This window comes from Leucopleurus acutus (genome assembly GCF_964270905.1).
Source record: "Leucopleurus acutus genome assembly, chromosome: 7".
NCBI lineage: Eukaryota > Metazoa > Chordata > Mammalia > Artiodactyla > Delphinidae > Leucopleurus > Leucopleurus acutus.
In genome coordinates this window covers 12,183,851-12,328,029 of record NC_139150.1, presented here as the reverse complement: position 1 = coordinate 12,328,029, position 144,179 = coordinate 12,183,851, and the positions used below count along the sequence as shown (strand labels likewise).

General features: G+C 40.3%; 6 protein-coding genes across 9 annotated transcripts; 2 read left to right on the top strand and 4 right to left on the bottom strand.

Annotated features, from left to right (window-relative positions):
- Window positions 1-28,610: 28,610 nt before the first annotated feature.
- Window positions 28,611-29,591, top strand: OR5C1 (olfactory receptor family 5 subfamily C member 1; the record flags this gene model as incomplete). Its single annotated transcript, XM_082843734.1, is given in 3 exon segments — window positions 28,611-28,792; window positions 28,794-29,269; window positions 29,272-29,591. Coding segments are annotated over 3 exon segments (978 nt in total).
- A 3,296-nt stretch (window positions 29,592-32,887) lies between these two features.
- OR1K1 (olfactory receptor family 1 subfamily K member 1) lies at window positions 32,888-35,581 on the top strand (the record flags this gene model as incomplete). Its single annotated transcript, XM_082843733.1, is given in 3 exon segments — window positions 32,888-33,005; window positions 34,605-35,314; window positions 35,318-35,581. Coding segments are annotated over 3 exon segments (1,092 nt in total).
- A 10,681-nt stretch (window positions 35,582-46,262) lies between these two features.
- Window positions 46,263-62,170, bottom strand: PDCL (phosducin like). The gene is made up of 4 exons (XM_082843585.1): window positions 61,086-62,170; window positions 59,404-59,580; window positions 50,720-50,901; window positions 46,263-48,530 (listed from the first exon to the last, which is right to left on the bottom strand). Exons 2-4 carry the CDS (start codon window positions 59,573-59,575, stop codon window positions 47,979-47,981), a joined length of 906 nt encoding a protein of 301 aa, XP_082699711.1. The 5' UTR covers window positions 59,576-59,580; window positions 61,086-62,170; the 3' UTR covers window positions 46,263-47,978.
- Window positions 62,171-70,687: 8,517 nt separating this feature from the next.
- RC3H2 (ring finger and CCCH-type domains 2) lies at window positions 70,688-123,059 on the bottom strand. Of its 3 annotated transcripts, none has more exons than XM_082842111.1 (21): window positions 122,852-123,059; window positions 114,978-115,275; window positions 112,354-112,471; window positions 109,515-109,748; window positions 102,998-103,173; window positions 96,462-96,662; window positions 95,863-95,995; window positions 95,632-95,750; window positions 94,244-94,356; window positions 87,325-87,633; window positions 83,184-83,398; window positions 82,067-82,500; window positions 81,306-81,476; window positions 79,776-79,922; window positions 79,235-79,448; window positions 78,910-78,994; window positions 78,247-78,328; window positions 78,016-78,150; window positions 77,655-77,762; window positions 77,409-77,557; window positions 70,688-76,787 (listed from the first exon to the last, which is right to left on the bottom strand). In XM_082842111.1, exons 2-21 carry the CDS (start codon window positions 115,206-115,208, stop codon window positions 76,592-76,594), a joined length of 3,570 nt encoding a protein of 1,189 aa, XP_082698237.1. In that variant the 5' UTR covers window positions 115,209-115,275; window positions 122,852-123,059; the 3' UTR covers window positions 70,688-76,591. The 3 variants fall into 3 exon arrangements, with proteins under 3 accessions (XP_082698237.1, XP_082698238.1, XP_082698239.1); XM_082842112.1 differs by having other exon boundaries at window positions 79,806-79,922; XM_082842113.1 differs by having other exon boundaries at window positions 76,675-76,783; window positions 77,403-77,557.
- Window positions 123,060-128,910: 5,851 nt separating this feature from the next.
- Window positions 128,911-132,591, bottom strand: ZBTB6 (zinc finger and BTB domain containing 6). Of its 2 annotated transcripts, none has more exons than XM_082842188.1 (2): window positions 132,488-132,591; window positions 128,911-131,360 (listed from the first exon to the last, which is right to left on the bottom strand). In XM_082842188.1, exon 2 carries the CDS (start codon window positions 131,349-131,351, stop codon window positions 130,077-130,079), a length of 1,275 nt encoding a protein of 424 aa, XP_082698314.1. In that variant the 5' UTR covers window positions 131,352-131,360; window positions 132,488-132,591; the 3' UTR covers window positions 128,911-130,076. The 2 variants fall into 2 exon arrangements, with proteins under 2 accessions (XP_082698314.1, XP_082698313.1); XM_082842187.1 differs by lacking the exon at window positions 132,488-132,591 and adding an exon at window positions 132,290-132,398.
- A 3,489-nt stretch (window positions 132,592-136,080) lies between these two features.
- On the bottom strand, window positions 136,081-138,067 carry ZBTB26 (zinc finger and BTB domain containing 26). The gene has a single exon (XM_082842038.1). The coding sequence runs from the start codon at window positions 137,972-137,974 to the stop codon at window positions 136,649-136,651; it is 1,326 nt and encodes a 441-aa protein (XP_082698164.1). The 5' UTR covers window positions 137,975-138,067; the 3' UTR covers window positions 136,081-136,648.
- Between the last annotated feature and the right edge of the window lie 6,112 nt (window positions 138,068-144,179).

Here is a 144,179-nt window from a genome sequence, read left to right as displayed (position 1 = left end):
ATATATGAGAGGAGAGAGAAGAGAAGGGTTAGGTTTTAAAAAATTTATCTGAATACCTGAATCTGCCTATGGTTCCCAGTAAATAATTTTGGCTAGATCAAGGGCAGAAGGTAATCACATGATCCAGTAGGTCGTTTATTTATTGTCCACTTATTGATTGATTTATCTGTTCTACAAATATTTCTTTTCTATAATGGGACATGAAGACACACTACACAAAGACTCTGCCATGAAGAAACCACAGTATGGAAAGAAAGGAAGATCAACATTGGATGAAAAGCAGCATGATAAGTGATGCAACAAATATAAGCAAAGGGGCTGGTGGAACTTATTTGGAGCAGGTCCCATCTCAGCCTTAGGTGAGGTCAAGGATGGGCTGAGGTCATGAAGAGATTTCCAGGTGATAACAAAATCACAGCAGGGTGTAACACGTAAAAACTCTTCTAGTTGATACCAAAACTGCCCTCTGTTTTACTTAGAGAACAGCTGGCATTCTGAATGAAGTGAATCTGTCTGTGTGCCACACTGTCTGTGTGCCTGTGTGTGCATGTGTGTGTGCGTGTGTGTGCATATGTGTGTATGTTGATTATAAGCTGCATGTATGTGACAAAAATTCAGAAAATAATGATTGGAAAGCAGAATTTACTCTCAAATGGGAGTTTCTTCTAAACTTTCATTCTGGATGTTCCATATTTCTAAAAATAATTGTGTGGTTTCCATGAAGAGATGATTGAATGGAATGCTGAGCAGAGACATAGAAATGAAGACACAGTGGAGAAAAGAATAAATGGGAAGGGGAAACAAAGAAAGAATGCAAAGTGGTGGGAATGAGAGAATGGAAATGTAGGATGGAAAGAGAGTACAGAGTGAATGGATGAATGGAAAGAAAATAAGGAAATAAGAGGAAGAACTTTTGAAATGAGAAGAGGAGCATAATTGAAGATGGAAAACTTAATGACTGGGGCAGAGATAATGAGCAGAAATAAAGATTTGGGGGAGAAAGGAGGAAGGCATGTGAATGATGACTAGGAGAAAGGTGGGAATGTAGAAAGGGAAGAAGGGGGGCTTCCCTGGTGGCCCCGTGGTTGAGAGTCCGCCTGCCGATGCAGGGGACACGGGTTCGTGCCCCGGTCCGGGAAGATCCCACATGCCGCGGAGAGGCTGGGCCCGTGAGCCATGGCCTCTGAGCCTGCGCGTCCGGAGCCTGTGCTCCGCAACGGGAGAGGCCACAACAGTGAGAGGCCCGCATACTGCAAAAAAAAAAAAAAAAAAAAAAAAAAGGGAAAGGGAAGAAGGAGAGCAGAATGGGGGGTCATGATATGGTGTAAATGAAAAATAACTGGTCAGGTGTGAAAAATGGAACATCAGAGTAGGAACAGAAAGGAGGGCTGGTGAGAGAGATTGTTAGGGTGAGGAAAGAGAGGGGAATGGCTGTGAGGACCTAAAGGAGAGAGGATGATGTTAAACAGGATGGATCCAGATGTTAAACAGGATGGATCCAGACAGGTTATTGATCAAGAAAGATAAAAACTGGTCAGGGGGAAACAAGATGTAGAATGAAGTCTAGTTTCCCTACCCACACACTCACCTGGCAAGAAAGGACTTCTCTGACCCTGGACTTTGTGACTCCAGCCTTCTGTCAGATTTCAGGGATCTGGCCATGGTGCTGAAGGACAAATCAGTGCATGGGGCTGGAAGTCAGGACTAGGGAGTCGAGGTGAGATTTAGAGATTGTGGGGTCCCTGAGATCTTTCCTCTAGAGCCACATGGGGGAAAGTCAGGTACAATGCCTGCCATTGCAGGGGCAAGAAAGTATGGACATACTCTCAAGGGAAGTTTAAACGCACCTCAAGTCCCTGGCAACAACTTCATGCCACTGATACTGATAGGATGGGAGACTACTTCATCAATGCCCAGACCTCACAAATGGCAGACACTTCTGTCTCATCACCCAAATCATTCACTCGGTCATCACTTTATTTTCTTCCTGTGGAATAATAAGCATGATATAATGGCCCAACATATAGCTCTGGAGCCAAATAAAAGTAAATATAATGCTGAGATCTACCACTTACAAATTCTGTGAATTTGGCAGGTATTTAACATCTCTGAGCTCTAGTCTATTTTTTTCTAGTCTGTTTATGTATAAAGTGCTAATAACACCAAAATTTTAAATAAATGATTGCTTTAAGGATTAGAATGTTATCTATAAAGTTCTGATTATAGTGACTGGAGACGAGCTGGTTGATAACGTTGTTCATTGACCAAGATGAAAAGGGGACACATTTCTCCAGGACGGAAATGGCTCTGAGGTATATGGAGGGTAGTGATGACAAAATACTAGTTAATACATGTTGTGTGTTGACTGTGTGACAGACACCATGCTAAGTGTTACATGCTTTGTTCATTTTGTGCCCACAACAGCACTTTGGGGTTAGTACTTTGAAAGGCAGAATAGCTTAGTGTTTAGGCTAATAGACTGGGAAGTTATAACCCCACCTCCACCGCTCACCAACTATGTGATCTTGGGCAAAAATCTTAACCTATATGCACCTCAGTTTTCTCATTGGTAAATGGGGGTAATAACAGTTCATACCTATAAATGAGATTTGTAAAATGCTTAAAACAGGCCTTATACGTAGGAAAAAGCACACAAGAATTGCTATTCCTGTTGAAATATTTCAAAAGTAGATCACTGAGGTTCTCCACAGTCTTAATTTAACAAAGATTCAGAGCTGGACTTGAATTTAAAATCCCCAATATTAATGCCACCACTAAATGATTTAGTTTCATTTAAACAACATCATATGTCTTTTAATTAGTGTTCTTATTTGAAATGTGTCTACAACACTGGCTAAGTGTTACATGCTTATAGGGATGCCATGTAGTAAAAGGCTCAAATAATAATTGTTCTTGTTGCTGCCACCATTACTGCTACAATCACTGTGGGTATTACACAACCAAAGTGAATTCAGGTTTTTCAGATGTTGGTAGGATGCACTTTGAAAAGCTCAATTCCTCTATTTGACTCTGTGCTCCTGGAGGGAAGAGGCTGTGGTTCATTAACCTCTGTATCCAGTGCCTAGCATGGTGTCTGGCACAAAGCAAGCACTCAAGAAAGAGTGGCTGGATAAATGGCCAACGAGTGACAATCCTTCTCTCATTCAGCCTAATTCCTTACCCAATGAAATGTCCTAGCTTGAATATCATTCTCCAACCAAGTGTTTACCAAGAGTAAATATTGATGGGATTAAGGGTTTTTTTTTCCTCATTATTTCCTTTGTTTTCACAATCAATTAGCTAACCCATTCTCCAATCTTATCACTAGGATAATTAAACACCCATAATCCATAAAAAAATAGGGATCCACGTGTTATTATCTTTTAAAATAATAAAATACGCTTTCACACAATTTTATGGTGCTTTAATCCTATTCATGTAAGTGAGACAGAACAAACACAGTGATCAGCTGATTAAATCATGGGAGGCAGGGACTCAGGCCTATGTTTGATCTTTGGCAGCAAGTAATGTAATGGACTCTGGAGGCCTCTTTTTAGAAGCCTAATTCATGAAATTCCAGAGCTTGTACTCGTATATTTATTTACCATGGCAATTGCAACAAAATAACATAAAAATGAGATCACCCAATTTTGATGTTGTTAAGGAATTCTACATACCATCAAAATGGCTTGTCTCAAAGCAAGCATGAAATAATTGTCCAACATCTTTTTTTTTTTTCCCAACATCTTTAATATGTCTATTGAACAATTTACGTTTAAAGACTAAACTCTTCGAACTGAAACATATTTTATAAAATAAGTCCTTAGTGTCAACTTTTTTTAAGTCATTGAAACTTTGATACAGCATGAAGAAAACAATTTAGTGTGACAGAAATTAATTCACAACTTTTACTCTTCTGAAAGTATTAGCTTATTATCAAGAAAAGGTCTTTCCTAGTTTGTACATTCCAATTTAAAGAAAAATGGAAACAATTATAAGAACTTTGATTTGTTATGAGTTCACTTTTTTTTTTTTTTTTTTTTCCTTCGGTACGCGGGCCTCTCACTGCTGTGGCCTCTCCCGTTGCGGAGCACAGGCTCCGGACGCGCAGGCTCAGCGGCCATGGCTCACGGGCCCAGCCGCTCCGCGGCATGCGGGATCCTCCCAGACTGGGGCACGCACGAACCCACGTCCCCAGCATTGGCAGGCGGACTCCCAACCACTGCCACAAGAGAAGCCCCACTTTTTTTTTTTTAACAAGAGAAAAACAAATTCATTTACATGTGCATTGAGCATACACAAGGGAGAACTCAGAGATGAATACCTCAAAGGGATGGTTGGAATTTGGGGTCTATAGACCTAATTCACTAGGGGAAGGGGAAGGGGAGAAAGGGCATTTATAGAAAAACAAATGACATCTTGGAAAGATCAAAGGGACCTTAGAAGAACCAATGGGGGATATGTCAGTCTTGTGACAAAGTCTGTTTGGGTGTAATGAGAAGATTACAGTTGCTTTGCAGAAGAAGATTTAGTGACTTTTGAGATCTTTGGGGAGGCTCTGCTTTTAGGCAGATATGGGATTTCAGAAACTAAATGCATTCAGCTCAAAATCATTTTGATGCCCAATCCCAAAGTACTGACATATACACACTACTATATGTAAAATAGATCATTAATAAGAACCTGCTGTACAGCACAGGGAACTCTACTCAATACTCTGTAATGGCCTATATGGGAAAAGAATCTAAAAAAACAAAAAAAGAGTGGATATATGTATATGTATAACTGACTCACTTTGTTGTACACCTGAAACTAACACAACACTGTAAATCAACCACACTCCAATCAAAAAAAATTTTTTTAACATCTTTATTGGGGTATAATTGCTTTACAATGGTGTGTTAGTTTCTGCTTTATAACAAAGTGAATCAGTTATACATATACATATGTTCCCATATCTCTTCCCTCTTGCGTCTCCCTCCCACCCTCCCTATCCCATCCCTCTAGGTGGTCACAAAGCACCGAGCTGATCTCCCTGTGCTGTGCGGCTGCTTCCCACTAGCTATTTCACGTTTGGTAGTATATATATGTCCATGACACTCTCTCGCTTTGTCACAGCTTACCCTTCCCCCTCCCCATATCCTCAAGTCCATTCTCTAGTAGGTCTGTGTCTTTATTCCCGTCTTACCCCTAGGTTCTTCATGACATTTTTTTTTTCTTAGATTCCATATATATGTGTTAGCATACGGTATTTGTCTTTCTCTTTCTGACTTACTTCACTCTGTATGACAGACTCTAGGTCTATCCACCTCATTATAAATAGCTCAATTTCATTTCTTTTTATGGCTGAGTAATATTCCATTGTATATATGTGCCACATCTTCTTTATCCATTCATCTGTTGATGGACACTTAGGTTGCTTCCATGTCCTGGCTATTGTAAATAGAGCTGCAATGAACATTTTGGTATGTGACTCTTTTTGAATTATGGTTTTCTCAGGGTATATGCCCAGTAGTGGGATTGCTGGATCATATGGTAATTCTATTTTTAATTTTTTAAGTAACCTCCATACTGTTCTCCATAGTGGCTGTATCAATTTACATTCCCACCAACAGTGCAAGAGGGTTCCCTTTACTCCACAGCCTCTCCAGCATTTGTTGTTTGTAGATTTTCTGATGATGCCCATTCTAACTGGTGTGAGGTGATACCTCACTGTAGTTTTGATTTGCATTTCTCTAATAATTAGTGATGTTGAGCAGCTTTTCATGTGCTTCTTGGCCATCTGTATGTCTTCTTTGGAGAAACGTCTATTTACGTCTTCTGCACATTTTTGCATTGGGTTGTTTATTTTTTAAATATTGAGCTGCATGAGCTGTTTATATATTTTGGAGATTAATCCTTTGTCCCTTGATTCATTTGCAAATAGTTTCTCCCATTCTGAGGGTTGTCTTTTTGTCTTGTTTATCGTTTCCTTTGCTGTGCAAAACCTTTGAAGTTTCATTAGGTCCCATTTGTTTATTTTTGTTTTTATTTCCATTACTCTAGGAGGTGGGTCAAAAAAGATCTTGCTGTGATTTATGTCAAAGAATGTTCTTCCTATGTTTTGCTCTAAGAGTTTTATAGTGTCCGGTCTTACATTTAGGCCTCTAATCCATTTTGAGTTTATTTTTGTGTATGGTGTTAGGGAGTGTTCCAATTTCATTCTTTTACATGTAGCTGTCCAGTTTTCCCAGCACCACTTACTGAAGAGACTGTCTTTTCTCCATTGTATATCCTTGCCTCCTTTGTCATAGATTAGTTGACCATAGGTGTGTGGGTTTATCTCTGGGCTTTCTATCTTGTTCCATTGATCTATGTTTCTGTTTTTGTGCCAGTACTATATTGTCTTGATCACTGTAGCTTTGTAGTATAGTCAGAAGTCAGGGAGTCTGATTCTTCCAGGTCTGTTTTTTTCCCTCAAGACTGCTTTGGCTATTCTGGGTCTTTTGTGTCTCCATACAAATTTTAAGATTTTTTGTCCTAGTTTCGTAAAAACTGCCATTAGTGATTTGATAGGGATTGCATTGAATCTGTAGATTGCCTTGGGTAGTATAGTCATTTTCACAGTATTGATTCTTCCAATCCAAGAACATGATATATCTCTCCAACTGTTGGTATCATCTTTACTTTCTTTCATCAGTGTCTTATAGTTTTCTTTTTCTTTTTAAAATGATTCTTACATAGTTGTTTCTTTTTTTTAACATCTTTATTGGAGTATAATTGCTTTACAATGGTGTGTTAGTTTCTGCTTTATAACAAAGTAAATCAGTTATACATATATACGTGTTCCCATGTCTCTTCCCTCTTGCATCTCCCTCCCTCCCACCCTCCCTATCCCACCCCTCTAGGTGGTCACAAACCATCGAGCTGATCTCCCTGTGCTATGTGGCCGCTTCCCACTAGCTATCTATTATACGTTTGGTAGTGTATATATGTCCATGCCACTCTCTCACTTTGTAAAAGCTTACCCTTCCCCCTCCCCATATCCTCAAGTCCATTCTCTAGTAGGTCTGTGTCTTTATTCCCATCTTACCCCTAGGTTCTTCATGACCTTTTTTTTTCCCTTAGATTCCATATATATGTGTTAGCATACGGTATTTGTTTTTCTCTTTCTGACTTACTTCACTCTGTATGACAGACTCTAGGTCCAACCACTTCACTACAAATAACTCAATTTCGTTTCTTTTTATGGCTGAGTAATATTCCATTGTATATATGTGCCACATCTTCTTTATCCATTCATCTGTTGATGGACAGTTAGGTTGCTTCCATGTCCTGGCTATTGTAAATAGAGCTGCAATGAACACTGTGGTACATGACTCTTTTTGAATTATGGTTTTCTCAGCGTATACGCCCAGTAGTGGGGTTGCTGGGTCGTATGGTAGTTCTATTTTTAGTTTTTTAAGTAACCTCCATACTGTTCTCCATAGTGGCTGTATCAATTTACATTCCCACCGACAGTGCAAGAGGGTTCCCTTTTCTCCACACCCTCTCCAGCATTTATTGTTTCTAGATTTTTTGATGATGGCCATTCTGACCGGTGTGAGATGGTATCTCATTGTAGTTTTGATTTGCATTTCTCTAATGATTAATGATGTTGAGCATTCTTTCATGTGTTTGTTTGCAATCTGTATATCTTCTTTGGAGAAATGTCTATTTAGGTCTTCTGCCAATTTTTGGATGGGTTTTTTTCTTTTTTTTTTTTTTTTTGTGGTACGAGGGCCCCTCACTGTTGTGGCCTCTCCCGTTGCGTAGCACAGGCTGCGGACGCGCAGGCTCAGCGGCCATGGCTCACGGGCCCAGCCGCTCCGCGGCATGTGGGATCTTCCCGGACCGGGGCACGAACCCGTGTCCCCTGCATCGGCAGGCGGACTCTCAACCACTGCGCCACCAGGGAAGCCCTGGGTTGTTTTTTTGATATTGAGCTGCATGAGCTGCTTGTAAATTTTGGAGATTAACCCTTTGTCTGTTGCTTCATTTGCAAATAGTTTCTCCCATTCTGAGGGTTGCCTTTTCGTCTTGTTTATGGTTTCCTTTGCTGTGCAAAACATGCATGCCTTTTCTCTCCCTAGGTAGGTTTATTCCTAGATATTTTATTCTTTTTGTTGCAATGGTAAATGGGAGTGTTTCCTTAATTTCTCTTTCAGATTTTTCATCATTAGTGTATAGGAATGCAAGAGATTTCTGTGCATTAATTTTGTATCCTGCAACTTTACCAAATTCACTGATTAGCTCTAGTAGTTTTCTGGTGGCATCTTTAGGATTCTCTATGTATAGTATCATGTCATCTGCAAACATTGACAATTTTACTTCTCCTTTTCCAATTTGTATTCCTTTTATTTCTTTTTCTTGTCTGATTGCCGTGGCTAGGACTTCCAAAACTATGTTGAATAATAGTGGTGAGAGTGGACATCCTTGTCTTCTTCCTGATTTTAGAGGACATGTTTTCAGTTTTTCACCATTGAGAATGATGCTTGCTGTGGGTTTGTCGTATATGGCCTTTATTATGTTGAGGTAGGTTCCCTCAATGCCCACTTTCTGGAGAGTTTTTTAAATAATAAATAGGTGTTGAATTTTGTCAAAAGCTTTTTCTGCATCTACTGAGATGATCATATGGTTTTTATTCTTCAATTTGTTAATATGATGAATCACATTGATTGATTTCCATATATTGAAGAATCCTTGCATCCCTGGCATAACTCCCACTTGATCATGGTGTATGATCCTTTGAATGCGTTGTTGGATTCTGTTTGCTAGTACTTTGTTGAGGATTTTTGCATCTATATTCATCAGTCATATGGGTCTATAATTTTCTTTTTTTGTAGTATCTTTGTCTGGTTTTGGTATCAAGGTGATGGTGGTCTCATAGAATGAGTTTGGGAGTGTTCCTTCCTCTGCAATTTTTTGGAAGAGTTTGAGAAGGATGGATGTTAGCTCTTCCCTAAATGTTTGATAGAATTCACCTGTGAATCCATCTGGTCCTGGACTTTTGTTTGTTGGAAGATTTTTAATCACAGTTTCAATTTCACTACTTGTGATTGGTCTGTTCATATTTTCTATTTCTTCCTGGTTCAGTCTTGGAAGGTTATACCTTTCTAAGAATTTGTCCATTTCTTCCAGGTTGTCCATTTTATTGGCATAGAGTTGCTTGTAGTAGTCTCTTAGGATGCTTTGTATTTCTGCGGTGTCTGTTGTAACTTTTCCTTTTTCATTTCTAATTTTATTGATTTGAGTCCTCTCCCTCTTTTTCTTGATGAGTCTGGCTAACAGTTATCACTTTTGTTTATATTCTCAGAGAACCAGCTTTTAGTTTTATTGATCTTTGCTATTGTTTTCTTTGCTTCTATTTCATTTATTTCTGCTCTGATCTTTATGATTTCTTTCCTTCGGCTAACTTTGGGTTTTGTTTGTTCTTCTTTCCTAGTTCCTTTAGGTGTAAGGTTAGATTGTTTATTTGAGATTTTTCTTGTTTCCTGAGGTAGGCTTGTATATCTATAACTTCCCTCTTAGAACGGCTTTTGCTGCATCCCATAGGTTTTGGATCATCGTGTTTTCATTGTCATTTGTCTCTAGGTATTTTTTGATTTCCTCTTTTATTTCTTCAGTGATCTCTTGGCTATTTAATATCGTATTGTTTAGCTTCCATGTGTTTGTGTTTTTTACATTTTTTTCCCTGTAATTCACTTCTAATCTCATAGCGTGGTGGTCAGAAAAGGTGCTTGATATGATTTCAATTTTCTGAAATTTACTGAGGGTTTATTTGTGACCCAAGATGTGATCTATCCTGGAGAATGTTCCCTGTGCACTTGAGAAGAAAGTGTAATCTGCTGTTTTTGGATGGAATGTCCTATAAATATCAATTAAATCTATCTGGTCTATTGTGTCATTTAAAGCTTGTATTTCCTTATTAATTTTCTGTTTGGATTATCTGTCCATTGGTGTAAGTGAGGTGTTAAAGTCTCCCACTATTATTGTGTTACTGTTGATTTCTTCTTTTATAGCTGTTAGCAGTTGCCTTATGTATTGGGGTGCTCCTAGGTTTGGTGCATATATATTTATAATTGTTATATCTTCTTCTTGGATTGATCCCTTGATTATTATGTAGTTTCCTTCCTTGTCTCTTGTAACATTCTTTATTTTAAAGAAGTCTATTTTATCTGATATGAGTATTGCTACTCCAGCTTTCTTTTGATTTCCATTTGCATGGAATATCTTTTTCCATCCCCTCACTTTCAGTCTGTATGTGTCCCTAGGTCTGAAGTGGGTCTCTTGTAAACAGCATATAGATGTGTCTTGTTTTTGTATCCATTCAGCAAGCCCATGTCTTTTGGTTGGAGCATTTAATTCATTCACCTTTAAGGTAATTATCGATATGTATGTTCCTATTGCCATTTTCTTAATTGTTTTGGTTTTTTTTTTTTTTTTTTGTAGGTCCTTTTCTTCTCTTGTGTTTCCCACTTAGAGAAGTCCCTTTAGCATTTGTTGTAGAGCTGGTTTTGTGGTGAATTCTCTTGGCTTTTGCTTGTCTGTAAAGCTTTTGATTTCTCCATCGAATCTGAATGAGATCCTTGCCACGTAGAGTAATCTTGGTTGTAGGTTCTTCCCTTTCATCACTTTAAGTATATCATGCCTCTCCCTTCTGGCCTGTAGAGTTTCTGCTGAGAAATCAGCTGTTAACCTTATGGGAGTTCCCTTGTATGTTATTTGTCGTTTTTCCTTTTCTGTTTTCAATAATTTTTCTTTGTCTTTAATTTTTGCCAATTTGATTACTATGTGTCTTGGCGTGTTTCTCCTTGGGTTTATCCTGTATGGGACTCTCTGTGCTTCCTGGACTTTGGTGGTTATTTCCTTTCCCATGTTAGGGAAGTTTTTGACTATAATCTCTTCAGATATTTTCTCTGGTCCTTTCTCTCCCTCTCTTCTCCTTCTGGGACCCCTATAATGCCAATGTTGTTGCGTTTAATGTTGTCCCAGAGGTCTCTTAGGCTGTCTTCATTTCTTTTCATTTTTTTTTCTTTATTCTGTCCCACAGCAGTGAATTCCACCATTCTGTCTTCCAGGTCACTTATCTGTTCTTCTGCCTCAGTTATTCTGCTCTCAATTCCTTCTAGTGTATTTTTCATTTTAGTTATTGTATTGTTCATCTCTGTTTGTTTGTTCTTTAATTCTTCTAGGTCTTTGTTAAACATTTCTTGCATCTTCTCTATCTTTGCCTCCATTCTTTTTCCGAGGTCCTGCATCACCTTCACTATCATTCTTCTGAATTCTTTTTCTGGAAGGTTGACCATCTCCACTTCATTTAGTTGTTTTTCTGGGGTTTTATCTTGTTCCTTCATCTGGTACATAGCCCTCTGCCTTTTCATCTTGTCTAACTTTCTGTCAATGTGGTTTTTGTTCCACAGGCTGCAGGATTGTAGTTCTTCTTGCTTCTGCTGTCTGCCCTCTGGTGGATGAGGCTATCTAAGAGGCTTGTGCAAATTTCCTGATGGGAGGGACTGGTGGTGGGTAGAGCTGACTGTTGCTCTGGTGGGCAGAGCTCAGTAAAACTTTAATCCCCTTGACTCTTGATGGGTGGGGCTGGGTTCCCTCCCTGTTGGTTGTTTTGCCTGAGGCAACCCAACACTGGAGCCTACCTGGGCTCTTCGGTGGGGCTAATGACAGACTCTGGGAGGGCTCACGCCAAGGAGGACTTCCCAGAACTTCTGCTGCCAGTGTCCTTGTCCCCACAGTGAGCCACAGCCCCCACCCCACCCCCGTGCCTCTGCAGATGACCCTCCAACACTAGCAGGTAGTTCTGGTTCAGTTTGCCCTGGTGTCACTGCTCCTTCCCCTGGGTCCCGACACGCACACTACTTTGTGTATGTCCTCCAAGAGTGGAGTCTCTGTTTCCCCCAGTCCTGTCGAAGTCCTGCAGTCAATTCCACTAGGCTTCATAGTCTGATTCTCTAGGAATTCCTCCTCCCGTTGCTGGACCCCCAGGTTGGGAAGCCTGACGTGGGGCTCAGAACCTTCACTCCAGTGGGTGGGCTTCTGTGGTATAAGTGTTCTCCAGTCTGTGGGTCACCCACCCAGCAGCTATGGGATTTGATTTTACTATGATTGCGCCCCTCCTACTGTCTCATTGTGGCTTCTCCTTTGTCTTTGGGTGTGTGGTATCTTTTTTGGTGAGTTTCAGTGTCTTCCTGTTGATGATTGTCCAGTAGCTAGTTGTGATTCTGGTGTTCTCACAGGAGGGAGTGAGAGCACATCCGTCTACTCCGCCATCTTGGTTCAGGGCCTGGGAGAATCTATTCTTATTCTATTTCCTTTGAGCCATCTAGTCCATTGTAGGAATTTATCAGAGACCTCACAGAATTTTTACTCCATGACACCTTAATCAATTCAGAGGGTTCAGTAATTGGTACACCTGTAATTTAACTTTCCCACATATGTGAATGTTAATTGGCCTTTGTTTCACCAAGACTTCCTTAGTTATATGTTTCACTGTTTGATGTTGAAAGCATTTGTCTCATCCATCCCTATCAAGCCTCTGAATTCATCCATTATTTCTATCCCTTTCCAGACCTATTTACAAATTGGCCAAATCTCTTCTGACTTCAACTCTTTCTTATAATACCTTTTCAAAAGCAGCCGATATCCACCAACATATGCTAGTAACATTCAGATGCCTGAGTTTTTCTTCTAGAGCTCCAAATTCATTAGTAATATGATCTGCTTCTCAAGTTGTCAATGGCAAAAGTTTTACCAAATATTTACTATAATCTGTATTGACATATTTCCAATCTCCAATAACAACTTCCCTACATCCCCTACCCTGCCCCTAAACCTTACTTTTTAGGTTTTGGTTATGTGTACTACTCCCATTCTAGACACAAATTCTACATCAATAAAGATCAGCTTGGTGCTTTGTGACCACCTAGAGGGATGGGATAGGGAGGGTGGGAGGGACAGTCAAGAAGGAGGAGATATGGGGATATATGTATATGTATAGCTGATTCACTTTGTTATACAGCAGCAACTAACAAACCATTGTAAAGCAATTATACTCCAATAAAGATGTTTAAAAAAAAAGAGATAGACTAGATCATTCTGCATTAACAAACAGACCCAAAGTAGAAATGAATTAAAACTATAGAGTTTGTTTTCCAGTGACTCTGTAAATTCCCTGAAGTTTGATAAAGGGACTCTGCTTTGCATCAGCCTTGATTGGAAGTACAGGCTGACAATGCCTCCATGCAGAGTGTTGCTTGTTACAAGGACAGGAAAGAAGGAGTATGGCAAATTGCATCCTAGATCTTAAAATCCCACCTATAAGCGAAACACATAATTTCCACTTTAACTTCATTGCCAAAGTAAGTCTCATGCCACATCTAATTTCAAAGGAATGGACAAGTACAATCCTGCCATGTGCCTGGAAAGAGAGGGAACTGAAATGTTTGTGAACAGCCAAAAACAAAAATACCACATTTATTAGTTAAGAGTTTGGTCCTGGGTAATGAATAGAGAGACATGAGAAGGCAAAAAATAGAAAGTCTAAATATAGTCACAAATGAATGTGAGAATTCAGCATATAATCAAGGTGCACTTCAAATCAATTAGGAAAAGATGAATTATACAAGGAATGGTATTTTCATAACTCAATAAATACATTTAAATCTCAACCTCACTCCTGAAACCAAAGTCAATTTTGAAGAGATAAAAGATTAACATATAGGGCTTCCCTGGTGGCGCAGTGGTTGAGAGTCCGCCTGCCGATGCAGGGGACACGGGTTCGTGCCCCGGTCTGGGAAGGTCCCACATGCCGCGGAGTGGCTGGGCCCATGAGCCATGGCCGCTGAGCCTGCGCGTCCGGAGCCTGTGCTCCGCAACGGGAGAGGCCACAACAGTGAGAGGCCTGCGTACTGAAAAAAAAAAAAAAAAGATTAACATATAAAAAAATGTGGGGGCTTCCTTGGTGGCGTAGTGGTTAAGAGTCCGCCTCCCAATGCAGGGGACACAGGTTCAAGCCCTGGTCTGGGAAGATCCCACATGCCGCGGAATGCCCGTGCAACTAAACCCGTGCGCCACAACTACTGAGCCCACGTGCCACAAATACTGAAGCCCGCGTGCCTAGAGCCCGTGCTCTGCAACAAGAGAAGCCACCACAATGAGAAGCCCGCACACCGCAACAAAGAGTAGCCCCCGCTCACTGCAACTAGAGCAGCAACGAAGACCCAATGCAGCCAAAAATAAATAAATAAAAAATAAATAAATTTATTTTAAAAACTGTGAAATCATAACAGCATTAAAATAAAACATAAGTCATCTTAAATAAGTTTTGGTGCATATATAAGCACCCGAATCACAGAGAAAAAGTTACAAGCACAAAGAAGAATTCAGAAACAAATTTTAAAATAAACTTCATGTTCATTACATAAAAATTTAATGTTCCCATATGGCGAAAAACATATACATTTAATAAATGAGAAAAAATAAACTGAGGAAAATATTTGCAATGCATATGGCAAATAAAAGGCATATTTTAATATATAAAGTACTGAGTACAAGATTTACAATCTAATAAAACAAGGGCAAAGGATATAAGCAGATAATCTACAATAAAGGAAATTTAAATGGCTTTTAGACAATTAAAATATGCTTAAAATATGTGCAGTGACTAGCTATTTTAGATTATTATATCAAAAAACATCAAAATATATGATAGTATTCTGACCTCTTCAAGAGCTGGGAATCAATGAATACATAATTTTTGTTTTTGTTTTTGTTTTGCGGTACGCGGGCCTCTCACCATTGTGGCCTCTCCCGTTGCGGAGCACAGGCTCCGGACGCGCAGGCCCAGCGGCCATGGCTCAAGGGCCCATCCACTCCGCGGCACGTGGGATCTTCCCGGACCAGGGCACGAACCCGTGTCCCCTGCATCGGCGGGCGAACTCTCAACCACTGCTCCACCAGGGAAGCCCTGTTTTGTTTTTTAACATCTTTATTGGAGTATAATTGCTTTACAATGGTGTGTTAGTTTCTGCTTTATAACAAAGTGAATCAGTTATACATATACATATGTTCCCATATCTCCTCCCTCTTGCATCTCCCTCCCTCCCACCCTCCCTATCCCACCCCTCCAGGCAGTCACCAAGCACCGAGCTGATCTCCCTGTGCTATGCGGCTGCTTCCCACTAGCTATCTATTTTACAATTGGTAGTGTATATATGTCCATGTCACTCTCTCACTTCGTCCCAGCTTACCCTTCGCCCTCCCCGTGTCCTCAGGTCCATTCTCTACCTCTGCGTCTTTATTTCTGTCCTGCCCCTAGGTTCTTCAGAACCTTTTTTTTTTTTTTTTTAGATTCCATATATATGTGTTAGCATACGGTATTTTTCTCTTTCTGTAAGTCCTTTTCATATTAAACATTTAAACTTTACATTTGCCTACTCACAGTGCAAACTTTCCTCAATCACATATTCGCCCTTCAGTTTTCTTACTGATTTTTTTGGACATAAATGGGTTTTCAATTTACATATATGAAACCAATAAAAAAAAATCCTGGGACATCCCTGGCGGCCCAGTGGTTAGGACTCGGCACTTTCACTGCTGAGGGCTCAGGTTCAATCCCTGGTCAGGGAAATAAGATCCTGCAAGCCCTGAGGCATGGCACAAAAAAAAAAAAAAAAAAAAATTCCTCCTTGTGACTCTTCAGCCACTGTTATAATTGGAAAATGCTTCTCTATGTGGAGTTCATGCGAATAATAAATTGGTTTTTTTTCAGTATATGTTATTTTTCAGTATATGTTATTTTTTAATGTTATTTTTTAATTCAGTATATGTTATTTTTTAAATAAATATGTTATTTTTTTAATTTTTAATTTTTTAATATCTCAATAATATTATTGAGATATAGTTCATATATCATAAAATTCATTTTTAAAGTCGATAATTCAGTGGCTTTTAGTATGCAGTGTGTTTTTTTTTCCTGAAACAATCTATTACTTTAGAATGATATTAAATATTGAAGCGGCTCTCTCCCTCACATCTCTCACCCTCTCCAAGAGGTTCCTCTCCATTTCCTGTCCCATAATTATTAAAAAATAGGATGCTGACTCTGTCTGAGCCCTCACTCACTGATATATACCATACATATTTTCCCTCAGGGACTTTCCTTTTAGTATTATTTTTCCCTATGTGGCACGTTCCTCTACTCCAGGCCCACCCAGGGTAAGGCTCATGTCATCTGCAAAAAGTATCCTCTCACACCAGTCCACTCTAATCACCTGGACATTATCTGTTTTTCTTGTGAGTGTCACTATCCCTTTATCTAGTCTTCCTATTCCTACCCTTCTAAGATCAAGAATGACGCAAAGATGGGTACTCTTGCCACTTCTATTCAACATTGTACTAGAGGTTCCAGCCAGCACGATTAAGTAAGAAAAGGAAATAGAAGACAACCAGACTGTAAAGAAAGAAATAAAACTACCTCTACTTGCAAATGACAGATGCTGTATACTTTTGAACTCCTAAAAAATCAACCAAAAAAACCCGTATTAGAAATAATAAACTATTTGAATTCAGTGCAATCCCCATCAAAATTTCAGCTATCTATTTTGCAGAAAATGATAAGCTGATCCTAAAATTCACATGGAAATGCAAGGGAACCAGAATAACCAATATATTCTTGAAAAAGAAGAGCAAAGTCAGATGACTCACACTTCCTGATTTCTAAACTTACAAGCTCTGGAACCCATGCGCCACAACTACAGAGCCCACACGTCCTGGAGCCTGCGCCCCACAACTAGACAAGAGAAAAACCCACACGCCACAACTACAGAGAAGCCCACACACCACAACGAAGAGCCCACGCACCGCAATGAAAGATCCTGCATGCCTCAACGAAGATCCCACGTGCTGCAACTAAGACATGATGCAGCCAAAAATAAATTAAATAAATAAAACTTACAACAAAACTGCAGTAATTAAGACAATGCTGTACTTCATATGAAAAGATGCTCAACATCACTAATCATCAGGGAATACAAATCAAAATCACAATGAGATCTCACCTCACACCTGTCAGAATGGCTGTCATCAAAAAGAACACAAATAACAAATGTTGGTGAGGATGTGGAGAAAAGGGAACCTCCTACACTGTTGGTGGGAATGTAAATTGGTGCAGCCACTATGGAAAACAGTATGGAGGTTTCTCAAAAAACTGAAAATAGAACTACCATATGACCCAGCAATTCCACTTCTGGGTATATATACAAAAAAAACCAAAACCACTAATTTGAAAAGATACATGCACCCTAATGTTCATAGCAGCATTATTTACAATTGCCAAGATATGGAAGCAACCTAAGTGTCCATCAACAGATGAATGGATAAAGATGTGGTATACACACACACACACACACACACACACACACACACACACACACACGATGGACTACTACTCAGCCATTAAAAAGAATGAAATTTTTCCATTTGCAGCAACATGGATGGACTTGGAGGGCCTTATGCTAAGTGAAATAAGTCAGACAGAGAAAGACAAATATCGTATGATATCACTTATACGTGGAATCTAAAAAATACAACAAACTAGTGAATATAACAAAAAGAAGCAGGGACTTCCCTGGTGGCGCAGTGGTTAAGAATCCGCCTGTCAATGCAGGGGACACGGGTTCAATCCCTGGTCCAGGAAGATCCCACATGCCATGGAGCAAATAAGCCTGTGAGCCACAACTACTGAAGCCCGCTTGCCTAGACCCTGCGCTCCACAACAAGAGAAGTCACCGCAGTGAGAAGCTCAGGCACCACAACAAAGAACAGCTCCCGCTCACCTCAACTAGAGAAAGCCTGCGCGCAGCAACGAAGACCCAATGCAGCCTAAATAAATAAATAAAAGAAAGGAAGAAAGAAAGATAGAAGCAGACTCACAGATATAAAGAACAAATTAGTGGTTACCAGTGGGGAGAGGGAAGGGGGGAAGGGGAGAGGGGCAAGATAAGGGTAGGAGATCAAGAGGTACACATTATTAGGTATAAAATAAGCTACAAGGATATGTTGTACAACATGGGGAATATAGCTAATATTTTATAACTATAAATGGAGTATAACCTTTAAAAATTGTGAATCACTATAGTGTACACCTGTAACATATAATATTGTACAGCAACTATACTTCAATTAAGAAAAGGACAATGCCATTCTAGCATAAGGTTAGACATATAGATCAAAAGAATACAACTGAGGGTCAACAAATAAACCTTCACATTTATGGGCAAGTTATTTTCAATAAGGCTGCCAGTACAATTCAATGTGGAAAGAATAGTGTTTTCAACAAATAGTTCTGGGTCAACTGGACACCCAAATGCAAAAGAATGAAGCTGAACCTTTACCTCACACATACAAAAAATAACTCAATGTAAGAGCTAAAACTACAGAATGTTTAGAAGAAAGTGTGGGAATGAATCTTTGTGACCTTAGATTAGGCAATGGTTTCTTAGGTGTGACACCAAAAGCATAAGCAGTAGAAAAAAAAAAAGGATGAATGGGATTTTATCAAAATCACCAGGTTTTGTACTTCAAAAGATACCATCAGGAGAATGAATAGACAACCCACTGAAAGGTAGAAAATATATGCAAATCACATACTGATAAGATATCTGTATAAGAATATATAAAGGACTCTTACAATTCAACAATAAGAAGACTAATAACCCAATTTTAAAATGCACAAAGGATTTAAATAGACACTTCTCCAAATAAATGATACAAATGGCCAATTAGCACATGAAAAATATTCAGCATCATTACATGTCAGAGAAGTGCAAATCAAAACCACAAGGAGATACCACTTCACTTCCACTAGGATGGTTAAATCTTTTTTTTAATGGACAATATCAAAATGTTGGCAAGGCATGAGAGAAGGGTGAACCCTACTGCGCTGGTAGTAAGATTGTAAAATAATGCAGCCACTTTGGAAAATGTTGGCAGTTTCTCAAAAACTTAAACACAGAGTTACCATATGACCCAGCAATTCCATTCCTAGGTATATAACTAAGAAAACATATGTCCACACAAAAGCCTGTACAAGAACGTTCACAGTAGCATTATTCATAATAACCAAAGAACAGAAACAATCTGAAAATACATGTTTAACATTTTCTGTTAACTATAGCATCAGTTCAGGGTCTACGATAAACAAATACCAAAACATAATTAGATAGCAGAAAAAATATATTAGGGGAGATGATTGTGAAAGATAAAGGGGAATAGGAAGGTCACCCACACACAAGCCCCCCTTACCCCCCCCCACCCCTCACCCCCTGCTTATAGAAAGCATAGTTCAGCTGCCACAGAGGAGAGGGGCAGGAATCCCCTGAATAAGCAGGGGAATTACTTGTAAGGCTCGTCCTGGTGGTCACAAGTAGATCTCCACCCCGCACCAGTCAGGATCTTAAAAGCTTATACAGAGGCCTTCAGTGGGTTCAGACACCCATGCCATTCAGATGGTCCCAACAGCACACTGTTCTCTCAATGTTCTCTTGAAAATGGCTCCCACGTGGGCACCCCTCCGCTCCATCCCGTGGGCAGAGTGTATATTTCAAGGACAGAGGGAGGGGTGAGATGCCTCCAATCAGCCAGGTCCGACTCACAGGTCAATCAGAAGCCAAGTCCTCTCCGTGACCTCCCCCAGTGTAACTGAACAGGACCTCCTGGGACAGATCCCCGCCCTGCCACGTCCTCTGCTTACCTCTTGTTTGTAGAAAAACTTTAGCCTCCCAGGCCTTCCTCGAGTTCCAAAGAATAAATTTCATAAGGGAAGTGAGAAAATGCAGAAATAAAACAGTCAAGCCAGACAAAATAATAATAATTTAGCCATTAAACAGAGTCAAGGACCTTTACTTCCTCCTCAAGGGCTATAGATAACATTCTGAGCCACGTCCTTTGAGCTGTTTTGCAGATACTGAAACCCCCGCCAGGTGGAAGAAGTTAACTGCATGCTGCCCACAAGCACGTAGACCCCAGACGGGTTGGAACCAGAAGGTTGATGATGTTGACTCCGATGACCTCACCACCAACCAATCAGAAGAATGTCCACGAGCTGATCACACACCCTCACCCTGCTTTTCAGGTTTTTTGAGCATTAGCTAAATACCTTGAACCATTTGCAAGGGCTCAGCAAGGGGTTTCACTGGCGTGGAGGTGGCTCGTTTGGTGGCTGGCTGGCTGCCTTGGAGGCAGATATCACAGCAATAGTACAGGCACATGCAAGAGAAAACACAGTTTAGGATAATGAGTCCCAAAATAAGTAACAAATTTTTCCACCAAAAGCCCATGATCCGAACCACTGATTCACTGATTTATTAAGTTCCCGAGGCTGAGGAGTCAGATCACTCAGGGCAGTCACTTGTGCCCTCATGTGGTTTAATAAAATGATACATTAGTACACTCGTCAGGTATGAACACACACAAGATGTTTGAATAATGCCACAGGTGTCTCCTTGCAAGGCAGTAATAACGTCCAGGCCATCCTATTTTAGACGACAGCTTTTCTCATTAGAGACATTCAGGGTTCAGTAGAGACAGGTTTTGCCAGCTATCAATTAAGGCTTGTTGGGTGAATTTAGTAAGGGCTTCTATGCACCTGGGTGGTGTAGCCAGTCAGTGCCTAAGAAATCACTATCCTTTAATGGGACAGAATGACTACATCGTTCTGGTGCAATTTGGTTGGTTCTGTTTAGAGGGATTTTTCTGTTCCCAACATAGGAGTGTAAGGGGTTCGAATGTTCATAACCCGGGATAAGCCACATGAGCCCCTCCCAAACCTGAGCATAGCCACCCATGCTGGTGTTTTTAGGACCCTTCCAGTCTGTAGTTGACGGGCTGTCTGTGTAGTTTGATTGACAGAAAAGGAACATCCATGCCCACTGTTTTGATTGTGTGTGCCACAGGCCAGGTTTCTGGATCAGTATTGGTAATATCAGATGGATTTAGAATACTAGTCCTGGGCTCCCCTGGTGGCGCAGTGGTTAAGAATCCTCCTGCCAAGGTAGGGGACACGGGTTCGAGCCCTGGTCTGGGAAGATCCCACATGCCGCGGAGCAAATAAGCCCGCGTGCCGCAACTACTGAAGCCCACGCGCCTAGAGCCCGTGCTCCGCAACAAGAGAAGCCACTGCAATAAGAAGCCTGCACACCGCAAGGAAAGAGTAGCCCCCGCTCGTTGCAACTAGAGAAAGCCCGCGCACAGCAACGAAGACCCAACGCAGCCAAAAATAAATAAATAAATAAGTACATTAAAATAAAAATACTAGTCCCACCTTATTGTTTCTCAGTGGAGTGCTTTAGGGCCTTCCAGTCCCCTTCCTAGAGTGGTGATACCCACCATGGCCATCCTGACGAGCTAGAGAGGGGCAGCTGCCCACATACCCAACAGTTGGATTGCCTCCTTTGCTGGGCATACAAATGGGCCCACTGTAGAAAGTTATTTCCATCAGGTGCTCATCTCATGACCAGATACTGCAAGAGCAGCACAAGTCTAAGGCCCAAAAGACATATTTTTAGTAGGAACTTGTATGGGAAGGCTTTCCCTTTCTATAAGGATTACACTTGTGACCTGATCCTTAGATGTCAATGTGGCTGCAGCTTTAGGAATCTGACCTAGTTGTGTGTACCATACATGTTAGCAGGGGGAGACAGCACTGTCAGGCATGAGGCGATGACTGGGGAGGAATATACCAGGTAATGACCCACAACTTCTCCCTTCTCCCTTCTTTAAATGGTGCATGTTCCATTCCAGGCATAGAGTGTTTCCACAGGGCCAGTTTGCAGTAGGACAGTGGGATCCCAGTGGAAACTGAGTAGTTTCCCCTCACCCAGGGGTGAAAGTAACTCACCCATCCTGGTAGGATGTCCCATTATAAATTCCAGTAGATGATGCCTTTCCCAGGAGTGATAGGACTTGGTGTTCTCAGCAGCATAGCATGTTGATCCGTGGTAAGGTCATTGCTTTTAGGATTAAAAACAAAAACAAATAGAAAACCAAATATTTAGCATGGCCTGAAAAGCTCCACAATTTGGCCTCTACTACAGCTCTAGGCTCAGTCCCAACTCTCTCTCCATCATTCTCTGGGCTCAAGCCCACTGGCCTTCTTACAATTCTTCAAATGTGCCATTTGCATTCCCACCTCCAGGCCTCTTCACGTGCCATCACTCCCACCTGAAACACTTTCCCCTGTATTTTGATTGCGTTAGTTCTAACTCCTTGCAAGCTCCAGGGAAAAAAGGGACTATGGCTATTTGGTTCATCATTAAGACCTTAAACTTAAGCTGAGAACCTAGTAAAGTGCAATACATATTAGTCATGTGAACTAATGAACACTCTGCTAACATGAATGACAGGTTAGCTCCAAGACACACCCTAGAAACAAGGAGATTCCAGGTTGCTCCCACCCCATAGCCGTCTACTCTCCACAGGCTGAGCTACTCAGCCCTACCTTCAGGCTCAGCCCCCTTCCCATGTCTTAAGGAGTGGTTCTCAATCACCAGAACCTGGGTCCACCCCCAAGAGTTCTGATCTTATTTCCTACGTGATGACTTCATGCCCGGTCCTGGCCTCAGGTTGCTTCCAGTCTGGGGCAGCATCAGACACAAGCATTTGTTTCCTTGTCTGTCTTGGATTCGTGTTCTTGTATATGCATCTCCCAGACGCACAGAGGGAAAGAATGGCTCCAGCCCACAGGCAGGAAGGATTCCTGCAGAAGGTGATATTTGAACTGGTTCTATAACAAAAAAGGAAGAGTTTTCCAGAGAGACAAGAAAGGGGCTGGACATTCCAGGCAAGAGGAATAATGTGAAATGTTAGGAGAACCACAAGAAGAGTTTGTGTTTGTGTAGAAGATCAGAAAGCATAATAAGAATCTTGAATCCCGAAGAATGGGTGGAGGAAAGTGAGCCAAAGGGACTCCTCTAAACGAGCAGCATGATTGCCTTCCCCACACAGGGTCTGGGGACCCACTCAGCCAAACTTTTCCAGCTTCCCCGGGCGCCAAAGAGTGAGTCATCCCTGGCATTCCCCTGCCACCAGCTGCCATGCCACCAGCTGCCAAAGGACGTGGGGAGGGAGTCTCCATGGAGTCCAGGACAGCAGAGGGGGAAAGAGGAGTCAGCAGGAAACCAGAAAGAGGCCATTCCCCCAGGGCTAAAGAAGAGCAGAAGTCCCCCTGTTCCTACGTCTGGGGTGGGGCGTGTCCCTGCGACCCCTCCACCTGCCAGTGTCACCCAAAGGCTGGACTGAAGCTGCCGCATCGGAAGAACTCTCCACCCACCCCCACCTTCTAGGTATGTCCTACCAGCCCAACAACCACACACCAACACGGTGGCAGCAGCTGGTGTCTGGACCGAGACATGTCAAATGTTGGCGTGCTGAGGAGGAACACACTAAGAGCTGGGGCTTGTGAGGAAATGGGGAAGCCACATCTTGAAAAATGTCGAGAGTCCAGCCTCACCAAAGTTAAATGTGTTCATGAGCATAGTGGGGCCTGGAGAGAGAGGATGAGTCAAAGCAAAGAGTTGAGCAGAGAGAAAGGAGTGAGCAGGAGGAGGCTGAGAGAGCCCTCTAGAAAGCTAGAATCTTAAGATGTCAGAGCTGGGAATGCTGTCCAATATGACCTAGGCTCTTGCTACTCAAAGCATGGCGCCCAAACTAGCAGCACCAGCGTCACCTGGGAGCTTGTTAAAAATGCAGAATCTCAGGCCCCTCCCCAGTCCTTCTGAGGCAGAGCCTGCATTTACCAAGATCCCTGCATGATTCCTATGCACACTCAAGATGGAGAAGCGCTGATGCTTATGGTCCCAAATCAAGTCACATATCAGAATCACCTGGAACGCTTTTTTTTTTTTTTTTTTTTTTTCCCTGTACGCGGGCCTCTCACTGTTGTGGCCTCTCCCGTTGCGGAGCACAGGCTGCGGACGCGCAGGCTCAGAGGCCATGGCTCACGGGCCCAGCCGCTCCGCGGCATGTGGGATCTTCCCGGACCGGGGCACGAACCCGTATCCCCTGCATCGGCAGGCAGACTCTCAACCACTGCGCCACCAGGGAAGTCCTGGAACGCTTTCTACAAGTACAGATTTCTGAGCCCTGCTCTAGATCAAATCAATCAGAATTTCTGGGCACTGGGTATAGCCATCTGTTTTTTCACAAAGTTTCACCAGTAATTCTTCTTTTTTTTTAACATCTTTATTGGAGTAGAATTGCTTTACAATGGTGTGTTAGTTTCTGCTTTATAACAAAGTGAATTAGTTATACATATACATATGTTCCCATATCTCTTCCCTCTTGCGTCTCCCTCCCTCCCACCCTCCCTATCCCACCCCTCTAGGTGGTCACCAAGCACCGAGCTGATCTCCCTGTGCTATGTGGCTGCTTCCCGCTAGCTATCTATTTTATGTTTGGTAGTGTATATATGTCCATGCCACTCTCTCACTTTGTCCCAGCTTACCCTTCCCTCTCCCCGTATCCTCAAGTCCATTTTCTAGTAGGTCTGTGTCTTTATTCCCATCTTGCCCCTAGGTTCCACCAGTAATTCTAATGACAGAGTCCGCAGAGTAGACTGGGAACCCCTGATCTGGTCCAATCTGCTTAATCTAAAGATGAGAGGACTGAGGCAAGACAGTGACAACTAGCTTGGTAATCTGTTAAGAGAACTATTTAGGACCTCTGTCTAGAGACAAAGAAAATTGGATTTGGAGCCAGATCTGAGTTCAAGCCCCAACTCTATACCTTAAGAGCTGTGTATCTTGTCTCTTTCCTTCTTTGGAACTCCATTTTCTTAACTTCAAAGAAAAAAATTAATTCCCTGAATGTCAGGATTACTCCTCATGGGCAGCAAGGCAACAGAGAGAAGTTAATGGAGAATTCACTCTGTTTTGTGCACGTGCGCACGCACACATGCACGTGCACACACACACACACACACACACACTCTGTAGTAACAGCTTAACTGAAATTTTGGGATCCTTGCACCCCCAAATTTCAAAGCAATTTAAAAGCCTTGAAGTTTCATTACCCCCATTTTACAGGTGAAGAAATGGAAAGGCACTCGATGCAGCTCTGCTCCTCACTTTGTGAAGGTGAGTGGTGTTTGCTTTTCACGTGGACAGACAGAAATACACAAGGGGTTTGCCACCAACTGGGTTCTGGATGCAGAACTTCAGCTGGCAAGCTGACTTCATTCATGGAGACCATACAGTTGGGTGGGGCTGGGACCCCACAGTTTTCTAGTCCTGGAGGCTGTCTAACCTCCACCAGTGTGATCCCACCAAGGAAGAGGGGAAGATCCCTAAAATTCTGTATCCCTAAGGATAAAGGGAAGACTTAGGCATGGTCTCAAATGCTCAGTTAGGTGAGGGAGAACATCACTTAGGTAATTATAAAATGATGGACTAGAGCTATAACATAGAGATCCCAGTAAGTGGGGTTCCAGAAATGAGAGGTTGGGTGGTTGGATGTTCAGATAAAGCTTCCTGGGAAAAAGTAATGATCCCTGAGCTGAGTCTTAAAAGATAAGGAGGATCAGCTCTGGATGTAGAGATGAGGCAAAGAAGATGAAACCTTTGAGATGTCCTGGGACCCTTTAGCTAGGATCCTATCTCTGATTGGAGCAACCATCAGTGTATTTTGTATACATATACATTAAGACATATATTATTGTTTTGTGCTTTTTCTTCAATCTGTACATTTTTCCACAAATTATGTTTTTATCTCAGTGTGGTTTTAAGATTTCTCCACATTGATACATATAAGTTAAATCTATTCCTGTTTAACTCCCACGAGCCTATTGACATTGGCTAATGTTGGGCCATTACAAACAGTCCAGGAGAGCATGCACGTTTGTGCATGTCTCCTTGTGTACATGTGTGAGAGTTTTCAAAACACCAAGAAGTAGAATTACTAGGTGTTATGGACTGAATGTTTGTGTCCCTCCAAAACTTATATGTTGAAGCCCTAATCCCGAATGTAATGGTATTTGGAAGTGGGACCTTTGGGAGGTAATTAGGTTTAGATAAAGTCCTAAGGGTGGGGTCCTCATGATGGAATTAGTGCCCTTATAATAAGAGACTAGACAACTTGCACTCTATCTCTCTCCACCACGTAAGGATAAAGTAAGAAGGCATCCATCAGCAAGTCTAAAAGTAGGCCGTCACCAGAATCCAACCATGCTGGCACCCTGATCTTGGACTTCCCAGCCTCCAGAACTGCAAGAAATAAATAACTGTTGTTTAAGCAACCCAGTCTATGGTGCTTTGTTGTAGCAGCCCAAGCAGACTAAGACACTAGGGTATACACATTTGTAGTTAACTGCCAAATTGTCCTCCAAATTTTCAATTTACATTTCCACCAGCAGAACCTCACCAACATATGATATAATCAAAATTTTTTTCATCCAAGTTGCACTTTACGAAGACCTTCATCATCCTCACCAGCCACAGGAAGGTCCCAAACATCTAAACTTCTCTTAAAGGAAGGAGAAAGAGCATGTACTCAGTTCTAGGTGCTGCACATTTATTGCCTCTTAGAACCCTCCAACAGAGAGATATTACATCTACCTTAGAATGAGAAAACAGTCTGAGAGAGGTGAAGTGACTTGCCTGAAGTTACACAGCAGAAAGTGGTGGAACCCAGACTTAAAACCAGGTCTGCATGCTGTTAATGTTCATATTCTTTTCACTGTTTTATACATTCGACTAATATTTATTGAGCACTGATTACATACCAGACCCTGGAGGTACAAAAATGAATCACAGGGCCATACTCAGCACATAGTAGGACTCAATAAACATTTGTTGAATGAATATTGAATCAAGGAGCTCAAAGCCCACAGGAGAGACGGACACATAAAAAATATGTGCAGTTGAGACTTCTCTGGCAGTCCAGTGGTTAAGACTTCACCTTCCAATGCAGGGGGTGTGGGTTCGATCCCTGGTCGGGAGCTAGGATCTCACATGCCTTGCGGCCAAAAAACCAAAACTTAAAACAGAAGCAATATTGTAACAAATTCAATGAAGACTTAAAAAAAAATGTGCAAAAGAATAATGAAACGCTGTGATGGATGTAAGCTCCAGTGCAGCCAGCACAAAGTAGTGAGAAGTTTATTTTCCTCTGAGTCACGGGGGAAGGCTTTACATCCGAGATAGTTTTTGTCAAACACAAAAAGAGGAAATGAGTTCTAGGCAGAGGGAACAAGTGAAAAGGCACAGGGGTGTAAACAATGTTATATTTTCTGGAAATTACACTACTTCTGGTTGCCTTAAAGTTGCTTCCTTCTAGTATCGAGGCAAGGCGTCTAGCTCAACTCAGTTAACTGATCCTTCATCAAACGCCTGCTGTGTGCCAGGCTCTGTGTGAGTTGCTTTATATGCATTATCTCATTGAATCCTTGAAGCTTTTTCTTTCTCCCTACACAGATGAGCAAATTGAGACTTGGGGAGGTGAAGAGTCCAACCCTGGAATATATTCAAATCTTCTGTTCTTTCTACTTCTTGCCGTCTCCCCCAGAGGCCAACCACTGCTGCACTCTCCCTTCCCAGGTCTTACTCTAGGGGAAAGATGTCCTCCCAGCAAACCTCAAGACCCACAGCGAATCGTTACCCTTTGGATCAGGAGACTGGCCATTTCATTGCTTCTTTTCCTCCTTGGGAAACTGGAGAGGCGAATGCATATAGAGTCATGGAGTTTTCAATCCTTGTCCAGACACCAACTATTACCCTATTCATCGTTCATGCATTTAACAAATTCATGCAGACTTTGGAGATATTGTGGGCTCAGTTCCAGACAAATGCAATGTAGCCAATATTGCAAAGCAAGTCACACCAATGTTTTGGTTTCCCAGTACATATAAAAGTTATGTTTACACTATACTGTAGTCTATTAAGTGTGCAATAGCATTATGTCTAAAAAAAAGCAGTGTATGTACCTTAATTTTAAAACATTTTATTGCTAAAAATGTTAATCATCATCTAAGCCTTCAGTGAATCATAATAGTAACATCAAAGATCACTGATCACAGATCACCATAACAAATACAATAATGATGAAAAAGTTTGAAATACTGTGATTATTGCTGAAATGTGACACAGAGACGTGAAGTGAACAAATGCTGTCAGAAAAATGGTGCCAAAACCTTCAATTTGTAAAAAACAAAAACATAAGCAAAAAGCAAAACACCATCTGTGAAGCATGATAAAGCCAAGTGCAATAAAATGAGGTATGCCCGTATTTACTGAGCAATTACTATGTGCCAGGCAATATTCTCAGAACTGTGGATTCAAAATTGAATAAGACAGGCAAGATTCCCCCTCTCATGAAGGTTAAATGATAGTGACTTCTCAGCACTAAAAACACAGGTTTTGAGAGGTGATATGGCTTGTCCAAGGTCACACCGCTATTTCATTACACAGTTAGGTCTCACACCCACGTCTACCTGTCTCCCAGTACAAAGCGCTTTCTCACAGGTGATGGTCCTAACCTTTCCCTCACCTCCCTCCTGCTTTGTCTCTCCCCAGACTCTGTCCTGCAGGATGATGCCAGAGAACTTCACTTGGGCCAGGGGTGCCCCTACGGAGTTCATCCTCCTGGGCATCACAGATCGCTGGGACCTGCACCTGACCCTCATCCTGATCTTCCTGCCCGTCTACCTGGTGAGCCTGCTGGGAAATGTGGGCATGGTGCTGCTAGTCTACGTGGTCGCCCAGTTCCACACTCATGTACTTCTTCCTGGCCAACCTCTCCCTGCTGGATGCCTGCTATTCCTCAGCCATCGGAGCCAAGATGCTCGTAGACCAGCTGTTGCCCTGCATCTCCATCCCTTACGCAGCCTGTGCCCTCCAGATGATTTTGTTTACAGGGCTGGCGGATGCCAAGTGTTGCCAGTTGACATCCATGGCCTATGACTGCGATGTGGCCATCGGAAACCCTCTTCTCTACGCCACTGCCGTGTCGCGGCGTCTGTGTCTGGTCTTTCTGGCAGCATCAGGCCTGGGTGGGGCAATGAGTGCCGTGGTCCACACGACCTTCACCTTCCACCTGAGCTTCTGCGGCTCTCGGGAGGTGAACAGCTTCCTCTGCGATATCCCTCCACTGCTGGCCATCTCCTGCAACGACACCAGTCTCAGTGAACTTCTCCTCTTCGTCGTCTGTGGCTTCATCCAGACAGCCACCGTGTTGGCTTTCGCCGTCTCCTCGGGTTCATTGCCGGAGCCATGATCAGCATGCACTCGGCCAAGGGCCGGTGGCGAGCAGCCTCTACCTGTGGCTCCCACCTCACGGCCGTGGCCGTGCTTTACGGGACAATCATTTTCATGAACCTGTGCCCCAGCTCCAGCTACACCCTGGACACTGACAAGATGGCATCTGTGTTCTACACCCTTGTCATCCCAGCTCTCAACCCGCTCACCTACAGCCTCCGCAACAAAGAGGTCAGGGAGGTGCTCGGAAGGAACTGGAAGCACTGCTGCTGTCCGAGGCCGGCGCACGAGTGCGAGGTCCGAGAGGCTGGTTAGGACTGACTCTGAAGAGATGAGGAGAGTTCTTCCCGGGCCCGGTCACTGTGGGTAAAGGTGGAGGTTCCTCTGGCTGGGTGTCTCTTGTCATTGTTTGAGGGGGATAAAAGGGGAGAAACTGAAACTTACAGACAGGAGACAGGAACCTGGAGTAATCTAGCCCCAGAGCCAGAATCAAGATCAAGTTAATCTGCTGTTGAGATGCCTTAGGTTCCTCGATGTTCAAAACATGGAAGTTCCTGCATGTCACCAGGTGCAGTTACTAAGTTTATTTTCCACTTGAACGTCTAAGAGGATGATTCCCAGAAACACCAGATAGAAGCCGTATTGGCTGCAAGTGTTTCTTGCTCTTCTGAGGTCCTTCATGACCAGTAAGTCTGCTCCTGCTCACCTCGACCCCAAGAGAACATCTTCAGTACCCACTCATGCCAAAGAATGGGGTGGAATCTGGTGAGGCAAATATCTTTCCCTATTAGCCTACATATTCCATCTCTCAGGGCAATGGCCAAGCAGCACCAGCACATACATGAGCTCATTCCTAAAATCCTATAGTTGGGTTAGAATTTGACCAAGATTAACTTATTTCAGGGCTGTGATAGAGAATAGGGAAGGATCAGATCTATGGTTATGGTTAGAATATGGTTAGCGTTCATGTTATGGCTAAGACGAGGGTTAGAGTTAGGGTAAAGCCAGGGTTAGGTTACAAATGGACAAATTTAGGATTGAATTAAAATTATGTAAATTTTACAATTTGGATTGATTCTAATTAATAGTGGATTTGGGATAAATTTAGGAGTAAGGGTTTGGATAAATTTGAGCTCTTATTAGAAATATTAGAAATAACATGTACACACTACTATATATAAAACAGATAGCCAGCAAGGACCTACTATATAGCACAGAGAACTGTACTCAATATTTTGTAATAAGCTATAAGGGGAAAGAATCTGAAAAAGCATGTGTGTGTAACTGAATCACTTTGCTGTACACCTGAAACTAACACAACATTGTAAGTCAACTGTACTTCAATATAAAAAAAAGAAACGTTAGAAATATTTTATAGTTAGTGTTAAAGGGCAGGACTACTTAAGATGAGAATTCAGGTTTCTTTTTTTATTGCTAGATTAAATTTGAGTTAGAGTTTAGCTCATGTTAGAGCTCTGTTCGATTTAAGTTAAGTTGTATGTGGATAACGTTTGTGATAAGCTTACGTCACAGTCTAGTTATTATTACAGTTAGCCTAGGTTCAGAACTAGATGAAAGTAAGGCATAAGAAGAGTCTTTTGAGTATCAAATCAACATGTTTGGGGTCACTTTAAGACGTATTTAGGGTTATGGATAATGGTTGATGTTTCTTAAAGCTTAATAGTAGGAGCTAAGTATTGGTGGATTTAAGTTTCATTGAGGGTTATGAGTCTGCTCAGATTAGCACGTGGTCAGGTAGTGTGGACTGTTTTGTGTTAAGATTACAACATCCAGAGGCAGAGTTGGGGTCTGGAGAGGAAATTCCATAAACCTCTAGGGCAAAGGCAACCACAGTGCTCCAGGTCATGCTGGACCCTTCAGATCCAGTACTCTTGGGATTTTTGTATACCCAGAGTTTACAATTTTGACAGATTTTCTTTGTCTCCCTGACTCAGTGCACATGGGCAAGGCCCAAGGCACTGCATTCTGCCCATGAAGCCCCTTCATGCAAGAGCAGGGCAGGAGTGGACCTGGAGGATAAAGGAAGAGAAACAGTCAGATCCTCGTTCCCAAAGCAAGAGGCCCAGGAAAGCTCCCCAATTCTGATCAAATATTTCCCTTTTTAAACCTCCTTCAACACCATCTACTAAGACAAGCAATTAGGACAAAAGCAGGTTTGGGATGGGGAAGACTGGGGTACTTATTGCACAAAATCAGCTGGACCCTGCAGCATGGGTGGGAATTGAAAGAAAGGGGTATTCGGTGGGGGAAAAACAAGCACACACAACGGTACAGAGGTAAAATGAGCTCGATGTGCACAAAAGGCTCTAAGGAGACCAACTTAACTAGCTAGAGATAGATGTGTTGGGAAAGAAGTGGAGAGAAGTTTGAAGATTGAAGATCTGGGGATGGGAAGGACACCCTATGGGCTGGATATCAGGTAGGGGAATTGGGACTTTATTCAGTAGGCAGCAGGGAATCATTGAAAGTTCATACGTTCAAAATCACCCTTCATGGTTGTTCTGACGCTGAGTCATGCAAAGCCATTCCCAGCTGGAATGCTACAAACACACATGGGAACATATAGCCCCTGCAACACAGACCCAGTCCCCTATCGGAAACCTTCATGCACAAAGAAACACTCTCAGGTTGTCCCTGCCGTCCACACAGACAGAGGCACAGCTGCACATTCAGACACACACTCAAGCTCATAGACACATTTTGTTTGACAGAGACATTGATCATTTCACACCCAGGCACACACACACACACACACACACACACACACACACCCCACAGTCACTCAGGCATATTATTGCACAGTCCTCAGAGGCACAATCCTTCCCACACTCTTACACTTCCTACAAGAAGCCTCAGCAAAAGTTGAGGGGACAAGACAGTTGGCTCCAGAAGCCACTGCTGTAAACCCCGGACTTGGGGTTCAGGAGTCAGCTCTGGCCTCCACAAGACAGGGACCGGGGAGCAGCAGTTTCACGATGCACGGGGCTCCTGAGGCCCCTGAGTTGAAGGTGGTACCAACCACCCCTACCCCCATCAAACTGGGCTCTAGAGAGAAAGAATAACAAACCCCAGAGCCAAGCTGCCTCCCACCCCAGGAATGAGGGCCAGGGGAAGGGGTGCTGTCTCTGGGAGAAGCTAAGGTACTCCCAAGGCCCCAAACCCCATAAGTGTGGCCAATAACTCCCTCCCCAGACCCTTCAGTGACGGGCTACACTTGGTCCTCGCTGCTGCTCCCTCCTGTGATGTGGAGAAGCCAGAAGGAACACTTGCGGCAAGTGGCCAGGCGGGAGAGTGTACGAATCTGTCCTCTTGAACGTGGCTGTGGGCATGAGCTGTACATGTGAGTGTGAGAGCGGGTGCTGTTTGTGTGAGGCTGAGACTGTGCGTCCCCATCACTGTCCGATAGCATCACTGGGGGAGGAGGAGGTGGTGTGTATGTGGACGTGCTCCTCTAGGGTGGTACATCTCTGCTGTGACCCAGCACGAGCCTATGTGAGTGTAGCCATGTGTGTGAAGTTGAGAGGCCGTGGACCCCTGGGGCTGTGCCGGAAGATGTGATTGTGTGACGGGGTGTGACAGGGTGGGCCGGGATGGAGTGGACGGGCACTGGTAGAGAGCTGACAGACTACGTGCTCAGAGGAAGCATGAACGTGCATGTCCCAGTAGCTGTGCACGGTGCCAGGTGCCCCCGTGAACAGGAGTCTGTAAGTGAGCGTCACCCTCTGGCCTCAGTGCTATTTTGTGATTGCTTTGGACCCTCTGTTTATGTGTAGGATGGTCTGGGTCTGCGGGTCTTGTGGTTACACTTGTCTGCTTACTCAGATGTCAGTGTCCACATTTCTGTGTGTGATCGATCGTGCCTGTGTATTTGCAGAGCACAGCTGGAGGCTGCACATGCCTGCATGTCTGCACCGGTGTATTTGTGATTACAGTTGAATTTCTGCAAACAGCTCCGTGTATCCGTATGTTTATTGAGGCCAATTTAAACACGGGTCAGAGTAGGTCCAGTTTCTGAAAAAGCCAATTCGTAAGCAAGCTTTCCCACTCCCTCTCACCCTCTCGCCCCGATCCTCTTACCTTCCTGGACAGTGGGACGTGATTGTAAATTTGAGAAAAAAATGTTCTTCAGGGATCCAAAGCCAGAAATTCTTCTTACCCAATGGAGGAGGAAAAGGAAGACAACAGGGTAGGAAGGGTCTTTATTTTATTTTAATAGAGAGAAGGATGTGAAAAGAAAGTAAGAGATCATTCTCCTGCAGAGATGGCCTCAGCATAGCCTTCAGGAAAACTATCCTAAAATCCCTCTCCTTTTAAGACCCCCCTCTTGGATAATCACCCAAGATTTCTGCAGTGAGATTCAGACAGGAAAAAATGGAGGCATTGAAACAAGTTGCCTCTGTCCTTAAGAGTCAAGTCTCTGCATCTGGCAGGTGTATCCATCTGTCTGCATGAGTTTCCCATAAAGGGTGTGCATCTGTTTGATGCTGTAAGTGTTTGATTTCATGGGAAGAGTTTTCCAGGGATACAGGGAGTCATCCAGGTTCTTTGGCTCTTTTTTTGTTTTTGTTTTTGCAAGTCTGAAGATTTCTTTATTCCTTTCTCATACTTGATTAATATTTTGGTTTAGGATAGAATTCTAGGTTCAAAATCGGTGTTTTTCTTCAGAATTTGATGATATTGCCCAGCTGCGTCCCATCATCTACTGTTGATGACATATTGGATGGCAGTCTGGGTATCTGAACATCATCAGATCCTCACATCCCTGGGAGTGATGGGTTCTTCTTTTGTCCCTCAGTGTTCTAAAACATCATGTTTGCATTTGGGTGCTGTAGGTTTACATCCATGTCAATATATGTGTGCCCTTAATGTTTGGAATTTTTATTTCTTTGATAAGTTCCTTGCTTCCATCTGGGTTTTCTTTTCCACTCTGACTTTCCTGAAATAAATGCCCATTGGTCAAATCTCTCCCTGATTTTGATCCTCTCTCTGTTTGATCTTTTCTTTTGTGTTTTCTTCCTTCTCTGGTCCACATCCTGGGCAATGTTTTTGTCTGTTTTTGCTTCAAATCACAAAGTATCCAAGTTGGAAGCAGCCTTCAAGGTCCTCTGGTTCAGCTCCCTTACTTTACTGATGGGGAACCTAAGGCCTGGAAAGGAAGAAGATTCAGGGGGGAAAAATGATTTGCACATGGTCCACACCTGTGTGTAGCAACAAGGCTGTCTGACTCCAAACCCATGATTTCCCTCATGGCCAGAAAGCCTTGAGCAACTTAGTGGCCCTTCACCCTTTTCCTTTGACACTGGGGAGATGACCCAGCAGTAGAATGGAACCCCTGGGGTCCCAGACAAAGAAGCAGCCCAGCCGTGGATGCTGCCAATGAGACTTCAGAAGGAACTCCATTCACCCTACTAGGACTAACAACAAATCCTGGACAGCAGCGACCTCTCTTTGTCCTATTTTTGGTCCTGAATGTGGCGGGCATCCTGGGTAATGGACTCATTGTGGCCGTCATCCGAGCCAGTCCAGCCCTTCATGCACCCATGTACTTCCTGCCGGCCCATCTGTCCTTTGCTGACCTCTGCTTTACCTCCATTACTGTACCCAAGATGTTGGCCAACCTGATGGCCCATGACCGCTCCATCTCCCTGGCTGGCTGCCTGACCCAAATGTACTTCTTCTTTGCCCTGGGTGTAACTGACAGCTGCCTCCTGGCTTCCATGGCCTATGACCGCTACGTGGCCATCCGGCACCCCCTCCGCTATGCCACGAGGATGTCCCGGGCTGTGTGCACAGCGTTGGTGGGGACTGAGTGGCTCGTGTCCCATGTCCACTCCCTCCTGCATATCCTGCTTATGGCCCACCTGTCCTTCTGTGCCTCCCACCAAGCGCCCCGCTTCTTCTGTGACCACCAGCCTCTCTTAAGGCTCTTGTGCTCTGACACCCGCCACTTCCAGCTTGTCACCTTCACCGAGGGTGCCGCAGTGGTAGTCACTCCCTTCCTACTCATCTTCGCCTCCTAGGGGGCCATCGCAGCTGCGGGGCTCCAGCTGTCCACCTGTGGCTCCCATCTGGCCATGGTGGGCCTCTTCTACGGGACAGTCACTGCAGTCTACTTCCAGCCCATGTCCCGGTATGAGGCCAAGTGGGGCCGAGTGGCCAGCGTCACGTACACTGTCGTCACGCCTATGCTGAACCCTGTCATCTACAGCCTCCGGAATCGCGATGTGCAGGGGCTGCTCAGAGCCCTTTTCACTCGGCAAAGGATCTCAGCTGGTGACTCCTGAGGCCTGGACCCCACCAAGGACAGACCGCATCTCCCACAGCGACACTCATGAATGCAATCATCCGCTCTGTGCTTTTTCCAAAACCGTCATAATGGAGATGCCTTTCCGAGGGCTACCGTGAAGCAGATCCTTGCCCGATCTGATTTTATTCTGCAACGACCGGGCAAGCAGATTTTATGACCCAGTTTCATAGATTAGGAAACTGGGGCTCAAAGTTAGATTTGACCTTCCTAAGTTTACACCATTTTTAGGTGGCAAAACCTGGGCCCTTTCGGCCACATCACGCCCTCTTCTAACAGTCACTCCCAGGCATTTGCAGAGCAGGCTACCATTTTCTGCTGTATAGGGCTTAAAGCTGTATGGGAGGCTATGCCACCCAGGGAACTGGCACTTTGTTTTCCATCACATCACCATGTTTTCTCAAAACACTGACTTCTTCTCAACTGTCTGAGACAGAGACAAAAATTCACATACCCACGTGTCAGGGGTTGACCTCACCTAGTGAACCCAGTTTGGCACATAGGAGGCACTCTGGGAATCTGAGATGAATAACGACTGTATTTTTTATGTTCATGAGTACTTAGAAGCTGTCCATTTGTCTAACCCTTTGTTCTTGTACTTGTTTGCTGTGATGCTGCCTGTTCAGCTACCTCCGGCATTCCGTGCTAGCGGTATGCTTTAGGCATGAACCGTAAATCAATAAATTGAATTAAATTAAGCAAGGTAGAGAAGGGACGGGGCACAGGTATCAGGAGCAGATATGCAAGGGGTAATTTTTTACGTTTTTATAGTATGTCTGCACTTCACTTTCTTTTTTTAATTTTTATTTTTTGGCCACGTGGCAGGTGGGATCTTAGTTCCCTGACCAGGGATCGAACCCACACCCCCCGCATTGGAAGCGTGGAGTCTTAACCACTGGACCGCCAGGGAAGTCCCTGCACTTCACTTATTTTTACCCACAATAAGTGCGGGTACTTTTTTTTTTTTTTTTTTGGTACGCGAGCCTCTCACTGCTGTGGCCTCTCCCGTTGCGGAGCACAGGCTCAGCGGCCATGGCTCATGGACCCAGCCGCTCCGCGGCATGTGGGATCTTCCCGGACCGGGGCACGAACCCGCGTTCCCTGCGTCGGCAGGCGGATTCTCAACCACTGCGCCACCAGGGAAGCCCAAGCGCGGGTACTTTTATTGCCACTTTACGAGTGAGGAAACGGAGGCTCGAAGGTGCTGAGTTAGTCAGTAGCAGAGCCCGAGCAAGCTCGTCTGCTCCTCAGGCCCCTCAGCTGCATTTTCCCAGGGCCCCATAGACCTCAGGCCCCGGCTTTGGGAGCCTCAGTGGAAGAACTTGCAGGAAGAAACCCCAGACCGGGGCAGGTGTACTGTCTCGGGTGAGGACCCGTTTTGGGGTCTGAAAGGCCCTCACAGTGAGCCCAAATTTTTACCAAACAGGTTTACGAAGCAGGGAGCTTTTCTGTCCGTCTTTCCCAGAAATCTGTACCCACTCCGGCACCCCACCTGCCTCCCCTCCCCACCCCCCTATCTAGAGAGGAGGGCGGCTGCAGAGGTCCTAGGGCTGGGTTAGCTGTCCCTCCCAGCTCCCACTAACGAGCCTGCCACCACCTGGCCCTGGAACTGCTGTCCTACGCTGTTTACAGCTGAAAGGAAACTTAAAGGTCTTTAGACCAGTGGCTTTAGAAAGCAAAACAAAACAGAAAACCGCAACTCTTTTCTTCAATGAAATCTTACCCAGAAACATACTATCCAAAATGAAGGGGGAAAAGCTGTACAGTGTAGATGGAACAAGGGTCAGAGGCCTGGAGCCCATCTTCTCAGCCTCCCCGATGCTCTTCCTCAGTGCCCTGAGGGGCCCCTGATCTAAGACAACCCCTTCACTTGATAAATTGGGAAAATGAGACCCAGAGTGGTTAAGGGACCTGCCCGGGTCACACAGAGTCAACGGCTTGGCCCGCCAGCACCCTATCGCTTGGTCCTGCAATAACATGAGACCATTCCTTCCCGGTCCACCTTCCTTCCACCCGCACCCGCAGGCCCAGGTTGATGTCAGATCCTCACGACTCTATCAATAGTCCCGCCACTGCTTCCTCCCTCCGCCTCTCTAAAGTGTCACAAACACACTGGTCCTGGTGCTTATCACCCATTCAACACCTGTACCATCAGCCCCGCCCTATGGCGTAACGTGGGTCATCTCCTGGCCATCAGGGACCTTGCCTGAGTTCTCTCTGTGTCTCTAGAACCTGGACAGAGAATATGCATGTGCTATGCTGTCACCTTGTCTGTCCTCTGTTCTCCTTCCAGGTGATATTTGTGTGTAAGGGGAAAGGGGTCCTCTGGGGCTCAGGGGACGGTCGATGCTTCTTTCTTCTGGGCCGCCAGCCTTGACTTGGTCATCCTACTCAGATGTCAGCCCCCCAAAGAGGCCACAGCTCTGCAGGGGGGTGGTCCCCGCCACCCACGCTGTAGCACAGCCTGGCCTCTGCCCTTGGTCTCTGACCAAGGCACGCGGTCTCTGCCCCAGCATGGTCAGTGCCTTCTACGGGATGACTGTGACCAGTATCACAAGTGCTCTCAGGTCTCACGATGGCCCAGGGAGAAATCCCCAGTTTGAATGTAGGGAAACTGAGGCTCGGAGAAGAAAGGAGGCTTGTCCTGGTTTGCTCCACCAGGCAATTTAAGTCCCAGTTCTCCTGACTCTCAGTATCATGCTCTCTCTACCACACCACAAACCGTCACTCAATTCAAGTTAATAAATAGTTATTGACCATCTTCTATGTGCCAGGCGCCGGGCTAGATGATGCCTGATCAGTTCCAGACCCCCAGTAAGACAGGCAAGAGAGGGGAATGGTGGGCACACAGATAGCCTCAGTCACCAGGCCTATGCGTCCCCGGGCCCCATTCCCATCCCACCCCCACCTGGATCTGGCCTCTTGTTTTACCTCAGGAAGCCCTAAAAAATGATACTGACCTGGAGACAAGAAGAGGAATCCTTCCCCCATCCCCAGTCAAGAAAAACCACTAAAGAGTTCATAAATCCACTGAAGAATTATGCCTGCATCTTTTTCACATGAATAATTTTTAACACCTTAAGCAAAGGTATGCAAATGATGGACTTACTTCCAAGCGGTTCCCTTGGAAGAGATGACACTTATCCCAGGGAGGTTGCTTCAGCTCCAGGGAATCTGCAGTCCCTCTTCAGAAGGACTTTGAGCTGCACAAGGAAATCTGCTTCTCTTCACCCACCACATTCCCTGACGTTGTCCTGAAATGACTTCTCACCATTTCAGAATCAACCTAGGCTATCCTCCCAGCACTGATATCACCAACCCTTCGGTTTATTCTGATAATATGTGGCACTAGGAACCACGTCATCCAGAAAAAATAAACAATTACATTTCAAGGAAAGAATCTGAGTCTGCCTTTCCAGCCTCGTTTCTAATGCAATCTTTCTGCATTATAAAGTTTCAGCCTTCATTCCAGAGGTACAGCAATTGGAGAGATCTTAGTAGTGAAAGAGGCTCTGATCATAAATGGTAAATTGATTACTCCTAAGGGGACCAAAAAAATTTCTATAACCCAAGTCTTCTTTCATGCAAGGGCTGCCACAGGGAAAATGCAGCCATTAGACGTGAAAATTAAAACATAAAGTCTCTTTCTCATTGTGAAAATGACTGCTTTACAATACTAGGAACGGATCAATATTCCAAGACGCTGTTTATCAGCAAGCAATTTAGCTCACTCTGAACTAGGGGTGCTTCCCTAACTTACCCTTTTCATGTCTCTTTTGTCCTGTTTCCTCTGCTCCCTTTACCCTGATGTGCCTTCCCTGTTTTCTCTTTTTTGTTACTTGTGTTCCTACTTCCTTCCCTTTTTGCTCTCTCTCTCTCTCTCTCTCTCTCTCTCTCTCTCTGTTATGATTACATACTGGGCATTAGGGCTATAGACAGTCCTTGCCCTCACATACATAACTGCAATGCAGATTATAGAAGCATCAAAGAGGGAGCAATGACTGGAGATTGGGAGTCATTGAAGGGAGAGTTGAGGATTCTGATAGCTGACATGAATAGCTCCAGTTCACCCATCCCCGCATCCTTGGCCACATAACCTTGCCTTCCATCTCTGACTCTGGGTTCAGCCATCCACCTTGCTTTGGCCAATAAGATATTAGGAGGCATGACACAGGCATTAAAAGAGGCTAAGGTATTCGGCTTGTTCTCTTGTGTTTCTCTCTTTGTCATGAGAAGGACATGCTCAGCTAGCCCACTGGTCCCTAGCAGAGAATAAAACACACACAGAGCAGAGCAGCTCCAGTCAAGGTGACCCAGGCAAGACCAGCGCAGAACAGAGCCCCCAGCTGACCTGCAAACACAAGAACAAGCCCAGGCTATCCCATTGACACTGGAGTGAAAATATTAAGCCACTGAGTTTTGGGAGTGATGTGTTACACGGTAACACAAGCCGATGAAGCTCCCATAACCGTGTCTGATACCTGCATCTGTCTCCAGTGGAGCGCATCCCGGCCCCTTCAATGCCCTGAGGACTGAGCTGCCAATGCACACTTGCTTTCTCTCTTTGCTTTTGGGGATTTACATTCTTGTTTTGAGCATGTTTCTGCCCTCAAGGCTCTGCCAATCTACCGAGGATTCTTTGAGGGAATTAGTCATGTCCTTCCATTTGAGGAGGTGCTCCTGGAAGTAGAGCCATTCTTCCCCCTTTCAGATCTCATAACGAGATCAATTTTTTCTCTGTAGAGGGTCAGGGTCATCTCTTGGTTGCCTTCTTGGGGAGACTTTGTAATCACTCCCACGCTCAGATTCAACCTACCCTGGAACATTTTCAGCTCTTCCCTGCTGGGAAGGGAAATGGAAATTAGCAAAGGCTGGAAGGATAAAATGAGCACAACTGATCAAGTCAGCCTATTTGGCAAGTAGCCAGACCCCACACATAGACAGACACCACCATCCCACCCCTTCCTCTCTCTAGGAAACACAGAACAACTGAGAGTTGGTGAACCCACGACCAAGACCATCACCACACATATCATGAAATCAAGTGACCACAGACCTCAGAAACCACAATGACAAGATAGGAAATTTACTAAATATAGACCAGATTTGGTGCTGGTGGCTTTGCACTCATCGTATCATTTGATACTCCTAAAAATCTGTGCAGCACACATTATTATGCTCACTTTACAGATGAGGAAATTGCAGCTCAGGGAGGTAACTTGCCCAAGGCTCCAAACTAGAAAGTGGTAGAATCATTATTTGAGCACAGATCTGTCTCTGGGCTGAAACGATAAAAGCCCTCCCCTCACCCGCTTCGTATCCAAATCTACTGACCACGCATCAGACTCACATGGCACGCTTATTAAAATGCACATTCTATTCTCCACCCCCAAACTTTCTGAATCAGTAGGGCCTGGGTGAGGGCTGGGACTGCGTTTTTGTTTTTGTTTTTGTTTGGCCGCGTTGGGTCTTCGTTGCTGTGCGCAGGCTTTCTCTCATTGCGGTGAGTGTGGGCTACTCTTCATTGCGGTGCTCAGGCTTCTCATTGCGGTGGCTTCTCTTGTTGCAGAGCATGGGCCCTAGGTGCTCAGGCTTCAGTAGTTGTGGCACACAGGCTCAGTAGTTGTGGCTCACGGGCTTACTTGCTCCGCGGCATGTGGGATCTTCCCCGACCAGGGCTCAAACCCCTGGCCCCTGCATTGGCAGGCAGATTCTTAATGACTGCGCCACCAGGGATGGGACTGAGTTTTGAATAAACATGCTAGGTGATTTTGATGCAGGTGGTCTGCGGGGCACACCAATAGAATCACTGACCTAAATCATGTAAAACTTGAGATTGCCAAAAGGGATGTGGCATCCCTGCTTTTAAAAAGTCTGAACTGGTTGGGAAGTGTTCAGAGGTGACATGAAGGCTGTAGGAAATATACAACTCTGGAAAACATGGACAGTTATGATGAACACTGGAGAGAAGAGGTTTCTGTGATTCCTACTGTTGGAGGACGCAGAGGGAACGAAAAGTACCCACCAAACTGAGAAGGCATCTTGAGACCGAAAAACGAGGAAGGCAGTTCCAAATAATCAACACAGTTTATTGTAGGGTAACTTACTCACAGGGTGGGATCGGGCAGAAAATGATCCAGAAGCATTGGAGGCTGAACCCAGCACCACCAAAGGGCCTTTAGGACAATTTGTAGTTAACCCAGGGCATGGGAGTAGGTGCTTGGAAACAGGATGTGCATTCCTAAGTTAAGATTTATAAATGAGTAACTAGCTACATGGGTGCTGGGAACACATCAGGGAAGCTTTTCGTCATTGTTTGGGGACTAACAGAGCGTAGAGGCTACCTGGTCCTAATGATTATTAAACAATATCTATTACAACCAAAGCCCTTGACGACAGAGAAGTGATTCACTGCACAGTAGAGCCCTGGGTAGGGTCGGCGGAAGGACAGGAGAAACTGTAAGTGCCCAAGATGGTATCTGTTCTGCTAACAGCCATACACTTGCCAACTCTCCTTTAAAATAAGTTTGAGGTATCGTATTTCTCTCTTCTCTATTGACTTTGTAGAAATTACCGGAATTCAGTGTCTTAGTCAGCTTTGGCTACTGTAACAATATACCATAGAGTGGGTGACTTAAATAGTAGACATTTATTTCTCACTGTTCTGGAGGCTGGAAATCTAAGATCAAGGTGCCATCAGGTTTGGCTTCTGGTGAGAAGAGCTCTCTTCCTGCTCTGGTGCCTTTGCCTCTTCCTATAAGGACACCCGTCATATCAGATTAGGGCCTCACCCTTATGACCTCATTCTACCTTAATTACCTCCTGAAAGGCCCTGTCTCCAACTACGGTCACATTTGGGGGGTGGTTAGGGATTTAGGGTGGACACGATTCAGTCCATAACACCAACCATTGGACAGGCACCCCTCATCTCTTTCCAGAAGTCTTTCTGGGTGAACATTATTAAAGCCTGTTCATAGGAGAGGCTGCCAAACAGTACTAAGATCCTGACTCCTGAGCTCCAGGTTCTGGGTTTAAGTCCTGACTTTACTGTTTACTAGATGATTGACCTTGGGCAAACTGCTTAACTATAAAATGAGGGTAATAATATCTCTCAGGGGTTGTTACCAGAATTATCTAAGAAAATACATACCAAGTGCTTAGAACAATGACCTGGCACAAAGTAAGTCAAACTACATGTTGGTCACTCACATCACCACAAGCAGAGGAGACAGAGACAAGAAGACATCGGGATTGGGATTTGGACACAAACGCTGTGCTCTAACCTGAGGTCCTTGGGACTCGGGACTGGTGGGTGTCCACTGCTTTCCTCTTCTCTTCCTGGCTGGACTTCCCCTCAGCCTTAACTGAGCATAATATGAAAGTTAAGTGTATGTATGTTTATTCATGAAACTACATTTTTTTTTTCATTACTCATTAAGAAAGCATGTGAATGTGGTACTTTCTGGGTCTCTTTCCTAAAAACAAATTCTCTAAAATGATTCGGGGAGTTCCTGGTGGCCTAGTGGTTAGGATTCTGGGCTTTCACTGCCACGGCCAAGTTCAGTCCCTGGTCGGGGAACTTAGATCCCGCAGGCCCGTGGAGCAGCCCGCAAAAAGAAAGAAAGAAAATAAGTAAATAAAATGATTCGTATATGGTGCTAGACATCACCCACAGGTCCCAAAGTCTGTGGCTCTGCTGATTTAACAGCACACACACAAGAAATTCGTTCCCTCTCCTCTGCTGCCACCATGTGGTCATATCGGTTATAACCAGCATTTCCGCAGGCTTTGGCAGGGCTGGGAGCTTAACTTGAATTTGTTATCTGGGTCTCAGTGAGCATAGGTAGTACACCTCTGATTAAAAACATATAACACTTGACATATATACACTAATATGTATAAAATGTATAACTAATAAAAAAGATAAAATAAAATAAATAAAAATGCTGCTGAAAAAAAAACATATAACGCGCCTGGAAAAGCTATATAACAGATAGTCTTCTACCTTATTGTGGTGAATTCCAGCCTACTCCAGCCTTGGGGATCTTCCCCACTTAAGCAGCAAACATTCACTTATGTCAACTCAGATCAGAGACTTGAAATGATGAGACACACTCCCTGTCCCCAAAGACTTCATAGTCTAATGTGTAAATGAATACTCAGGCAACCACACATGCTGAAGATGGGGTTACCCTACGGGAAAGGAAGACAAGGTCATTCAAGTCACCGGGACTGTCACATCTCACAACTAAGGAAAAAGTTTACATTTTTCATTAAATTAAACCAAATATCAATACAGAATGATAGTGTGATGGCAACAGTAGATTCTTTAAAATTCATTGATTCATAAAATTTGAGAGCTATGTCTTACATAATCATCTAATGCAACCTCTCATCTTACAAGTGGGGAAACTGAGGCCCTGGGAGAGGAAGAGACTTATTCTAGGGCACACAGCTGGTCAGGGAGAGGGCTAGAGTTCATGTTCACTGTACTCCCAATCGTTGCCACCCGTAGCCGGATGTGGGTGACAGTGTGGGCGGGGGGTATAAAGGGACTTTGGGAGGAAGGACCTTTGTGGAGTCATGGAGGAAAGGGGGTTGCCTCGGGGGTACATGGCAGGTCACAGCCACAGTCCAGACGGAAGAGTTTCTGACATGAAACACAGGCCAGCCTAGGAGACCCAGGTCTCCACCCAGCTTCACTCCTTTTTCTCTCTTCTTAAAATTCTCTCCCTGTTTTTCCTCCTCCAACCTGTTCTCTCCACTACCTTTTTTCTAGTCGATCATTTTATTGATATTTGATCATTGTGCTTTCTCCACCAAGAACTAGCATGCATCATGGAAATAGTAGAAATTTTGGAACTACACAGACCTGATTTTAAACCCTGCCCTGCCCACTAGCTATGCAACTTGGAATAGTTACCTAACTCTGCTAAGTCTTAGTTTCTTCATCTTTGAAAAGTTACTACTTCTTACCTTGAAAGGATGTGGCCTTCAATGTGCCCATATGTTCATTATTAAACACTCAATAATTCTTACCAAGCACCAAGCCCAGGTGTGGGCCCTGGGGATGATAAAAAACAGCAGTTATTCTTAAAAAAAAAAAAAAAAAAGGGGGGGGGACTTCCCTGGTGGTCCAGCAGTTAAGACTCTGCGCTCCCAATGCAGGGGGCCCAGGTTCGATCCCTGGTCAGGGAACTAGATAGATCCCGCATGCCACAACTAAAGATCCTGTGTGCTGCAACTAAGACCCAGTGCAGCCAAATAAATAAATATTTTTAAAAATAATAAAAATAAAAACAGCACTTATTTGAAGGCTGTGTTCTAGGTATTTTACATGAATTATGTTACTCATCTCCACTCCTCGGATGAGGAGACTGAGGTATGGAGGAGCTCAGCTATCTTGCCCACAAAGCTGTAAATGTCAGCCTGTTCCCAGCGTGAACAGAAGTTATACCACACACATGGAGGAAAATAAAGTCCATGCCTTCACAGAACTTTCATTCCAGAGGAAAGGGAGATCCGGAAAACTACTGAGACAGTTTGTAATAGACAAATATTAGTTTCTTGTTCCCTCCCCCAAGTCTATGACGAAAAAGGAGGATCACATAAACAAAGAGGAAGAGAAGTGATCTGAATGCGGTCCTATTTTTTTTTTTTTTTTTTTTGGCGGAACGCGGGCCTCTCATTGCTGTGGCCTCTCCCGTTGCGGAGCACAGGCTCCGGACACACAGGCTCAGCGGCCATGGCTCACGGGCCCAGCCGCTCCGCGGCATGTGGGATCCTCCCGGACCGGGGCACGAACCCGCGTCCCCTGCATCGGCAGGCGGACTCTCAACCACTGCGCCACTGCGCCACCAGGCGGACTCTCAACCCAATGCTGTCCTATTTTTAACTCCTCCCTCCCCCTACTCAAATAAAAAAGGAAACCAACAGCAGTGAGCCCTTGTTTTGTGAGAGCTGCTGTCACTCACCTCAACCCACAGGTTGGTGATGCTCAAACTTGAACCAGCCTCAGAATCACTTAGAGGGCTTGTGAAAAGTGTGCCGAGCCACTCCCAGAATTTCCGATGCAGTAGGTCTGGGATGAAGCCTGAGACTTTGCATTTCTAACAAGTTCCCCAGTGTATCTCATGTTGCTGTTCTTGAACCACACATGGAGAACCACTGAACAACCCATGAGGTACTGTTGTTCCCACTGCCAAGGCGAGGAAACTGAGTTTCAGGAAGGCTAGGTGCCTCAACGGAAGCTCCACCACCAGTGAGAAACAGACAGTATTTGATCTGACTCCAAAGCCCGTGCTGCTTGCATTACCCCTGAGTTGGAGATTTAAGACTCTAAGAATTCCCCATTCCATGTCTGTTCACTTTATCCTAGAATTTCTGCTCTTGAAAGGCGAAGTCAAGGTTCTGGGAGACCATAATATCAATATATTTTCATTTCCAATGAGAACCAGTAGATGGCTTGTAAAAGCTTTTAAAATGTTTCTGTCCATTACCCAATAATTCCTCTTCTAGAAATCTATACTAAGAGAATGATCCAAAATATAGCCCAAAATACAAAGTGTTTTAGCAAAAAGCTAGGAATCTAAATATCCAATATTAAGGGTCTGGTTAAATAAAATATGGCATATGCAAGTGACGGAATATTATCAGGCTGTTAAAAATTATTTATTTAGAATTTTTATAACATGTCAAAGCATTTATGATATAATATTAAACAAAACACAGAACTAAATTCAAAAAGCTCTCAATGTATTAAAAATATTGAAAAAACTGGAAGAAAATAAAAACACTGACAACAGTTGTCTCTGCCTCTAATAATTTTCTATACTTTCCACACACTTTCTACAATGAGTTTTTTTTAATTAAAAAACTATGCACTTTCTTTTTGTTGATTAACTACAAGAGATACCATCATGACCCTTCTACAGTTAGTCAATTCCTAAATAGCCAGGAAAAGCAAAACTGAACTTTAAAGCTAACATTTAATTACAGATTACATTTTCCCTGGCCCTACACTGTACATATTTTAAAGTAAAAAACATGAGGAGAAAACTCAAAAGACAATCATTATTATAAACACACAGAAAGAAGACCAGAAAGATACCTGTAAAAATGATTTAACAGGGATTATTTTTGGTTAGTGGAATTACAAAGCTGTTCAATTTTTTTAGCTTAACAATTTTTGTTACATTTTCTACAATGAACATCAATTACTTTTGTAATAAAAAGTCTTTGCTGTTTTCAAGAGAACACCACCAAGCAAATTACAGCACACCTATACAACGGTATAAATAGCCACTTTAAAATGTTGTAAAAGAGTGTTTAATAACATGGAAAAACATTTGCTATATTAGCCGACCATACTATAAAACAGTATGTTCAGAATGATCCCACTGTTTTGTTTAATAAGCAAACAAAATGTCTGTGTACACAAAGAAAACACCTTGGAAAAATATCCCAAAATATTAATAGTGTTTTACCCTAGGTGGCAGGATTATTCTAATTTTCTTAGTTTTGCTTCTGTATTTTCTGTATTCTATTGAATATTAACTTTTCCAATATGCAAAAAAGTTTTAACAAAAGCTACAGGAAACCAAAAAATTACCTTGTTAAATAAAAAAGAAACAGAGAAAAAGACGAGCAGGGGTATCTTAATTGAAAGATCTTCCTTTAAAAAGGCTTCCCAGCTCTATCTCAGCTCTAATTTTCAAGCCAAGCTGGTCTTTCAGCATCAAGAGGGCAGTCCATCTCGATCCTTCCCCTACTGTAGACTTAATAATGCTTGAGCAGGATATCGACTCTGGCGACAAAGGTCACCCCCCTCTTGATGGGGCAAACATACACGGTCTGGAACCTTTAAACAAGACCCTGGGAGAGAATACGGTCTAGGGGGAAAAAATTTAACTGCCTTCTAAGACTATGAGTCTGATTATAAGTAAATATAATTTACAATCATTTGATGAAGGAAATGTATTACTTATGTTGCAAATAACACACTAACCATAGAATTATATTCCCGGACCTGGCAGAGACCTCTGAGATCATCTGAAGACAATTTCCAGGACACTGTCTTCAGGATGCTATGTAAATACTGACTGGAAACAATAACAGAGATGTCATGCTAGAGAATCTTAAGTAAACAGTTCAAAAGCCTGGCTTCCTGTTTATACAATGTTAGGTCACTTTATGGATAGCCACAAGGTGATTCAGCATTCTGATTTGATAGAAGAATTTCTTGACTTGACGTATCATAAAAGGGACTACAAAGAACAGCAGAAAAGCCAGAAGACACAGAAAAGAACGAAAATAAACACAAGGACGTGTGTCTTCCAGCCCAAACAATGAGAAATTTATGCCACCAGCCCAGCCATTCAATCTATTTCCAAATCGCTATCCTCGCTGTGGCAGGTGGCTGAGTTACGCACAGAGGTTACCAACAAGACTTCCTTTTCTGGAAGCAATCCAAACTCCTGGAGGAAAGCTTCAAGGTCCACCGCAAAGAAATCTTCCCCCAGCTGGTCAGTGACACGGACAAAGTTGCCAATCAGCTCGCCCCCCTTGTAGATGAGCAGGGCGGGAAGGGCGTTCCTGGTGAAGCGACTGCTGGCCCCGATCACCGAGCTCTTCACCCGGCAGAACTTGACGGCTGGGTACTCCGCGGCCAGGCAGATCATGCAACCGTTCATGGCTTCGGTCCCTGGGATGCCGTCCTCGTAAATATGGACCATGATGAGGGTGCTCTTCTGTTCTTTGTCAATCATGTCCAGAAACCCTTCTCCACTGGGGATTTCAAAAACCTGCTTGAACTGGGGCCCCTGGTGGAGCTGCTGCCGCATCTCTTCCATCCTCTGCTTCCGGTACCGCTGCAGGAACTCCTCGTCGTCTTGGTCCTCGTTCATCATGGCAAAGTCCTTCAGAGTCATCTGCGGGAGGACCAGCAAGTGAGCGTAAGAAACATAAACCCAACAGTGACATGGGTGACACAAGATGTATGAGGCGCCACGCTAATACTCTAGATGCGTTACTGAAATCTTCTGATAACCCCATCGGGAAGGGACTTTTATTACCCCCACTTTACAAATGAGGTTCTGAGACTTGAGACTATCTGTATAAGTTCACATAGGTAGCAAGTATAAGACCAGGATTCAAACTAGATTTTTTAAAAAACCCAGGCTTTCAACTACTGTGTCATAGCGCCTCTCCATCCAGACAGGCAGCATCAGATAACATCACTTCGTGAGCTTTTGTCTTTTTGTCAGTCCTGACAATGGATTAATTATTTTATCCACTGTTTTGTTTTTGTTGAAAAGACAACAGGACATTAAGGAACCTGAACACTCATAATCCCTGCCCTGCGCCACCCTCCTTGCCTCCCACGCCAAAACATACAGCCACACACATTCTAAAAATCTATTCTTCTTTTTATTACCAGTCACGTGCTAAAACCATTTCTGCTTTTATAACAGCAGCTGTGGGTGTACCAATTAAGCTATAGCCTGCTTTTGCCACTTAGCACTATTATACCATAAATTATTCCTCATGCTTCCAAACGTGTTTTATAAAATTATAAATAATGTGGCCTATTTTGCTTAGCCACTCCCCTACTTCTGGCATTCAGGCAGTTGCCAGTTCTGTCTCATTGCAACAACCCAGCAGGACTGCCCCATGTGATCATGTGCTGTGTGGCTTTGTCTGGTCTCCACCGCAGCACAAGGAAGCGCTGTGAGCCGTGGGCATGTTGTCCTGAAGCCAGCTTCCATTACAAAAGCATTCTCCCTCTCCTGCCCTGGTGTAGCAAGACATCCCTGCTCCTGTGATGAAGCCCAGCTCTGCCTACCCTGGCACAGATGAGAGGGTGGCGGCTGGGAGGCCACACCAGATCAGGACACGTGTTGTTACTGCATCACAGCCAGAGCCATTCTTCTTCCCCTCTCACTGCTCCTCCACCAGAGCGGTTCTTTCTGACCTGTTATGGTCTTGCTTGAGTCTAATGCCCTGAAATCATCCTCCTGGTCAAGGCAAACTCCTCACTTAATCCTCTTGTCTGCTCCCCGACCCCGGCGGGTATTTCCAGCCAAGAGCTGCTTTGGGCCACAGCCAAATGATTTCAGGCACTTCTAGACATCCTTCCGTGGTCAGAGAGCATGGTGGGGAATTAAAGGATCCTTTTGAAGAACACTTTGGGAAGGTAAGAGAGAGTCAGGGACCTAGTTCCAAATATCTTCCACAGTGTCTGCCCGCTTCTACTGTATTGCTTCACTAAAATAAATTCTCATGAATAGGCTTCAGATGAAACAGAACAACATCATGGAAAGAACAGGAAAATCTGGGTTAGAATCCTAGTTCCTATTAGCATTTCTTAATTGCACTGCCCTGAACAAGTCCCCTCCCACCTCTCAGCTTTGGTTTCACCATCTGTAAAATGGGGATAATATCTCCCAATCTCAGAGGTTTGTTTCTGGCTCAAGGTAGGACCTCGAGAAAGGACAGGAAACTCACATTTCCTGATCACTTTCAGCCGGCCTGTGATGGGCACTGTATCGAGAGACTGACCTCATTTAACCAACGACAAACCAGAGTCAGAGTGGAAGAGACATCCCCACAGTTACTAGTGGCACAGCTGAGATTCAAACCCAGGTGTGGCCAAGCTATGACATGACTGCACTTTCTCCTGCACTGCACTGCTTCTTAGTATCTTTTTAAAAATTTATTTTATTTATTTATTTTTGGCTGCACTGAGTCTTTGTTGCTGCACAGCTTTCTCTAGTTGCAGTGAGTGGGGGCTACTCTTCACTGCGGTGCGCGGGCTTCTGATTGCGGTGGCTTCTCTTGTTACGGAACACAGGCTCTAGGCGTGAGGGCTTCAGCAGTTGTGGCACATGGGCTCAGTAGTTGTGGCGCACAGGCTTAGTTGCTCTGCGGCATGCGGGATCTTCCTGGACCAGGGCTCGAACCCGTGTCCCCTGCATTGGTAGGCGGATTCTTAACCACTGCGCCACCTGGGAAGCCCTGCACCGCTTCTTGGAGGCCAAATCAAACCCTTCCGCCTCTTGAATCACTAAGCCCAGCAGCCAGGGTAGCCTCTGAGAAAGGCCTGGGCGCTTCTAATTACCTTCCCACTGATCTTCTCCTGGAGGTCCTTCTGCTTCCGCTGCTCCTCCTCTTCATCCACATGGGACCTGCAGCTCATGGACAGCTTCTTGATCAGCTTCTCCATCTCCCGGCACTGCTCCTCCCGCTGCTCCGTCTCCAGCTGTTTGAAGCGGCGCCAGTCATTGATCACGCCTTTTGGACCTGAGGTGGGGTGAACGTGGAGGTGACCAAGGATGAGCGAGGGATTATGGGCCAGCGCACATCTGTCTAAAGCTGGCTCCATCGACACCACAGTGACACTCACACAGGGCAGCGTGGTCTACACGCAACCACGTCCAAGGCAGCCCAGTTTGCAAATTAAAGGGCCATGCGAAGGCCCAACATTAGGAGATGTGTGAAATAAATTCAGATTCATCTACTCAAAGGAAAACAAAGTGACTCTTAGAAAGAATGAGGCAGCTATATGTTCCCTGCCATGAAAAATGTCCAAACATATTAGGTCAAAAAAAAAGCAAAATGCAGAACAGTATCATGGTATGATCCTTTAATTTTTAGAAAAAGAACTGTATGTCCATGTATAAATATTTACAGATATTTGTATATGTGCATGTACATTTGTATGTCCATAGAAAAATAGGTAAACTGTTAACAGTGGTTGTCTCTAGGCAGTGAGATCTAAGGGGACTGGTGAGAGAGAACTTTTACTTTTTTCTTACTATGCTTCCGTATTATCTGACTTTTTTTTTTTTGCAGTACGTGGGTCTCTCACCGCCGTGGCCCCTCCCGTCGCGGAGCACAGCCTCCGGACGTGCAGGCTCAGTGGCCATGGCTCACAGGCCCAGCCGCTCTGCGGCATGTGGGATCTTCCCGGACCGGGGCACGAACCCGTGTCCCCTGCATTGGCAGGCGGACTCTCAACCACTGCGCCACCAGGGAAGCCCTATCTGACTTTTTTAACAAGATTGTGGCAGGTTGTTCTATTAGTCAAGCTACCCCCAAACCCCCCTGTCCCCATGCTATATAGACCTGCCCCTTACCACATGACTTGCAATACCTCCTGTGGGATGAGAACGTGTATCCCCAGCCCACTGATGTGGGGCTTGCCCATTGACTTGCTGTGGCCAATGGATTCTGAGCAAAAACGCAATGAGTCACTACATGTTTCCAACAGCCCTCTCTTGCTCTCTATACTTGGTCATGAGAACAGCATGTCTCAGACAGGGGCTGCTCCTTGAGCCTCGTTCCTGGATGATAGGACATACAAAGCAGAAGCGGGGCAGCTGCTGACCCCAACAGGCAGCACGTAACATGACTGAGAAATAAACCTTTGTTGTCACAAGCCACTGAGACAAAAATATAAACATCTGTATAAAGAAAACTTTAAAATGATGCCAAGAAACACTACAAAAGCCCTGAATAAATGGAGCAACGCCATGTTCCTGGCTAGGAAGATGCAACATCACAAGGGTACCAATTATCCCCAAATTAATCCATATATTTAATGCGTTTCTGATGAAAGTCTGTGATTACACACATGTGCCTGCTCCTGAATTTGCAGTGGAAAAATAAGAAAGCAAAAGTTAAGAAAATAATAAGAAAGCAAAAGTTAAGGAAATCATAATAAAAATAGAAGGGTATTGTATGGGGGGGGACCAGACCTACCAGATGCTAAAACATATTATAACACGATACTTAAAAACAGTGTGATATAGCACAGTAAAAGACAAATCAGTGCAAGAGACTACAAAGTAGGCTAAAGACGCAAATATAAGCAGAAATTCAGTACGTGATAAAACTGACATTTCAAAACAATGGAGAAAGATGGTTTATTCAATAAATGATGCTGAAACAACTGGGCAGCAATCCAAAAAAAATTAAGTTGGAGTCCTACCACATACCTTGCATGGAAACGAATTCCAGATAAATCGTTGTGTTAAAAAAAAAAAAAAATCATAAAAATACTAAAAAAAAAAAAAAGGCATGGGACTGTCTTTTTATAATCCTGGAGTGAAGAAAGGCCTTTTACATAAGAAACAAAACTAAGAAACTATAAAATAATGCTTTCAAGCACATAACAAGTAAAAAAACTTCCTGCCAGGATAAGAACAAAAGCCAAGAGTCAAACAATAAACTGGTAGAAATATTTGCAACTCAAACCACAGATTAATTTCCTTAATATATAGCTCCCTAAGAAGAAAAAGACCAACTACCCAATTTCAAAAATGAGCAAAGGATATGAATACAACCTTTAAAATTATGAAAAGGGGCTCAACATCACTCCTAAAAATATAGAAAATAAAACTACGGTGAGTTCCCATTTGCCATCCATAAGGATGGCAAAGATCAAAAAGTCTGATAACATAGTAGAAGGTCACATATATGGGGAAATATCACACTCCTGCTTAAACTATAAACCAGTACCAACTCAACTGACAGCAATTTGGAAATAATAAAATGTAAAAGTGTAAATATGCCATTTCTCGGAATTTATACTACCAATATACTCATACCCATGATTTAGGTGATATCAAACACCTAACAATTTGAGAAGCTGGACTCAAACGCAGGCAAGTCTGTTTTAATCATCAGCCTGTTGGTATGCATACATATTCGTATTTGCAGTGAAATGGCTAGAACCACGCACAGTGAAATGGTAACATTAGGTTATCTCTGGATGCGGGTCTGGAATTAGAAGTGATCACGACCCACCACCAGTCCCTCCCATCAGGAAACTCACACAAGCCTCTTAGATAGCCTCATGCACCAGAGGGCAGACAGCAGAAGCAAGAATAACTACAGTCCTGCAGCCTGTGGAACAAAATCCACATTCACAGAAAGATAGAGAAGATGAAAAGGCAGAGGGCTATGTACCAGATGAAGGATCAAGATAAAACCCCAGAAAAATAACTAAATGAAGCGGAGACAGGCAACCTTCCAGAAAAAACATTCAGAATAATGATAGTGAAGGTGATGCAGGACCTTGGAAAAACAATGGAGGCAAAGATAGAGAAAATGCAAGAAATGTTTAACAAAGACCTAGAAGAGGGCTTCCCTGGTGGCGCAGTGGTTGAGAGTCCGCCTGCCTGTGCTCCGCAACGGGAGAGGCCCGCGTACCTTAAAAAAAAAAAAAAGACCTAGAAGAATTAAAGAACAAACAGAGATGAACAATACAATAACTGAAATGAAAACTACACTAGAAGTAATCGATAGCAGAATAACAAGCAGAAGAACGGATAAGTGACCTGGAAGATAGAATGGTAATTCACTGCGGAGGAACAGAATAAAGAAAAAAGAATGAAAAGAAATGAAGACAGCTTAAGAGACCTCTGGGACAACATTAAACGCAACAACATTCGCATTATAGAGGTCCAAGAAGGAGAAGAGAGAGAGAAAGGACCCAAGAAAATATTTGAAGAGATTATAGTCGAAAATTTCCCTAACATGGGAAAGGAAATAGCTACTCAAGTCCAGGAAGCGCAGTGAGTCCCAGGAAGGATAAACCCAAGGAGAAAAACACCAAGACACATAATAGTCAAACTGACAAAAATTAAAGACAAAGAAAAATTATTGAAAGCAGCAAGGGAAAAATGACAAATAACATACAAGGGAACTCCCATAAGGTTAACAGCTGATTTCTCAGCAGAAACTCTATAAGCCAGAAGAGAGTGGCATGATATACTTAAAGTGATGAAAGGGAAGAACCTACAACCAAGATTACTCTACGTGGCAAGGATCTCATTCAGATTCGATGGAGAAATCAAAAGCTTTACAGACAAGCAAAAGCCAAGAGAATTCAGCACCACCAAACCAGCTCTACAACAAATGCTAAAGGAACTTCTCTAAGTGGGAAACACAAGACAAGAAAAGAACCTACAAAAAAACCCAAAACAATTAAGAAAATGGCCATAGGAACATACATATCAATAATTACCTTAAATGTGAATGGATTAAATACTCCAACCAAAAGACATGGGCTTACTGAATGGATACAAAAACAAGACACATCTATATGCTGTCTACAAGAGACCCACTTCAGACCTAGGGACACATATAGACTGAAAGTGAGGGGATGGAAAAAGATATTCCATGCAAATGGAAATTAAAAGAAAGCTGGAGTAGCAATACTCATATCAGATAAAATAGACTTTAAAATAAAGAATGTTACAGGAGACAAGTAAGGACACTACATAATGATCAAGGGATCAATCCAAGAAGAATATAACAATTATAAATATATATGCACCCAACATAGGAGCACCTCAATACATAAGGCAACTGCTAACAGCTATAAAAGAGGAAATTGACAGTAACACAGTAATAGTGGGGGACTTTAACACCTCACCTCACTTACACCAACGGACAGATCATCCAAATTGAAAATTAATAAGGAAACACAAGCTTTAAATGACACAATAGACCTGATAGATTTAATTGATATTTATAGGACATTCTATCCAAAAACAGCAGATTACACTTTCTTCTCAAGGGCACAGGGAACATTCTCCAGGATAGATCACATCTTGGGTCACAAATAAACCCTCAGTACATTTAAGATAATTGAAATCATATCAAGCAACTTTTCTGACCACAACCCTATGAGACTAAAAATGAATTACAGAGAAAAAAATGTAAAAAACACAGACACATGGAGGCTAAACAATACGTTATTAAATAACCAAGACATCATTGAAGAAATAAAAGAGGAAATCAAAAAATACCTACAGACAAATGGCAATGAAAACATGATGATCCAAACCCTATGGGATGCAGCAAAAGCTGTTCTAAGAGCGAAGTTTATAGATATACAAGCCTACCTCAAGAAACAAGAAAAATCTCAAATAAACAATCTAACCTTACACCTAAAGGAACTAGAGAAAGAAGAACAAACAAAACCCAAAGTTAGCAGAAGGAAAGAAATCATAAAGATCAGCTCAGAAATAAATGAAATAGAAAGAAAGAAAACAATAGCAAAGATCAATAAAACTAAAAGCTAGTTCTTTGAGAAGATAAACAAAAATGATAAACCATTAGCCAGACTCATGTAGAAAAAGAGGGAGAGGACTCAAATCAATAAAATTAGAAATGAAAAAGGAGAAGTTACAACAGACACTGCAGAAATACAAAGCATCCTAAGAGACTACTACAAGCAACTCTATGCCAATAAAATGGACAACCTGGAAGAAATGGACAAATTCTTAGAAAGGTATAACCTTCCAAGACTGAACCAAGAAGAAATAGAAAATATGAACAGACCAACCACAAGCACTGATATTGAAACTGTGATTAAAAATCTTCCAGCAGGGCTTCCCTGGTGGTGCAGTGGTTGGGATTCCGCCTGCCGATGCAGGGGTCGCGGGTTCGTGCTCCGGTCCAGGAATATCCCACATGACGCAGAGCAGCTGGGCCAGTGAGCCATGGCCGCTGAGCCTGCGTGTCTGGAGACTGTGCTCCGCAACGGGAGAGGCCACAACAGTGAGAGGCCCGCGTACCACAAAAAAAAAAAAAAAAAAAAAAAAATCTTCCAACGAACAAAAGTCCAGGACCAGATGGCTTCACAGGTGAATTCTATCAAACATTTAGAGAAGAGCTAACACCCATCCTTCTCAAACTCTTCCAAAAACGTACAGAGGAAGGAACACTCCCAAACTCATTCTATGAGGCCACCATCACCCTGATACCAAAACGAGACAAAGATACTACAAAAAAAGAAAATTACAGACCCATATGACTGATGAATATAGACGCAAAAATCCTCAACAAAATACTAGCAAACAGAATCCAACAACACATTCAAAGGATCATACACCATGACCACGTGGGATTTATCCCAGGGATGCAAGGATTCTTCAATATATGCAAATCAATCAATGTGATACACCTTATTAACAAACTGAAGGAAAAAAACCATATGATCAGGCTTCCCTGGTAGCACAGTGGTTGAGAGTCCACCTGCCGATGTAAGGGACGCGGGTTCGAGCCCTGGTCCGGGAAGATCCCACATTCCGTGGAGCGGCTGGGCCCATGAGCCATGGCCGCTGACCTTGCGTGTCTGGAGCCTGTGCTCCGCAACGGGAGAGGCCACAACAGTGAGAGGCCCGCGTACCGCAAAAAAACAAACAAAAAAAACAAACCATATGATCATCTCAGTAGATGCAGAAAAAGCTTTTGACAAAATTCAACACCCATTTATGATAAAAACTCTCCAGAAAGTGGGCATAGAGGGAACCTACCTCAACATAATAAAGGCCATATATGACAAACCCACAGCAAACATCATTCTCAAGAGTGAAAAACTGAAAGCATTTCCTCCAAAATCAGGAACAAGACAAGGATGTCTACTCTCACCACTATTATTCAACATAGTTTTGGAAGTCCTAGCCACGGCAGTCAGAGAAGAAAAGGCAATAAAGGAATATAAATTGGAAAAGAAGAAGTAAAACTGTCACTGTTTGAAGATGACATGCTACTATACGTAGAGAATCCTCAAAATTCCACCAGAAAACTACTAGAGCTAATCAATGAATTTAGTGAAGTTGCAGGATACAAAATTAATGCACAGAAATCTCTTGCATTCCTTTACACTAATGATGAAAAATTTGAAAGAGAAATTAAGGAAACACTCCCATTTACCACTGCAACAAAAAGAATAAAATACCTAGGAATAAACCTACCTAGGGAGACAAAAGACCTGTATGTAGAAAACTATAAGACACTGATGAAAGAAATTAAAGATGATACCAACAGATGGAGAGATATACCATGTTGTTGGATTGGAAGAATCAATATTGTGAAAATGACTATACTACCCAAAGGAATCTACAGATTCAATGCAATCCCAATCAAATTACAATGGCAGTTTTTACGGAACTAGAACAAAAAATCTTAAAATTTGTATGGAGACACAAAAGCCCCGAATAGCCAAAGCAGTCTTGAGGGAAAAAAACAGACCTGGAAGAATCAGACTCCCTGACTTCAGACTATACTACAAAGCTATAGTAATCAAGACAATATGGTACTGGCACAAAAACAGAAACATAGATCAATGGAACAAGATAGAAAGCCCAGAGATGAACCAAAGCACCTATGGTCAACTAATCTATGACAAAGGAGGCAAGGATATACAATGGAGAAAAGACAGCCTCTTCAATACATGGTGCTGGGAAAACTGGACAGCTACATGTAAAAGAATGAAATTAGAACACTCCTTAACACCATACACAAAAATAAACTCAAAATGGATTAGAGACCTAAATGTAAGACCGGACACTATAAAACTCTTAGAGCAAAACATAGGAAGAACACTCTATGACATAAATCACAGCAAGATCTTTTTTGATCCACCTCCTAGAGTAATGGAAATAAAAACAAAAATAAACAAATGGGACCTAATGAAACTTCAAAGGTTTTGCACAGCAAAGGAAACCATAAACAAGACGAAAAGAGAACCGTCAGAATGGGAGAAAACATTTGCAAATGAATCAAGGGACAAAGGATTAATCTCCAAAATATATAAACAGCTCATGCAGCTCAATATTAAAGAAACAAACAACCCAATCCAAAAATGGGCAGAAGACCTAAATAGACATTTCTCCAAAGAAGACATATGGATGGCCAGGAAGCACATGAAAAGCTGCTCAACATCATTAATTTTTAGAGAAATGCAAATCAGAACTACAATGAGGTACCACCTTACACCAGTTAGAATGGCCATCATCAGAAAATCTACAAACAACAAATGCTGGAGTGGTTGTGGAAAAAAGGGAACCCTCTTGCACTGTTGGTGGGAATGTAAATTGATACAGCCACTATGGAGAACAGTATGGAGGTTCCTTAAAAAACTAAAAATAGAATTACCATATGATCCAGCAATCCCACTACTGGGCATATACCCAGAGAAAACCATAATTCAAAAAGACACATGCACCCCAATGTTCATTGCAGCTCTATTTACAATAGCCAGGTCATGGAAGCAACCTTAATGCCCATCGACAGACGAATGGATAAAGAAGATGTCGTACATATATACAATGGAATATTACTCAGCCATAAAAAGGAACGAAATTGGGTCATTTGTGGAGACGTGGATGGATCTAGAGATTGTCATACAGAGTGAAGTTAGTCAGAAAGAGAAAAACAAATATCGCATATTAACGCATGTAAGTGGAACCTAGAAAAATGGTACAGATGAACTGGTTTGCAGGGCAGAAGTTGAGACACAGATGTAGAGAACAAACATATGGACACCAGGGGGGAAAGCCCCGGGGGGTGGGGATGGTGGTGTGATGAATTGGGCGATTGGGATTGACATGTATACACTGATGTGTATAAAATTGATGACTAATAAGAACCTACTGTATTAAAAAGTAAATAGGGCTTCCCTGGTGGTGCAGTGGTTGGGAGTTCGCCTGCCAATGCAGGGGACACGGGTTCATGCCCCGGTCCAGGAGGATCCCACATGCCGTGGAGCAGCTGGGCCCGTGAGCCACGGCCGCTGAGCCTGCGCGTCTGGAGCCTATGCTCCGCAACGGGAGAGGCCACAGCAGTGAGAGGCCCGCGTACCGCCAAAAAAAAAAAAAAAAAAAAAGTAAATAAAATAAAATTTAAAAATTTTAGTTTGAAAGAAACGAAGTGATCACAAGACTTCTGATACATATTTAATGGACATTTTTAAAACCTGTTCCCAGAGCACAGGATTTCCAGTACCTGTGTTAACTGAGATGCCTTCGCCTGCCAACTCAGCATCTGCAGGCATGGAACTGCCGGCCAGGGCACCCCTGCCTCTGTCCTTGTCCTCGTGGTCGCTGTCCTCATCCTCGCTGCTGCTGTAGTAGTACTGCAGCTTCTCCCCCAGTAACTTATCATCCAGGGTCGTCATGGTGCCTGGGAGAGGGCGACATAGCAGATTCTATGCTGGCTTGAATCAGACAGACATGAATCTGAAGAGTTAGGGATCACCTGTGCTCAGATCCTATTATGCACAGGACCGTAAGAGTGACTGTTTTCATAAGCAGGATCTCAGCACATCCATACCATGACCATGAATGATAGGGTTTATCATGCTCTTTCTGTAGAAGGTAAAATTGAGGCTGAGATAAAATTTCTGAGCCAAACTTTACAGCAAATGGCGGAGCTGGGCTCAGACCCCAAGGATTCCTGATTCCAAGAGAATGAAGGTGTGAGCCACTGTCTTCTGAATAGTATACACTGAAGTAGGGTGGTGGCTTGGAGAAAACTACTGACTGAACGTCTTATCTACACATACTCTTTGGTTTATCTACCAAGTAAGACTGCTGGTAATTGAAAAATTGGTAAGAATCCTCATGAGAAACTCCAAAAAGAGCATCAAGAATGGGATGCTGACTCACTGTTTGCCTAGGCCAATCATTCATCTGTCTCTTGCCTTCCACCTCCCAATCAGCACAGCGATGGTTAGGATGGATGGGCTCTGAAGCCCTAATAACTTTGGCTAAAAGACGGGCCCCTGACGAGATTTTAATCACTCCCCAGTGTTTAAAGGACAATGGTTAGAGCCAAGCTTCTGCATCAGAAGAAGCCTGGTACATTCTGGGAGAAAGGTACAGCTTAGTCCCTGCCAGGCCTGCTTGCAGATCACACAAGGAGGGGTTGTAACTCCAGCATCCCTTCCTTTAAGCATCCCAATACTATGCATCTTTGATTAAAGGCATCCCCGAGCCTGTTAGACTCCATTACAAAGTGACTCTCCCACCGGGCGGGGAGGTCTTGCAAACAGAGACCTCCAATGCCCAGCACGAAGCCTCTACACAATCTGTCAAGCTCATATTGAGGCAGCCTGAATCAGTGGGGGAATCCGGTGACCCGGGCAGTCAGATGAGGAGAGGGGTACCTAAGTGGCAGGGTTGAGAAAAAGGCGCAGGTACACGGCCGGGCGCAGGGAGGTGGAGAGAAATAGGGGGACTAAACCTAACTTAAAGAGGCAGAGGGACCAAGGCGGTAAAGGTGGGAAGAAAGAGACGAGGAGGAATGTGTGCTCGGTGAGGGCGGGGCCGCTGAGGAGGCGGCAAGCGCAGGGCCAGCGGAGGGGCTGGTGGGAGGCGGGGCCTTTCGGGGGAGGAGTCGAGGGCGGGGCCAGCGGGAGGGTTCGCGAAGGAGGCGGGACCTTTGGGGGTCGAGGGCGGGGCCAGCGGAAGCGCGGCGGAGGGGCGCGGAAGCTCTAGGGGAGCCCGAGGAAGGTGGGGCCAGCGGAGACTGGGCAGGGAAGTCGCGGAGAGCGTGGGGGTCGAGGGGGCGCACCGACAAGACCGTCTCATCCAGGCTCGCCGACCACCCGTATTCCACCACCTCCCACCGGTATTCCATACCCGCCGCTTCTTCCCGGCTGACCTCAGTGCAGCTACCCGGCCTACCTCAGTCTGGATCCCTTCAGGCTGGCACTTCGGAAGGAAGGGAGCGCTCGGCTGGAGAAAGAGAAATGGATCGGCGCCTTGAGCGCTAAGAGAAAAGCCGCCTGAGTCTCGACTGCGCGGACCAATGAGGCGGCCTTCCTGCGTCAGCGCGGATACACGCTGCCCAATTAGAGGAAGCGTATCCTGGCGGCCAAGGGAGAAGCTACGGGTCCTACTTGGGGACAAACATCTTGACAATAATAATACGCTTCTATTTTTATTTTTGTTTTAATTTGAACGAAAGGCCACACTAGATATGCCCAGCTTTGAGCAGTAAGAACAATTTCGTTACCTTTGAAGTTTCCGAAAACATTCCACATGTATTTTTTTTTTTTGATTCTTAATCACATCACGTCTATTAAGACAGAAGACAGACTCGGACATTAATTTGCCCAAGAACACATAGCCCTTTTGGATTAAAAAAAGAAGAAGAAAAAAAAAAAAAGCCAAGACCAGGACAACTAAACGCAAAGTGAAATCCTGGATTGGACCCTGGAACAGAAAAAGGACGTGAATGGGACAACTGACGAAATTTGAACAAGGTGTATCAAGTAATAATATTATTGTATCAATAGTTTTGATAATTGTACTACGGTTATGTAAGATGTTAACTTTAAGGGATTCTGGGTGAAGAACATAGGGGTACTCTATACTATTTTTGCAACTTTCTGTAAACCTAATTTCACATTCTGAGCCCTTATTGAGATGTCCGGTACACAACACGAAGTAGCTCATGGAAAGCTTTGTGTAAATTGAATCATTCGAAATATACTAAAACAATACACCCTTTAAAATAGGTAAGTTTTATTTCCCTAAAGTTTGAGAGATTCTTAATTTGTGGTTCTACACCACCTGCAATTGTCTGCAAATTTGTATATGTGCTTATTTTTCTGAGAAGCTGTTTGTTCAGGCTACCAAGAGTCAGAACCCCCATCCTCAAAGTTAAGAACAATTCATATAAATAGATCCTACGGTAACTTTTTATATTTTTTGTTTGCATAATGAATAATCAGATTTGTGTGAACAGCCAACTTGAATATGCTTGTGATCTGCTGTTAAGTGACAAGCCAGGACCCAGCAACAGTGCCTCTGTGTAGGAGAGTCCCCCTAAATATTTGTTAAATGAATACTAGATGAATGCTTTGCTTTTTTTGTTTCTACTCACATCTCCCTGAAGCAGGGGTCTTCTTCATGCATGGTGCTCCTTTTCCTTCAAAATTCACTTTAAATTTAAGGCTGCAATCCTCATGGGGGTCCTCAGAGCTGCTCAACAATCATAGTTGCCCTGGGCAGGCTACTCCCCGACTCTCTAAGTGAAGCAGTTCACATCTCTTCTCTCAAATGTTCAACACCTTTTCCCCTCTCCTCGCCTACCTTATGACCGCAATTCTTATTTCACATGAAAAATAGAAGCAATCAAAAGACACTTGCACCTTCAAAATGTACAACAGCCCCCTGCATCTGTACCTGTTAAATGAATCACCAGTGCAGCGGATCCGGCTCCTCCAGCCTAGTAAGGAAGTCTGCTCCTGCAGTTACCTTCTCTCTCTCTCCCCTGCATATTCAGGCTTTCTTTCTAATACTTTCTATTTTCTTTCTAAAATTTTCCTAGTTTTCATTTCTAAAAGAAAATCCTCTCAGATACCATTTTCCACTGTTCAGATTGTTTAAAAAAAAAAAGTCTGTGGGGAATACATGGCTGGTGAAAGTATAAGTTGATACAACTCTTATGGATGGCAATTGAGAAATATCTATCAGTATTGCAAAAACATGCCTTTAACCCAGCAATTCCACTCCTGGAAGTTTATCCTATAGATATACTTGCATGAATGTATTGTTTAAAAATAAAGGAACATGGAGAACATTATGTATTAGTTTCCTGCCTTTTGCAATAAAAAATAGGAATAATATTTTCTTATGTGTGCATGAAGAATTGAAGAATATACAAGAAATAATAAATTCAGATGGGAATCAGGAGTGAAAGGGAGACATTTTATACATAATGTTTTATGTGTAATTTTTAATCATGTGAAAGTATTATCTATTATGTTCCAAAAGTTAACAATTTTTTTAGAGTCAACCCTCACGTTCCTCCCTCACCATGCCTCTCCAGCCCCATCTCATTTCTCTGATCTCCTTTACAGACAGATCTAATAGATCTGCTCTATTCCCTCCTCATCCTACTTCAATTAGGTTTTTGTTCCCACCAGTCCACTGAAACCACACCTATGAAGGCAGTGACTTCCTAGTTGCCAAATCCTCAGTAAAGTCTCGGTTCTGCTTGAATTGAACCACTCAGCAGCATTTGACAGTTAATCACTCCTCCTTCTGGAAACTCTTTCTTCTCTTGGTTTTCAGAAGGATACCTTCTCCTAGTTTCTCCAGCTTTGTTGATACCCTCATTAACTGCTCTGCTTCTGACCTCTAAATAACGGAATGCCCCAGGTTCAAACTTTTGACACCTTCTTTGTGTATACTCGTTCTATATATACTGTCAAAGAATACCATGGAGGCAGTTAATTATATGCAAACAAATTTACTCATAGGAAGGAGAGAATCAATAGGTGACTGTCAAGGAGGGTTTAAAAAATGGATTCATAAAAGACGGGGGAAATGTGGGATGTCAGGAAACCATGAGTCTTGTCTGCTTTTCTAGAAGGAAACTGACAAGCTAGAATTTTGCAAAGCAGTCAGTCTAGGCAGTCTGCCCTGGAGCTGGCTGGCTCAAGGCATCGATGAAAACAATGTTAGCTATTTATAGATTCTGCAGAAAACTTAAGTAGAAGTACACAGGACAGGTTGTCTCTGTATATTGTAAAAGAGAGAGAGAGAGAGAGAGAGAGACACGGAATCTAAGACCAAGATGGAAACCAGTCTTTTATAACCTAACCTTAGAAGTTATGCCCAATCACTTCAGTTGTATTATTTTCATTAGAAATGAGCCAGTGAGTCCAGCCCACACTCAAGGGAAAGGAATTACACAAGAACATGAATACCATACCAAGAGGCTCAGGGGCCCATCCTATGAACTACCTACCACAGAAGCTCTCTTTAGGGGGACTGAAGGCCAGTTAAGTATGGAGACATATTTAGGTTGATAATATTTGAGGATTTTTTTTTTTTTTTAGGCTGCGTTGGGTCTTCATTGCTGCGTGTGGGCTTTTCTCTAGTTGTGGTGTGCGGGCTTCTCATTGCGGTGGCTTCTCTTGTTGCGGAGCACAGGCTCTAGGCGCACGGGCTTCAGTAGTTGTGGTGCGCAGGCTCAGTAGTTGTGGCTCGCAGGCTTAGTTGCTCCACAGCATGTGGGATCTTCCCAGACCAGGGATCAAACCCATGTCCCCTGCATTGGCAGGCGGATTCTTAACCACTGAGCCACCAGGGAAGTCCTGAGGATTTTGAATTTAGGTAACATAATTAAAAGCCAGAAAGGAAAAGATAGCTATCACTGTAAATTACACAGCTTAAAGAGTTGAGGGGACAGAAAACAGGAATAAACAAAAGGTGAAAAGTAAGAGAAAGAGGAGAAAACTAATAAAATGCAAGTCTAAATGTAAATTTACAGTTTTAAGATTCATTTTCATTGGTCTCTTTTAATATATTCATTCTCCTAGTTGTGTATTATAGAGGGATTATCCAGTGGTATCCTTGCTGGGAGTGTAGTTTGCATCTGTCAGGAAAATGACTGTGTACATGAGGTAGTTAACAGTATTCATCAGGACCACTCCATTTATCTTACCAATATCTGGGGATGATGTGGATAGTGAAGTTTCCTTTTAATGAGAGTACCATGTGTAATTTATAGTTTGTCAGGTATTTTACCTGTAATGTAAGGTTTTTGTTTATCCATAGAGAGTATTGAAGGTATTCCCCAGTGGGAAAACCAAAATAAGCTGTTAAAGCATTTGCCTTTTATCAAGGGAAAATCTTGATCCAACCAGAAGATTTACAAACTATTATTAAACATATTTAAAGTTTTGAAGTAACTGAATGAAATTTATATAGAAATGCTTAAATGCCTCGAAGCTGGGTTCCAAGGCTTGCTCTACCCTTATAGTTTTTCCAGATCATAATAATTAGAGATAAAACAAGATTTGGTCCTCCACTGAGTTGCCCAGATAAAATTTTTTCCACCAATATTTTTGTAAATTTAGAACAGATTTGCCCCTGCCATTGGATTATTTTTGTTATGAAAGTATTAAAGGTCTAAAGATGGTTTTGGATGACATCAACCAGTATGAGGATTGTTTGAAATAACCGGTCTTTCTCTTTCCCTCCCTCCCTGTCAGCATGGGGCCAGTTTGTGGCAATTGAATACATCTTTCTTATTTAGAAATTAAACAACTTTTAGACAGCAATTAGATTAAACTTCTTTTTGTATTAATGAATATAAAACCAGTAAGGGCTACTTCCTTATATAATGCTTTAAAAATTTTTTTTAACTGGTATCTTTAGTGTAGGCTTTAATTTTGTAAATTGAAATTTACTTTAGATGTTGGATTGTCTTTAAGAAGCAATTACATTTCTTTTAAAGGTTTTGATTGAAAGCATCTGAGAAAATCAGAAAACCTTTGCTTTCATAACTTTAGTAACAATATTCTTAGTAACAATATTTTTCTTTAAATAGCCCACACACTTAACAATGTAAGAGGCAAATTTTTTCTTTTTTAGAAATATTTCGGTTTCTCTTATTTACATATACATTTTTAATCTCTGTAAGCCAATCAGAATGGAGCTTCATTAAATTTTGAGACCTTATAATAACAAATATAACCTGTATTCTGATTAATATGGTGGATTACACTGGTTGATCTTCAAGTGTTAAACCAACCTTACATTACTGAGATAAACCCTATTTGGACATGATGTATTATAATTTATATGTATATAACTATCTGGATTTGCTAACACTTTAAGGATTTTTGCATCTATGTTCACAAGGGATACTGAGCTGTAATTTTTTTGTAAAGTTATTGTCACGTTTTGATGCCAGGGTTTTATTCATCTAATAAAACTAGTTAGGAAGTTCCCTCCTCCTCCATTTTCTGAAGGCGCTTCTGTGAAACTGAGGTTATTTTGTCCTTAAATGTTTAATAGAATTCACCTGTGAAACCATCGTGAGGCCTGGAGTTTTCTTTGTGGGAAGCTTTTCATAATGAATTTCACTTGTTTAGTAGATACAAAGCTATGGCAGGCAGCTTCTAAAATGGTCCCTGTGCCAATAAATAGTCTCTCAGCTCTCAATTCACCCTTCTTGCTCTGCAATAATGGACTGAATTCCTTTAAGCATCTCTCCTTTGCTGTGAGCACAATGATAAGCTTCCTCACTAGAGGGCACTGGAGGAGGAGAGACTGTGGTCAGTGGTGTGGCTGTAAGGACATGCAGTGGGTTCTTCCCCAAGCCACAGGCCCAGCACATGTGGTTCCTTGATGATCTTGCAACCTCTGTCTGGACTAGCAATAATTTTCCTGTGACCCTCTCAACATGGAAATCAGTGTCCTGAAGGCCTCCTGTCTGCACTGGCGCCAGTTCCCTCCACAGGCTCCTCTGCAGCTCGCCTGTGTTCTAGACTTGCTTTCTGCTTGCCAGCAACCAGTCCCAGCCTGGTAAACCAGCAAACTTCTCTGCTGCCCAGTGGGCTGAACTTCACCTTCTCCAATGAGGTCTGCACCCCAGTCTTGATAAGAGGCCCCTTTCCAAGTCTGTCCTTCCTTAGTTACTCTCCCTAAGCCATAGGATACCATATGGGATTTCCTTTAATCTTACAGTCACTCATCTACTAAATTTTAATAATTCTTTTGTGTCAAACATTCCCTCTATGGTTTTTATCTCCTGATGGGGGATAAAGAAGTCACTAGGTCCAGTCCACACTCAGGTGAGAGGCTTATGCCAGGACATGAATACCAGGCAGGGGTCTTTGGGAGCTCTATCGGTCCGAGTGGGGTCTGGACCTAGTGACTTGCTTCTAAGTGACAAAACCGATGGGATATTGTTTCCAAGGTTAGGCTATAAAAGATTGTGACTTTATTGCGTGCTGCCTCTCTCTTGTGCAGGTGTGAATGCAACCTGGACCCCACCCCCTGCTTGGTCCCAGGTTCTTCCTACTTGCTGCTTGGATGAGCCAAGCTAGCATATTGACTGTAAGCTGCCCTACAGAGAGGGTCAAGTGGCAGAAAACTTAGGGCAACCTTCAGCCAATGAAAACCTGAGGCCGTCATTCCAACAGTTCAGGAGGAACTGAATCCTGCCAATAATAAGGGGAGTGAGCTTGGAAGCACACCCTTCACCAGGAGAGCCACGAGATGACTACAGAGCCAGCTAACGCCTAGGTTGTGAGAGACCCAGAGGAGAGGACTCCTCTAAGTCACATGCAGATGCCTGACCTACAGAAAGTGTGAAACAATGTTATTGCTTTAAGCTACTAAATTGAGGGTACTTTGTTATGTGATAATAGGTAACTAATACAAGAGTTATTCCAATTTTCCTTTTCATCCTGTATCTGTTTTGGTAAATTGTATTTTGAAGGAATTTGTCCATTTTTAAGTTAAGACCATATAGTTGAATTTATCCATTTCCTTCAGAGGTTGACCCAGTACACTAATTTATCTGCTCAAAAAATACTTCAGAAACAAAAAACAATGTCCACACAAAGACATGTACACAAATGTTCATAGCAGCTTTATTTGTTAATAGTCAAAAAATCTAAACAACCCAAATGTTCTTCAATGGGTGAATGTTTAAACAAAATGTGCTATGTCCATACCATGGTATACTACTCAGCAATAAAAAGGAATGAACTACTAATACATGCAACAATTTGGATGGATCTCAAGGGAATTATGCTGAGTAAAAAAAAGCCGATCTCAAAAGGTTACAGTCTGCATAATTTCACTTATATAACATTCACATAATGACAAAATTACAGAGATGGAGAAGAAATCAGTGGTTGCTAGGGGCCAGGGATAGGAAGATGGGGGTAAGGGAGGGGAATGGACATGAATATAAAGGGGTAGCACAAGGGATCATTGAGGTGATGGAACAATTATTATCTTTTTTTTCAGTTCTGTTATCTTGAGAGTTGTAGTGGTTCCACAAATCTACATGTGATAAAAACTGAATAGAACTACACACACACACACAAATGAATGCATATGAAAGCAAGTGAAATCTGAGTAAGTTCTGTAGATTGTTACTAATGTCAATTTCCTGGTTTTGATATTATAGTAATGTAAGATACTACCATTGGCGGAACTGTATGAGGGTACATGGGTCCTCTCTGTATTATTTTTGCAAATTCCTGTGAATCTATAATTATTTCAGAATATAAAGTAAAACAAAACAGAACAAAAACAACTTCAGTTGATCTCATCCAGTCTCTTGGGTTAAAACATCTATTTTAAATAGCACTCCCCAGACCCTCCACCCCCATTACTCTGCATCTAATTTTCACTGAGTTGACTTTTGAGTGAAGACCTGAAGAATGTGAGAGATCTAGTGATGAAGATTCTTACAGGGGTTGGGAAGCCTCCTACCCTTACAGAACAGCAAGGGTAAAGGCCCTATGATGGGAACATGCCTGGCTGGCCTGGTGAAGATCTCAGTGGCCAGTGCAGCTGGAGCATAGTGAACAAAGTATCAAAGAAAAGACTTTGGCTTTCACCCTGAGTGAGATGAGAAGCATTTGGAGGGTTTTGAGCACAAGAGTGAAGTGATCAAACTGACATTATAAGAGGATCTCTGTAGCTGCTGTGGTGAGAATAAACTGAAGGGAGGCAAGGGCAGCAGCAGGGAGAACAGGAAGCCATCACAGTTCAGGTGGAAGATAATTGTGGCTTGGACCTCAGTGGTGAAGTGGTAAAATTCTGAATTTTTTTTTTCCCGGTACGTGGGCCTCTCACTGCTGTGGCCTCTCCCGTTGCGGAGCACAGGCTCCAGACGCGTAGGCTCAGCGGCCGTGGCTCACGGGCCCAGCCGCTCCGCGGCATATGGGATCCTCCTGGACCGGGGCACGAACCCGTGTCCCCTGCATCGGCAGGCAGACTCTCAACCACTGCGCCACCAGGGAAGCCCATAATATTTATTTTGAAGGCAGAGCTGACAGGACTTGCTGCTGGACTAGGAAGAGTAGTCAAGGGGTAAATAACTGAAACGGGGAAGACTAGAGGTACACTTTGCGGATTCAGATTTGGACATGTTACGTCTGAAATGTTTGAGATCCAAATGAAGATGTTCGGCAGACTGCCCTATCTAAAACTGCCCACAGTACTTAGAACTACAATGTAAGTTTCATGAAGTTAGGGACTAATTCACTACTGTATCTCTAATGCCCAGTACAAAGTAGATTCTCAAAAGTATATTTGTTGAGTGAGTCTCTCTAAACTACCTAGGCCTGAACATTTGATGATGGATGTTATTGAATGCACCTGGGCTAAGACAGGCCCCAAACCCATTTTCATTCTTTATGGCAGTGGTTCCCAAACTTTTCTGCACATTGGCAGCACCTGGGGAGCTTCAAATGCACTGATGCCTTGATCCCACCTCCTGAGAGTGTGTTTTAATTGGTCTGGGGTGTGATCTGGGCTTTGGGATTTTTTTAAAAGCTCCCTAGGTGATTGCCATGTGCAGGTAAGTTTGGAACCACTGCATTACTGAGTTTTCTATTATAAAAAATCTTTGTTAAAGTGCACGATCATTACTCCAATAGGTGTCAATTATAAAGAAAATAAAAATCTTCCTGGGATTTCATTTCCTTCAGTTAAGTTTCCTCTCCTTTGCCTGGATCAACTATCCATGGTTCCTCCTCTTCTTCTTCCTGATCTCAATGATCACGCCAGGGCTTATATAAGATCACCCGTTTCACAAATATCGGTCTGTTTTCAGCAACGAGGTCTGGGATTCTAAGCCAAATTTAATCCATGATAATGTGGAGATGTCTGGTAGGCTTCCTCTACAACAAATCCTGTCAATTGCGCTCTCCTACTTTTCAAATCCATCTCTTCCTCCATCCTCTCTTTGGCCATGCCCTAAACACTTCTTACCTAGATTGTTGGCCTGGTCTCCCTGCTGGTCAATCTCCAGCTTCACCTCAGACTATTACCAAAGTGATCTTCTAAAAACCCAAATCAATCAGATCATCTAACTTCCAAGACTCCCTAACAGTCTCTTTAGTATTTAGTGTCCTTCATAAAGGTCCCTATTTACCTCATCTAGCTATGTGATCTGATCTCAATGATCAGATCACATAGCTAGATGAGGTAAATAGGACAAATTGGACAAATTTGGACAAATTCTCTAAGGTCTCTGCCTCAGTCTTCTCATCTGTAAAATGGTGACAATAATGGTTCTAGATGATAATATACCTACAGCACTTACAACTGTGTCTGGAACATATTAAGTGCTGTTAAGAGTTAGTTAAGCTATTCTTCAAACACTCCTTCCACTGTAACACTTATGGCTAAAATAGGTTCCAACCATCACCATCACCATCACCATCTTTGGAAGGTAGAATAAGACTTGAATCAGAAATCTGACTCTATTTACTTTCTAGTTACAAGGTCTTGGGCAAGTTACTTAACATCTCAAATACAAAACAGGGATCATAATATTTATAATGAAGGGCTGTTAGGATACAGAGTGGATTGTTGTGAAGTTACAGTAGGTTCTCAGGTGTTTTCTCCCCTTAGCTCTGCTTGGTGAAATATTATTCAGCCTACAAAGAAATGCCCTTCTTTGAGGTCATTTCTCAAAGAAGCAGTTCCTCTGGCTCACTATCACTACCATCCACTCCATAATTTCCCTTTTGGAGTTTCCATATACCTTATACAAGAACATAGCTCACTGAGCTGGTTATTCAGATTTGTCTTTCCCATTTCTCACCCTGAGAGCTTCTAGAGAGAGGGCTTGTTGTTTCACTGACCTTCAACCCTAATGACCAGCACAGACAGGGGCTTAAAATTCATCAGTTGAGTGAATGAGTAAAACTACTCAAGGCCCAGTGAAAACGGTGTCTAGAATCACTCAGGCCATTTTCTGTTACATTCTGAGGTTCCACAGAGCAGTCTTCACACTTCTGTAATATATTGCTTCATATTCGTTATTTATCTATTTGTCCTATTTTCTCCATTAGACTGTGAACTGCTAGTATTATCTACACCCTCATCTCCCATACAGAAAGTACTCTATATTGAATGAACAAAGTGATTGATTGAATTGAGGACTATTTCAACCTCCCTGGCCTATTCATTTCTTTCAGATCCTTCCCAGTGATGAATGCATGAGGCAAGGTGATTGTTTAAATCTTAAGGAGTAACCTGGTAGCTTAGTTAAACCAAAAAATTTACCAAGGAAGTCAAGATAACTAAAATGCACTATAAACTTAATATTGACACTAAACAAACAACTTTTAAGGTGGACAAATAATTTTATTTTGTGCATGCAAATACATGTCAAGTACTGCAAACTTTTTCCATCAATTTTCTCTCAAACACTGAAAATCATGATGCTCTATTCTGTGAACAGCCAAAGCTAATATCTCTTCACTTCAGTGCTACAGCAAAAACACACAGAATTCACTCTTTGCTATTCACTATCATCACAACCCTCATTGTTCCATCTCTGCCCTCCCCCCATATACAGGCCTTATGAATCCTAGCCTTCCCCCATTTAATCCTATTCCTATAGCACAAAGGGAAACATTACAATTTGGAAATTCAAATTGAAATAAATGGAATAGAATTTATTCCCATATATATTCCCCATTTCATTGTACAGAATTATTTTAAATTATAGTTTTAAATAGAAGCTGAGTATATGCCTTAAAAATGAGCATTAAATCCATCTTAGAGATGGTGCCTGCTTTTTACATGATGGGTGTACACCATCTTTAATTTCATTTACATTTCAATCGAACAATAGATTTGCAAAGAAAATGTCTAATACAGACGTAAAAATATTCACACTAGAGCTTCACAATCGGTTGTACAATTGACAAACAGGCCTCTTTTCCCAAACTTTCCAGCTAAGCAGATTTATAAAATGTAATCAATGCAACAAGAAAAACATTTCTCTTTCACTTCCAGGGAAAAGAATATGCAATAAACAGTATAAATGCAGACAGCAGTTGCTGCAAGCTAACCACGATACTCCCAAGTGGCTGTACAGTGGATATGTGCAGTACAAATAAAAGCCACATGTGTTGTATCACAACTACAGTATAATTGTTTGCCCAGCTAAGAGAATGCATGCACTTCCATGCCTTGGGTTATAAAGTGAGGCCTAATTCTTGACAGATTGATGGAATATATGCAAATGACCTTGGCTTGTGGCAGTACTAAGTGCAGCCAGTGTCTGTGTTCCACTGGTTTAAGGATATTTAAATTTTTTTATTTAAAAAAAGAAAAAAAAAACTGCCAATTTCAGACTTGGGGGAATAACTGCTCTTGGAGTAAAAACAGGACTCCACTCAAATGTGGGGTGTTCTGATTGGTGGCCTTGACTCCTTGTATTCCCTTGCCAGCAAAGGGATACAAAGAAACCACTACTATAAAGGAGTAACTAGCAAATTTATTCAATTTACCCAGAAAATGAGATACTCCTTGAGCATGTTCATTTGTGTTCTGCTTGAAGAAGGGGTTCTTATGTAGAAGGAGTTACAGTAAGTGATCCCATTAACACTCTTCATTCACTAAAACACAGGGAAAGTTCTTCCAGGAAACTAATACATAGTTGCAATGCAACTTTCCCCTTGAATGATTAGTCACCAATACTGGTGACAGTCTGCTCAGAAAATGACTCTAGAAGCTAGGGAAGAAATATTCAAAGTTGAAATCACATGCTGAATCTGATCATTACAAACGCCACCCCTGTTAACAAGATAACATGGGCTTTAACATCTAAAATGCAAAAGCAAGCTAGATGGTTCTTAAAACAATGTTTTCAAATGTTTAAATGATCCCATTTTTAATTCCTACAAATCACTGTGCATCTGGTAATTTTCTCAAGGCAGCATATAAAACTGGGATGTGCTTTATAAACTTAGAATCAACTTGAAACTTGAGTGAAAGTGACCAGATCCATACAAATGGAAAATTTCAGTTCTAGTATAGGTTTCTTTTACTATCCTCTTGTGAGAGTCAACAGTTACTAGGAAAAACATCAGTGCCACTGACCCATTGAAGTACCTTCTCTTGAAAATTACGATGCACAACTTTCATGCATGACGCTGGTTTACTAGATGGTATTGAAAGTAAGTCATGGCAGGAAAGGCAAAGGAATCTGCTTTGTTCAGTTACCAACTAGATGACATACTTAAGTAACTTTCCCAGGATTCCTAAGATGGAATGAGACCACAAAGAAAGAACTACTGATGCTACATCACAGTATCTGAATGAGGCACATGGTCTTCAGAATGGGACTAGAAATTTTTAAAAACACAAGAAGTCAGAACAAAACCAAAACCTCACCATTTTCCCACTTTCCAGACCTCGGATTACTTTTTCCTTATGAGACCATACACCACATATGCAGTTTAGTTGACAACATTACAAACTTCCTCTCCTATTGCTTTATATCCTTTGATTTCAAAAATATGTGCATCACAACATGTTGGTAAACGGTCAAATGACAGGGAATGCCCCCTATTTTAAAAAGTCACATTCTAGGTCCGATTTGTAATTTTTTCCTCTATGATATCATTAGGTACCTTTCATAAGAAGGATCAGATAAACTGCTCTTCCTTCTCAAATGGCAGAGAACCAATGTCTTTGTTTCACATCCAACACACCATAAGAAAGAGAAGATGATTACTACATAAAGGATGCAATACCGAAAAATCCCAACATAGAAACAATTCCTATGTTGTTAGTGAGGAAGAGAGTAAGTTTTTAAGAACAGGGAGTTACTGTTTTATGGGATCACCTGCTGCAAGACAAGCATTATTTTAATATAAATGTTCTGAGACATACCAATAAGTTGGCAGGTATATACATACACTGATGCAAATGTAATTTCACTGGACAAGTAGGCAAACACCTAAGCAGTTTATCCCAACCCCCTCCAGCAGAGCACAACCAAGTTTCAAAACTTCAATTTTAAAATTAAAAAGATAAGGTTAAATACACAAGATCAATTTATGTAGTATATATTCACCCTCAGAACGTGCTGAAGATGTTTTGCGTAGTTCTGTTGCACAGAGGGTTCTTTCCCTGAGGGCACATAAGGAGCTCTCAAACTGTTAATAGGTCTCTATTTTGTAACAAAATAGCAATTTTAAAATCTTAAAAAAAAATACATTACCTTCAACATGGAAGATCTCACTATTTAAATATCCATGAAATAGACATACTGGTTTGCATATCCTTTTGGAAATACAAACAGCAAATAAAGTACATTGGAAGCATTTCAAATGTAATAAGCGCATATTTATAGAAAGGTTCTGATATAAATTATATAACAATCACGTTCCTGTAATATCCTAGGCTAATTTATAATGTCGGAAATAAGTTAATGTAACATGGTTTAAAACTCTTGTTCCTATTCATTTCAGGTTACAGAGTGAAATAAATAAAATGTCCTTGTAGGGATGGGGGCACTGGCCATGGCAAAAAGGTACAGTACTAACCAAGGAAACTAAGTCAAGGCTACTGTGCTGTTATGCTACAAACAAACATCTTCATACATTTGAGTATTAAATAAATGTGTAAGATCTTCCATACTGACACCAGAATATCAAAACTACCCCTTTGTTTCTCAGGTATATTTACAACTTATCAGTCACCTTATGAGCATGTTCATTAAGACAGGTATCAAACACCAGTTATTTACTCATTCTGATCAAGAAATTTCAGGGAAATGTCAACCCTCCAGCCCCTGGAAATGTGCACAAAACTTTTTATCAAAATCTTATCTGATACAATGCTGTGGTTTTGTAAAACAACTAAATAGCTCAGACGACCAATAACATGATCCTGTTTAAGCATCTTGCTAGCAGGAAAAGCCCTTACATACAGTACACCTGGTGAAAGATCAGCTTGGCTTAAAATATTCCAGTACAATTTTCAGAGTAAACAACTTCACAGAAGTTAATTAAAAATAATAGTAAAAGTCAAACTAATCTTAAAGAAATGGGGGGAAAAACAAAGACACAAACTACAGGTAAGATCACCCAGAAGGAATGCCCAGCTTTTGTTTTCAAATGTTGACTGAAATTTAGGTTTCAATAAAATACCTCCCACAAATCTGGAGCCTGGCTGGTTGAACATACTGCATACTTACAGATGCCAAGTCAAAACACTTTTCAGTCACATTTTAGCAGGGCAGAAATTATTCATGTTTTTAAGTATGAATAAAGGTTAGCCAATGTTCTATTATTACATGGTTCATAGTCTTATCAACCTAACAGTCAGAAAAACAAGGAAAATTAAACCCCAACATGAAGTAACAATAAACAATATTTAACCAAGATAATGCAATGAACATCCAAATTAATTAGTTTAAATTAAAAACCCAGCAATACCATCTTGTTAGTCAGTGCAAACACTACATACAGGGTTTTCTCAAGAAAGCTGAAAGCACCTGATTCTTTTGCCAAGTCATCAGATTCATAATGTACAGGCTTAAATCTGCATTTTAAAAAACTGCCATTACATTAGTGCATAATTTATCAAAATTGTAAAAACGATTCTGCATAACTTAGGAGAATTTAATATCTAGTACATCAGCTGAAAGACTTAGGCACTTGGTTATATATTTAATTACTTACTTCAACAAGTAGCCTGTGTATAAATATTAACAAAGCAGAAACTATTTTTGAAAAATGGAAAATTGAAAAAAAATTTAAATGCTACAGATAAAAGCACTGCACCACACTCCTACATATAATGCAGTAAAGAAAGCTAGTATATAACCCTGTAAAATTCTATGGTAAGAACATCTAACTCCACTCTTCAAAATTTAAAAAAAAAAAAAAGAGAAAAAAAAATCCATGCAAAGTCCCATGAAAAAGATAAATAAAGCAGCTGGAATGAGATGGAAATTTCTCTCAGTGAAACATAAAATAGAAATAAATAAGTTAATTAAGTCTACTTTCACTAGATGTATCATTGTAGGATCCTGCTAGTTTAATAACTGAGTTGTTAATTTTCTATAGAAGCCATTTAAAATAGGAAATGGCTCAGTTACTGCACCGGATTGCTACAAACTCATAAAAAGCTGCTTGAAGCTTAAGTTAAATGTCCAAATTCCAATCACTTCTGGAAAGTGAACGTGTTACCCTAGTAAAGTAAATTTTCTTTTTTTTCATAATGCTAATGCAAGAGGGCTTGAAGTATCAAAGAGTCCACAGGAAATGGATGCCCCCAGTAATATCTTTTTTTTAAAAAAAATATACATTATATAATATATATTATATATATAAAAAGCTAGTGTAAATGCTTCCATGGTATGGTCACAGATTTGAAAGATGAACCTCTTTTCAGCTGTTAACCATCTTCCCATTTGCAACAGGTTTCAAAAAGTCGTTTTTATCTTCAGACATAACATGAGTTTTCAGAATGAGGTTGCCAACACTGACAGATGTGGCAAGAGGGAGGCAACTCGCATTGCTAATGGCCACTGGGAGTGGCTGACTAAAGCAAGTAGTTACCGGCAGAATTGTTTTTTGCTCCTCCCTGGGAGAGAATAAATGACATTGAAAACAAATTAGCTTTAAGTGAAAACTTTTAAGAGTAACCATACATGCTGAATAAAAGTTGTAACACACTTGAAGAGCCCCTAGCAAAGGCATGTGTTTTTCATTAAAAAGTATCGGAGGTCACTAAAAAAGTCCCATTTTCCAAAAATTATAATAAAAAATTAGAACACTGGTTAATTCAAGGCCAACAAACTATCAAGTTCAAGATTAGCCCATATTTTTGGCAGTAATTATATACTAAAGGCCAAAAATATCTTAGCAAGATTTTTAAAAAGGGAAACCCTTCATTTAGGTTTTAGTTCTCCATTTTGTAGTCTTGATGTTTGGCTATCAGTTAGAGGAAGTATAACCTGATGCTACAGCAAAAAAATAAACTTTTATCCCAACAAAAAGCAAGTTTTAGGCTACTAAAATGGACCACTTGGTTAGTTAAAACTTAGCTCTCCTCTCCTAAAAATCCAGACTGACCAAATCATTGCCTTATTACGTAAGGTCTTCCCCTCATAGGATAAAACCAAAAATGAATTTAACAATGCATCTAGTTCTTTTTCTTCATGCCCTATGCCCACTGGTTATGAATTTTATGTCTAACACTCACAGAATCACATGGTCTTCATCTAAACTCTGTCTCTTCTGCTCCAGGGGCTCCTTTTGGTGTTGTTGGACTGGATGCCCATTTTCTACTGCTGTTCCATTCAGTAACTGATCATTTTGAGAACTGATACCAAGCTGTATGTCCAGGATCTCCTATGAAAATAAAATGTTAATCCTTCAGTATGAAAGTATTCTGTACTTTAATTCCCAATGGAGTAAAGCCTCCTAGATGTGTGACTGCAGTACTTACTTCAATCTGTTCACCTTGTCCATCAGGTTCATCAGTATCAAGTGCTGAAAGCTCTAACTCTATATCCCTATCAGGCTTAGTATCAGCTGCATCTTCTGTATAATCACTCTGTAATTAAGAAAAATGGTGATTTCATATCTGTGGAAACTGGGGCTTCCCTTTTAAATTAAAATGGGAGTCCCAATGATTGATCTAAAAAAAGAAATCTGGGACTACAATTTTATTTCTACCCTTAAGTTTTAAAAGCAATCATCCACCAGAAAAAGCCAAATTTTGCACTAAGTAATGGCATAAAATAACATGCAACAGCAGCAAACAGCAAATATATTGGGCATGAAGCTGAGAGGTTCAGTTTCCTTACCTCTCCATTTCTCAGTTCAATTTCCTTGCTTAGAAGATTTAAGGTAAGGTGACGGCCTTCGTCCAGGGAATTCCACTTCTGTTGCATGGCCAGAGCATTGGCCTCCCTCTGAAGAAGCAACGAGTTACTCTTGGCCTAGAGGGAAAAAAAAGTAAAGTCAGCTTCCATCCATAACTTTTAAATGTCATTCTATTTTTTAAAAAATTCAAAGCTGAGTGACACAGAGCCTACCTGCTGAAGTTCAATGCTCAAAAGGTCTCCAGTACTGGAATGCTTTCTATGACCAGATAAATCAGTAACAATGAATCTGTCCCTTTAAAGAAAAATATGTTCACTGTTATAAAAGTGAAATAAATGAAGCAACTAAAGCAGTAATGACTATATAACGACTATATACTATATATATATATATATATATATATATATATATTTTTTTTAATTTATTTATTTTTGGTTGCGTTGGGCCTTCATTGCTGCGCGCAGGCTTTCTCTAGTTGTGGCGAGCGGGGGCTACTCTTTGTTGCAGTGCACGGGCTTCTCATTGTGGTGGCTTCTCTTGTTGCGGAGCATGGGCTCTAGGCAGGTGGGCTTCAGTAGTTGTGGCACGCAGGCTTAGTTGCTCCGCAGCATGTGGGATCTTCCCAGACCAGGGCTCAAACCCGTGTCCCCTGCACTGGCAGGAAGATTCTTAACCACTGCGCCACCAGGGAAGTCCTATATATATGTTTTACATAACAGATCAACCCTGAAAGATTCAGTCATTATTCCAAATGTAAAATGTTTTCCAGAAATTTGTTATATAGCTAAAACTAGCAAAGCACAGCTCATGAATAACTGGGAGTAGGATCTGTACTCTGAGAATAGAGAATCCTAAAGAATTAAGCATAACGTTACCGTTCAATATAATGTGCTGATGACGTAGCTTCATTACCATATGAACTCCATCTTGAATCAACAGCATTGACATAAGGGACATAATCTATAGAAACGTAGAAAGAAACAATGATCAGAAAAGTGAAAAATCAAATATAGGTGTGAATGTATACTTTTCCAAAAAATCCATATTTTATCCAACTAGCCATGTTCTCCTGGCTAAGCCATTTAATTCTGAGTTTACTGTGGCTGTTAAATGGAGAGAAATGTTCTGTATCTAACAGAGTGAGGATTAAAAAGCACAGTGCTAGAACATATCAGGTGAAGTATTAGTTAAATGGATCACCTGATACGCTGATAGGTTTAGTCGCACTTCCTTGGGAAGCAGTGGCCTGGACAGGATCCGTGGTATGGTAACCTGTACGGGAAGATCTAGAAATTGCACCCCATTTTGAGATGATAGGTCCATCACTAAAAGGAATTATTGGATCTTCTTCTTTTGTCCTTCTCTGAGTTTCAAATAAATGCACTCTTCTCTTAACATCTCCACTGTCCAGGTCCTGCATAAATAAAAGAAAATCAATAAAAAGATTGTTGGCAATTACTTCAGCTAATAATACAAGTACATGCTTTCAAAAGACATTAAATTAAGTTTTCTGGTAAATTTAACATTAGCTGTATATCTCAATGATAACCCAACATCTACTTTAAAACACTCAACTATGCCCAAATAATTTAAACATTAAGTGCAATTTATTTCAGGCTTACCTAAATGTAACTCTGCTGCTTACAGATGAGTAACATACCAACGATATGAAGATGAAAGCATTCAATCATTCTAAAACTTGAGTCAACATGCACGACAACCCTTGCCCCCCAAATCATACCATTAACACAGCATTTGAATTAGCAATTACATCTCTGGGCTCTGAATCGATAGCATTTATACAGGAACCTATGGTGCCACAAGACCAGGGGGAATAATGGGAAAGATGATCTTCTTCAAATTTTGTGCCACTCACACTTTCAGAGAACTGATTAAAAAAAGAAAAAAAAAAAAAAAGGCACAGGCAATTGGTAAGAAATTTAAATTTACAAACTTGTAACTAATATAAAGTAACTATTATAGAATTCACAGCACTTCATAGTGAACAATTAAACATTCAATAACTAATATAAAAAACTGTAATAAGTAACCAATAGTATTTATATTATTTGTATTTATATTACATATTAATAGAAAAGAGAATGCCTTCTCTTTTTTACTTTGTCCTTTAAGAACTCATAAGGAACCCCTGACTGATACGATACAGACCAATCAACAATTTATAGCATGCCCCTAACATGGTACAAAGTGCTCTAAAAAATGAAAAAAAGCAAAAGAAAACACACACATACACATACACAGATAAATACAAATACATTTTTATATTAAGCAAGTGGCAATTCTATCACTCTTGTCAAGATGGTTAGCTGCTTTGAAGAAGTACAAGTTTGATGGGATAAATTTGGATCTACTTTAAAAATTCAATATTTATGGATGGAAAAATACGATGTCTAGGATTACTTCAAAATAATCCAGTAGGAAGAGGGGGTACAAATGAAAGAAGATGGGCTGAGTTGATAATTGTGGGTAATGGGTACATGGAGTTTATTACTATTCTCTCTACTTTTGCATATGTTTGAAATTTTTCCTAATGAAAAGACTAGAAAAAATTTTATTTTAGTATCTCTAGGGATAGGAAATAAACCAGATGAATCAAAAAAAAATTAATGGTTTGCTCTAAATATAACAGTACTGAAAACAGGGTACATTAAAATAATCCTGGTACAAGAACTTGTTTTGAAATGATAACAATAATTAACAGTGATTTAAAACACCATAAATAATACAGTAGGCATTTCTGCACCTCTTGTGAAGTAGGGAAGAAATGCCTCAGATAGATCAGAATTCAAATCCAAGCTACTTACAGGGTGGGTGAATTTACTACTTGGGCAAATTACTTAACTTCTCTGAGTAGGATTCCTAACATGCAAAATATGGGTAATACCTGCCCCCTAAGGATTCTGTAAGAATTAAATAAAATAACTGCTTAATACAGTGCCTGGCACAAGTAGGTGCTCAATAAATGGTGGATATAAATCTTATTATTAATAAAAGCCATAAAAATAATGAGAACTATACTGCTGGAAAGATTTCTGAATTCTTGGTGGAAAAAGGACTGTGATTTAGTGGCCTTCAGAGTATCACAATGCCTAGCCATAGTGCTTACATACTCAGTGCTTATTGAATTAAACTCAACTGCCACCAAACCAATGCAAAATATCCAACATAGCTAACTCTGGCTTGAACGAGTGCTCTGAAGTCAGTTGTCTGACCTATCCCTGCAACATCAAGTAATTAAAACCTTTCTTACATCAGTGCGGAAGTCTACACTGAATAGAGGAGAAGGTGGTGTTGGTGACTGTGTTGCCACAGGAAGAGTTGAAGAGACAAGAGGTGCTTTCTGAGTGTGGTACTGTGCCCACTGCTCTGGCTTTCTTCTTATCTGCTCCTCGCAACTGGTCTTCAAATGACCACAAGGTTCCTAAGGGGGGATAAAAGAAACAATCTTAATCATCTAGGGAGTGGTAAATAAATTTAACTATGCTCTGTGGAAATAATGTGAACATTTATTATATTGTTGGGACAAAAAAAAAAAAATACAGTAGGGAAGTCACCCTAGCCTATTCTCCATACACTTAAACGAAAGGGTTAATATTTAGTCAAATGTTAAAAGTAAAATCTGAGCACTCACTTCTCTGGTTTAGGAAAATCATATGTATATACGTGGGGATACTAAAAATAGGCCCTATCTTTGTATTTTGAAGATTTCTTTTTACCTTCTCATCAGTTTCGTATCCAAACATAACATTTATTGAGCATGAATATGCATCAGGTCCAGTTCTAAGAGCTTTGCTTTTTCTGATTTAATCCTCACAACAGCTTTATGAGGTAGGTACTACTATGATTTCCATCAAATACGAAAAAACTGATATAGAGAAGTCAAGTAAAATTCCATAAGTCACACAATAAGTAAGTGGAGGAGCCAGGATATATACCTGAAAGGTCTAACACCAGACTCTAGAGTCTTAACAACTACACTATATCAGCATTCCTATTTCCATTATCACTTACCCTTGGTAAAGGCACAGTTGTCCTTGGCTCACTTGGTGGCTGACAAGCCACTGAATAATACCCATCTAATGAGTTATATCTTTCCCGCAAAGACGTCTGATACACAGACGAGTGCATCACATCCATTGGAGGTAAAGAATTGCTTCTAATAATGTCATCTCGTTGGTACATAGGTGGGCGCCAGATGCGCCTGCTGTCGTACACAGGAGCATACATTCCAGAAGGTACTGGAGGAACTGGTCCATACGGCTGCGGAGGAGGAGGTTGGTAAGGAGAAGAATTCATTCGATCTCGAGGCGAAAATGTACTGTAATGATCAGCATATGGCATGGAAGCAGGTGGGAGGGAGGACTCTGGAACATTATTGGACCTCACAAAGCGAGGAACACAGGGAGCCACACCAGCTGGTACTGTTGGAGGTGGTGGGTAGTATCCTTGAAAATTGGAAAGAGGAATATTTAATGTAATCTTAGTAAAATTTAACATTTTGTAATGGTTTAAAGTCTAAAGCAGCCTTTAATGTTGGAAAATAAAATAACCTTTTAACTTTACTTTAGTTACCCCTGGTTTAGAAAGACACTACACACTTTCAAGACACCACTATATGAAAATCATTAATGTTCAATAATTTGTTAAACTGCTCCTTAAAAACACTTGATGAGCTATTAACAGATGGCTGGTAAATTTCCTTCTAGGCCATGTATTGCCACAGGTTTTAGATTAAGTAATTAGTTACATCATTGATTCTTAACCTTTTGGGGAGCAGAGGTTAAAGACCTCTTTCATAATCTATATAAGCTGTGCATTGTCTTTCCAAAATTATACTTAAAGTATATATAAACCAAACATTTAGTATACTTATTTCAGAGGACATACAGAACTTACTAAAGCTCATCCATGGACCCTACATTTGATTCATAGGAATGAGAATCTTAAAACTACTGGTATGTAAAATCATAGATTCTTAGGACAGGAAGAAAACTTAGGGGTCATAGAGTCCAAAGGATTAATTTTTTAATGTAGATTTTCTAGATAGATATAAATGATTCACTAACTTATTACAACAAATGTTATATTGTAGTTTCTTTTTTTCTTAGAATTGTCTAAAATTACTTACCTGTCTGTGGGTACTGTGGGACTTCAAAGGGTATCTGAGTCCTTGGATCTTGAAAATACTGAATGTTTTCAGAATGCTGAGGATATACTGGTACTCTAGTTATAAATGGGCTGGATTTTGGAGGCACAGAATTCAGCTCTGTTCCAACATTAGTGGGCCCAGCTGAGGTAGCCGCTATATTACTTACAGGAGTCTTGGGTGGAGAACCAATTTTACTGGAGAGAAAATTTAACAAGGGCAAATGATAAATCACTATCTATGACTGTTAAAAGTCTTTCTCAGTAGAAATGGTTCATAAAATTATAGTGACCACTAACAGCAAATGCTTCAGGTATTTCCACAGTGACAAATAAGGCCATGAATTTCCTTACCACCTTACACTGTTAATTCACAAGATTATAGTAACAGATCTCATATTTTGGTGAGGGTGAAAAACAAAACAAAAAACTGCAAACAAATCCCAGGCACAATGTGACCCACTAGTCCCTTTTTATTCATACTTTAAACAAAGATTTTTCCTCCTGGAAGTTTAAAAAAAAATCCTGTTCAATAACTTCTCAACAGAAACAATATAGTTTACCAGTAGAATTTTTTGACACAAATAAGACAGATATGTAAAGGGAAGGACTGCTCTAAATATTAAGCATTAGATTAGCTGAAATGTAAACTTATTGAAGAAAGGCCATTTTTGTCCATTTTGTTAACTGCTACATGCCCAGGATCTAAAACAGTTTCTGGCACACAGGAGGCACTCAGTAAATATTTGTTGGACAAATGGAAAAGTTCCTGCCACGTAGTAGGTACTCAGTAAATATCTGCTAGATGAACAGAATGCCAACGAAATGGTTACTCATTAAATTGATGCAAAACACACAAGCTTTTTTTTTTTTTTTTAAAAACACAAAGGATTTTCTTTGTTGATTCACCAGGCGATCAGCTCCAGAGGATCTCACCATGGCTTCTTAGGCCCTCTGAAGAAGTCAAACTTTGGCAGAGCTGAGATATGTGGTGACCCAAGAAAAAGATCTTGTTAATGATGCAGGAATTCAATACATTGCATCTCAACTAGATTAGAGGGTTTTTCTCAAACTAGAGAAGCTCTTTTAAAGCAAGAGTATAAATAACAAGGAGTATGGGCTGCCTTTAAGTCTAGCAGAGATTAGTCTAGCAGATGTTTACTTCTATGTGTAATTGTGTATTAAAACGCAGAAAATAAGAAACTGTGGATAATAGTAGTAAGTACAAATGGCTTAGAGTTTAAAGATATTTTAGTGCTGTGCTTATATTTTGAAGTTCAATAAAGGCAACAAGGAAAATGATTAGGATTTCCTCTTAACAATAATAAGTAACACTAATCAATTAATGAGCACATTCCAGAAACTATTCTAAGTGCTTTACATAGATTATCTGGTCCTCCATAGCAGAATGTTATACACCATAAAATTCAGATAAGTACTTTGAAATGACAAATTCTTAGACTTTGCAGGAAAAAGGTACCAAAATCCATGACAAGGTTCATAGCCTTATGAAATCATGCAAGCTATCCCAAAAATCCAGACTTAAGGAAAAAGCTAACTTTCAGTCCCATTCCAGCCAGACAGCTAGATTCTAGATGAATTTAGGACTCCAGGCTGTCCTTTGCAGCAGGCCCTCTTACCTACATGCTTTTGCCTGTGCTGCCTTCTCTACTGACAAGACCCTTCCTTCCTAATTAGCCATACTTTTGGAATGGCTCAGGTGTCATCACCTTACCTCTAAAAAATTTTCCACAGTAACTCCAGGTAGAATTATTGTTATTTTTTGTGTTTTAATAACACTTGAAACACAACTCCATTACAGTACCTTTCAGAATATATTATGTATCTGTTTATGTCTGTCTCCCAAACTACACTGGAAGACTCTTAGAAGCAGGGAGTATATCTACTTCATTTTCATTAACTATGCCAATTGTCCTGGTATTTGGCACATATCATAATTTCTGAATGAATAAATGATTTATTTACCGAGATTTACTTATTTTTGAAAGTTGTTTTCTCTAGTCCATCATTATTTTAAAAACTAAGATATATTTACCCTTGTAAGGTGTACAATTCAGTGATTTCTGGTATATTCCCAAGGCTGTGCAACCATCACTGCTATCTTATTCTGAAACATTTTTACCAGCCCTAAAAGAAACCTGTACTCACTAGCATTCACTCCCCATCTCCTTGTTCCCCAGCCCCAGCCCCTAGCAACTATTCATCTACTTTCTGTCTTCTATGGATTTGCTTATTCTGGACATTCACATAAATGGAATTCTACAATATTTGGCTTTTGTATCTAGCTTCTTTCACTTAATATAATGTTTTCAAGGTTCATCCATATTGTAGTATGTACTAGTACCTTATTCTTTAATGGCTGAGTAACATTTCACCGTATGAATATAAAATGGTTTTACAACTTTACCTTGCCAAAACCCTTCAAAAGCTCATTTTCTAAATATATTTAACACAAGACCTCCATAATCTGGTGCCAACCTACCTATCTAAATCTTATATTTCACCCAGCAATATAAAATTTTCCTATCCTTTAATCCAACCCCAATATTGCTTCATTTATGTAAATGCTGTCTCCCCAACTATGTCTTCATAAGTTTCTTAAATGCACAGATATCTTTTACATCTCATGTATTTTCTTTTTTCTTTTTCTTTATTTATTTTTAAAATTTTCTTTATTTTTTTGGGCTGTGTTAGGTCTCAGTTGCAGCACTCTCATGTATTTTCAAGAGTGCCAAAATCAGAGCTCAGTATTAGTGTGTAAATAACATTTGCTAAATTAGACAATGTTCTCTGATTTATCTCTTCGAAGATCTCTCTGAGGGAAGATTATAAGGATCCTCTGATAAACAAATTTCCCTATCACATGCTAATTGCAGAAATAAAGAATATAAATGTCTACCTATCCATTTATTATTTGAAATCCCTAGCAATTTACTGTGTGCCTAGCATAACGCTTTTTCCCCAAAAGGTATATAATAGACACTGACAGACTATTTATGGGCAACAATCTAAACATGCTTTAGCTCAGATTTTAAGATGCTTAAAAGAGTACAAAAGCCTGAGGTATTAGAGGTGGAAGTAACTTTTCAGATAATCGGGAAGTTTTAAAACATCTTTCTTTTTTTTTTTTAAACCTATTGATGAATAAAGCCAAACTCTTTTTTGGGGGGGGCCTCTCACTGTTGTGGCCTCTCCCGTTGCAGAGCACAGGCTCTGGACGCACAGGCTCAGTGGCCATGGCTCACGGGCCCAGCCGCTCCGCACCATGTGGGATCTTCCCAGACTGGGGCACGAACCTGTGTCCGCTGCATTGGCAGGCGGACTCTCAACCACTGCGCCACCAGGGAAGCCCAAAACTTTTTTCTTAAAGTACCAAAACCTTTCCGCCAAATTAAATCTTATGCTGAAACCCCAAAACAACAATAATGGTAATAATAATAATGGTAGTTATAATAACAGCCGCAGATACTTAGTGAGTGCTATGTGGCAGGCACTATTCAAAGCACATTGCAGTATTAACTCATTTAATCCTCACAACCAACATATGAAGCAGGTAGTATTATTATACCAATTTTATGGATAAGTAAACTGAGGAAAACAGATTAAGTAACCGGCCTAAGATCAAACAGCTGGGAAACACTGAGCCAGAATTTGAACCCAGAGTTTGGCTTTAAAGATTTCCCTCTTAACAACTACACATCATTACAGAGCATAAAGTGGAACTGTTCTAATTGAAACGGGCTGGAGGCTCAAGCATCTCACCTGCTTAGGTTTCTACTTAGTTCCTTTTTGGCACCTCTATGGACTCAATCCTAAAGTTCAAGGAAATAAGGTGAGAAAAACTGAATTCTGGTCCAACCTCTTCAGTTTACAGTTGAAGAAAACAAAACCCAGAGTTGAAGTGAATTTCCAAGGTCACAGCTATTCAATTGCAGATCCAGGACTAGAACTCAACTTTTTTGGTATTTAGTGCTTTTTCTACTACATGAAACATTCTGCATAAAAATTCTGATTAACTGCTTTTCCTCAGGATAAATAAAAATACTCAGGTACTTATAAAAAGGCTAAATTACTCACGTTAAACATTTTTACCTAATACTTACTTTTCAGTTACAGACTCTGCAGAAGGCCCAGCAGCATTCTGACCATTAGTGCCAACCTTCCCCACTTTCTTCACAGTCTCCAGAGCTCTTAATGTACTGTCAGTACTACGAGGAATTAGCTGGGAAACACTGTTTTCTGCATTTGAAATTCCGTTTGTACTTGGAACAATTTTCCCCGTTGTTTCAGTACTTCCTATGACAGAAATGACATTTCCGGCTGTGGTTGTGACAGTGTTGTTTACACCAACTTTATTTAGAAGAGGAAACGTTCTTACAGTTGCATTGATCTTTTTGTTCCTTAATCGATACCTGTTTCAAAAACAATAAACATATCAGTAAATATTTCACTAAATCTTACCCTAAGTAAAAAAAAAAAAGGGAGGGAGCAATAGGAAAAAATGTTAAAAGGAAGAACAACTTTGAAAAACAGGTTTCTTCAGAAACTAACACACCATTGTAAAGCAATTATACTCCAATAAAGATGTTAAAAAAAAAAGTTTCTTCAGCTAAATATCAAATACAGTCTACATCAAACTCTGCTATGATAGCCATCACATGAAAATGTATCTGCCATCTACAATATATATATACACACAATACTTATGTATGGAGACACATAATTAATGTAGCAAGAAAAGTACAAATGTATTCAAAAAACTATTTTGAGAGTGGGAAGAGATCTTCTTGAAAATTTTGTATAATTGGAATAGAAAGTACACTATATAAAAATGAAAGTAACCATACCAAATTTATTTGGGAAGGCAGAATGAAAAGGTATGCAAGAGTTGAAAGAATTCTGTTGTTACCAAATTGTTAAGACATCATATAATTTTAAAGAGATTAAAAAAAAAACAAAACTCATTCTTAAACATTACACCAAAATACAGAAATTTAGTATTCTACTTTTCAGATTAGTTTATGACCAAAGTAAAAAGTATTTGGATTAAAGATATTTTCTGATATTAAATTCAGGGTTTTATTTATGGTGGTCAGATATAATACTCTAATATATGAAGCAACCTGATCTCTGATTCCATTTAAGAAAATTTATTTCCAGTCATACAACAAAAATTTCATTACAATGTAGTCCTAGTTAGTGTTCCCTCCAATATTTTAAAGTGGTGAACAACTATGTTATATGAATAGAAAGACTACACACATACGGGTTCATAATTACATATACCTAAATTAATCTGATATTAATGTTATATATAACCAAACATATGGTAATTAGATATAAACAGTGTTAGTGATGAGCAATGCCTTCACAATAGTTTCCCTTTTAGTCCTCCAGTATCTATAAACAGCTTCATTATTCAATTCTCCCCATCTCATTCATACACACACACTGACAGAAGCAGCAAAGCTCAGTAAAGACAAGTATTCCCAGATCAGCCTGGCTAAAGGTGGAGTGATAGAACATGAAGTTCAAAAAAACCATAGGTTATGGCCAGCTTATATATGTCATCTTATAGATCTGAGGAACCAATGATTACTTCTTGAAGAATGAGGGTTATGAGCAGACCTATATTTTAGAAAGGCAGTTTGGTGGCATGGAGGGGCCAGTGCTTTCCTCAACAAGCTACTCTGAAACCTGCTCTTCATCTTCATTCTTCACTTCAAAGGTTCTTGCACAAAATGCTCAGCTGCTCCTTGCTTTCCATTCTAAAAGGATAAATTTCAAATTTCCTTAAGATTGCTTGGGCAGGCAAAAAATAAAGTTTTAATTGTGAGTCTCTTAAAAGAGAGGAGTAAGGTAAAGTAACAAACAGGGATACATACTGGACAAACAGGGATACATACTGGACTCCTGGCATCTAGGCAGCTAAAGACTTAGGCTTGGAATTTGGACCTCACAGTTGAAAAAAGCCAATTACCTCCTATTCTTTTAAAGTCATCCATGAGCTCCCTCAAGTATTGGCTCCCTGCCTTACCCAGCTTAGAATCCATTATCTACCATTAATTCCTCCCTTATAAATACCTTTAATTCCCTTGGTCCAATTACCCTGTTGAACTCACCTGGTAAAACCCCAATCCAATCTGTTACTTATTCTCTTATTCTGTGTCTGCTCAAGTAGGTGAATGTTGCTAGAGAAAAATCATGCAGTCATGCTGACTAAACTCTCTTCAAAATCATGATCAAGTATTTAAAATGGCCAAGCACTACATTAATACACTTTTCTACTAAATTCACTTTCCCATCTCTAACATCCTCCTCCCTTCCATTCCCCAGAGCCCCGCCACAGCTGATGATACTGCCTCCCACTTCACAGAGAAAACAGATGACACCAGAGGAGAATTAATTATCTTTCCATCACCAATCCCGCCAACCTTCCTGCTTCTGTAACTACACACTCCACCTAAAATAGGAGGTGAAGAGTTCCTATTCCTAACTAAGGCCAATCTTGCCACTTGCACCCCAGGTCCCAAGCCCATTTGCCTTCTCAAAGATTTCACTCCTATAATTATCTTTTCTTCTCTAGTGCATCATCACTTCATTCAGGTGTCTGCTTAAATGTCATATCCTCTGGGATCCCTTCCCAGACAATCTTATCTAAAATATCTCCCCTTTCCCAATCTCCTTCTCCTTACCTTGTTATTTTTCTTCGTAGTGCCAATCAGCACCAGATATTATGTTTTCTATTTGGTTTATGTTGATCTTCTCTATTACAATGTAAGCCCCATGAGAGCAAGAATTCTGCGTTCCTTATTCATCTCTCTATCTTCAGCACAATGCTTGGTACATGTTAGGTGTTCCATAAATATCTGCCTCATGAATGTGGAGTAATCCTTAAACTTCACATGGCCAAGAGTACTGATTTTCTATCCCCAAGCATTTCCTATCTCCGTAAAAGATATTACTTAGTTATGCAGGCCCCAAACCTTGGCGTCATCCTTGATCTTCTCTTTTCTTTATACCCCACATTCGATCTATCAGTCCTATCAGCTCTACTTCCAAAATATATCACAAATCTGGCTACTTTTCATCATCTCAATTACTATAGTCCTAGGACCAAGCTACTAATCTCATGCCTGGACCACTGCAGCAGTTTAACTGGTCTACATCATGCAGACACTAGAGTGACATTTCTAAGACAAAATTAAAATCTCATTGTTCCATTTGAATAAAACCCTATAATGGCTTCCAAAATAAAATGCAAACTCCTTGCCAATGTCCACCAAGCCAATATGGTCTGGCCCTCACCTAATCTCTACAACATTATCTTTTGCCATTTTTCTCATTCTCCAGGCACACTCGTCTTCTTTCTAGTTCCTGAACATGCCAAGCTTGTTTCCACCTCAGACTTTCTTTACAGCATTTTATTAGTAACTGAAATTGTCCGTTTACATGTTTACTGTTCTTCTTTCCCCACTAGAAGTACCTCAAATAGTACCTAGCACTTAACAACCATTTTTAAAAATATTTCTTGAGCTGGTTGACCTCAGGCTTTTGATACTCTCCAGAATGCAGCAATTTTTGGGAATAGGATTCCAATACCCTAAATTCTAAAATATATTCACACAAATATTCTTAAGAGAGATTCTGGGCATTTGTTTGGTTAGAGATATGTATAGTAGAGAAAGCAGGCTGGGATAAAATTTATTTAAGTTAAACAAACATTTGCTGAATTCCTCCTGGTACATTATGCGAGCTAAGATAAAGGCTCCGCCCTCAAAAAGTCCAAAGCTGGGTAGCAACATGCATTTTTTTAACCAACGAGATAATGACATCTTCCAATTCCTTAATGCTTTGTATTACCCTGTTTTTCCTTCTTCTTCTTCTTCTTTTATTTAACAGCAACAGAGAGTGTGAAGCTGGTTGGAAATATGAACTATAGATTATTTGCTCTTTCAACATAAATATCCTGAGTTTACATGTCAAATACCTGTTAAGTGCAGAAAATATAAAGATGAATAACCCATAAAATAAACGAAGTCCAGTGAAAATACACACCAGTAAATAAATAATTGCAATACAGTGAGAGAACTGGTAGTTATAAAGTTACCAGGTATAGAGTACTATGGCAGCACAGTGAAGAAAGCAACTAACACTGCCTGGGAAGTCAGGGAAGTTTTCAGACAGAAGATGATATCTGAGTATAATCAGGAACAGGAGCTCTCCAAACAGAGAAGAGGAAAGCATATGATATAGTGAACAACATGTATAAGGGAAAGAAGAGTGAAAGAATTCATATACTAGTAAACTGGATGTACCTTAAAAAAATAAAGAATGCAAAAGGTGGAATAAGGCTGGAAAGCAAGATTGGGCCCAGAACCAGTGATATACTGAGGAACCAATTAAGAATTTAAAGCAGAAGATGGACATGATTAAACCCGTATTTGTGAAAGAAAATCTTGGTTGAGACATAGGGAGATGCATGTAAAAAAGCTACATAGCAGGACTTCCCTGGTGGCGCAGTGGTTAAGAATCCACCTGCCAACGCAGGGACATGGGTTCGAGCCCCGGTCCAGGGAGACCCCACATGCTGTGGAGCAACGAAGCCCATGAGCCACAACTACTGAAGCCCGTGCACCTAGAACCCATGCTCTGCAACGAGAAGCCACCACAATGAGAAGCACATGCGCTGCAACAAAGAGTAGCTCCCGCTCGCCACAACTAGAGAAAGTCCGCGTGCAGCAGTGAAGACCCGACACAGCCAAAAATAAATATATAAATTAATCAATTAATTAAGTAAAAAAAAGCCACATAGCAGTAGAATAGACAAATTGGGTAAACACGTGAAACATTAAACATTACACCTGGCACAAAATTTGACTGATTAATTTGGCTATTATTATTTTTACTGCTACCAATATAAGCTCAGGCAAGAAATAATAAAGTTCTGAAGTAGGAACTGGAGATGGAGAGCAGGAAGCCAATTTGAAGGTGTAAGAGGTAAAATGGATTTTCAGGTGGGCACCAGTTGTGAGTGGAGTATGAAATCACACAGTTTCTTCTCTTTTTTAAGTGCTCCCAAGCAAGGTCCCCTAAAAAGCTCTATTTTAACTAAAAAGCTCTACTTCAGGTATGGACAAGCTCAAAATATCTCGAGTCTAAAAAATCATCTTGATGTAAAACTCTGTATACATCATATAGAACTGCCTAGACTAGATGCAAACAGCACCCTTTTTTTCTTAAGACTCCTGCAGCCTCTCTGGGATCTTCCAGTCTGGGAGAAGCAGGGGGATAGTAAGAAGGGAAGCATGTTTCTGCTCTTCTTTTTAATGCACACACATTTATCTTCCATCACACTGCTGTTGCTGTAGAGCTCATTATGTGCAGGGCCCAGTGCTAGCCACTGAAAAGAGGAGACAATAATAAACAAGATGGATATATAGTCCATGGACCTTACACTTCAGTAAGGCAAACATTCAATAAATAGATCAGGGGTCAGCAAACTATCACCTATGGGTCAAAGTTGCTTGTTTTTGTAAATAAAGTTTAAAGCCATGCCCATTTTATGCATTGTCTATGGTGGCTTTTTTGCTACAGTGGCAGAGTAGAGTGGGTTGACTGAGACCAATGAATGGTTCACCAAGCTGAAAACATTCACTAACTGCATCTCTACAGAAAAGTTTGTCAACCCCCAAGACAGACTCCATAAGTTAATTATAATTTTGATAAGCAGGAAAAAGAGGAACCTGGTTTAGTATGAAATACTGGGGGGATGCCCCTGAAAAAGAAAGGATGAGCTAGGCACAGGGAAAGCTCCAAAGACAAGGCTAGAAGGAACCACATTATATAAAAGACTTCAGGTGGGAAGGAGCATGGCACTGACAAACAGTCAGCGTGGCTTGAGTATACAATAAAATTTGGGAGCGTTGTGAGATGAGATAAAAAAGGCAGGCACAAACTAGATGACGCAGAGTCTTGCGGGCCAGAGCAGATTTTATATGTTTATCCACAGGGATGCCCAAGTCTCATTACCTGCAATGAGCCTTATGTGTAAAGTTCTCCCTATTTTGGGGGGAATAATGGGATTGGGGGTGGGCAACGATAGCTGTAAGATGACTAGTTAGGAGGCAACTATGGATCAAGAAAAGGGGATGACAGCTTAGACTATAAGGACAGAAAGAACAAGGAAGAGTCAAGAAATATATAGGAAGGTGAACTAACAGAACTTGGTGACTAAGACAAGCAGGTGAAAGCTGGCAAAGATGATTCCTATAACATGGCACATATAACTGGCTGGACAGGGTACACTTAGGGATAGCAGATAGAAGATGTACACAAGAGAAGATGTATAATAGGAGAAAATTAGCTCAAATCGGGTTTAAAATGTCTAAAAACAAGAGAGATGTCCATTAAGAGTTGATATAAAGACCAGTTATTCAGTAGAAAGGCTGGAATCAATTTTTGGTGAGATCTCAATGATGAATGTTCGGTTAAAAAACAAAATAACAAAAACTTGGACAACACATATTACAGCTTATATCCATTTACTTTTATGTCTGGGGTAAATGGACATAGAAAAAGGGATTACCCATAGGACAAGAGAAAGGGAAAAGAAGACAGAAAAAAGAATGTTAAAAAGACCAAAAACCATAAAAAGAAAATGTATCTGCTTTACCATTTTACCTGGGACTCAGTTGTTACCTTCAATGGAACCTGAGCAAGTAAAAGTGAACATAAGAATACTTTCATTCTGCACAGGTGTTTAGCAGAAACATGGATTCCAGATATACAATGGTCTAAAATACGACAGCTGAATAAGGTTCTAAATCACTTATTATGTTAACCATGCTGCCAGAAGCAACAAGGTGTGGTTTCAAAAGAAAAGGTTATTTTTCAATCTAAAGACTTCCACAATGCAAACTTGATTGCATCTTTGAAACTCATCACAAACTTTAAGACTCTATATAACACTTTCATAATGACCAAAAATTAATCCCAAATAAAAGAGTTCTCCTAACTTACTTTTCAAGCTCTTCCTGAGAATGGGCAAAAGTACAATTTGTTCCTCGTGGACACCCTCCTTGCTGTCGCAAATCTCGGCACATGCTAGTCTTATATTTGCTGTTTGGCTGAGGCTACGAAAAGAAAATCAATGTTTGGAAAAGTGAAGATTCCAGTTGTCACTCACTCTTGGGACTCCAGAATTTTATTACACCTTTAATTCTTTTTCATGTTAGATAAGTAATTCTTGTGCTGACACAACTACCACTGCATTGTTTCCTGTTATGAGTTATGTGGCATAACCCTGAGCTGGTATTTTAGATATTCATTCTGAGGATTATCTGGAACTGGTTCAAATGTTATGTTACTTATTTGTCAGGCAACAAAATGCCCATGAAAATAAAAGATTTTCTCATCAATTCATTGCTGTCTCAAAATTATGATACCCAAATCAAGCAACCAATTTCAAAAAGCATTAAAAAAGCCAGAAGCTTTGTCCACTTAAATGTTCTCAGGAAAAGGGAGAATACAACTTACCCCAGAAGTTAAAAATTAAGAAATACTAATTTATTTGTCAATTTGAGAGTACACCTTTCTTCTAAGGCTTGGAGCTAAGTTCATACAAATAATGAGGCAAAATATAAAAACATCATCATAACTGCTATAATTTGCATCAAAATCTAAGATGTCATTGTTATTTCTATGACCTTAATAAATATAAAACATTCATCTTTCAGTTAAGATTTGAACATTATAATGTCTTCTAATAGAATAAGGACAGAAGAGTGGAAAGATCACTTTGGAGTAGATTTGATACCAGTTCTGTCACTTACTGCCACCATGACCTTACATATGTTATTTAACCTCTTTAAACTTCAGCTTGGGAACAGCAATTATCTTGCAGGTGGCTGTGATGATTAGAAATAATATATGTAAAATACTGAACATAGGGACTGGCTCATAGTGATTTAATAAATGGACGTTATTACTAGAATGAAGGATTTTACCTTAAATAACTCCTTCAAAGGACACTGAAAATACTTATTTATTTACTTCCACACATATACAAACATGAATTCATTGGTATGGCAGCAAAGGAGAAAAAAGTGACAATTTCCCCACAATAGAAGAAAATTAGACAAAATATTTGGAAGGAATCAGATCTATAGAGTTGGTCAAAAAAACCTGCAGTAAACTCATATTCAAGATATGCCTCCAACTGCTGCTGTACTATGAATTATTTATCAGGTGCACTAAAACTTGGGTTTCTCTCAAAAGAAGAGAGACAATAAAAACTTATGTGAGAGTGGAGTCACATAAGGAGTCCATTAACCAAACAGCTTGTTAAGATGTTCAGGATGCCCTGTTAAAAATTTAAGAGCAGTCAGAAGTGCAATAAATGTGCTTACCTGAGGTGTCTCATGGCCTTTTCTACTATAATTTTGTATGAAGTCCACAAGGCCATGAACCACTGTTTTAACAGCTACCATTGCATTTTCTAGCTGCTCCCAAGTTGGTGAAACAGCATCTGTATAGTCCACCAAGGGGATGGGATGACGAAAAGAATTTGTTAGCAGTAAGTCTCTTGTGTTATTTACCTCAAAGGTAGAAAAAGTATAAGCAATTATTTTGTCACATACCTGGATTAGGGTCTATGTTTGCAAGAAGCTCTAAATGAGGCCTCAGTCTATTTAAGTTAGCTGGGTCACCTGTTCGTTGCAAAACAATTGTCAATTCCTGAACACTCTTTGCAAATGATTCTGGAGACTGCAGCTAACATAAAAAGAAAACAGAATGGTTTTTACTCTGGTTTTTATGACCTGTCTATATTCAAATGCTTTCATTTAGTCAACATACTGAATAGGTTTTCAAGTGTCTTCAGATTCCATAGTAGGAGTATCAATGATGAATTAAATTTTCACCTCAGAATCTGCCCTATGAAATTCATCATTAGACACTTAGAAAACTTATTTATTAGCTAACTGGTGTCAGAATATAGATAAATGACAGACTTGGTTAGCCAGGCTACTTTTATGCTAACATCCTGTATTTGCTTCCCTGTTGCCCCCCTTAGTTTATTTTAAAAGTTAGAAAATAATAAAAAAGAAAGATATTTATAACAGTCTTATATGTAAAAACAGGACTCTCCAATTGGTTGTCTCTTTACTCCCTTCAAAAGATTCAAATACTCTCCAATGTAGCAGAATGATATAAAATCAGCGTCTCTAACTTCACAAACCTTATCAATGATAGACTGCATGTGTGATTTATGCGCCAAGTCACCATACAGAAGTGAAGACCACTGCTCAGGTGAAATACGGAGTCCTGCTTCCATAGCAATATGAACAATTTGGGCATCATGTTCTCTGCGTAAAGCCTCATAACTCCGAAATTCCTCCTTTAGCTGCATCAGGGAAGAGTCTTCATCCCTTTTGGTAACCTAAAAAATAGAAAGGAGAGAAAAACCCATCAGAATTACTCTGCTCTTTCTCCTTCCCCAAACAACTTTTTCTTTTTTTTGGATGGGGGAGATACCTATAGCCTATCAGATACTACATGGAGAAGGTACAAAGAAAATAATGTCCTCACCACAAATTCTTTTTGGAACAAAGCAGAACTTACAAAACCTAATACATAGTTCTGCCTTCCTTCAATGAGCTCAGCAGGTGGTAGGGAAGAAACTTGTAAATAGAAAGTTATAGTATAAGTGCTATTGTAAGACTCTATGGCAACATAAAGGAAAGGCAATTAAATCTGACAGGTGGGGGAGGGAAGGGTGAGTATCAGGGAAGGCTTCCCCCACCAGAAGGCTACATGAACTGAGTCCCGAAGAATGAACAGGAGTTCCCCAGGCAAAGAAGGGTGAGGAATAGAATTCTCAAAAGAGTAGCAAGTGGTAAACAGAAACATGAAAGAGCAGAGCACATGGAATTAAAGGCTAAGATGTAGGCTGGAGAAGAATCACAGAGGGCATTGTATACTATGGTGAGAAATTTGGGGACAGGCACAATTTGTTTTATTGCATTTAATTTATTGTGCTTCACCGATAGGTACTGTGTCTTTTACAAACTGAAGGTCTGTGGCAACTCTGTGTCAAGCAAATCTATTGGCGCCATTTTTCCAACAGCATTTACTCACTTCATGTTTCTATGTTACATTTTGGTTAATTTTTGCAATATTTCAAACTTCATTATTATTACATTTGTTATGGTGATCTGTGATCAATGATATTTTATGTTACTATTGTTGTTTTGGGGCGCCATGAACCACATCCATAAAAGCTGGTGAACTTAATTGATAAATGTGTGTTCTGACTGCTCTATCAACTGGTGTTCCCCTGCCTCTTTCCCTCTCCTCAGGTCTCCCTACTCCCTGAGACACAACAATATTGAAAGTAGGCCAGTTAACAGCCCCACAAAGGGCTTCAAGTGAAAGGAAGAGTCACATCTCTCACTTTAAATCAAAAGCTAGAAATGATTAAGCTTAGTGAGGAAGGCATGTTGAAAGCCAAGACAGGCTGAAACCTAGGCCTCTTGTGCCAAGAGCTTGCCAAGTGGTAAATGCAAAGGAGAAGTTCTTAAAGGAAATTAAAAGCACTACTCCAGTGAACACACAAATGATAAGAAAGCAAAAGAGCCTTATTGCTGATATGGAGAAAGTTTTATTGGTTTGGATAGAAGATCAAACCAGCCACAACATTCCCTTAAGCCAAAGCCTAATCCACAGCAAGGCCCTAACTCCCCTTAATTCTCTGAAGGCTGAGAGACGTGAGGAAACTGCAGAAGAAAAGTCTGAACCTAGCAGTGGTTGGTTCATGAGGTTTAAGGAAAGAAGACGACTCTATAACATAAAATTACAAGATGAAGCAAGCCGGAAGTGCTAACGTAGAAACTGCAGGAGGTTATACAGAAGATCTAGCTAAGATAATTAATGAAAGAGGCTACACTAAAGCACAGATTTTTCAATGTAAATGAAACAGTCCTGTATTGGAAGAAGACGCTATCTAGGACTTTCATAGCTAGACAGGAGAAGTCAGTGCCTGTCTTCAGAGCTTCAAAGCTTCTCCTGTTGGGAGCTAATGCAGCTGGTGACATTAAATTGAAGCCAATCTTCATTTACCTTTCCAAAAATCCTAGCTAGGGCCCTTAAGAACTACGCTAAATCTACTCTGCCTGTACTCTAGAAATGGAACAACAAAGCCCAAATGACAGCACATCTGTTTACAATATGGTTTACTAGATATTTTAAGCCCACTGATCAGACCTACTGCTTAGAAAAAAAGATTCCTTTCAAAATATTACTGCTCGTTGACAATGCACCTGGTCACTCAAGCGCTCCAATAGAGATATACAATGAGATTAACGTTGTTTTCATGCCTGCTAACACAACATCCATTCTGCAGCCCATGGATCAAGGAGTAATTCTGACAAGTCTTATTAGTTAAGAGATACATTTTGTAAGGCTAGAGCTGCCATAGATAGTAATTCCTTTGATGGATCTGGGCAAAGAAAACTGAAAACCGGTTGGAAAGGATTCACCCATTCTAGATGCCACTAAGAACATTCGTGATTCACAGAAAGAGGTTAAAATATCAACATTAACAGGAGTTTGGAGGAAGTTGATTCCAGCCCTCATGGATGACTTTGAATGGTTCAAGACTTCAGTGGAGGAAGTGACTGCAGATGTGGTGGAAACAGCAAGAGAACGAGAACTGAAGTGGAGCCTAAATATGTGACTGAATTGCTGCAATCTCATGATAAACCTTTAATGGATGAGGAGTTGCTTCTTATGCATGAGCAAAGAAAATGGTTTCTTGAGATGGAATCTACTCCTGGTGAAGAAGCTGTGAAGCCTGTTGAAATGATAACAAAAGATTCAGAATATTACATAAATTTAGTTGATAAAGCAGCAGCGAGGTTTGAGAGGATTGACTCCAATTTTGAAAGAAGTTTTGCTGTGGGTAAAATGCTATCAAACAGCATTGCATGCTACAGAGAAATCATTTGTGAAAGGAAGAGTCAATCAGTGGGGCAAACTTCATTGTTGTCTTATTTTAAGAAATTGCCATTAACACCCCAACCTTCAACAACCACCACCCTGATCAGTCAGCAGCCATCAACACTGAGGCAAGACTCTCCACCAACAAAAAGACTATGACTTGCTGAAGGCTCAGATGATGGTTAGCATTTTTTAGCAATAAAGTATTTTTTAATTAAAGTACATACTTTTTTGGCATCATGATATTGCACACAATAGACTACAGTGTAGTGTAAACATAACTTTTATATATACTGGGAAGCCAAAAAATTTATGACTCGCTTTATTGCTGTATTCGCTTTATTGCTATATTCGCCTTATTGCAGTGGTATGGAACAGAACCTGCAATATCTGAGGTATGACTATACTATCCTGTACGGAATGGGAAACCACTGAGGACTTTTAAGTAGAAGAGGGACATGATCGTTAGGCAAACATTAGTGCTATGGGTGATGATTAAGAAATTAAGAAATTTTCTGCCACCACAAAATTTATTAGGGTATTTTTATAGCTTTAATCTATACTTAAGTGATAAAAAACATAAATTCAAAAGGTAGAGTTTCACATGGCCTAGTAACTGTCTAATTATCTAAACATGCAGGTATGTGGCCAGATAATTTCCGCAATAAATGATACACACTTATTTCTGAACCATTAAAACTTGCTAATGGCCACAATGAAATTTGATACCTGGTTAGAATTCAGAATACCTAGGCAGAGTACAGGCTCTGAACCTTAGATTGAACAAATAGTTCAAACTATTCAAATTGATGATTTTCTCATCAGGAAATGAAAATCTCCCTAGACCACCTCCCTGGTAGTCTTGATTGCTGTTATTGGCACATGAGACAGCAGTAGTATGACCCCCAAGAACATGAAGGTGGGGAAATCAAGTTATCATCTGAGAGTTAACTTAATAGTATCAGTTCACAATTCTCTTTGAGAATATATAAATACATTATAAAAAAGTATGGGACACCCAAAATTCTAATCAACACAGCCTTACATAGAATTTAAGAAAGAGCAGAGCATAACTTAGAAATCACAAAATAACCTACTTAAAGAAACACCGAGGAGGGACTTCCTTGGTGGCACAGCGGGTAAGACTCCACGCTCCCAATGCAGGGGACCTGGGTTCGATCCCTGGTCAGGGAACTAGATCCCACATGCATACCACAACTAAGAGTTCTCATGCCGCAACTAAGGAGCCCACATGCTGCAACTAAGGAGCCCGCCTGATGCAACCAAGACCTGGTGCAACCAAATAAATAAATAAATATTAAAGAAAAAAAAAAGAAACACTGAGGAAACAAAAGGAGGAATTTTTTTTTTTTTTTTGCTGTATGCGGGCCTCTCACTGTTGCGGCCTCTCCCGCTGCAGAGCACAGGCTCCGGACGCGCAGGCTCAGCGGCCATGGCTCATGGGCCTAGCCGCTCCATGGCATGTGGGATCTTCCCGGACCAGGGCACGAACCTGTGTCCACTGCATCAGCAGGCGGACTCTCAACCACTGTGCCACCAGGGAAGCCCAAAAGGAGGAATTATTAATCCAAAACAGAAAAAAGAAACCCAAAAAAACAGAGGATGGTAACATTCATCTAACCACCAAGGTACAGGGTGCCTCTTGGGCAGCATGAACATCTATCCACCTGAGTTGTAAGATGTATACAGGTGGCTAACAGAGCCTGGTCCTATTAAAGTTGTATAAACGTGCATCAAAATCACCTATGAAGCTTTGAAAACTACAATTTCAGGTAATCAGAATCACTGGTTTCAAGGACCGCATAATTAACAAGTATATATGAATGCTCAAGTCTCACTGGTATAGTTCGGTATCAGATATACCAAATCAAAATATCGAGGGATGGGACCCACAAATGTATACTCTTCAAAACTCCAGAGGTGATTCTGATGTATCTTCAGTTTAGAATCACTGCATTAAACAAGAGAATCATTAACTCCCCTTGTTCTGATTCCATGCTAAGCAAGCAAAGGTTTGATACTCTTCTACAGGAAAATAGCTATGACATGAGAATTAAAGTCAGTTAAAAGTTGCACTTCTCTTGGGCTTCCCTGGTGGTGCAGTGGTTGCGAGTCCACCTGCCGATGCAGGGGACACGGGTTCGTGCCCCAGTCTGGGAAGATCCCACATGCCGCGGAGCGGCTGGGCCCGTGAGCCATAGCCGCTGAGCCTGCGCGTCTGGAGCCTGTGCTCCGCAACAGGAGAGACCACAGCAGTGAGAGGCCCGTGTACCGCAAAAAAAAAAAAAAAAAAAAAACTTATAAAATTGATAATATGTAGTATGTGACCTTGGTTGTGGTGATTCTGTTCCTGAGGAACCCCCAAAATTCAGGTCTCTAAGCCTATAATCAAGGAAAAGACCTTCAACAATGGTGAGTTTATTAGAGTAAATGCCCCTGGAGAGAGGCCTTTTGGCAACTGTCAGCATGATATCCTTTGATTCATGTAAACACTGCTTTTAACATTTTAAACTACAGGGCAGCAGTACAAGATGAAATGGGAGCATGAAACTGAAATCTTTCTAAACTTAGTGTTATTCAAATGTCAGATATTAGGAGCAGCTGTAGATGTATGACAATCATAAACCACAAATCTGTATGATACCATTGAGGAAAAGAAACAACATTAAGTCAACAATACACAGTGTGAGAACCAAGCCAGTCACTTCAGGATGATAAATGATTTCTGTAATTTGCCTGCTTAGCCAAAAACATTATGTTCGAGGAACCAGAGATTCATTTCAATTGTTGCCCTAAGAACACAATCAAGCACTGTAACTATCAGGCAGATAGTGTCCAACCCTCATTTGTGGAGATAAGTGAACTCATTTGAACATATTTCCATCATCAATTAACCTGTTATCGCAAACTAAGCAGAGTGCCAAGAAAACCTCCTTTCTGCCTGTACTGTTTTCACTCTTGGACTATAAAACCAGCAAAATAGCTTAAATAAGCTTTGGCTTCAAATTCAGATGTTTTACTTTATAGAAGTACTTTATAGATGTTTTGCTTTATAGAAGCCAATGGGTCTTTCTATTTCCAAGTCCTTGGGCCCTTCTCAAGTCCCCACCAGTAACCTATATTCTTGTAACATGCAGAAACGTCAAGGATTCAGCCTACTTTCCACATCTCTCAGTAACTGTCATCACCCATAAGCCTATATGACAATGAAACTACATTTCTAAATAACTTAGGGTTCATCCCTATCCTCTCTGCCAAAAACCCCACCATCTAAATGCAGAGTGGGTCAGTATCCTCAACTTTTCACTCTCTTGTCATCCATAAGACAACATATGGGCCATCTTCAGATTAAAGGCTTTAATCTAATCACCACAGAGGAAGAGATAAAAATAATTAATAGGTAAGTTAAAACATTACCTACTGTTATGAAGTTTTCAGTATGCTTCCTGACTCCCTTTTAAGATGGTAAACATTAATGAAGTAGGCTTCTTTAGTTCACTTTTACTATTCCAAGAGCCAAGTTTACCAAAGTATTTTCCTCACAGTGTTACTGACACCTTCACGTTTGTGTTCTTACACCCACACATAGTAGTATCACACATATGCAGTATCACAGATGCAATAAATGCAGAAAGCAAAGCTTCCTTTTAACTCTTGTAAGCATTCTGTATTTCTGGGGCCTCTAGACCAGGTAACACCCATTCCAGGTATCTCACACCCAGGCATGTAATGTTTAGATGGTTGCTTGCTACTTACCTTAAAACAAGAAGCTCGATACAGTAGTTGCACAACATGACCAATACTTGTTTTTGATGCCTGAGGAAATCTTGGTTCTAGTCTTTGCACAACAAAAAGTACCAGAACTTTCCTTGAGAGAGCAGAACCATCTTCTAATGCCAGCAACACCAGCTTCAAGGCCTCTTCTTGCATAGCTAGAAGTAAAGAACATGAGTTCATGATAAATGAGGAGACCTGCAGATCATGCCTGTCAGACTACTTTGGGTATTAGTTTATGGTGGTTCATTATCTGAAGCCTGTAAATACTCAGCAGAAAAACAGGCCATCACATGTGTGCAAATACAGTTTACTTAAAAAGAAATCAAGCAAAAGAAAACATGCGTCCTACTAAACAACCAAATAGAACACAAGTCAACAGAACTTAAACAAAATATATCTTCTGTAGATATTTAGTAGTCAACTAGATAATGATAAAGTGAAAAAAAGCCCTCATTTTTAAAACTCACAGAGCTACTATGACAATTAAATAACATGTAGAGAACACATAGTAGTCTTAAGATAAATGGTAATTTTTTAATGCATGAGACTGTTGCTTTGCCTGTCAGAATTATTTTGTATATAATTTAAAAGTGATATTAGCCCCTGGATGCAATACCTAAAGAAGGCATCCATTTATGTTGTTTTCCAGCCAGGGAGGTAGAGTATAATCTGAATCTAATCATGAAGGAGCATGAGAAAAACCCAAATTAAGGAATATTCTGTAAAAATAACTGCCTGTATTCTTCACGAATACCAACATTAGACAAAGAAAGGCTGAGGAATGGTACTATGTTAAAGAAGACTAAAAAGAGACATGACAAATAAATACAATACGTGATCTTAGACTCAATCATAAAATGAAAGAAAATAAATGCCATAAAAGGCATTTTTGGAATAACCAACAAAATTGGAGTATGAACTATAGACTGCAGCATCGTACAAATGTTAAGTTTTCTGAATTTGATGAATGTACTGTTTTTACGCAGGACACATACTTAAGTGCAAGGGGTAAAGGCGCATGAAATATGCAACCTACTCTCAATGGCTCAGAAGAGAGTGAATTATATAACAAATATAGCAAAATATTAAAAACTAGTGAATATGGATAAAGAGTATATAGGAATTCTCTGCATTATTCTTGCAACTTTTTGGTAAATTTGAAATTATTTATAATTAAAAAGTTAAAAATACATTGACTCTCAATGAAAACAATGGAACTGAAAGATCTAGAATATAGATTAAAAATCAAACCCCTCTCTTCCCAAGTAAGACATCGAGGCCCAGAAAAGTTAAGTGACTAGGCCAAGTTTCACAACTAGTTAGCAACAAAATTATAATTAGAACCAAGGACTTTTTTAAAAGTTGAGGTAAAATTTACGTCACTAAAATTAACCATTTTAAAGTATACAATTCAAAATGTTGTACAACCATCAACTCTATCTAGCTCTAAGACATTTTCATCACCTGAAAGGAACTCTATAGCCGTTAATCAGTCACACCCCATACCCCTGACCGTACCCCCACCCCCACCCCCACCCCCATCTCTGGGAACCACTAGCTTGATGTCTGGTTCTATGGATTGACCTTTGTTGATGCTTCATATAAATGGAATCAGAATATTGTGACCTTCTGTCTGTCTTCTTTCACTTAAAATAACATTTTCAAAATTCATCCACATTGTAGCATGTATCGGTTTCTCAATCCTTTAAATGGCTGAATAATATTCTATTTATAAACATACCACACTTTGTTCATCCATTCATCAGGATTGATGGACATCCAGATTGCTTCTACCTTTTGACTATTGTGCATAATGCTGCTATAAGCATTCGAGTACAAGTATTAGTTTGAATACCTGTTTTCAGTTCCTTTGGGTATACACCTAGGAGTGGAACTGCTGGGTCATACAGTAATTCTACATTTAACTTTTTGAGGAACCGCCAAATTGTTTTTCCATGGAGCCTGCATCATTTTACATTCCCAAGTTCTCTAACATCCTTGCCAACACTTTTTATTTTCCACTTTTTAAATTATGGTCAACCTAGTGGGTATGGTATCTCATTGTGATTCCGATTTGCATTTCCTTAATGACCAATGACACTGAGCATCTTTTCATGTACTTCTTGGCCATCTATGTATCTTCTATGGAGAAATGTTTATTGGCCCTTTTTTTTTTTTTTTTTTTTTTTGTGGTACGCGGGCCTCTCACTGTTGTGGCCTCTCCTGTCGCGGAGCACACGCTCCAGACGCGCAGGCTCAGCGGCCATGGCTCACGGGCCCAGCCGCTCCGCAGCATGTGGGATCTTCCCGGTCCGGGGCACGAACCCGTGTTCCCTGCATCAGCAGGTGGACTCTCAACCACTGCGCCACCAGGGAAGCCCCCAAATTTAAATTGTGTTGTTTATCTTTTTGTTGTCGAGTTATAGAACAAAGAATATTTGATACCTAGTCTAGTGCTTCTTAGGTAAGGTAAATAAACATGAGGAAATATCCACAGGTGAGCATTCTTAAATTATATATAAATATGGATTTAAAAAATTATTTTTCAATTTAACTTTGTATTATGGAAAATTTTAAACATATATAAAAGTAGGGATAACATGTACCCATAATACAGCGGCTGACACTAAGGTTTCATCTACTCATTACCCACTTTTCTAGTTTGTTTTGGCTGGAGTGGTTTGAAGCAAATCCAAGATAACATAGTACTTCATCCTTAAATAATTCATTATGTATTTCTAACAAGTAAGAACTTTAAATTAACATAACGCCATTATCATATCTAAAAAGAGTAATATATTTCCTTAATATCATCTAATACCCAGTTCAGGTTGAATTTTCTCCCACTGTCTCAAAATTTCTTCTTATAGTTGGTTTCTTTGAGTAAGTATCCAAATAAAGTCCATATATTGCTTTTGGTTTGTATGTCTTCAAGCTTTAAAAAAAAAAACCTATACTAGCTCTCCCCCACTCTCCCACCCACCTGTTTAAAAGAAAATAATTTGTTGCAGAAACAATCATTTTTCTAAACAATACCCCCACATTCTCGATTTGGCTAATTTTGTATTTGTGATGTTCCTTTATCCTCCTTATTTCATGTAAACTAGAGACTTGATTAGATTCAGAATGAGTTTTTAGCTTTTGGGTTTTTTTTTGAGGGGGGAGGCAAGCATACACCTTATTCTATGTATCACATCAGGAGATACTTAAGACCGAGATGTCTCACTTTTAGTAATGTTAAAATTGATCAGTGGGTTTGGGCCTTTTTCATTTATTAACCTTTCATCTACTGGTTTTAACAGCCAATAATAATTCTTGCCTAGACCCATTAATTCATTTTATGTGATTTTTCTAACCTTAACATTGTTTTTCTAAATTTATTAGCTGGAATTTTGCTAAAAGAGAAACCTACCCTCAAAACCCTGAGAAACTGTCCTTGAAAGCAATTTGAAAAGGAAAGTCAGAAAAAGCATGCTTGATGTTTTTCTACTCCTTTTCCAATTTTTAGCATAATGTGCTGGTGCTCTAGCAACTGCCAAAGATAACCAATTTATTTTTTCTGTACTATCATTACAAGATCATCGATTTTCACACATTTTATGTGTTCAATCCATTATAGTCATTATTCATTTGGAGGTTCAGATTGTCCCACTTTTGTCCAGTGGGAGCCTTTTCAGATTCTGTCCTTTTGACAAGATTCTGATGGTCTTTAATAGCTTTTTTGCTTTCTAGCACAAGACTTCCCAGGTTCATCTTGTACTTTTCTACCCTAGAACTGGGATAAGAAATTTATTAAAAGAGCCCTGCTTCTTTTTAGTAGGAAATGGCATTTATTAAAGGCCACACTTTGGGTGCTATGGCTATTCATTGCTTCCAAGCCTTTTAAGTAGACAGAGCTAGGAAACAGTCATTTTCTAGAAAAAGAAAAATAAATGAGTCTGTACTTATATTGCCAATTCAAATTTAAGAATGCAGGGTTTTTACATAAATTCTTTGATTTCATATTTTCTTTTTTTAAGAAAGTATCTCTCTTTTTTTAAATGCCAAAAACCTTGGTTCCTGATGGCATTGACATAATTACCTACTTGCTTTATCCTACTGTGTGTCTGTATAATAGTTTCAAAATAACAATACCAATAGAATTATAAACAATATGATTAGTGAATGCAATTTAGGATTTATTATATATCACACTAGGAATATAAAAATCAAAAACACTGTGTTCTAAAGTCACCTGAAATAGTTCATTCCTGATGAATATGCTACCAACTTATGAATGTTTTAGCTTTTCATTCTTAGGTGTTTTTTTGTTTTATTCATTTTATTTAAATTTTTAAAACTTATATTTACTAAGAATTGTTTTGTGATTACATAAAACATTTACATGGGTACAAACTACAAATCAACGTACACTGAGCGAGATCTAGCCTCTGTCTCTATCTGCTTTCTCTTGGTTCTTCCCTACTCTACATGCTTATTATTTTTAAATTTTTCCTACCATTGCTTCCTTTGGAAAATACAAACAAATAATTAGAAAATGGTTGTCTCTCTCTCCCTTTCCTATTTAAAAGTGTGCTTTACTCTAACAGGTACACTATTCTGCACCTTGCTTTTATTTTTTAACTTAATGTATCTAGAAATCACACCCAGAAGAATATATACATTTTCCTCATTACTTTCAACAGATGCATGGTAGTCCACTGGAAGGATATATACCAGTTTACTAAGCCAGTCTCCTATTCAGGTTGCTTCCAGCTGTTTACTGTTATAAACAGTGCTTTATAACTTTATGCATTCTGCATTTTTTGCTATATTTATGGGACAGATTCCTAGAAATAGCACTTTTGGGCCAAAGGGTAGCTGCAGAGGTGATTTTGCTAGATATTGATAAATCCCTCTCTTTAAAGTTTGCACCACTTTGCATTCCCACTATTACTGGATGAAAGCACCTGTTTTCCCACAGCCTTGACAAGAGACAAAAGTTGTCAGACTTCTGAATTCTGCCAATCTGATAGGTGAGAAATGGTAGTTCACTATAATTTTAATGTATATTTCTCTTAATATGAGAAAGACTGAGCACATTTTTATCTGTTTGAGGACCATTTACATTACTTTTTCCCTTGAGTTGTCTGTTTCCACCTTTAGTCAATTTTTTAATTGGGTAGTTGGTATTTTTCTTCTGAGTTTTTACAAGTACCTTATACATTAGTTATATTAGCCCTCTGTATGTGATATAAATATTTCCCCAAGTTTCTCTTTTTTTTAATTTTTCTTATGTTTTATTATGATGCAATTAAAAAAATTATATAGTCAAATACCAATCTTTTCTGTTATCACTTCTGGATGTGGAGCCAAAGAAAACAGTGTTTCCTACTCCTAGGAATAAAGGAATTATAAAGGAATTCACTCATGTATTTGTTTTTATTACCTATACAATTTATTTTTTAATCATAAGTATTTCTAACCTACTTGGATTTATGTAGCTAAGGAGTATTAAGAAATACATCCATGGGGACTTCCCTGGTGGCACAGTGGTTAAGAACCCGCCTGCCAATGCAGGGGACACGGGTTCAAGCCCTGGTCCAGGAAGATCCCACATGCCACGGTGCAACTAAGCCCGTGCACCACAACTACTGAGCCTGCGTGCCACAACTACTAAGCCCGTGCACCACAACTGCTGAGGCCCATTTGCCTAGAGCCCATGCTCCGCAACGAGAAGCCACTGCAATGAGAAGCCCGCGCACCACAACGAAGAGCAGCCCCCACTTGCCGCAACTAGAGAAAACCCACGTGTAGCAACAAAGATGCAATGCAGCTAAGAATAAATAAATAAATAAATAGAAAAATATTTTTTAAAAAAGAAATACATCCATGAAAAAAAGAAATACAAGAAGAAAAAAAATTACATCCAATTTTATCTTTTTCCACATGTCTATCCAGTGGTCCCAATGCCACTTAATAAAAAAGTTTCCTTTGCAAAAACAAATTCTCCCTAGCCTATAGTTCTAAATAAGAAAGGCAAACAATAAAGCTTTAAGAAGATAACAAAGGAAAGTATTTCATAACCTGGGTACAGGTAAAGATTTTTTAAACAGAATGTAGATGATGGTAACTATAAAGGAATCATCCCCTGATGATTCTTATTTTTTCTAATAATTTGTTTCCCAATTTTAAAGACAATCATGAACTTTTAATTTCTTTCATAAAAAGGTTTACTTTTCTTTACTTACTACCTGTGTATTATTAGGCCTCTCTCTAACTCACTTTTCTAATTTGTAAAATTGGATCTGTGTCACTTTTCTTAAAGAAATGAGAAATTCATTCTAAAACACTATCACACTGTTTATCATATAAATTATAATTAATAAAAACTAATTTATCTTTGATTATGTCAATATTTGTAAGTATAAATCTGAGTATTCTCACCTACTCCTAAAAATTGGCATCCTCTAGCTCTGATAGCCAATAAGAAAGGCAAGACAGTGATCTATCTTACCTGGCCCTAGAAACTGGCATCCTCGAGCCCTGACAGCAGCCCATAAGTTGGCAGACAATTGCTGAGGGTTCTGGTGCTGTAATATTAGTTCTGTTACAGTTCTTTCTCCAAGTGAACGGGCTGCTCGTATGGCTCTTACACGACCTTCTTCCTCCACCAGTTGACAGTTTACAAGTGTCACCAGTTTCCTTTGCATTGGACGGCTCAGTGCACTCTGGTTCAAACTAGCTACACCTTTAGGAAAAAAGGAAACTATAGTTTTTTTCAATCAAAAAAGACAAGTCAAATTTCATTATCTATTTAATGAAAATATCTAGTATTTAACTATTAAGCCACAATTCCTAATCAGTCCCCATAAGGTACTTTCATTTTTTAACAATGACTATTTTGTCCCTGTTCTCTGTGGTAACTGCAGCCTAATTTTTAGTTACTTCGAATTTTATTTGGGTATCCTATTCTCTAGGCTACGTGTGTCCCACAAAAGAGAGTAATTTGGGTTTATTTAGTCTATTCTTCATCTTCACTAAAACTATTGAAGATAAATTTAGACCTAAATAAATGAAAAAATCTAAATGTAATGATTAACAACAGCTCTAGTTTTGGGGGCTTTTTTTGTTGTTGTTTTGCATATAAAACATTTAGAACACGGTTTAATGACAAAATCTTAGATCCTATTCCCTTTTCAGATTCAAAGATATTGCTCCAGCAATTCTTCCCTCTCTCCCACATCATCAATTGTTCCCTTCCTACTTGATCATTTGCATCAACATACAGTAAGAACAAGCATGCTGTTATTTCATACATCTGAAAAAAATTAATAAATCTTTTTATTCATCCCTTTTCCCCTACCTGCTCTGCCCCATTTCTTTCCTCCGTTTTGCAGCAAATCCTCTAGAGTTGTCTATATTCACTATCTCCAAATCCTTGCTTCACAATCTTTAAAACCTACTCCAATCAAGTTTTTGCCACTATCTCTTGACCAAAACTGCTCTTCTCATAACAACAATTACCTCCTCTTTGCTAAATCAATGGTCAATTCTCAATCTTTATCTTATCTGACCTTTCAAGAGCACTCAACACAGATCACTCTTAACTCCTTTAAAAACATTCTTTACTTGGCTTCCAGAACACCTCTGTCTCTTAATTTTCTTCCTTCCTTCTTCCTTTCCAGTCTTCTTTGCTGATTTCATCTTTTCTTCTTGACTTCCTAATGTTAAACAGCCTAGGACCCAGTTTTTGTTTTCTTCTCTATCTATACTCACTACTTAGGTGATCTCATCCAGTCTTATTGCTTTAAATACTACCTGTATGTCAATGACTCCCAAAATTACAACTCATACCTCATTCCTTAACATATATCCACTGGTTACCTAACAGCATCCAAGTGAAGATTTGACATCTCAAATTCAACATGACCAAAACTGAACTCCTGATCTTCCTATCTAAACCTAATGTCCCTGCAGTATTCCTTGTGTAAATTGATGGTAACTTCTCTTTCCAGGTGCTCAGACCCCAAAACTCAGGAGTCATACTTGACCCTGCTCTTTCTTTCATACCCACATCCAATAATTTAGGAAATTCTCTTGATTCTACCTTCAAAAAACATCCAGACTGTCCACTTCTCACTAGCTGCACTTCCACTAACCTTGTCCCGTCAGCCAATACCCTGGTTCTCCCTTTGTCCTTCTACACTGAATTCTCAACAGAGCAGCTAGTGTGACCCTTTTACCATTAGTCATATCATGTCATTCCTCTGGCTCAAAATCCTAGAGTAACTCCCCAATTTCACTAAGAGTAAAAGCTCAAGTCTTTAAAATGGCCTGTAAGTCTGTACAACATCTGGCCTCACCATTCCTTTTCATTATCTCATACTGCTCTCCCCCTCACTCACCCTACTCCAGGTACATTCTCCGTACATTATCCTGTTTTTGTTCTTTGAAGACACTAGGCATGCCTTGGGGACTTTGTTATTTCTTCTGCCTTGAACAGTCTTTTCCCAGTAACCTACATGGTTAACTACCTCACTTGTTTCATCTCAAGTTCGAAAGCTACCATCTTAACACGGTCTACACTAATCACCTTGTTTAAAATTGCAACCCACCCTTTTCCCCTCACTCTGACATTTCTGATCCATTTAACTATACTGTTTTCTTTCCACAGCAATTATCATTTATAACATAGTGCCTGGTACTTAGGACATGCTCTTTAAGTATCTGTTCAATGAATGAATGAGGTAGATAGGATAAGTTTCTCAAGGAAGCCAGTGTCCAAAATATCCAACAGTGGAAAGCACAGAGCAGATACAAAATAAATACTTGATTAATTCACTCACTCAACAACTTTTTATTACATCTATGACCTGCTACCTACCTACAGAAGAGAATTCCATTTCTGTCTCAGCACTTAACTTACTGAGCTTATATGCCTATCTCCCCAATAGACTGTGGGCTCCATGAAGACCCTAACCTGTAAGTTATGTAAGTTAACTGTAAGTGCTCCATAAAATTTAATAAATGACTGAATGAATACATGAAATTGTCTTAGTAGGATTCATTAAAACTAATATTCTGCTATAGCACCATTAGTTTAATCTGTGAATATAAACCTTGTATAAATCTCAATATGTAGTATGTCTGATGAATTCTTAAATTAATAACAATATTGATTAACTCTAGAAAATAGTATAATGTTCTCAATCAAAAAGATTTCCATGATCCCTTTAAGCAAACTCATTTATCAAAACTCAAAATTATTTAATAGGGTATCAACATAAAGTCTTCCAAAATTAATGTATTACCAAGTCCTACTCACCCATAAAAGTACTTTTTTATGAACTTACCTTTACCTCCACTTAGTGGTTTTAAGTAGAGTGCCAAATCCTCAACACATTTCTTTGCAACCTCATAGTGTTTGTTCTCACCTAAATTACTTAACTTTACTGATTGATGATCTGGTACCTAAAAAACAAAGAAAAATTGAAGAAATACATTCATCCAGTTCATGCAATTGTTAATTTTATATTTGATAATAATCTTGGTGAGTATAAACTTCTAATACACAGACAATCAAAGTAGTTTAAGTGAAATTAAAGCCAAACACCTAGCCAATCTGCTTTCCAAGAACCAAGGATATCATACTTAATAGCATGGGCTGGGTGAATTAATGAGAGGAAAAAAGGAGGTAGTTAATTGTACAATGTATCAATGTTATTCCTCAGGGATGATAACTATGCTATAACTTTGAAAAATGTTAACATTAGAGGAAGCTGCAGAAAGTTAACAGGTTCTCTGTGTACTGTTTTTCGCAATTAAAAAAAGTATTTCAAAATAAAAAGTAGCAAAAAAAGGCAAGAACTTTTTTCCCCTAAGCACTTGGCACCTGCTTCCTATATAACTTACTTATTATATTTATTGTTTATGGTCTGTCCCCCCTTGTTCTCAATGAAAGGTCAAAACTTGGGTAAAACCTTGGGCAGCTCTGCAACTGCTACAAATGATCTTGAGTAAATTATTTAACTGCTCCAAGTCTAGTTTGTACTGCTCAAGATGGTTTCTCTATCTGCAAAATGAAGATGAAAATCCCTATTTCACAGTGCCATTATGAAAATTCAATTTAATTCACAAATATTTATATTCATGGAGTGCTTACCACGTGCCAAGCAGTTATAGGCAGTAGGCATCTATCAGTGAGCAAAACAGACAAAATATCTTGCCCTTGTGTAGCTTACATTCTAGTAAAGAGGAAGCAGCCAATAAATTTTTTAAAAAAATAAATATATAGTATGATAGAAGGTGGTCAGTAAAAATTATACAGCAAGGATAAGGGGGATTTGAGAGTGTTGGAGGGGGACTGCAATTTTAACAGGGGTGGTCAGGATAGGCTTCCTTGGGAATCATGACATTTGAATATAGACTTGAAAGAGGAGAGAAAATGAGTATCTTAGGCAAAATAACAGTCACTGAAAAAGCCCTCAGGTGGGAACAAGTTTGGTACATCTGACAATTGGTTAGGAAGCCAGTGTGGCTTAAGCAGAAAGAGTGAGGACAGAGCAGGAGATAAGGCTGAAAAGGTAATAGAAAAGGTAATAGAAGTCATATTGTAAAGACCTGCAAGATAATTTAAGGACCAACTGAGAGAACATTTATAAGTGAAAAAACACAATACCTGACCTATAGCAGATGCTAAATGATAGCTAGTATTATTACAAATAATCTACAGTATTTTATTGAATCTAAGATGCCACTGTTTGAAGAGGCACCATTGTTTTATGCACCATTAAGGAAAAAACTGCCAATTAATTTATGACACACTATTGATAAATAGATGCATCTTGATTTCAGAGTGTCTAACTGGATTATGAACACTGAAAAGAAATGTGCTTTAAAAGGAAAACCTCAAATATCAAGACACTAAAGGAATGGAGTATTTTAATTCACTGAATTTTCTAAGAAGTGATTAATCAGAAAAATCCTTACTTTCTTGCTTTAATATGTAGTACATGAAGTACAGAATTTCATCTTCTTCCTCACCTGTAAAATGGGGATAATAACTACCAGAAGAACTATGACAAGAATTAGTGATAATAGATGTGGACTGCTTACTATCATACCTAACACAAAATAGGCCCTCATTATATGAAAATTATGATAAATCTAGGGTCTTGCTGATTCAGTAAAATGATAAATAAGATATGCTATTTCTATAGCATATGAGCATAAGCAGAAACTGCAGAATTTGTTACTGACACTCTAAAAATTGGTTTTCTATATATACATCTTATATATGTATATATACCTATACAGACCTATTTTCTCATTTATAATATCATCCTAAAAGTCAAGTGAAGTTTTAAAGAAAACCAAAAAACCTCCACTTAAGGGTTATAGATGGTTGATTTCTGGCCAAAGCTTTGATTACATTTCTTTTCACGCACCCTAATGACTAAATATTTACATATGCTTATACAAAAATGTTTCTTATCCACCAAAATCACTTAAAAACATAACTTTTGGGGCTTCCCTGGTGGCGCGGTGGTTGGGAGTCCGCCTGCCGATGCGGGGCATGCGGGTTCGTGCCCCAGTCTGGGAGGATCCCGCGTGCCGCGGAGCGGCTGGGCCCGTGTCCGGAGCCTGTGCTCCACGGCAGGAGAGGCCACGGCAGTGAGAGGCCCGCGTACCACAAAAAAACAAACAAAAAAAACAAAAACAAAACAAAACAAAAAAAACATAACTTTTGACCACAACACTGAATACAAAAAAGTATATAATTATATGCAATTTACAGTTTTGCATAAGGATTTATGACATTATCTAAAGAAAATCATTTGCGGAATACAATAATGAAAATCAGGTATACTGAGTATTTTTTATGTCTCAAATATCCCTAAACATACTTTGTACCCCTTAATGAACAAAGTTCTATAATTATTACTTATATCAAACATGTAAAATCCTGAAAGGTTACCTGGGCTCCAACTAACTGGAGAAGTGCGAAGTTGACAGGAAGCACATCAATGTCTGTGTTGATGGCAGTCTGATCAAAAGGACAAGCTTTTCGGTGAAGTTTATTCAAGCAGGTCTTGCAAACAGTGTGTGAACAACCTAAACTGATGGGTTTGTGCACATTCTCATCAAATTCATTATAGCAGATTGGACAGGACAGAAATTCTGTCCATTGAGCTGCCTGCACAGGCATTGTGGAAGCTGGATGCTCGGGTTAGCAGTCTAGCAGATCATTATTTTGCTGGGTAGTGTTTTGTAAGCTGGAAATGGACAAAAGTAAGAATTAACCACATATTCATCATTCACCTTTCAAGAATTAACTGCTTAAGTCAACCATCACAGCTTCAAAACCTAAAACACTTTTTTTAAAAAAATAAATTTATTTATTTATGGCTTTGTTGGGTCTTCATTGCTGCGTGCGGGCTTCTCATTGCGGTGGCTTCTCTTGCTGCGGTGCCTGGGCTCTAGGCGTGGGCTCAGTAGTTGTGGCGCACAGGCTTAGTTCCTCCACGGCATGTGGGATCTTCCTGGACCAGGGATCGAATCCGTGTCCCCTGCATTGGCAGGAGGATTCCCAACCACTGTGCCACCAGGGAGGCCCAAAACCTAAAACAATTCTGAATAATTCTATATGCTTTGAACATCTTTTTCTTTAAATCTATTTGCTGAATTAAATTTCTGAAAAGTTTTTGTGCAGAAACAATATCCTAATAGTGCTCCTTCTGACTAAACATATTTATATCAGTTGCGCATCAAAGCTTTCATGTATTTTTCTTAATGACCACATCAAATAAACAGATTAACTTTCCACAATTTCATTTTCAGAAAAACAAATTACTTTGGATTGCTAATTAAAAAAAAAAAGTGTTTCCCTGGAATATCTACTACCCCCAAGCATAGTAAGATATGACCTAAGAGTTAGTGAACTCTGGAAATACTGATCCAAACAAAATCACGGTGAGTCAGGAGTGAAGGAACAGCTTTGCCACCTGAATGACCAAGTCAGTCAAGGATAGTTCACCTTGGCAGTTTCACAAAAGAGGAAATCTCTGGTCAGGACTTGACTATGAGGCTAACTAAGGTACTGAAAAAGTATGAGAGAAGACTGTTAATGATAGAGCCATTTGTCCATAAATGAAAGAATGATGCTAACCTTAAAATACAGTGCCAAAGTAAAAGAAAAAAAAAAGAAAATACAAATCTTGAATGTAATTCCCTACAATACTTTTGACAAAACATATCAGTTAGTGATATATATATATATATATATATATATATATGAGACCCAAAAACTGTCAGGTCCAATGAGCAAGATGTTGAAGAATAAAATAATATTCTTATCTAATAACTCTAAACAGAAAAACAGCAAAATACAGTTGACCCTTCAATAATGCAGGCTTGAACTGCCCAGGTCCACTTATACACATATAATTTTCTTTTTTTTAATAATGCTTTTTTTTTAAACATCTTTATTGGAGTATAATTGCTTTACAATGGTGTGTTAGTTTCTGCTTTATAACAAAGTGAATCAGCTATACATATACATATACATAACATATACATATATCCCCGTATCTCTTCCCTCCTGCGTCACCCTCCCTATCCCACCCCTATAGGTGGTCACAAAGCACAGAGCTGATCTCCCTGTGCTAATCTCCCTGTGCTATGCGGCTGCTTCCCACTAGCCATCCATTTTACATTTGGTAGATACACAGATATTTCTCAGTAGTAAATACTACAGTACTACGGAGTATGGCTGATTGAATCCACAGATGCAGAGGAACCATGGATGCAGATGGACAAGTATAAATTATATGTGGATTAACCCCAGCATTATTCAAGGGTCAACTGTTTAAATTTCTATCTTTATATATGCATATGATTAAAAGGCACACGGAAAAACATGACTGATTTTTCTTTTCTTATTCCTAAGATTAAAACATTCCATAATTTTTAATAAAATATTTAGTATCAAAACCTCTAATTTAAAATCTTTAGATCCTGGGACTTCCTTGGTGGCACAGTGGTTAAGAATCCACCTGCCAGTACAGGGGACACAGGTTCGAGCCCTGGTCCAGGAAGATCCCACATGCTGCGGAGCAACTAAGCCCGTGTGCCACAACTACTGAGCCTGCGCTCTAGATAGAGCCCGCTTGCCACAACTACTGAAGCCCGCGTGCCTTATAGCCTGTGTTCCGCAATGAGAAGCCACCGCAATGAGAAGCCCACGCACCGCAACGAAGAGTAGCCCCCGCTCGCCGCAACCAGAGAAAAGCCCGCGCACAGCAACGAAGACCCAACGCAGCCAAAAATAAATACATAAATAAATAATTTAAAAAATATATATAAAAATTAAAATAAAATCTTTAGATCCCGAACTTGAACACTCTACATTTCACAAATTTTCTGCATCGTCCAATTCAAAACTTATATAAGTCTGACAGATGCTCTCTGGTGAACAAGAAATCTAGGTATTTAGGGCAATTATCAGCCAATACTTTATTTCATAAGAACGTTTACCAATCCAAATATATTAGTGCCACAGAAATTAGATGTTTAAAAATGTAATCAGATTCAGGACAGAAAAGTGTATAACTGATTCTCAAATAACCCCACACTCAAATGAGGAATTCTATTAGCCTTTATTGTGCTTTTTATGTTCAAAAAAACTAAGTTTTTAAAAAATACCTTGGTAAAAATGAATTACAGAACTTGTTGTGTAAAAAGCACCTACACAAACTTTTCCTCAAACAGCTCTGATGCAAAGTATCTAATATCTTTATTTATAAACTACCCAAATCTTGCAAACTATGTTTACTTTATTTTACACATTTCACTTTCACATTTCCGCATCTGTCAATGCCATCAATCTTAAAAAGTCTGCTTCAAACTTCAGAGATGAGCACTGAGCAGGTGAACACATCACTCCTTGAAACTATTCAACATTTTTAATGTTTAGTCTTCTAGGCTGCCGAATTATACAAGGAAAAGACCTTTAAGGAAGGATGAATTTCATGTTAAATCTAGTGCTGAGAGCCCTAATTTAGTTAATAACTTGAACTGATAAAATATTTATCAAAACAAGACACTGCATCTATTTTTTTCTTAATGGCCACCTGTTTGGAAATGCTAATTCTGTGGGTTAGGATACCATGGGCCACTGGGTAATAGGAAACTAGTAGCAAATACTCTTTCCTTACTTAGTTTTCCAAGATCATCCTGAAATGCTTTACGTTAAAGTTAATCAGTGGGGGGAGAAAAGCCATTTCAGTTTGAACCAAACATAAAAATGCTGCCTTTCATATTTCGCCTACTAGTTTTGAAGTGTTTCAAATTATTCAGGAATACACTTGATAGTTTTAATATCTCATATGTGTTTCTAGGTCTAAGAACAGCAGATGTTTTAATATAATTAATGCTGAGACATTTAACTTCTAGCAGAAATCAAATAAATACCTTTGAAAGAAAAAAATATTTGCCAAATTCTCCTTCTGCTATGTGTCAGATTCTAACTTTCTGAACGGAAAATTACAAACTGAACTTTCCTGGTAAGATACCAGAAACGGTTTGACTTTTTAAAATGTTTTTCCTCAGTACCACTGTTGATAAATTCTAGATTCCTCAATTATGATAAAGACAAAATAAAATTTTGTCTGAAACACTGAAAGGTTTAATTAGTGATGACAAAACTGACCTTTCATTCCTTTCAAAGGCACTCTGTAAATGTTTACCTAGAAAATATTTTTATAATTATCAAAAATGATAGCCTACTGTCTCTATAATTTATTTTTTTAAAAGCATCTAACTGACCCATAGCAAGCTAATATATATTGATGTGTAGAACTCGCAGGTTTATACTAATACATGCCATAGTAACTTATGAAACTATGGAAGTTTTAAATTGCTAATAACATTTATATTTAACAGTAAAGTATCCATCCTAAAGATACTCCCAAAACATCTCAAACTGAGATAAAATGGCTTAAAAAGCCCATACCTCTAGATATATAAAGGGACTACTTAAGAAAAACATTCAAATTAAATTATTTGTATTAAGTCATTTTATTTACTAGTTACTAAAATTGAAGAACAACAAGATAAAGCATAGGAGTGAGAAATGCTATATTAGAGAGGAGACCTTAAACAGATTTTTACTGAAGTAATTTTTCAGGCTATAAGTTCCTTGTAATGCGTACTAACTCATAAAACAGGAAGAGTAATAGACACCTCTTACATGATGCAAATTAGAAATTGCTTTATTAAAGGCAAACTGCTTATCACCTAAGTACTTTCATTTTCTTAGTCCACCATGATATTATGCACTCAGTTCAGGACTATGAAACATGATTTTAAAATGTCAGAGTAAGGTTTATGCCCCATTCACTACTGTATAATAAAAAAATACAGTATTTCACAATTCTCTTTATACAGATGTAAACATTAGGGCTCAGGTCTGTTAATTAAAACATTGTTTTCATTTTAGTTCACCCATGTGAGAAACTTAAGCTACTGAAATGGACTGTAACAGTACTTCTCAATTCAGAAACCTTAAAAATAATTAGTTTTGGACTTAAAAAATTATATTTAAAGCATCATAGGTACAATTTAGACCTTAACCTATAAAACTAACAAACAAAACCAATGAAAATAATCTGTAAGTTCTAAAACTCAGTATTCAAACTTATGAAAAGGACTGGAAAAAAGGAATTAAATTACAATGTTAAAGACTATTGGGCTTCCCTGGTGGCGCAGTGGTTGGGAGTCCGCCTGCCGATGCAGGGGACACGGGTTCGTGCCCCGGTCTGGGAAGATCCCACATGCCGCAGAGTGGCTGGGCCCGTGAGCCATGGCCGCTGAGCCTGCGCGTCCGGAGCCTGTGCTCCGCAACGGGAGAGGCCACGACAGTGAGAGGCCCGCGTACCGCAAAAAAAAAAGACTATTATACATGCTTCAGTATATGTTATGAAAGATATATGACCCAAGTTTTACTTCTAAAATCCACTATGGGGTTGAACTCAGTTTTTTAATGAGATTTAACTTTCAATGTCTTCTATTAGAACAGTAATGGGATAATTTTCTATTTTAACTAATATAACCAATAAAGTTTTGCTACTTTAGTGATGACTACCTGAAAAATACTTTTTTTGAGATAGAACTTAATTACTCACTTCTGCCTATCAAATAATGGCCACTGGATAAATTTACCCTTCATATTATCAAAGTCTTTAGCCTTTTGGTTATTCTGATTATAAGACGACATTCTGGCAGGAAATTTTTGGTTTTCATGCATCTACTTCTATTCAGATAATTTATTTCTTGGAAGAGCAGTACTCTAGAACTGCACTGTCCAGCAGAAATATAATGTGAGCTACAAGTAATTTAAAATATCTAGTAGTTGGGAGGGAGGCTCAAAAGGGAGGGGATATGGGGACATATGCATGCATATGGCTGATTCACTGTGGTGTACAACAGAAACTAACCAGTATTGTGAAGCAATCATACTCCAATAAAGATCTATTAAAAAAAAATAAAGAAAAAATAAAATATCTAGGAGTCACATTAAAAAAAGGAAAAACAGGTGAAATTAATTTTAATAATAATTTATTTAACCCAATTTATCCAAAATATCATTTCAACATGTAATCAATATAAAAAATTATATTTTTAATTCTTTTTTTTTTGGACTAAGTCTTGAAATCTGGTGTGTATTTTACACTTATAGCACATCTCAATTCACACCAGCCGCATTTCAAGTGCTCAATTGCCACATGTGGCTAGCGGCTAGTGTTGGACTGTGCAACTCTAGAGTACTTAAAATTATAAAGTAATACTCAAAACTAATTTTTATTAAGAATTTGAGGTTAAAGTTACATCTACACTTAGGAAGGTTTTCATAAAACTAAAAAGCCTGAAGATCATAAAGATGTAACTTAACATTTATGAGACTAGGTGCAAAACATTATTTTAAATTTTCAGCTGGCTTTATTTTACTACATGCTTCCTTTTTGCATCAATAGAAAATGAAACTTCAACCCAGTCCAAGCAAAACAATAAACAAGTACTTATTATAATAAGATCTTATTGTAAGTTTATTTATCATTATTTGATATTGCATACAATGTGGAAGTTCTATTTCTGAATATAAAATTCTGTGTAAAGAAAAATGCTTTCCCTCCCAAAAGAATTTTTTTGACATTTTTTAAACTGGAAGACACAGCAAACTACAAAAGCAGAAAATGAATTAATGAAAACATATGAACAAAGAACATAAGTCTTCTTAAATGTCAGGTTGACCCCACAGTAATAACAGATCAGGAGTAACTCAAAGAATCCACTAATGAACACGACTGCAATTAAATCCTCAAATAGGCGCCAATCTGAATTATAACATCTGCTTTTTCTAAACATGTCTGGAATGTATGTTTAACATTTTGTCCTTCTAGCTATTTTCCAAACTCTAAAAATTTGGAAAACATCAATCTCCAAATCAACAAAAACAGCAATATTGAAAGATGGTCTTTGACAGGATGTAATGGCCTCGATTTCTTCAAGAACTGAATGTGGAAGTAAACAACATAAGAAAGGGATGTTATGTTAGAACAGTGGTGCAGCTTTTTAGACAGATAAAAGAATCCATGAAGTCTTCTTAATGTTTCGAGAAGCCACAACTAAATTTTTATGTTTAACTATAAACAGGCTGCACAAAGCTAACTAAAATACTTCTTTCTTTGCTTTTGGGTATAATTATATCAATTTAGTGTAGCAACATTAACTTTCTCAAGTTAATCAAAAGTTCCTATTGGAACTTAAAAGTCTGACTAATACAAAAATAGAAAAAAGATTACTCAAGCACTTTATTTGGGATACAAAGTCATTCTAACACAGGTGGTGGGACGAAAGTAGGAATTAAAAAGAAGGGGCCTAGCTAAGGGGAGAGTAGGAATTAAAAGGGAACTAGGTAGTTATTTTAAAAACAAAAAAAGAGGGTGGGAATCATGAAATTAGATCTACTTTATGTCAGTGATTACTTGAGGCTATTTTGATGTCAAGGTTCTATCTGCCGGTATCTTAAACTGTTCTGTGATTCCAAGGATGGAAATGACAGCTACCCCCATCTTCTTCCTTCCTGAAAGCTAAGAACAGAGAAAAGTAGAGCTGCTTCTGAGAAACAAAGATGCTTTCTACCATTCTTCTAAGATGGTGGAAGAGTCTCCTTAAGAGGCTTCCCCAAGAAGGAAAAATGAAGGAGGGAAAGAAAACCATAGCAGAATTCCCTGGCTGTTTCAACGCCATTGCTCCGTCACAACCACTGTGCAACCACTCTGGTCCGGCCCTCTCCCTCCCAGGAGGTTAAGCCCTCCCAGGGCATTGTTTAGCCAGGGTCCCTATTTACCACTCAGATCGCCTCCACCATTCCTGCTTTAGGATCTCGGGAAGCCCCAGGGCAGAAAGCCGAAAAGCCAGGAGAAGACTTGGTTTCGAGGACCTCCTCCAACCCCACTCTTACTAACTGGTGTAGAAAAGGGAGAGGGAAGCCTGGTCTTTGCTTGCATGGGTTCCTTAGGGGGAGAAGCGTCCCCTCGGCCGGTGTCGACCGGAGGTGGCCATTAGCGCCGGGCGCTTGGTACTGAAAAAGCCCTACCGGGGCGAGGGGCCTCCTCCGGCCCGAGACTCCGGGCCCGGTCCGGGTGTCAGGTGCGGCCCTCGGTTTCCTACCCTCGGGGCACCGGCGACGACAGCGCACAGACCCCGGGCTGAGACCGGTCACCCGCCCGACCGCCGGGGACCTGGGACCCAGGCTGGCCCCGAGCCGCATCGTGCCCGCCCCCGCCCTACCTGAGGGGGACCGGGCGGGGTCGCTAAGGGCCGCTCCCGGGAGCCCCGCGACCGCGCGGCTCGGCGACGGAGGCGCCTCGTCTCGCCGGGGCAGAGCTCGGCGGCGGCTTCACGGCCTCAAACTCCATCGGGAGGTACAGGGACAGCCCCGTTGGCGGCGGCGGAGGCCGCGACGGGGCTTCCTCCTCCCTCCGCCTCCGCCTCCTTCTCCTTCTCCTCCTCCTCACCAAGGAGGCGGACCTGGAGGGATTCCGACCTAGTTCTCGCGAGAAGATACTCCCCACCTCACGCGAGATCACGCCTGACCGGGAGCTGGGGAGGTGGAAGGGAAGCGTAGTAGCCCCCGCCCCCTGGACTGCGCATCAGTTTTCCTCGGGTCTACAGAACCACCCCTTCACGTGACTAGGGAGCTCTGGAGCGCTGTGGGAGGTGCTGTTAGGAGGCCTGGGCAAGCCGAAGAGCTTGATGGGAAACTCCCTGTACATTCATATGCGCCTCGAGCCAGCCTCCTAGACACTGGTTTGAGCCAGTGTCTGACTCCCACTGTGGAAGGCGTGGTATGGATTAAGCATAATCTGAGGCATCTGTATTATATTGTACTCACTCTCCCATAATTAAATGCTGACAGGTTCCCTCAGTCTCTCAACATAGGGGCCAAACAATCTCCCTATTTTATTTTAAAAAAAATTTGTTTGCCTGGCACTAACGCCTTATCTCTTTGTTAAAGAGAGAATTCTGGGCTCTTCAGAAGATGGCAGAGATAAAAATTCAGTCACAAATTCTGGCGTCAATATCTCAATAAATATTTGTTGAAGGATTTCTTTTCATAGTAAACTGCAAGGTAGAATTTATTGTTTTTATAGATGAAGAAGCAGGCTGGGAAGAGGGATCAGGGAAATACATTAGTGGACTATATTACGTGCCAGGTCCTGAGTTACGTAATAAAATTTTTAATTTTACTATTTTGTTTCACATGCTCATCAAAATAATCCTAAAAGGCAGATACTATGTACTCTGTTACTGATGAGATACTGAAAAGCACAGGTTAAGAAAATGGCCATGAATTTTAATTAAACAAGTCACTTTCCAATGTGAAACCAGATGTCCAACAAGAGCGTTTATGGAAGTAAACCCACCACAAATTAGAAGACATATGGAAAAGTAGTTTATAAACTATAATGAGTTTAAATATATATATACATATGGTTATTACTACCCAGATGGCAGGAAAACATCAGTGTTTTTAAATAAAATATTCATAGGCCACATCAAAGATTTTCTTACATGCATTTTTATCCCTTTCAGTCACTTCTCTTTATGAAATATATGCCAACCCAATAGAAAGGTTCCCAACAATGATTCATTTGGTTCACTGTTTTCCATTCAACTAGATAGCGATGGATATATACATATCTTTTTTCCATTCCACTGGACAGTGGTATGTGATAATGTGATAAGATTTTTCAAAGGTGACCTGATCACACTTAAAATTTCAATTCCAATTCTCCTTCCCTCCCTGCTTTATTTTCTCCAACTCCGTTTTCAAAATCTGAGAGTACATTGGTTTTACTTGCTTACTGTCTGTCTCGCTCCAGTACAACACAAGTTTCTTGAGAGTAGGGATACCTAACTTATAATACAGGTATATATTGTAAAGACTCTGTAAATATTTGTTGAATGAATGATTAAATGAATAGCCAGGAAAAATAGTTTCCTTTAAAATTCACAGATTAGACAAAAGACAAAACTCTCCATTCCCATCTCCACTTTATTATTTCTTATGTAAACATATAGGATAGTTACATCCAGGGAAAAATGGCAAGGATTTTCTCTTACACCAAAGTAACAACTGTCTTTCCAAGATCCTTTATACATAAATCCAGTAAATGAAGAGGCTGAACCAAAACATGCTGCATATTTTCCCCATCATATCAGAAACACAAAGAACTAAAAGTGAATGTTTTCAGTGAATAAATTCAACACTTTACTTTGCCATACCTGCATTTTAAAAAAAGATTTCATTTTCCTGAAATTGTTTAGAAACATCATGCAAACAGACACTCTCCTAGGAATGATTTGAGATCCCTCTGTGCTACCGAACAGGAATAAATAATAATAAATAACAACCATCACTTTCACAAAACACCCCTTCCCCCTAAGCAAAAATCTCAAAGTGCTTACAAAAAATTTCACGAGAATCTTACAAGGCACACATAAAGCATAAACATAGTACAACCATAATTTTTTCAAACATCAAAGATAGATACCAATTTCTAAAAGAAATAGTTTATTACTATTCTTTTACTCTCCCCTCCCATTTCCATCCCTCCCCCACAAAATTTCATCCTAGGAAGCAAAAATAAGAAAAGTACTTCAATCACAAACTATTTCTGAAAGGGAAGTGTTCTCATGCCTACAAATGGCCAATCATAGGTCAAATGGGAAAGAAAATTGAGCGCTGTGCTATCAAATTCTCCAGTGGAAGAAAAACACTCTTTAATTTAGAAAAGTTCTGTCTCCAATGGAGTACTAAATAGCAACATTCATAAAGACACAAAACTCTCCTGACTTGCTTTTCCCTCTGTTCTTAGAAACTCAGGAAGATTTAAATATAAAATCATAGAATTTTAGACCTGGAAATGATCTTACAAATTATCAAGATCAAAGTTGTTATTTTACATATAAATTTAAGAAAAGCTCAAGGAGAGGTGACCTACCCAATGTCACTAACTAGTGACCTGGGAATTATGAAGTTGTTTTTCTTATCTAACACTAGAGCTGGATTACTTAAAATCTCTCCCAGAGTTAAAAATCTATAAAGAACATATTTTTCACAGAAGTATCACAAAAAAGATATTTAACATTTATAACAATCAACATGTGATTCATCACAAAATTCATTAAATGGTACAAAGTATATTACATTTTAAAATGTGGAAGGGCTTCCACAGAAACTAAACGTGGCAGAAATTCTAAATAAAGCTGAGGTGAGTAGAGGAGGAACAGAACATCTTGAAATAAGATGTATCCAGTCAGGCTTCTTTACAAATAGTTCCTGTGTTTTAGAAAATATGATTTTCCCTGCACTATATTTTAATCTTGTTATAACAACAAAAAGTTTTGTGTTATATGTGGACAGGGATATTAGAGAGCAATGGCTCATAACACAATTTGAAACATTGCTCTCAGTTAAATAACTACACAGTCATGGTTTTGCTTTTGGCACATTTCTGGAAATACAGAATAAAACTCTAGGGAGGGCTTCTTTCTAGGGTAAATTTGTGCTGTGCCGTACCCTGCTACCCTTCCTGTTGGTGTGGGACTCTCTAGGGACCTAAAATCCCAGCACCTGGCCCTCCGCCCCAAGTAAATCCGGATGTGGCCCTTACTGATCAGATTTATTCCAGGCCTGAGTGCATTCTTCTTCTCTTCTCATATATTGGAAAGTTTATTTGCCTGCAGGATCTCGGTTCCCTGACCAGGGACTGAACCTAGGCCACAGCAGCGAGAGCCCAGAATCCTAACCACTAGGCCACCAGAGAACTCCTGGGCGAGCGTGATCTGAAGCAAAGTGTGGGAAACCTCACCTGTCGGTCTCTGTGTGGGAGATGACTGTGCAGAATCCCTCCTGTGACTGTCGGCAGCAGTCTATTCCACGTAGTGAGGTCGCCCATGTGTGCATGGTTGTGGCACAGGAAGAGGGTATGCTGATTCCAAGCATTAAACAGTACCTTTGAAACTTTCAAGATTGGCTTCAACAGCCTAAGGAAGATGCCTGGAAGAGGAAAGAACTGGAGTCTGGGATCGCTCTTTCTCAGGAACGGTTGACCTTTGAGGAGGTGGCCATAAAATTCACTCAGGAGGAGTGGGAATACCTGGACCCTGCTCAGAGGGCCTTGTACAGGGACGTGATGGTGGAGACCTATAGGTCTTCTCTGAGGAAGATCTTCACCAGGAAGACCTTGCTAAATTGATCGAGCTCTGGGGAAATCAGGGACAAGCAGTCAAGAGAGCGGAGCCAGATGAAGGAGCACCTGGCAGCCTTCTCTACTCACGTTATAGAGCTGGAGGAAATCTGTACACCGCCAGAGAAGACCTCATTAAATCTGAGGAAATGAACACGAAATTGAAAGGAGATGTCCGTGAAACTGAGGCTAAAAACTGCCAGTTGCAAGAACGCCTGCAGCTGGCACAGCAGGAGCTGCAGCAGACCCTGCAGATAGCAGAGGTGCTCCCCAAGGTAGAGGCAGAGCTGGCCCAGAGTGTGGCTGCACTCTCCAAGGCAAGGCAGAGAGAAAATGAATGAAGAACATAATGTTTATCGGACACTGTTGACAAGCTTCTTTCAGAATCTAACAAGAGGCTTCAGCTTCATCTTAAAGAGAGAACAGCTACTCTAGCAAAGAAGTCTCTCCTACTAGAAGTTGAGAATGCAAAAACGCAGTTAGAAGAAATGCAACATGGTAAGGCTCAGCTAAGACTAAACCTGGAAGCCCTGAGAGCTTAACTGGACCAGACAAGGCTGAGAGGAGCTCCATCACCAAGGCCGACCCCACTTGGGCAGTGTCCCAGATGTCAGGTTCCCCGTGGCAGATGGGCCTGCAGACTCCTTCAGCAGCAGCGTGGTGTGGCTGCACCCCCAGAAAGGCTGGCTGCCAGGGCTAAGTGAGGAGACTTCCAGGCCACCAGCTTCCCGAGAAGCGGTACAAGATGACCATAAAATGTGGAACCTTGGCCCCCTCCTCCCCGCTGTCCCTTTGGCTGGACCAGATGCACAAGGGGGTGCTGCACACAGCCAGCCCCGAGAACACCAGGGATGTGCACAACTCAAAAGGTTTGCAGGATGGCCCCATGAGCAACCCCAGCAGTAGTAACAGCAGCCAGGACTCACTGCCCAAAGCCCCCAGGAAGAAGGTCATCAAGTCCTCTATCAGCTCCTTGTCTGACAAGAAAGAAAAGGGCCAACCTGGACATCTTGGCAAGAAATCGTGATGACAAGGTGGTAATGCAGAGACAGAAAACTCATCTCAAGATGCCTTGGGACTCAGCAAATTGGGAGGACAGGCTGAAAAAAATCGTAAACTTCCAAAAAACAAATGATCCCATATCCAACCACTGCCCGACAGCGACCACTTGGAGACCCAAGTTCCCAACCACTGAGTTGCTTGAGCCTCATGAGCACGACATGTGAGAAACCTGCTGGCAAAAACAACTATTAAAATCGTTTTCAACTTGTTAGGACGAAACATAAGTGGCCCACAGAACTGTACGCTTTTATCTTAAACCTGTTCAAGACAGGAACTTAAAATGAGCATTTTAATGGTACAGGGAAGCACCCTCCCCTGCCCTGGCCCTGGTGCTCCCTGTGCAGACAATTTTTATTTATGAGTGACTGGAAAACAGTGACTAAAAGAAGTAGGAGGTATATAATTCTCACCTAACAGGAAGTCCAGAGGGTGCAGTGGGGTGTGATGGATCCTCTGCCCCTTCTACCTCCATGACCACTTAATCTTTAGTGTCCTTACAGCAACTCTAGCATTGTGCATTTTTTTCAGTCAATATCCTCATAAAAAGAAAAATAAAATGTTTTTTTGCTTTCTCTTTTTATTGTATCTCTATGAGATGATGGATCCTTACTGAATTTATTGCACTAAGTATTTAATATATGTAAGTCAGAACATTATGCTATACACCTTAAGCTCATAAAGTGATGTATGTCAAGTACATCTCATAAAACTGAGGAGGAAAAGGCAAATAGAACACTTCAGGAAAAATGAAAAAAGAAAACTCTAGGGAGGGTTATAAAAATTGCATTAATGTAAATGAAAATGTTATTAAGAGGATACTAATAGCTACCCATATTTAAACTGCTCATCTAGTGACAGTAAGAAAACTAATATATATTGCCAATTCAAGACAGAAAAAGGAATGAACTACTCACACACACAGGAACATGGATGAGTCTCAAAGGCATTATGCTGAGTGAAAAAAGCATACCAAAAGGGAACATGCTACAGATTTCCCTGGTAGTCCAGTGGGTAAGACTCCGTGCTCCCAATGCAAGGGGCCGGGGTTCGCTCCCTGGTCAGGGAACTAGATCCCACATGCATGCTGCAACCAAGAAGTCTGCATGCCGCAACTAAAAGATCCCGTGTGCTGGAACTAAGACCCAGTGCAGCCAAAAGACAGAAATAAATCATAATTTTTTTTTAATAAAGAGGAACATACTATAAGGTTCCATTTATGATATTTCAGAAAAGGCAAAATTATAGTGATGGAGAACTGTTGCCTGGGTTTAGTGCTAGGATGAGGAGCTGACTACAAAGGGGAAGCATAAAGGAGTTTTGGAGGGTGATGGAATGTTCTGTATCCTAATTGCAGTGGTGGTTGCATAAATCTGTACATATGTAAAAATTCATAGAACTGTACACCAAAAACAAAGGTCAATTTTACTGTACGTTACCCAACAAATAAAATAAATTTCAAAAAGGAAACAGAAAAAATATCTTAGAGCTTCATGCCAATGGTATAATTCTACTGGCCACAAAATTATTAAATGTAACCGTATTAAATAAAATCAAGAAACCTAGGCCCAATTAATCATTTCTAAAATATGTATACTAACAACTCATGGAAATATTATTGTAAGGAATATTAGCTTATGTATAAGGAAAGTCTGCTACTTCCAAATGAATTTGAATTGTGTTCCTTTATGGTTTAAAACAATAGATACCTTGGTGTTTAGTTTGGAATCCAATAGAGTTGGTTAAAAAAAAATTCACCAGTCCTGTTTTTAAAATCACTAATAATGGGTAATAGCATGTTTTAAAATTTATTTTCTCTTCCCATTATCCTAATTTATTGAAGTTATGGTATGGTTGGATTTTACACTTATATCAATTACCTAGAGACTCAAAGTCAGAATCTGGAAATAATGCTGGTCCTCTGTCACTAGAATCAAGAATATTTAAGAGGACTATTTCTCTAGGTAAACCACTGGGACTTATATATAATGTATGAGATGAGACAGCATCCTCTCAGCTTTAACATGTCTCCCACACTTTGGAACTGGTAGTACAAGTTCAGAAAGAATAACTTGTGTAGGTAGACCAAAAATAAGACCCAAAGATAGGGCTGGAAATGCAATATTACAAATGCTGCATTTCTATAGAAAGACTTGCCTAACAGAATGATGTAAGGCTTACATAGCAAGGTGTGATTCTAATTATAGTCGATTTTGCCTTTCCAGATCATGCCTGGGTAGTTTTTCGCCACTGCTTCTGCCATGGACAGAGGTTAAGTGCTTTTTGAGAGCAGATTTGTGCTTGAAATCCATGTCACAACAGTGGCATTTGTATGGCCGATCCCCACTGTGTATGTTCAAGTGGTCTTGAAGTGTGCTTTTAGCAGTAAATGTCTTCAGGCATACAGTACACTGAAAGGGCCGTATGCCCATGTGCCCTCGAATGTGCCGGTTGAGATTTTTCTTTTGTGTAAACGTTTTCCCACACTGTAAGCATAAGAACAGTTTATGCATCTTAAGGTGGCGCAGATAGTTTTCAACGTGAAGAAACCCCCGAGGGCACCGGGGGCACTGGTGCCTCAGGGAAAAAGCATCCTCTAGATTCTGAATCTCATTCACTGTACCATGACTTCCTTCAGTATTCTCACAAAATAAGCCCTGATCTTGATTCCCAGGAACTTCTGCCACTCTGCTCTCAACTGTAGAATTGATCAGTGAATGCTGTGTTTCCGAGAAATACATGCTTGCTTTTGAAGAGGTACAAGGCTGTGATAACTTCCCACTTTCTACATCCCCAGTACTGATAGATTCCACATGGAGGATACGAATTTCATTGTCTTTAAAACCTATGTCTACTGAAGACAGCTCTGGTGACTTCATTTCCTTTCTTTCTGATGTCAAGCTCTCTACTGCAGACTGTAAAGCATTGCTTTCTTCTTCTTTAACATGGAAATCTATGTTCACAGGACTATCCTCTGAAATTTCAATGATCTCACAGTCTTTATCTGAATTTTCTTCTTCATTCTTAACATCTGGATCAGAGGATTGACACAGGTCAGCATGTTGATTGTTATTTTTCATAGTAAGATCAATTTCCAGATATTTTGACAAAGCTTCTGTGCACTTTTCCACAATGTGAACCATCTGAAGGTAACTAGCAGCAGTCAAGTATTTCAAAAGCTCTTTCTTTTTAACTTCAAGTGCTCCAGTGTAGCAAGAGAGCAACAATTTTCTGCCAACTTCTGCACTCTGCAAGATGGTGATTCTGACATGTTTTGACTGCGTGAGTAAAAACTGATCTCTCATAAAAGTGGAGCAAGCAGCTAAAATCACCTTGTGCCCCTGGAACTCAGTGTCATTAATATAAATTGACACATCACAAAATAAATTCTGCTGTCTCAAGAGATTCATTTTCTGCAAGACTACATCTCCTTGCTGTTCAAACTGGAAGTGCAGAACATCAGACTCAGCAGCCATGGTCACAATCTAAGCAAAATAAAACATAAACATTGATGTAAGGATCGGGGATGCTTTCCTATACTGTGATAGTAAAAACAAACAATTCAAAAATCCTAAACCTAAACTGGGTAAAAGACAACTCAAATTCTAACCTGGGTGCTAAGAGTGAACCCCTATATAACCATCTCAAGACCCAGAAAAATAAAACGCATTTCTCTATGCTCTTGTGGTACATTTTTCATACTTTTGTTACAGAACTTATTACGTTGAATTGTACTCAACAGTTTCTATGTCTTTCTCCTCGACTAAACTGTATGTGCCTTGTGGTTAAGGACATTGTTAATGCCCACCACTAAGTGGACTTAACTCAGTTTCCCAAACTAGAAACCTTAATGTAATTTCCAAACTTCCTACGCCTCATCACTACTGCAGGTCTTCCTTCTGTTCACCTGGACCAATGCAGTCTCCTTGATACCACACTCTCCTACATTCCAAACTACCCTCCTAAATACCACCAGATTAACATCTTTTAAAACTTTTTTAAAAATTCTATTTTACTCTTCTGCTTTAAATCCTCCATTGCTCTCCTCTACCTCCAGGACAGCCTAACCTTCTTAGCAAATACAAGATCTTTCATTATTTGGCCTTCACCAACGTTATGGCTTTACCTTTCCTCTATCTTTTACACTGAAGCTTCTCTGATATTTAGATTTTCACCACTGGCCAGACAAGAAGACCCAATTACACCTCTGCACATGTTACATTCGCGCTTTCAGCTAGTGATTTGGCTGAAGGCTCAAATCAAGTAAGATTTATCCACCCGTCTCCCGGACAGAGTCAGTTGCTCTCAGAACACCACGAAAAGGAGCCTGGCTCATCTGAGTTCCTGCAGCGAGCACAGGAGCAGGCACAGAGCAGGGGCAGCTTCGGGAATATCTGTTGAACTGAATCCGTACCACAGGTGGCCTGGAAGATCCTCCAGTTCGCCACATAGGTCTTCCCGAGCCAAGCCTGTCAGGACCAAGGTCCTGACGGCCAGGTGCCTGCAGCACCCCTCCAGCCACTCCCGGGCCGCGCCTCGCTGCTGCCCTCCTCCTCCTCCGCCTCCTCCTCCGGCTTCCCCACCTGCCGGAGTTTCCCACGCGCTCACTCACCGACTCAGAAACCAGAGCCGAGCTTTCCACTGCAGCGGCGGCCCAGGCCGGAAGGTGGGGTCAGCCTGGGAGGAAACACATCCGGTGTCAACTAGCTTCATTCTTTACTGGGGCCCGCTGGGCGTCCCGGAAGGACATCCTGAGACAGTCTCGCTTACTCCCCCCACGCCTGGAATAACAGAAAAGCCCCCGAATTCTGGCAAGTCCCATCTCTCCTGTCCCACTTTCGGTACTGAAGCCGGTCCCCTCCGTGAGCTTTCTTCAACATCCGAATAGCAGACGGGTTGTGAAGTTGGGGTACAGCGCGTCTGTCAGAGTACCCAGCACCGGGACCCCTGGGAGGCCCTCCCAGATTATTAGGGGCCAGGTCCTCTGCTTACCCTGAAATATACAATTTAAAAGGTGGCGGAGGTAAGGAGAGGAGAGTGCCATCGGGATCAGTACTCGAGATTGCCTAGCTAATGCCCCCTCAGGATCTGGATCCCACCTCACCGCTCAACCTATCGCTTCCTCCCCACGCCCCTACCCCTCTCACTTCCTTGGCAAACCCAGGCCTTCTATCTCAACCATTGGCCCGGCTGTTCCTCCAACATGCCCTATCCCTCCTACCACTCATCTTTCAAAATCCCATTCATCCATCGTTCATAAATCACATCATCCCTGAAGCCATCCTGAACTGCCCGTGAATTACTTGGCTCCCAATTGGGAACCAGTAAACCCTTTGGCTGCCTTAGTGATGGCAATTATCGTACCTGTATTGAAATCTGTGTCCCACCTAGGCAGAGGTATTTAGGACAGTGACTTACTGCTCCTTGCATTCCCGAAGTCTAGAACTTAGTAGGCATCAAGGATATGCCAAATGAAGGAATGTCTCAGCTAAATCTTAAAAGCAGTTGCTCCATCCCCTCAGTCAATAGCACAGGAGGAAGTAACTGACCCTAGTAACAATTTCTGGTTAGCCCAGATTTGCTTCTGAAGCCAAGCTCAGCGTGCTTGATTAATGTCTTTTCAAGAATAGGAGTGAAGAAAGCATTCCTGCATTCAAATTCAAGCAACTGGAAAGGGAAGCAGGAGGGGAGAGAGAAAATAAACCACTGACACCAGAGCTTTAATTGTCAAACTTTTATTAAGGAAACTTCCCCATAATAAGTGAAGAGGTAGTTCACAGTATGTCTAACATACAACAGATTTAGAACAGCTATTCACCAGCTGAAATAAAATGTTCTGGGTTGTTTGTTTAGGATAATATCTTAGAAGTAGTGACAATGGTCACCCTCCATTTATAGACCTTCTAATAAGGAAACTAAAACAAATTAAAACCACATCTGATTTACCTCAGAGCCACTTCAGTTTGGAGTTTGCCTTTAAAATTAAATAATAAATAAATAACTGTGACACAGTAATTTTTTAAAAACCAAACTATGGTAAAGAGAGCCCTCTCTCCTTTTTAGTTATCCTGGGGATCCATAAAATACAAATGCTGAATGTCTAAGGTTTTAAAAAATCTTCCTCCTCTACAAGAATACGACTAGTTTTGAAAGTCATCTTCCCCTGTAAAACATGTTTGATATCAGTAACTTGACCACTTTGCAATACAATCTAAGAAACATGTATAAACAAAGAGAAAAGTCAAGTACCACCAAAATTAAGAAAATGTCTCACAGAAACAGAACACCTCTCCAGCCAAGAAATGGAAGACACTGTAAACCATGTCAGTAGTTTGCAGTTGAAAAAGGTGAGAACTAGAAGATTTAGTGATACAAAACCATCAAGATGCTAATTTAAAGTGATCAAAGAAAGCAAAGCAGTTTTCTTTATTCTTCCTAGGATAAAACCAAATTGACACCTTATCTCACTAAGACTACATGAGATTGTAAGCTCTGTGAGGGCAGGGACCATAGCAATCTTACCTTCATATCCTCAGTATCTAGCATAGTGCCTGGCAATAGTAGGTGTTCAATAAATGTCTCTTGAATGTCTGAATGAATCCAGGAATAGTCTCCAACCAAAGAGACCAATCTTATTTGAACCCATGCCTTTTAGTCTTCAAACCAGTAACAAAAACAGGACATGAATGTAAGCAGAGGAAGCACTCCAACTTGAAATTTCCCTGTGATAAAATGATGTTCAGAGAAAATAGTGAAACATCCGTTAACATGTTAGTGTCTCACTGTTGCATAGAATTGGTACTCTTTGGTTGGATCATAAAAAAACCAGAATGCTAGGCAGCATCATTAGACCATATAATGAGTGACATTAGGCATAGATACCTGTTAGTCTTATCACTCAATTTTATTCTCATTTAAAATCTTTTAACAAAAGGTAGAAATTATACTTCAAATCAGATTCACATATAAATGCATCAAATTATAACAACTTTAAGAACTCCCTCTGATTACTCAAGTTAAAACTAATTTTTGGTTTATCTGTACATGGACTCTCATAGCTCAGAAACAAAAACAGAAAATCCTGATGGAAACTAAATAAACACTGTTTCAAGACAAAATCAGTTTCACATTTGGATCCTTCTCACATTATTCTTACTTGTTCTTGCCCTTCCTAATCAACACCTAGCAAATCAGTCACTTGCTTAGGAAAAATGTAATATTCATCCTAACCAAAAAATAATTAACTTACAAAAATAAATCCTTCTGTGATGTTTTATTTGCAAAATCCAGGATGTCTCAGAAAGCAAACAGTGATTCACAGAGGGGAAGCACAAACTACGAACTTTTTATTAAGGTATTCTTGATCATGTACTAAATCTTTTTAAGCCAAGCGACAGTGAGAAGTGAGGAGACCGTAGCTCATATTTAGTTAGTTATCTACTTTGGCTAACCTTGGCCAGGCCACCTCTTTGGGCTTTGGATATCCCAACTTAAAAAAAGAGAGGTGGACTAAATGATCTCTTAAGATTCTCTATGGACTTAAACACTCCTATTACCTAAATCTAACTCATGGGTCAGAAGCTAATAAGACTCAAAATTTTATTTCTGAACTATAACATGTGCTTTAGGAAGAACAGTTGTTTTGTTTTTCCATAATGGAAAATCAACTTTGTATTAGTGATCTATCAGAGGTGACAAGGTGGGACTATGTACCTTTATAAGAATATCTAAATGCAAAAACCTGATTGCTCCTGTGACTCACTTTTTTCATCCATTTTAGAAGTTAAGGTACACAAGGAAATGAGAATTCAGAGACTATTACAATACACTGGACAAAGCTCTGAAGGCCAAACTCACCTTACTGATGGCTAACTTCTAAAACAAAGCCTAGAGAATGACTCCAGATAGCCCCTTTTCAGAGAGACCATTACGCGTTAGCACACTTTAAATGTGCCTGGAGCAATCCTGACTTCAAAAGCATCACCAAGTAAGTTAGAGGTTAATTATAAACATTTGGCTTCTTTTTGGGGAAGACCTCCCAAATAAGTACTGTTGTACAACTGTACTACTATCCTTTGTTGGTTATGCTCCCCATGCTGATTCCTAACTATCTGTCTGCAGGTGTTGCTAAAAATATTGTACTCTGGTCTATGTGAACTTCAATGATGTGAAGTTGGGCTATATACTGTTGAAAAGAGTACAGAATAATCTAAAATACTTTATAGCCAGCTCCAAGACAAATACAAATTGTAGGAAGCAGATTCATTCATTTATCAGACACAGATGAATTATCAGTAGGCAAGGCAACTACAAATTCTATCACATATTCAGGCCAACAGCAATATCTCCTTATATCTCAGCTTATTTTCTGCCAATGAAAAATATTATTCGCTTCTCTTAGCATAGCATCTATTAGTGGATTGGAGGTGATATTATTAACTTGTTGGTACCTTCAGAATGTGCCCAGTGAAAAGTCTAAAACAGTGTCAGTCTAAGACATAAGTCAATGTTAGGTAGACAGGTGGAATATTCCTTGGGAAAGGAAACAGACATCACAGGATAAATAATTCAAAACAGAACATGGGAAAGGGCAAAAGGAAGGCAAGACCACTCCAAGTGGCAAGTTGCCTGGTCTATTAGTGCTTTGACTCACCCCTATGACTTCCAGAGCACAGAGGCTTTGGAGAAGTCAAATTCGCAAAATCACTCCTAAAAAGATTCAGACTATTGCCATGTTTGCAGTCAGTTCTAGTTAGGAGCATAAAGGCCCTACTCAATTCACACAAGTACTATCATTCCTTAAGTTCAGGACAGCTTGGGCCAGTTTACCTGCATCCAGGACCTGTGTCGCATCAGGCTGTGGCTGACACCCTTTAGAGTCTGTGACTGTTGTACATGCAAAAGAATCAAAGTCCACTGTGAGGTCTTGCACATTTCTTTCATTGGCATTATCAAAGCTGTTTTTGCCATGCAGCTGTTTAAGGTGTTTCCTCAAAACTGGCTTATGTGCAAAAACCATGTCACAATAGTTACACTTATGGGGCTTATCTCCACTGTGAAGGTTAAGATGATCCTGTAAGGAACACTTCTGAGAAAAGGTTTTCCCACAGATTTTACACTGGAAAGGTTTAATGCCGGCATGCACACGCATGTGTCGATGAAGGTTGCCTTTCTGAGTAAAAGTCTTGCCGCAGAGTAGACACATAAAGAGTTTGTGCATTTTTAAATGGTTGGCGTAGTTCTCCAGGTGACGAAACACCCTGGTACACTTTGGGCATTGGTGATGCCACTGTAGGCCTTTGTCTACACCTCGAATATTAGGCCCAAAGACATCTTTTGAGGCCATGATGATGTTATCACTGCCTGTGTAAGACAGGGCATAATTGTGGAGGTGGTTTTGTTCTATTTCACTTACTCTGTTTTCCACAGTTGAATTTATCAGGGAGTGCTGGGGCTCTGATGAATGTAAAGCAGTGGGTTCAGAAGAAATAAACTGGTTCTGATCTTTTTTACTTCTAACCTCTGATACATCCCCAATAGATTCTACCTTAACAATCTGAATATCACTGTCCTCCATATCCATACTGTCTTCAGATGGATGGATACAAGGTGAGTCCTGCTTTGGGGAGCCTCTGGCATCTCCCTGATGTTCTTTTGACTGGGGAGAAGCACTCTGCGGTTCACATCCCTCTTTACTATCCATTGGTTGTTTTGGCTTTATAAACTTCCACAAGGCCTGTGTGCACCGTTCTACAATGTGGCTCATCTGAAGAAAACTCGCAGCCGTCAAGTAATTTACCAGTTCCATCTCAGGGAATTCCAGCACACCACTGTAACAGGATAAGAGCAATTGTCTCCCCACTTCAGAACTCTGTAATATGGAGATTTTCACCTCTCTGGAATCGTTCAGTAAAAATTGGTCTCTTAAGAAGGGGGAACCTGCAGCAAACACAATTTTATGCCCCTGTACCTCAATATCATCTATGAGAACTGTAACATCACAAAATTTATTCTCTTCTCTTAATTTGTTCATTTTTTGTAACATTGAATCTCCATAATTTTCAAACTTGAAGTGAAGGAGATCTGATCTTTCAGACATTTTGGCAGACCTAAAGAACAGAAATGTTAAAAAGGATGAATTTAAGAAAATACAAACAATTAAGAAAACCTGGATTTTCCTTCCAAAAACAAATTTGTGTTGTCATACCTGTTTATATGTATCTGAATAAAATTTTCCTTGAAAGACGAAGCTAGTATAACTGCTTTCAAAGGCTGTTAAAAATTACCTTAGCAACATCAAGTGTCAATTGCACCTAAGGAGTGGACTTGTATCCGTGTAAATAGCTTGGTATTCATTCAACTTTTTAAGATGCTTAATACAAGAACAGTGCTTGAGTTATTCAAAGGGCACTTTTTTTGCTTCTCAAATGATAATTCTATCAGGTTTCAAGAACTACCTAAAACATCCCAACAAGTAATAATGAAATAACTACTTTATTTTGCATGATACTGTGAACCTGCTTCTTCGAAGACAAAACACTCTTTTCCTTTGCTTTGTATTTTACTGCAGTGACATTGCTTGCCCCATTCTTGGGTAAACCCTCTTCTGTTTAAACTGATGTGAATTTACTCATACAAGTATTTCTGCAATAAAATGAAAGTCACATGCCTAAAGGGACAACTTTTAGACAGTGTCGAAGGCACAGGTCTTTATCCTGTGCATTTTGGACAAACCTAAACTCTTTCTTAAACATTTCTTGATATATGAAGTAAATATTTGACATAGAAAAACCACATGAGTCACTTGGTGGGAATCTGAGTAGGAGTAAGGTGGATCTAGTTAATCCTTACTAGATTCTATTCTTTCTTCCTTATCCCTATTTATTCAGCATTACCCATCAACCGGACTACTAGAACTGATTCATAAATGTTCCTTGGTTCCAGCTTCTATTACCTCTAATCCAACTTCTACACCATTACACGTCATCTTTCAAAAACACAGATCTGATTATATCCAACTGCTGCCTAAAATCCTTCTGTGACCTCCCATTGTCTCCTGGATGAAGACTAACCTCTTGAATATAAACTGATCAAGTAAATTTAAGAATAATTAAGGTAAACATTAGCATAAACCATTCAACCATGGAGAAGGTGTCTTTGCCAAAACTCTGTGTGTTTGTCCCTTTATGAAGCAATTCCTTTGGAGAAAGTCCCCATGTTCTGATTCCATACTCTTCAAACGATTTTCTGATAACTTGGCTTCCCATGTGTCACTCTAAAGGGAAGGATGAATTAGCCATGGCAACATGATATTGTCAACACATTTATTATTTTTACAATGACAATCCACCAGTTTATATAGCAGTCTTCTGTGAGATCAGTAGGTATATCAGGTCTACCCCTGAGAAGCGGCTCTACAATCTCAGTGCATCAATAAATTCACCTTGAACTTTATGTATCCATCAACTCCGTAGTTGAGAATCAAGAGACAACCAGCTGTTCCTAGCAACATCTGGCCCCGAAGCCCAATCTTTATAATTTTATCTTCTAGAACACTGAATTACAAAGGCTCATAGAACACCAGCTCGTAAAGGCAGAATCTAGGTCTCACTCATATTGCTCAGTGCCTGGTTCATGACAGCACTCTACTGACTCCAAACCTTAGCAGTTATTTCTTTAGTCCATAACACTATTCCTAGCCAATTCTGACTCCTTTATTTCCTCTGAGGGCCCTTCCCTAACCCCTTAGATTAGAACAGTTGTCTCTACTGGACCTATAACTAAGTGCTTCTAACATAACGCTCAGGATACCTATACTTGTTCCTTCCCCCAAAACTGCAAGCTACATGGCATTAGAGAGAAGAATCTCCACCCTATTCAATGGAGCTAATGCTGGGAACCTGCAACTTCTAGGGCAAAACACTCTTTCCTTTGGCTTCAAATTCTACTTAATGCAGCCACATTACTGGCCAAACCCTCTTCTGTTCAAACTGGTGTGTATTCCCATCACCTGATATTGTACTAAACATACGGCAGGTGCTCAGTTTGCATTTGTTGAACCTATGCGATTCATTTGACAGTAGTAAGAAGCAAGAACTGCTGTTAGGAAGACCAATGCGGTGTCTGCATAAGCATTACAGGTCTGAGGCCATGAGAGCCTAGAAAGGAATGAAAATGAATAAGGAGCAAGGAAAAATAACAAAAAGATATTTCAAAAAGTTGGTAAGTGGAGATAGAAAATGAAAAAAAGTAACGTGTAAAGGTTTTAAACTTAGGATTTCAGCCGAATTAAAATGTCATTGAAAGAAAGGTGAGATTTAGGAGGGGGAACTGGTATGGCACAGGTATATTAAAATATATTTATACATAAATTATAAGCTTTCCCTTTGTATGGCACTCTGAGTGTACAGATAATGAAAAATCACAATGAAGATGAGAGGAGGGATGTAGAGAAGCAAATTCAGCATCATAGAAAAGGTGGTGAATATCAAATGAAAAGGAAAAATCTAGGAGACACAGGGACTATATCAGTAAACAAAGTGGCACAACTGTATTATCTATCTGTGGTCAGTTTTAGCAATTACAGTAGCTTAATATATTTGATCTGGAAACAGTGACTGTCCCAATTTATAACTAGAAATTATATAAATGACTGCTGTTCAAGTGGCCAAACAAAAGGGGCATTCTTACTTAGAGGTTTAGCTTGTCCTAAATTTACTGACAGGTCAGTATTTTCCTACTCACACTGAAAAATGAGCATTAATTGCTTCCATCTATAATATGACAGTACTTGTAATGCTTTAGACAACTATCCTCAGGGATTGTTCCTTGAAGTTCCAAAGACAGGAGTTGGAGTACAATTTCATTTACTTCCTATTCATCAGTCTCAAGAAACTTACCAACAGAAGCAGTCAAACAGGTATCTCAGGAAAGTGCTTGATTTGTCTGCTGTAGTCCAAGAATATGAGGAAAAATTATTCTGTTTAAGAAGTTTTCCTTAATGTCTCAGTCCACTGTATTGTCTCCCTTTGATAAACTCTTATTTCCAGGCCACACAGTTTATCCTTAATTGTTTCTTGTCACCAGTCTCTCTTTCCAACAGACTGTTAGTTACTTGAGGGCAAGGACCAACTGTTATTTTTACACAGCTCATTCAACAAAAACCATAATTAACTCTTAATGTTCCCTTGGAAATTATTATTGAGCTATGGTAGAGATGCTCTACATTATCATGATACCCTCTTTTGAGTGCCCTGGGGAAAATGTCTTTCTAGGGTTTGTTTCCAAAAAATAGTTTTAACAACATAAAACCAAATTTTAAACAAAATTTCTAAAATGTCAAAATAAAAAGGAACACTTGTTTCATATGAACTGGTTTAATTTTATTTAAAAATAAGAAAAATGATAGCTAATCTTTACTGAATCCTTGCTGAGTACCAGGTATAATGCTAAGTGCTTTACCCAAGTTGACCCATTTAATCCTCAAAATCTCTATGAGGTAGGTATTATTATCATCTCCACTTTGCCTACGAGGAAACCCAAGCTTGGTGAACATAAATAACTTGCTCAATTTAAGAGAGGTGGAAAGTATTAAATGTTAGAGGTAGAACTTGTGCCCAAGCTGCATGATGACAAAATTCATGTATGAAACTAGGCTAGCTGAAGTTTTATCTTATGCCTGTTAACTGTGTAACTGTTCAGATCTCCCTGCTCATATCCATTCAGCTGTACACTTATGATTGATATACTTTTGTGTATTTAGTTATGCTTCAATAAAAGTTTTATGTTTAAGAACAAAAAGTACAACGTAAAGCCAAATTTGTGTCAAGTCTAGAGGACTTTAATAGTAAAGCATTTATGTATTATCCTTGTCTTACCTTCCTTTCTCACTTATTTTAACTTTATATTATTTTTCTATCTTTCGTGTATTTATCTTTTTTTTTTAACATCTTTACTGGAGTATAATTGCTTTACAATGGTGTGTTAGTTTCTGCTTTATAACAAAGTGAATCAGCTATACATATACTGTGTATTTATCTTTTTTTTTTTTTTTGTGATACGTAGGCCTCTCACTGCTGTGGCCTCTCCCGTTGAGGAGCACAGGCTCCAGACCCGCAGGCTCAGAGGCCATGGCCCACGGGCCCAGCCGCTCCGCAGCATGTGGGATCCTCCCGGACCGGGGCATGAACCCGTGTCCCCTGCATCAGCAGGCGGACTCTCAACCACTGCGCCACCAGGGAAGCCCTGTATTTATCTTTGTAGAATGAAACTCAATGCCATTTACAAACAAGACTTAATAACATTATGAATATATTTGATTTTCAGACTCCCCAACTATAGTTAATTTATAACAGCAATTATTGATAATTGTCATAAAAATCTCTCACATAATTCTAGATTATAGCAGACCTTCTAGTAACTTAAAGAAAGTAAAGATCTGATCAGGTAGAATAGAGACTTGGTCCCCACATTCTGTTGATTCTTTCCTCAGAATGATTTCCAAATTCTCTCTCTATATTCTTACTACCATTGGCATGGCTCAGGTCCTTATCATCTGTTGTCTAGGTTACTGTGATTAAGTCTAAATACTGCTGAGTTTCTCTCAGCAAGTTTTAAATGACCCATTTCTCAAACATCAATGAAATAGGAATAGTCTCACTTAAGATCATTCTCTCTTTATTTATATTTACACAATTCTTCCATAATCATTTCCATAACAAATGTTCCAGCTAATTTGAAAATTTCCCTTTGTTCAAACAGGAGTAACTAGAAATGATCAGTGAATATTCTACGTTCAACAACGTTCACTGCCGTGCGATGGGCAGTGCAAAAATATCCATGTTTCTTATCTAAAATGCCTCTGATAATACTGATAAGGAAAACTTTTCTATTCTGTATAATAAACTCCAAAGCTGTATGTCAGTCTGTTTCCTCATCTACCTCATAAAAGTACCTTTATCTTTCAACTTAGCACTCACAGCTACTTGGAAATCTTTCTTCGTCTTTCATTAACACCATATGCCACTTTTCAAAGAGGTTGTAATAAACTACAGCTTTTCTCTCTATAAAACTCAATCATTTTCTTCTTTTGGGTAACTTTCATGACACTGATTTCTCCAAGGTCTCACTCTTTTGTAAGATTACAGAAATATACCCTTCTTGGAAAAATTTTTTAATATAGGTAAAGTACAAGCCCCCTTTCTCAGCCTCCTTCCACTCAGTTCTCAGTTGGTTCTAAGTTTCTTCCTTAATGACTCTCCCTCCCCTCCATTTTTTTTTTTTTTTTTTTTTTTGCGGTACGCGGGCCTCTCACTGTTGTGGCCTCTCCTGTTGCGGAGCACAGGCTCCGGACGCGCAGGCTCAGCGGCCATGGCTCACGAGCGGGGCACGAACCCGTGTTCCCTGCATAGGCAGGCGGACTCTCAACCACTGCGCCGCAAGGGACGCCCTCCCTCCCCTCCATTTTTAAAACAACACTTCTATATCACAACATTTCTAGCCACAGAAAACAAAAAATAAAATTAGGTTTCTTACTTATAAACTATATATATATATTGTTTTGCAATTTTCATTTATTGCTTTTGAGGGTTATTTATATTGAATAAACAGACCTAGTTGTTCATTCTTCTTAAACTGTTGTACAGAAGTGGGCAAGTGACTTAACTACTGGCCTCAGTTTTCCACCATTCTTTTGCTGATCTGTTCCTCAAGGGTTCACTAAATTGTGTAACGGTAAGTATATTCTTCAAAGCTTAGTCCTTGACTTTTTGCTGTTTTCTTAATGCTTACTTCCTCAGAAAGCCTGTCTTGGTTTCTCAATGTTTTATTACCTTCTCTATTTAAAAAATTCCTAACTCTCCATCCTCATGGCTAATCTTAATCAAACTTAACCTCAATTCAAGCTAATCAAAAATACCTGCCCTAGGCTACTACTCTATCACTTGAAATGCATGATATCTAAACTCTTAAACTGGCTAAAACTCAATAAGTCAAAACTAAAAGCTTATGGAGAATGGCTCTGAGAACAGTAGGCGTGGAAGCAAGAAAACCTGTTAGTATGCTATTACTTTAACAGATCAAGATAGAAATAATGAGGGCCTGAATAATATGGATACTGAGTGGAAATAATATGGATGGAGAGAGGAAACAGATCCTAGAAGATATTTCAAACAAAGAACTGATGGACTTGATGACCAAGGTGGGAAACAAGAGATGAAAGGTCAAGATGACTCCAAGATATTTGGTTTGAGAAACTGGGTATCTTTGACAGAGTGTCATTCAATAAGCTAGGGAATATTGGAGGG

Coding starts and splice junctions, on each gene's coding strand:
- PDCL (XM_082843585.1), bottom strand. CDS start 59,575: ATGACGACCCTGGATGATAAGTTACTGGGGGAGAAGCTGCAGTACTAC. Junction 50,902..59,403: donor AGGCATCTCAGTTAACACAG/GTACTGGAAATC, acceptor ACCCCACCTCAG/GTCCAAAAGGCGTGATCAAT. Junction 48,531..50,719: donor AGGAGAAGATCAGTGGGAAG/GTAATTAGAAGC, acceptor GTCCTCCCGCAG/ATGACTCTGAAGGACTTTGC.
- RC3H2 (XM_082842111.1), bottom strand. CDS start 115,208: ATGCCTGTGCAGGCAGCTCAATGGACAGAATTTCTGTCCTGTCCAATC. Junction 94,357..95,631: donor AAGGCCATGAGACACCTCAG/GTAAGCACATTT, acceptor TTCTTTTCGTAG/CCTCAGCCAAACAGCAAATA. Junction 76,788..77,408: donor GATGAAGACCATGTGATTCT/GTGAGTGTTAGA, acceptor ATTCTCTCCCAG/GGAGGAGCAAAAAACAATTC.
- ZBTB6 (XM_082842187.1), bottom strand. CDS start 132,325: ATGTGGCGAACTGGAGGATCTTCCAGGCCACCTGTG. Junction 131,361..132,289: donor GATCTTCCAGGCCACCTGTG/GTACGGATTCAG, acceptor TATTTTGCTTAG/ATTGTGACCATGGCTGCTGA.
- ZBTB26 (XM_082842038.1), bottom strand. CDS start 137,974: ATGTCTGAAAGATCAGATCTCCTTCACTTCAAGTTTGAAAATTATGGA.